The sequence below is a fragment of the Scyliorhinus torazame genome, chromosome 1, assembly GCF_047496885.1.
Source record: "Scyliorhinus torazame isolate Kashiwa2021f chromosome 1, sScyTor2.1, whole genome shotgun sequence".
Taxonomy (NCBI): Eukaryota; Metazoa; Chordata; class Chondrichthyes; order Carcharhiniformes; family Scyliorhinidae; genus Scyliorhinus; species Scyliorhinus torazame.
This window is the reverse complement of record NC_092707.1, coordinates 219,774,891-219,919,069: the sequence shown is the minus strand read 5'-3', so window position 1 is coordinate 219,919,069 and position 144,179 is coordinate 219,774,891.

The following is a 144,179-nucleotide window of genomic DNA, read 5'->3' as shown; positions in this document are numbered from 1 at the left end:
TTCTCTCTCCATCCGTCCCGCCTCCATTCCCTCTCTTTCCGTCCCCACTGCATTCCCGCTCTATCCGTCCTCACTCGATTCTCTCTCTATCCGACCCCACTCCATTCTCTCTCAATCCGTCCCCACTCCATTGTCGCTCTATCCGTCCCCACTCCATTCCCGCTCTATCCGTCCCCACACCAGTCTCTCTCTATCCGTCCCCACTGCATTCTCTCTTCTGCCGTCCCCACTCCATTCTCTCTCTATCCGTCCCCACTCCATTCTCTCTTCTGCCATCCCCACTCCATTCTCTCTCTATCTGTCCCCACTCCATTCCCTCTCTATCCGCCCCCACTCCATTCCCTCTCTATCCGTCCCCACTCCATTCACTCTCTATCCGTCCCCACTCCATTCCCGCTCTATCCGGCGCCACTCCAGTCTCTCTTTATCCGTCCCCACTCCATTCTATCTTCTGCCGTCCCCACTCCATTCTCTCTCTATCCGTCCCCACTCCATTCCATCTATAACCGTCCCGACTCCATTCCGCGCTCTCTCCGTCCCCACTCCATTCCCTCACTATCCGTCCCCTCTCCAGTCCCTCCCTATCCGGCCCCACTCCATTCCCTCTCAATCCGGCCCCACTCCATTCCCTCTCTATCCGGCCCCACTCCATTCCCCCTCTAACCGTCCCCACTCCATTCCCTCTCTATCCGTCCCCACTCCATTCCCTCGCGATCCGTCCCCACTCCATTCCCTCTCTATCCGTCCCCACTCCATTCTCTCTCTCTCCTTCCCCACTACATTATCTCTCTCTCCTTCCCCACTCCATTCTCTCTGTATCCGTCCCCACTCAATTCCCTCTCTATCCGTCCCCACTCCATTCTCTCTCTTTCCGACCCCACTCCATTCTCTCTCTATCCGACCCCGCTCCATTCTCTCTCTATCCGTCCCCACTCCATTCCCTCTCTTTCCGTCCCCACTGCATTCCCGCTCTATCCATCCTCACTCGATTCTCTCTCCATCCGACCCCACTCCATTCTATCTCTATCTGTCCCCACTGCATTCTCTCTCTATCCGTCCCCACTCGATTCTCTCTCGATCCGTCCCCACTCGATTCTCTCCTCTGCTGTCCCCACTCCATTCTCTCTCAATCCGTCCCCACTCCATTGTCGCTCTATCCGTCCCCACTCCATTCCCTCTCTATCCGTCCCCACTCCATTCCCGCTCTATTCGTCCCCACACCAGTCTCTCTCTATCCGTCCCCACTGCATTCTCTCTTCTGCCGTCCCCACTCCATTCTCTCTCTATCCTTCCCCACTCCATTCCCTCTCTAACCGTCCCCACTCCATTCCCCTCTCTATCCGTCCCCACTCCATTCCCTCTCTATCCGTCCCCACTCCATTCCCTCTCTATCCGGGCCCACTCCATTCCCTCTTCATCCGTCCCCACTCCATTCTCTCTTCTGCCATCCCCACTCCATTCTCTCTCTATCCGTCCCCACTCCATTCTCTCTCTATCCTTCCCCACTACATTCCCTCTCTAACCGTCCCCACTCCATTCACTCTCTATCAGTCCCCACTCCATTCCCACTCTATCCGTCCCCACTCCATTCCCTCTCTATCCGTCCCCAATCCATTCTCTCTCTATCCGTCCCCACTCCATTCGCTGTCTATCCGTCCCCACTCCATTCCCTCTCTATCCGTCCCCACTCCATTCTCTCTCTATCCGTCCCAACTCCATTCCCTCTCTATCTGTCCCCACACCATTCCCTCTGGATCTGTCCCCACTCCATTCTCTATCTATCCGTCCCCACTCCATTCCCTCTCTATCTGTCCCCACTCCATTTGATCTCTATCCGTCCCCACTCCATTCTCTCTCTATCCGTCCCCACTCCATTCTCTCTTCTGCTGTCCCCACTCCATTCTCTCTCCATCTATCCCCACTCCATTCCCTCTCTTTCCGTCCCCACTCCATTCCCTCTCTCTCCGGCCGCACTCCATTCCCTCTCTATCCTTCCGCACTCCATTCTCTCTCAATCCGTCCCCACTCCATTCCCTCTCTGTCCGTCCTCACTCCATTCCCTATCTATCCGTCCCCACGCCATTCCCTCTCTATCTGTCCCCACTCCATTCTCTCTCTATCCGTCCCCACTCCATTCCCTCTCTATCTGTCCCCACACCATTCCCTCTGGATCTGTCCCCACTCCATTCTCTTTCTATCCGTCCCCACTCCATTCCCTCTCTATCCGTCCCCACTCCATTCTCTCTCTATCCGTCCCCACTCCATTCTCTCTTCTGCTGTCCCCACTCCATTCTCTCTCTATCCGTCCCCACTCCATTCCCTCTCTAACCGTCCCCACTCCATTCATCTCTCTATCCGTCCCCACTCCATTCCCTCTCTCTCCGGCCGCACTCCATTCCCTCTCTATCCTTCCGCACTCCATTCTCTCTCAATCCGTCCCCACTCCATTCCCTCTCTATCCGTCCCCACTCCATTCTCTCTCTGTCCGTCCCCACTCCATTCTCTCTCTATCCGTCCCCACTCCATTCTCTCTCTATCCGTCCCCACTCCATTCCCGCTCTATCCGTCCCCACTCCATTCCCTCTATGTCCGTGCCCACTCCATTCCCTCACTATCCGTCCCCACTCCATTCTCTCTATCCGTCCCCACTCCATTCCCGCTCTATCCATCCCCATCCCGTTCTCTCTATCCGTCCCCACTCCATTCTCTCTCTATCCGTCCCCACTCCATTCTCTCTCTATCCGACCCCACTCCATTCTCTCTCTATCTGTCCCCACTCCATTCTCTCTCTATCCGTCCCCACTCGATTCTCTCTCTATCCGCCCCCACTTCATTCACTCTCTATCTGTGCCCACTCCATTCCCTCTCTATCCGTCCCCACTCCATTCTCTCTCTATCCTTCCCCACTCCATTCTCTCTCTCTCCGTCCCCACTCCATTCTCTCTCTATCCGACCCCACTCTATTCTTTCTTTATCCATCCCCACTCCATTCTCTCTCTATCCGTCCCCACTCTATTCTCTCTCTATCCGACCCCACTCCATTCTATCTCTATCCGTCCCCACTCCATTCTCTCTCTATCCGTCCCCACTCCATTCTCTCTCTATCCGCCCCCACTTCATTCAGTCTCTATCTGTCCCCACTCCATTCCCTCTCTATCCGCCCCCACTCCATTCTCTCTCTATCCATCACCACTCCATTCCCTCTCTATCCGTCCCCACTCCATTCCCTCTCCATCCTTCCCCACTCCATTCCCTTTCTATCTGTCCCCACTCCATTCTCTCTCTATCCGTCCTCACTCCATTCCCTCTCTATCCGTCCCCACTCCATTCCCTCTCTATCCGCCCCCACTTCATTCACTCTCTATCTGTCCCCACTCCATTCCCTCTCTATCCGCCCCCACTCCATTCTCTCTCGATCCATCCCCACTCCATTCCCTCTCTATCCGTCCCCACTCCATTCCCTCTCCATCCGTCCCCACTCCATTCCCTTTCTATCCGTCCCCACTCCATTCTCTCTCTATCCATCCCCACTCCATTCCCTCGCTATCCGTCCCCACTCCATTCCCTCTCTATCCGTCCCCACTCCATTCCCTCTCTATCCGTCCCCACTCCATTCTCTCTCTATCCGTCCAATCTCCATTCCCTGTCTATCCATCCCCACTCCATTCCCTCTCTATCCATCCCCACTCCATTCCCACTCTATCCATCCCCACTCCATTCCCTCTCTATCCGACCCCACTCCGTTCCCTCTCTATCCGTCCCCACTCCATTCTCTCTCTATCCGTCCCCACTCCATTCTCTCTCTATCAGTCCCCACTCCATTCCCACTCTATCCGTCCACACTCCATTCCCTCTCCATCCGTCCCCACTCCATTCCCTCTCTATCCGTCCCCACTCCATTCCCGCTCTATCCGGCCCCACTCCAGTCTCTCTTTATACGTTCCCACTCCATTCTCTCTTCTGCCGTCCCCACTCCATTCTCTCTCTATCTGTTCCCACTCCATTCGATCTCTAACTGTCCCGACTCCATTCCGCGCGCTATCCGTCCCCTCTCCATTCTCTCTATATCCGTCCCCACTCCATTCTCTCTCAATCCGTCCCCACTCCATTCTCTCTCTTTCCGACCCCACTCCATTCTCTCTCTATCCGACCCGACTCCATTCTCTCTCCATCCGTCCCCACTCCATTCCCTCTCTTTCAGTCCCCACTGCATTCCCGCTCTATCCGTCCTCACTCGATTCTCTCTCTATCCGACCCCACTCCATTCTATCTCTATCTGTCCCCACTGCATTCTCTCTCTATCCGTCCCCACTCGATTCTCTCTCTATCCGTCCCCACTCGATTCTCTCTTCTGCTGACCCCACTCCATTCTCTCTCAATCCGTCCCCACTCCATTCTCGCTCTCTCCGTCCCCACTCCATTCCCTCTCTATCCGTCCCCACTCCATTCCCGCTCTATCCGTCCCCACACCAGTCTCTCTCTATCCGTCCCCACTGCATTCTCTCTTCTGCCGTCCCCACTCCATTCTCTCTCTATCCGTCCCCAGTCCAGTCTCTCTCTATCCTTCCCCACTCCATTCCCCCTCTAACGGTCCCCACTCCATTCCCCTCTCTATCCGTCCCCACTCCATTCCATCTCTATCCGTCCCCACTCCATTCCCTCTCTATCCGGCCCCACTCCATTCTCTCTTCTGCCATCCCCACTCCATTCTCTCTCTATCCGTCCCCACTCCATTCTCTCTCTATCTGTCCCCACTCCATTCCCTCGCAAAACGTCCCCACTCCATTCCCCTCTCTATCCGTCCCCACTCCATTCCCTCTCTCTCCGGCCCCACTCCATTCCCTCTCTATCCGTCCCCACTCCATTCTCTCTCTCTCCATTCCCACTCCATTCTCTCTCTATCCGTCCCCACTCCATTCCCTCGCTAAACGTCCCCACTCCATTCCCCTTTCTATCCGTCCCCACTCCATTCCCTCTCTCTCCGGCCCCACTCCATTCCCTCTCTATCCGTCCCCACTCCATTCTCTCTCTCTCCATTCCCACTCCATTCTCTCTCTATCCGTCCCCACTCCATTCTCTCTCTATCCGTCCCCACTCCATTCTCTCTCTATCCGTCCCCACTCCATTCTCTCTCTATCCGTCCCCACTCCATTCTCTCTCTATCCATCCCCACTCCATTCTCTCTATATCCGTCGCCACTCCATTCCCCCTCTATCCGTCCCAACTTCATTCTCTCTCAATCCGTCCCCACTCCATTCTCTCTATCCATCCCCACTCCATTCTCTCTCTATTCCTCCCCACTCCATTCTCTCCCTATCCGACCCCACTCCATTCTCTTTCTATCCGTCCCCACTCCATTCTCTCTCTATCCGTCCCCACTCCATTCTCTCTCTCTCCGCCCCCACTTCATTCACTCTCTATCTGTCCCCACTCCATTCCCTCTCTATCCGCCCCCACTCCATTCTCTCTCTATCCATCCCCACTCCATTCCCTCTCTATCCGTCCCCACTCCATTCCCTCTCCATCCGTCCCCACTCCATTCCCTTTCTATCCGTCCCCACTCCATTCTCTCTCTATCCGTCCCCACTCCATTCCCTCTCTATCCGTCCCCACTCCATTCCCGCTCTATCCGGCGCCACTCCAGTCTCTCTTTATCCGTCCCCACTCCATTCTCTCTTCTGCCGTCCCCACTCCATTCTCTCTCTATCCGTCCCCACTCCATTCCATCTCTAACCGTCCCGACTCCATTCCGCGCTCTATCCGTCCCCACTCCATTCCCTCTCTATCCGTCCCCACTCCAGTCCTTCCCTATCCTGCCCCACTCCATTCCCTCTCAATCCGGCCCCACTCCATTCCCTCTCTATCCGGCCCCACTCCATTCCCCCTCTAACCGTCCCCACTCCATTCCCTCTCTATCCGTCCCCACTCCATTCCCTCGCGATCCGTCCCCACTCCATTCCCTCTCTATCCGTCCCCACTCCAGTCCCTCTCTATCGGTCCCCACTCCATTCTGGCTCTCTCCTTCCCCACTCTATTCTCTCTCGATCCGTCCCCTCTCCATTCTCTCTATATCCGTCCCCACTCCATTCCCTCTCAATCCGTCCCCACTCCATTCCCTCTCTATCCGTCCTCACTCCATTCCCTATCTATCAGTCCCCACTCCATTCCCTCTCTATCCGTCCCCACTCCATTCCCTCTCTATCCGTCCCCACTCCATTCTCTCTCTATTCATCCCCATTCCATTCGCTCTCTATCCGTCCCCACTCCATTCCCTCTCTATCCTTCCCCACTACATTCTCTCTCTATCCGTCCCCACTACATTTCCTCTCTATCCGTCCCCACTCCATTCTCTCTCTATCCATCCCCACTCCATTCCCTCTCTATCTGTCCCCACTCCATTCTCTATCGATCCATCCCCACTCCATTCTCTCTCTATCTGTCCCCACTCCATTTTATCTCTATCCGTCCCCACTCCATTCTCTCTCTATCCGTCCCCACACCATTCTCTCTTCTGCTGTCCCCACTCCATTCCCTCTCTATCCTTCCCCACTACATTCTCTCTCTATCCGTCCCCACTCCATTCCCTCTCTATCTGTCCCCACTCCATTCTCTATCGATCCATCCCCACTCCATTCTCTCTCTATCTGTCCCCACTCCATTTTATCTCTATCCGTCCCCACTCCATTCTCTCTCTATCCGTCCCCACGCCATTCTCTCTTCTGCTGTCCCCATTCCATTCCCGCTCTATCCGTCCACACTTCAGTCTCTCATTATCCGTCCCCACTCCATTCTCTCTTCTCCCGTCCCCACTCCATTCCCTCTCTACCGTCCCCACTCCATTCCCTCTCAATCCGTCCCCACTCCATTCTCTCTATCCGTTCCCACTCCATTCTCTCTTTATCCATCCCCACTCCATTCTCTCTCTATCCGTGCCCACTCTATTCCCTCTCTATCCGTCCCCGCTCCATTCCCTCTCCACCGTCCCCACTCCATTCTCTCTCTATCCGTCCCCACTCCATTCTCTCTCGATCCGTCCCCACTCTATTCCCTCTCTATCCGTCCCCACTCTATTCCCTCTCTATCCGTCCCCACTCCATTCCCTCTCTATCCGTCTCCACTCCATTCTCTCTCTATCCGACCCACTCCATTCCCGCTCTATCATTCCCCACTCCATTCTCTCTTCTCCCGTCCGCACTCCATTCTCTCTTCTGCCGTCCCCACTCCATTCTCTCTATCCGTCCCCCTCCATTCTCTCTCTATCCGTCCCCACTCCATTCTCTCAATCCGTCCCCACACCATTCCCGCTCTATCCGGCCCCACTCCATTCTCTCTCCATCCGTCCCCACATCATTCCCTATCTATCCATCCCCACTTCATTCCCCCTCTATCCGTCCCCATCCCATTCTCTCTTTCCGTCCCCACTCCATTCTCTCTCTATCCGTCCCCACTCCATTCTCTCTCTATCCGTCCCCACTCCATTCTCTCTCTATTCGTCCCCACTCCATTCCCTCTCTATCCGTCCCCACTCCATTCTCTCTCTATCCGTCCCCACTCCATTCCGTCTCTACTGTCCCCACCCCATTCTCTCTCTATCCTTCCCCACTCCATTCTCTCCCTATCCGTCCCAACTCCATTTTCTCTCTAACCATCCCCACTCCATTCCCTCTCTATCCGTCCCCACTCCATTCCCACTCGATCCATCCCCATTCCATTCCCTCTCTATCCGTCCCCACTCCATTCTCTCTCTATCCGTCCGCATTCCATTCTCTCTATATCCGTCCCCACTCCATTCCCTCCCTATCCGTCCCCACTCCATTCTCTCTCTAACCGTCCCCACTCCATTCTCTCTCCATCCGTCCCCACTCCATTCCCTCTCTATCTGTCCCCACTCCATTCCCGATCTATCAATTCCCACTCCATTCCCTCTCTGTCCGTCCCCACTCCATTCCCTCGCTATCCGTCCCCACTCCATTCCCGCTCCATCCATCCCCACTCCATTCCACCTCTATCCGTCCTCACTCCCTTATCTCTCTAACCATCCCCACTCCATTCTCTCTCTATCCGTCCCCACTCCATTCTCTCTCCATCCGTCCCCACTCCATTCTCTCTCTATCCGTCCTCACTCCATTCCCTCTCTCTCCGTCCTCACTCCATTCCCTCGCTATCCGTACACACTCCATTCCCTCTCTATCCGTCCCCACTCCATTCCCTCTCTATCCGTCCCCACTCCCTTCTCTCTCTATCCGTCCCCACTCCATTCTCTCTACATCCGTCCCCACTCCATTCCCTCTCTATCCGTCCCCACTCCCTTCTCTCTCTATCCGTCCCCACTCCATTCTCTCTCTAACCTTCCCCACTCCATTCCCTCTCTATCCGTCCCCACTCCATTCCCTCTCTATCCGTCTCCACTCCATTCCCTCTCTATCTGTCCCCACTCCATTGCCACTCGATCCATCCCCACTCCATTCCATCTCTATCCGTCCCCACTCCATTCCCTCGCTATCCGTCCCCACTCCTTTATCGCTCCATCCATCCCCACTCCATTCCATCTCTATCCGTCCCCACTCCCTTATCTCTCTAACCATCCCCACTCCATTCTCTCTCTATCCGTCCCCACTCCATTCTCTCTCCATCCGTCCCCACTCCATTCTCTCTCTATCCGTCCTCACTCCATTCCCTCTCTCTCCGTCCTCACTCCATTCCCTCGCTATCCGTACACACTCCATTCCCTCTCTATCTGTCCCCACTCCATTCCCTCTCTATCCGTCCCCACTCCCTTCTCTCTCTATCCGTCCCCACTCCATTTTCTCTACATCCGTCCCAACTCCATTCCCTCTCTATCCGTCCCCACTCCCTTCTCTCTCTATCCGTCCCCACTCCATTCTCTCTCTAACCTTCCCCACTCCATTCCCTTTCTATCCGTCCCCACTCCATTCCCACTCTATCCGTCCCAACTCCATTCCCTCTCTATCCGTCCCCACTCCCTTCTCTCTCTATCCGTCCCCACTCCATTCTCTCTCGAACCTTCGCCACTCCATTCCCTCTCTATCTGTCCCCACTCCATTCCCTGTCTATCCGTCTCCACTCCATTCTGTCTCAATCCGTCCCCACTCCATTCCCTCTCTATCCGTCTCCACTCCATTCCCTCTCTATCCGTCCCCACTCCATTCTCTCTTCTCCCGTCCCCACTCCATTCTCTCTTCTGCCGTCCCCACTCCATTCTCTCTATCCGTCCCCACTCCATTCCCTCTCGATCCGTCCCCACTCCATTCTCTCAATCTGTCCCCACTCCATTCCCGCTCTGTCTGTCCCCACTCCATTCTCTCTCCATCCGTCCCCACTCCATTCCCTTTCTATCCGTCCCCACTCCATTCTCTCTCTAACCGTCCCCACTCCATTCCCTCTCTATCCGTCCCCAGTCCAATCTCTCTCGATCCATCCCCACTCCATTCTCTCTCTATCCGTCCCCACTCCATTCTGTCTCTATCCATCACCACTCCATTCTCTCTCTATCCGTCCCCACTCCATTCTCTCTCTATCCATCCCCACTCCATTCTCTCTATATTCTTCACCACTCCATTCCCTCTCTATCCGTCCCCACTCCAATCCCTGTCTATCCGTCTCCACTCCATTCCCTCTCTATCTGTCCCCACTCCATTTCCTCTCTATCCGTCCCCACTCCATTCTCTCTTCTCCCGTCCCCACTCCATTCCCTCTTCTGCCGTCCCCACTCCATTCTCTCTATCCGTCCCCTCTCCATTCTCTCTATATCCGTCCCCACTCCATTCTCTCTCAATCCGTCCCCACTCCATTCTCTCTCTTTCCGACCCCACTCCATTCTCTCTCTATCCGACCCGACTCCATTCTCTCTCCATCCGTCCCCACTCCATTCCCTCTCTTTCAGTCCCCACTGCATTCCCGCTCTATCCGTCCTCACTCGATTCTCTCTCTATCCGACCCCACTCAATTCTATCTCTATCTGTCCCCACTGCATTCTCTCTCTATCCGTCCCCACTCGATTCTCTCTCTATCCGTCCCCACTCGATTCTCTCTTCTGCTGTCCCCACTCCATTCTCTCTCAATCCGTCCCCACTCCATTCTCGCTCTCTCCGTCCCCACTCCATTCCCTCTCTATCCGTCCCCACTCCATTCCCGCTCTATCCGTCCCCACACCAGTCTCTCTCTATCCGTCCCCACTGCATTCTCTCTTCTGCCGTCCCCACTCCATTCTCTCTCTATCCGTCCCCAGTCCAGTCTCTCTCTATCCTTCCCCACTCCATTCCCCCTCTAACGGTCCCCACTCCATTCCCCTCACTATCCGTCCCCACTCCCTTCTCTCTCTATCCGTCCCCACTCCATTCTCTCTCGAACCTTCGCCACTCCATTCCCTCTCTATCTGTCCCCACTCCATTCCCTGTCTATCCGTCTCCACTCCATTCTGTCTCAATCCGTCCCCACTCCATTCCCTCTCTATCCGTCTCCACTCCATTCCCTCTCTATCCGTCCCCACTCCATTCTCTCTTCTCCCGTCCCCACTCCATTCTCTCTTCTGCCGTCCCCACTCCATTCTCTCTATCCGTCCCCACTCCATTCCCTCTCGATCCGTCCCCACTCCATTCTCTCAATCTGTCCCCACTCCATTCCCGCTCTGTCTGTCCCCACTCCATTCTCTCTCCATCCGTCCCCACTCCATTCCCTTTCTATCCGTCCCCACTCCATTCTCTCTCTAACCGTCCCCACTCCATTCCCTCTCTATCCGTCCCCAGTCCAATCTCTCTCGATCCATCCCCACTCCATTCTCTCTCTATCCGTCCCCACTCCATTCTGTCTCTATCCATCACCACTCCATTCTCTCTCTATCCGTCCCCACTCCATTCTCTCTCTATCCATCCCCACTCCATTCTCTCTATATTCTTCACCACTCCATTCCCTCTCTATCCGTCCCCACTCCAATCCCTGTCTATCCGTCTCCACTCCATTCCCTCTCTATCTGTCCCCACTCCATTTCCTCTCTATCCGTCCCCACTCCATTCTCTCTTCTCCCGTCCCCACTCCATTCCCTCTTCTGCCGTCCCCACTCCATTCTCTCTATCCGTCCCCTCTCCATTCTCTCTATATCCGTCCCCACTCCATTCTCTCTCAATCCGTCCCCACTCCATTCTCTCTCTTTCCGACCCCACTCCATTCTCTCTCTATCCGACCCGACTCCATTCTCTCTCCATCCGTCCCCACTCCATTCCCTCTCTTTCAGTCCCCACTGCATTCCCGCTCTATCCGTCCTCACTCGATTCTCTCTCTATCCGACCCCACTCAATTCTATCTCTATCTGTCCCCACTGCATTCTCTCTCTATCCGTCCCCACTCGATTCTCTCTCTATCCGTCCCCACTCGATTCTCTCTTCTGCTGTCCCCACTCCATTCTCTCTCAATCCGTCCCCACTCCATTCTCGCTCTCTCCGTCCCCACTCCATTCCCTCTCTATCCGTCCCCACTCCATTCCCGCTCTATCCGTCCCCACACCAGTCTCTCTCTATCCGTCCCCACTGCATTCTCTCTTCTGCCGTCCCCACTCCATTCTCTCTCTATCCGTCCCCAGTCCAGTCTCTCTCTATCCTTCCCCACTCCATTCCCCCTCTAACGGTCCCCACTCCATTCCCCTCACTATCCGTCCCCACTCCATTCCATCTCTATCCGTCCCCACTCCATTCCCTCTCTATCCGGCCCCACTCCATTCTCTCTTCTGCCATCCCCACTCCATTCTCTCTCTATCCGTCCCCACTCCATTCTCTCTCTATCTGTCCCCACTCCATTCCCTCGCAAAACGTCCCCACTCCATTCCCCTCTCTATCCGTCCCCACTCCATTCCCTCTCTCTCCGGCCCCACTCCATTCCCTCTCTATCCGTCCCCACTCCATTCTCTCTCTCTCCATTCCCACTCCATTCTCTCTCTATCCGTCCCCACTCCATTCCCTCGCTAAACGTCCCCACTCCATTCCCCTTTCTATCCGTCCCCACTCCATTCCCTCTCTCTCCGGCCCCACTCCATTCCCTCTCTATCCGTCCCCACTCCATTCTCTCTCTCTCCATTCCCACTCCATTCTCTCTCTATCCGTCCCCACTCCATTCTCTCTCTATCCGTCCCCACTCCATTCTCTCTCTATCCGTCCCCACTCCATTCTCTCTCTATCCGTCCCCACTCCATTCTCTCTCTATCCATCCCCACTCCATTCTCTCTATATCCGTCGCCACTCCATTCCCCCTCTATCCGTCCCAACTTCATTCTCTCTCAATCAGTTCCCACTCCATTCTCTCTATCCGTCCCCACTCCATTCTCTCTCTATCCGTCCCCACTCCATTCTCTCTCTATCCGTCCCCACTCCATTCTCTCTCTATCCGCCCCCACTTCATTCACTCTCTATCTGTCCCCACTCCATTCCCTCTCTATCCGCCCCCACTCCATTCTCTCTCTATCCATCCCCACTCCATTCCCTCTCTATCCGTCCCCACTCCATTCCCTCTCCATCCGTCCCCACTCCATTCCCTTTCTATCCGTCCCCACTCCATTCTCTCTCTATCCGTCCCCACTCCATTCCCTCTCTATCCGTCCCCACTCCATTCCCGCTCTATCCGGCGCCACTCCAGTCTCTCTTTATCCGTCCCCACTCCATTCTCTCTTCTGCCGTCCCCACTCCATTCTCTCTCTATCCGTCCCCACTCCATTCCATCTCTAACCGTCCCGACTCCATTCCGCGCTCTATCCGTCCCCACTCCATTCCCTCTCTATCCGTCCCCACTCCAGTCCTTCCCTATCCGGCCCCACTCCATTCCCTCTCAATCCGGCCCCACTCCATTCCCTCTCTATCCGGCCCCACTCCATTCCCCCTCTAACCGTCCCCACTCCATTCCCTCTCTATCCGTCCCCACTCCATTCCCTCGCGATCCGTCCCCACTCCATTCCCTCTCTATCCGTCCCCACTCCAGTCCCTCTCTATCGGTCCCCACTCCATTCTGTCTCTCTCCTTCCCCACTCCATTATCTCTCTCTCCTTCCCCACTCCATTCTCTCTGTATCCGTCCCCACTCAATTCTCTCTCTATCCGTCCCCAATCCATGCTCTCTCTGTCTGTCCCCACTCTATTCTCTCTCGATCCGTCCCCTCTCCAGTCTCTCTATATCCGTCCCCACTCCATTCCCTCTCAATCCGTCCCCACTCCATTCCCTCTCTATCCGTCCTCACTCCATTCCCTATCTATCAGTCCCCACTCCATTCCCTCTCTATCCGTCCCCACTCCATTCCCTCTCTATCCGTCCCCACTCCATTCTCTCTCTATTCATCCCCATTCCATTCGCTCTCTATCCGTCCCCACTCCATTCCCTCTCTATCCTTCCCCACTACATTCTCTCTCTATCCGTCCCCACTACATTTCCTCTCTATCCGTCCCCACTCCATTCTCTCTCTATCCATCCCCACTCCATTCCCTCTCTATCTGTCCCCACTCCATTCTCTATCGATCCATCCCCACTCCATTCTCTCTCTATCTGTCCCCACTCCATTTTATCTCTATCCGTCCCCACTCCATTCTCTCTCTATCCGTCCCCACACCATTCTCTCTTCTGCTGTCCCCACTCCATTCCCGCTCTATCCGTCCACACTTCAGTCTCTCATTTTCCGTCCCCACTCCATTCTCTCTTCTCCCGTCCCCACTCCATTCCCTCTCTACCGTCCCCACTCCATTCCCTCTCAATCCGTCCCCACTCCATTCTCTCTATCCGTTCCCACTCCATTCTCTCTTTATCCATCCCCACTCCATTCTCTCTCTATCCGTGCCCACTCTATTCCCTCTCTATCCGTCCCCGCTCCATTCCCTCTCCACGGTCCCCACTTCATTCTCTCTCTATCCGTCCCCACTCCATTCTCTCTCGATCCGTCCCCACTCTATTCCCTCTCTATCCGTCCCCACTCTATTCCCTCTCTATCCGTCCCCACTCCATTCCCTCTCTATCCGTCTCCACTCCATTCTCTCTCTATCCGACCCACTCCATTCCCGCTCTATCATTCCCCACTCCATTCTCTCTTCTCCCGTCCGCACTCCATTCTCTCTTCTGCCGTCCCCACTCCATTCTCTCTATCCGTCCCCCTCCATTCTCTCTCTATCCGTCCCCACTCCATTCTCTCAATCTGTCCCCACACCATTCCCGCTCTATCCGGCCCCACTCCATTCTCTCTCCATCCGTCCCCACATCATTCCCTATCTATCCATCCCCACTTCATTCCCCCTCTATCCGTCCCCATCCCATTCTCGCTTTCCGTCCCCACTCCATTCTCTCTCTATCCGTCCCCACTCCATTCTCTCTCTATCCGTCCCCACTCCATTCTCTCTCTATTCGTCCCCACTCCATTCCCTCTCTATCCGTCCCCACTCCATTCTCTCTCTATCCGTCCCCACTCCATTCCGTCTCTACTGTCCCCACCCCATTCTCTCTCTATCCTTCCCCACTCCATTCTCTCCCTATCCGTCCCAACTCCATTTTCTCTCTAACCATCCCCACTCCATTCCCTCTCTATCCGTCCCCACTCCATTCCCACTCGATCCATCCCCATTCCATTCCCTCTCTATCCGTCCCCACTCCATTCTCTCTCTATCCGTCCGCATTCCATTCTCTCTATATCCGTCCCCACTCCATTCCCTCCCTATCCGTCCCCACTCCATTCTCTCTCTAACCGTCCCCACTCCATTCTCTCTCCATCCGTCCCCGCTCCATTCCCTCTCTATCTGTCCCCACTCCATTCCCGATCTATCAATTCCCACTCCATTCCCTCTCTGTCCGTCCCCACTCCATTCCCTCGCTATCCGTCCCCACTCCATTCCCGCTCCATCCATCCCCACTCCATTCCATCTCTATCCGTCCCCACTCCCTTATCTCTCTAACCATCCCCACTCCATTCTCTCTCTATCCGTCCCCACTCCATTCTCTCTCCATCCGTCCCCACTCCATTCTCTCTCTATCCGTCCTCACTCCATTCCCTCTCTCTCCGTCCTCACTCCATTCCCTCGCTATCCGTACACACTCCATTCCCTCTCTATCCGTCCCCACTCCATTCCCTCTCTATCCGTCCCCACTCCCTTCTCTCTCTATCCGTCCCCACTCCATTCTCTCTACATCCGTCCCCACTCCATTCCCTCTCTATCCGTCCCCACTCCCTTCTCTCTCTATCCGTCCCCACTCCATTCTCTCTCTAACCTTCCCCACTCCATTCCCTCTCTATCCGTCCCCACTCCATTCCCTCTCTATCCGTCTCCACTCCATTCCCTCTCTATCTGTCCCCACTCCATTGCCACTCGATCCATCCCCACTCCATTCCATCTCTATCCGTCCCCACTCCATTCCATCTCTATCCGTCCCCACTCCATTCTCTCTCTATCCGTCACCACTCCATTCTCTCTCTATCCGTCCCCACTCCATTCTCTCTCTATCCGTCCCCACTCCATTCTCTCTCTATCCTACCCCACTCCATTCTCTCTCTATCCGTCCGCACTCCATTCTCTCTATATCCGTCCCCACTCCATTCTCTCTCTATCCCTCCCCACTCTATTCTCTCTCGAACCTTCGCCACTCCATTCCCTCTCTATCTGTCCCCACTCCATTCCCTGTCTATCCGTCTCCACTCCATTCTGTCTCAATCCGTCCCCACTCCATTCCCTCTCTATCCGTCTCCACTCCATTCCCTCTCTATCCGTCCCCACTCCATTCTCTCTTCTCCCGTCCCCACTCCATTCTCTCTTCTGCCGTCCCCACTCCATTCTCTCTATCCGTCCCCACTCCATTCCCTCTCGATCCGTCCCCACTCCATTCTCTCAATCCGTCCCCACTCCATTCCCGCTCTGTCCGTCCCCACTCCATTCTCTCTCCATCCGTCCCCACTCCATTCCCTTTCTATCCGTCCCCACTCCATTCTCTCTCTATCCGTCCCCAGTCCATTCCCTCTCTATCCGTCCCCAGTCCAATCTCTCTCGATCTATTCCCACTCCATTCTCTCTCTATCCGTCCCCACTCCATTCTGTCTCTATCCATCACCACTCCATTCTCTCTCTATCCGTCCCCACTCCATTCTCTCTCTATCCATCCCCACTCCATTCTCTCTATATTCTTCACCACTCCATTCCCTCTCTATCCGTCCCCACTCCAATCCCTGTCTATCCGTCTCCACTCCATTCCCTCTCTATCTGTCCCCACTCCATTTCCTCTCTATCCGTCCCTACTCCATTCTCTCTTCTCCCGTCCCCACTCCATTCTCTCTTCTGCCGTCCCCACTCCATTCTCTCTATCCGTCCCCACTCCATTCTCTCTCTATTCATCCCCATTCCATTTGCTCTCTATCCGTCCCCACTCCATTCCCTCTCTATCCGTCCCCACTACATTCTCTCTCTATCCGTCCCCACTCCATTCCCTCTCTATCCGTCCCCACTCCATTCTCTCTCTATCCATCCCCACTCCATTCCGTCTCTATCTGTCGCCACTCCATTCTCTAACTATCCATCCCCACTCCATTCTCTCTCTATCTGTCCCCACTCCATTTTATCTCTATCCGTCCCACTCCATTCTCTCTCTATCCATCCCCACTCCATTCTCTCTTCTGCTGTCCCCACTCCATTCCCGCTCTATCCGTCCACACTTCAGTCTCTCATTATACGTCCCCACTCCATTCTCTCTTCTCCCATCCCCACTCCTTTCTCTCTCTATCCGTCCCCACTCCATTCTCTCTCTATCCATCCCCACTACATTCTCTCTCTATCTGTCCCCACTCCATTCTCTCTCTATCCGTCCCCACTCCATTCTCTCTCTATCCGTCCCCACTCCATTCCCTCTCTACCGTCCCCACTCCATTCCCTCTCTATCCGTCCCCACTCCATTCTCTCTATCTGTTCCCACTCCATTATCTCTTTATCCATCCCCACTCCATTCTCTCTCATTCCGTGCCCACTCTATTCCCTCTCTATCCGTCCCCACTCCATTCCCTCTCTACCGTCCCCACTCCATTCTCTCTCTCTCCGTCCCCACTCCATTCTCTCTCGATCCGTCCCCACTCCATTCTGTCTTTATCCGTCACCACACCTTTCTCTTTCTATCTGTGCCCACTCTATTCTCTCGCTATCCGTCCCCACTCTATTCCCTCTCTATCCGTCTCCACTCCATTCTCTCTCTATCCGTCCCCACTCCATTTCCGCTCTATCATTCCCCACTCCATTCTCTCTTCTGCCGTCCCCACTCCATTCTCTCTATCCGTCCCCACTCCATTCTCTCTCTATCCGTCCCCACTCCATTCTCTCAATCCGTCCCCACACCATTCCCGCTCTATCCGTCCCCACTCCATTCCCTCGCGATCCGTCCCCACTCCATTCCCTCTCTATCCGTCCCCACTCCAGTCCCTCTCTATCGGTCCCCACTCCATTCTGTCTCTCTCCTTCCCCACTCCATTATCTCTCTCTCCTTCCCCACTCCATTCTCTCTGTATCCGTCCCCACTCAATTCTCTCTCTATCCGTCCCCAATCCATGCTCTCTCTGTCTGTCCCCACTCTATTCTCTCTCGATCCGTCCCCTCTCCATTCTCTCTCTTTCCGTCCCCACTCCATTCCCTCTCAATCCGTCCCCACTCCATTCCCTCTCTATCCGTCCTCACTCCATTCCCTATCTATCAGTCCCCACTCCATTCCCTCTCTATCCGTCCCCACTCCATTCCCTCTCTATCCGTCCCCACTCCATTCTCTCTCTATTCATCCCCATTCCATTCGCTCTCTATCCGTCCCCACTCCATTCCCTCTCTATCCTTCCCCACTACATTCTCTCTCTATCCGTCCCCACTCCATTCCCTATCTATCAGTCCCCACTCCATTCCCTCTCTATCCGTCCCCACTCCATTCCCTCTCTATCCGTCCCCACTCCATTCTCTCTCTATTCATCCCCATTCCATTCGCTCCCTATCCGTCCCCACTCCATCCCTCTCTATCCTTCCCCACTACATTCTCTCTCTATCCGTCCCCACTCCATTCCCTCTCTATCTGTCCCCACTCCATTCTCTATCGATCCATCCCCACTCCATTCTCTCTCTATCTGTCCCCACTCCATTTTATCTCTATCCGTCCCCACTCCATTCTCTCTCTATCCGTCCCCACACCATTCTCTCTTCTGCTGTCCCCACTCCATTCCCGCTCTATCCGTCCACACTTCAGTCTCTCATTATCCGTCCCCACTCCATTCTCTCTTCTCCCGTCCCCACTCCATTCCCTCTCTACCGTCCCCACTCCATTCCCTCTCAATCCGTCCCCACTCCATTCTCTCTATCCGTTCCCACTCCATTCTCTCTTTATCCATCCCTACTCCATTCTCTCTCTATCCGTGCCCACTCTATTCCCTCTCTATCCGTCCCCGCTCCATTCCCTCTCCACCGTCCCCACTCCATTCTCTCTCTATCCGTCCCCACTCCATTCTCTCTCGATCCGTCCCCACTCCATTCTCTCTCTATCCGTCCCCACACCATTCTCTTTCTATCCGTGCCCACTCTATTCCCTCTCTATCCGTCCCCACTCTATTCCCTCTCTATCCGTCCCCACTCCATTCCCTCTCTATCCGTCTCCACTCCATTCTCTCTCTATCCGACCCACTCCATTCCCGCTCTATCATTCCCCACTCCATTCTCTCTTCTCCCGTCCCCACTCCATTCTCTCTTCTGCCGTCCCCACTCCATTCTCTCTATCCGTCCCGCTCCATTCTCTCTCTATCCGTCCCCACTCCATTCTCTCAATCCGTCCCCACACCATGCCCGCTGTATCCGGCCCCACTCCATTCTCTCTCCATCCGTCCCCACATCATTCCCTATCTATCCATCCCCACTTCATCCCCCCTCTATCCGTCCCCATCCCATTCTCTCTTTCCGTCCCCACTCCATTCTCTCTCTATCCGTCCCCACTCCATTCTCTCTCTATCCGTCCCCACTCCATTCTCTCTCTATTCGTCCCCACTCCATTCCCTCTCTATCCTTCCCCACTCCATTCTCTCTCTATCCGTCCCCACTCCATTCCGTCTCTATCCTTCCCCACCCCATTCTCTCTCTATCCTTCCCCACTCCATTCTCTCCCTATCCGTCCCAACTCCATTCTCTCTCTAACCATCCCCACTCCATTCCCTCTCTATCCGTCCCCACTCCATTCCCACTCGATCCATCCCCATTCCATTCCCTCTCTATCCGTCCCCACTCCATTCTCTCTCTATCCGTCCGCATTCCATTCTCTCTCTATCCGTCCCCACTCCATTCTCTCTCTAACCTTCCCCACTCCATTCCCTCTCTATCCGTCCCCACTCCATTCCCTCTCTATCCGTCTCCACTCCATTCCCTCTCTATCTGTCCCCACTCCATTGCCACTCGATCCATCCCCACTCCATTCCATCTCTATCCGTCCCCACTCCATTCCATCTCTATCCGTCCCCACTCCATTCTCTCTCTATCCGTCACCACTCCATTCTCTCTCTATCCGTCCCCACTCCATTCTCTCTCTATCCGTCCCCACTCCATTCTCTCTCTATCCTACCCCACTCCATTCTCTCTCTATCCGTCCGCACTCCATTCTCTCTATATCCGTCCCCACTCCATTCTCTCTCTATCCCTCCCCACTCTATTCTCTCTCGAACCTTCGCCACTCCATTCCCTCTCTATCTGTCCCCACTCCATTCCCTGTCTATCCGTCTCCACTCCATTCTGTCTCAATCCGTCCCCACTCCATTCCCTCTCTATCCGTCTCCACTCCATTCCCTCTCTATCCGTCCCCACTCCATTCTCTCTTCTCCCGTCCCCACTCCATTCTCTCTTCTGCCGTCCCCACTCCATTCTCTCTATCCGTCCCCACTCCATTCCCTCTCGATCCGTCCCCACTCCATTCTCTCAATCCGTCCCCACTCCATTCCCGCTCTGTCCGTCCCCACTCCATTCTCTCTCCATCCGTCCCCACTCCATTCCCTTTCTATCCGTCCCCACTCCATTCTCTCTCTATCCGTCCCCAGTCCATTCCCTCTCTATCCGTCCCCAGTCCAATCTCTCTCGATCCATTCCCACTCCATTCTCTCTCTATCCGTCCCCACTCCATTCTGTCTCTATCCATCACCACTCCATTCTCTCTCTATCCGTCCCCACTCCATTCTCTCTCTATCCATCCCCACTCCATTCTCTCTATATTCTTCACCACTCCATTCCCTCTCTATCCGTCCCCACTCCAATCCCTGTCTATCCGTCTCCACTCCATTCCCTCTCTATCTGTCCCCACTCCATTTCCTCTCTATCCGTCCCTACTCCATTCTCTCTTCTCCCGTCCCCACTCCATTCTCTCTTCTGCCGTCCCCACTCCATTCTCTCTATCCGTCCCCACTCCATTCTCTCTCTATTCATCCCCATTCCATTTGCTCTCTATCCGTCCCCACTCCATTCCCTCTCTATCCGTCCCCACTACATTCTCTCTCTATCCGTCCCCACTCCATTCCCTCTCTATCCGTCCCCACTCCATTCTCTCTCTATCCATCCCCACTCCATTCCGTCTCTATCTGTCGCCACTCCATTCTCTAACTATCCATCCCCACTCCATTCTCTCTCTATCTGTCCCCACTCCATTTTATCTCTATCCGTCCCACTCCATTCTCTCTCTATCCATCCCCACTCCATTCTCTCTTCTGCTGTCCCCACTCCATTCCCGCTCTATCCGTCCACACTTCAGTCTCTCATTATACGTCCCCACTCCATTCTCTCTTCTCCCATCCCCACTCCTTTCTCTCTCTATCCGTCCCCACTCCATTCTCTCTCTATCCATCCCCACTACATTCTCTCTCTATCTGTCCCCACTCCATTCTCTCTCTATCCGTCCCCACTCCATTCTCTCTCTATCCGTCCCCACTCCATTCCCTCTCTACCGTCCCCACTCCATTCCCTCTCTATCCGTCCCCACTCCATTCTCTCTATCTGTTCCCACTCCATTATCTCTTTATCCATCCCCACTCCATTCTCTCTCATTCCGTGCCCACTCTATTCCCTCTCTATCCGTCCCCACTCCATTCCCTCTCTACCGTCCCCACTCCATTCTCTCTCTCTCCGTCCCCACTCCATTCTCTCTCGATCCGTCCCCACTCCATTCTCTCTTTATCCGTCACCACACCTTTCTCTTTCTATCTGTGCCCACTCTATTCTCTCGCTATCCGTCCCCACTCTATTCCCTCTCTATCCGTCTCCACTCCATTCTCTGTCTATCCGTCCCCACTCCATTTCCGCTCTATCATTCCCCACTCCATTCTCTCTTCTGCCGTCCCCACTCCATTCTCTCTATCCGTCCCCACTCCATTCTCTCTCTATCCGTCCCCACTCCATTCTCTCAATCCGTCCCCACTCCATTCCCGCTCTATCCGTCCCCACTCCATTCCCTCGCGATCCGTCCCCACTCCATTCCCTCTCTATCCGTCCCCACTCCAGTCCCTCTCTATCGGTCCCCACTCCATTCTGTCTCTCTCCTTCCCCACTCCATTATCTCTCTCTCCTTCCCCACTCCATTCTCTCTGTATCCGTCCCCACTCAATTCTCTCTCTATCCGTCCCCAATCCATGCTCTCTCTGTCTGTCCCCACTCTATTCTCTCTCGATCCGTCCCCTCTCCATTCTCTCTCTTTCCGTCCCCACTCCATTCCCTCTCAATCCGTCCCCACTCCATTCCCTCTCTATCCGTCCTCACTCCATTCCCTATCTATCAGTCCCCACTCCATTCCCTCTCTATCCGTCCCCACTCCATTCTCTCTCTATTCATCCCCATTCCATTCGCTCTCTATCCGTCCCCACTCCATTCCCTCTCTATCCTTCCCCACTACATTCTCTCTCTATCCGTCCCCACTCCATTCCCTATCTATCAGTCCCCACTCCATTCCCTCTCTATCCGTCCCCACTCCATTCCCTCTCTATCCGTCCCCACTCCATTCTCTCTCTATTCATCCCCATTCCATTCGCTCTCTATCCGTCCCCACTCCATTCCCTCTCTATCCTTCCCCACTACATTCTCTCTCTATCCGTCCCCACTCCATTCCCTCTCTATCTGTCCCCACTCCATTCTCTATCGATCCATCCCCACTCCATTCTCTCTCTATCTGTCCCCACTCCATTTTATCTCTATCCGTCCCCACTCCATTCTCTCTCTATCCGTCCCCACACCATTCTCTCTTCTGCTGTCCCCACTCCATTCCCGCTCTATCCGTCCACACTTCAGTCTCTCATTATCCGTCCCCACTCCATTCTCTCTTCTCCCGTCCCCACTCCATTCCCTCTCTACCGTCCCCACTCCATTCCCTCTCAATCCGTCCCCACTCCATTCTCTCTATCCGTTCCCACTCCATTCTCTCTTTATCCATCCCCACTCCATTCTCTCTCTATCCGTGCCCACTCTATTCCCTCTCTATCCGTCCCCGCTCCATTCCCTCTCCACCGTCCCCACTCCATTCTCTCTCTATCCGTCCCCACTCCATTCTCTCTCGATCCGTCCCCACTCCATTCTCTCTCTATCCGTCCCCACACCATTCTCTTTCTATCCGTGCCCACTCTATTCCCTCTCTATCCGTCCCCACTCTATTCCCTCTCTATCCGTCCCCACTCCATTCCCTCTCTATCCGTCTCCACTCCATTCTCTCTCTATCCGACCCACTCCATTCCCGCTCTATCATTCCCCACTCCATTCTCTCTTCTCCCGTCCCCACTCCATTCTCTCTTCTGCCGTCCCCACTCCATTCTCTCTATCCGTCCCGCTCCATTCTCTCTCTATCCGTCCCCACTCCATTCTCTCAATCCGTCCCCACACCATTCCCGCTCTATCCGGCCCCACTCAATTCTCTCTCCATCCGTCCCCACATCATTCCCTATCTATCCATCCCCACTTCATCCCCCCTCTATCCGTCCCCATCCCATTCTCTCTTTCCGTCCCCACTCCATTCTCTCTCTATCCGTCCCCACTCCATTCTCTCTCTATCCGTCCCCACTCCATTCTCTCTCTATTCGTCCCCACTCCATTCCCTCTCTATCCTTCCCCACTCCATTCTCTCTCTATCCGTCCCCACTCCATTCCGTCTCTATCCTTCCCCACCCCATTCTCTCTCTATCCTTCCCCACTCCATTCTCTCCCTATCCGTCCCAACTCCATTCTCTCTCTAACCATCCCCACTCCATTCCCTCTCTATCCGTCCCCACTCCATTCCCACTCGATCCATCCCCATTCCATTCCCTCTCTATCCGTCCCCACTCCATTCTCTCTCTATCCGTCCGCATTCCATTCTCTCTATATCCGTCCCCACTCCATTCCCTCCCTATCCGTCCCCACTCCATTCTCTCTCTAACCGTCCCCACTCCATTCTCTCTCCATCAGTCCCCACTCCATTCCCTCTCTATCTGTCCCCACTCCATTCTCGATCTATCACTGCCCACTCCATTCCCTGTCTGTCCGTCCCCACTCCATTCCCTCGCTATCCGTCCCCACTCCATTCCCGCTCCATCCATCCCCACTCCATTCCATCTCTATCCGTCCCCACTCCCTTATCTCTCTAACCATCCCCACTCCATTCTCTCTCCATCCTTCCCCACTCCATTCTCTCCCTATCCGTCCCAACTCCATTTTCTCTCTAACCATCCCCACTCCATTCCCTCTCTATCCGTCCCCACTCCATTCCCACTCGATCCATCCCCATTCCATTCCCTCTCTATCCGTCCCCACTCCATTCTCTCTCTATCCGTCCGCATTCCATTCTCTCTATATCCGTCCCCACTCCATTCCCTCCCTATCCGTCCCCACTCCATTCTCTCTCTAACCGTCCCCACTCCATTCTCTCTCCATCCGTCCCCGCTCCATTCCCTCTCTATCTGTCCCCACTCCATTCCCGATCTATCAATTCCCACTCCATTCCCTCTCTGTCCGTCCCCACTCCATTCCCTCGCTATCCGTCCCCACTCCATTCCCGCTCCATCCATCCCCACTCCATTCCATCTCTATCCGTCCCCACTCCCTTATCTCTCTAACCATCCCCACTCCATTCTCTCTCTATCCGTCCCCACTCCATTCTCTCTCCATCCGTCCCCACTCCATTCTCTCTCTATCCGTCCTCACTCCATTCCCTCTCTCTCCGTCCTCACTCCATTCCCTCGCTATCCGTACACACTCCATTCCCTCTCTCTCCGTCCCCACTCCATTCCCTCTCTATCCGTCCCCACTCCCTTCTCTCTCTATCCGTCCCCACTCCATTCTCTCTACATCCGTCCCCACTCCATTCCCTCTCTATCCGTCCCCACTCCCTTCTCTCTCTATCCGTCCCCACTCCATTCTCTCTCTAACCTTCCCCACTCCATTCCCTCTCTATCCGTCCCCACTCCATTCCCTCTCTATCCGTCTCCACTCCATTCCCTCTCTATCTGTCCCCACTCCATTGCCACTCGATCCATCCCCACTCCATTCCATCTCTATCTGTCCCCACTCCATTCCCTGTCTATCCGTCTCCACTCCATTCTGTCTCAATCCGTCCCCACTCCATTCCCTCTCTATCCGTCTCCACTCCATTCCCTCTCTATCCGTCCCCACTCCATTCTCTCTTCTCCCGTCCCCACTCCATTCTCTCTTCTGCCGTCCCCACTCCATTCTCTCTATCCGTCCCCACTCCATTCCCTCTCGATCCGTCCCCACTCCATTCTCTCAATCCGTCCCCACTCCATTCCCTCTCTATCCGTCCCCACTCCCTTCTCTCTCTATCCGTCCCCACTCCATTCTCTCTACATCCGTCCCCACTCCATTCCCTCTCTATCCGTCCCCACTCCCTTCTCTCTCTATCCGTCCCCACTCCATTCTCTCTCTAACCTTCCCCACTCCATTCCCTCTCTATCCGTCCCCACTCCATTCCCTCTCTATCCGTCTCCACTCCATTCCCTCTCTATCTGTCCCCACTCCATTGCCACTCGATCCATCCCCACTCCATTCCATCTCTATCTGTCCCCACTCCATTCCCTGTCTATCCGTCTCCACTCCATTCTGTCTCAATCCGTCCCCACTCCATTCCCTCTCTATCCGTCTCCACTCCATTCCCTCTCTATCCGTCCCCACTCCATTCTCTCTTCTCCCGTCCCCACTCCATTCTCTCTTCTGCCGTCCCCACTCCATTCTCTCTATCCGTCCCCACTCCATTCCCTCTCGATCCATCCCCACTCCATTCCGTCTCTATCTGTCCCCACTCCATTCTCTAACTATCCATCCCCACTCCATTCTCTCTCTATCTGTCCCCACTCCATTTTATCTCTATCCGTCCCACTCCATTCTCTCTCTATCCGTCCCCACTCCATTCTCTCTTCTGCTGTCCCCACCCCATTCCCGCTCTATCCGTCCACACTTCAGTCTCTCATTATACGTCCCCACTCCATTCTCTCTTCTCCCATCCCCACTCCTTTCTCTCTCTATCCGTCCCCACTCCATTCTCTCTCTATCCATCCCCACTACATTCTCTCTCTATCTGTCCCCACTCCATTCTCTCTCTATCCGTCCCCACTCCATTCTCTCTCTATCCGTCCCCACTCCATTCCCTCTCTACCGTCCCCACTCCATTCCCTCTCTATCCGTCCCCACTCCATTCTCTCTATCTGTTCCCACTCCATTATCTCTTTATCCATCCCCACTCCATTCTCTCTTATTCCGTGCCCACTCTATTCCCTCTCTATCCGTCCCCACTCCATTCCCTCTCTACCGTCCCCACTCCATTCTCTCTCTCTCCGTCCCCACTCCATTCTCTCTCGATCCGTCCCCACTCCATTCTCTCTTTATCCGTCACCACACCTTTCTCTTTCTATCTGTGCCCACTCTATTCTCTCGCTATCCGTCCCCACTCTATTCCCTCTCTATCCGTCTCCACTCCATTCTCTCTCTATCCGTCCCCACTCCATTCCCGCTCTATCATTCCCCACTCCATTCTCTCTTCTGCCGTCCCCACTCCATTCTCTCTATCCGTCCCCACTCCATTCTCTCTCTATCCGTCCCCACTCCATTCTCTCAATCCGTCCCCACACCATTCCCGCTCTATCCGTCCCTACTCCATTCTCTCTCCATCCGTCCCCACATCATTCCCTCTCTATCCATCCCCACTTCATTCCCCCTCTATCCGTCCCCATCCCATTCTCTCTATCCATCCCCACTCCATTCTCTTCTCTATCCGTCCCCACACCATTCTCTCTCTATCCGTCCCCCCTCCATTCTCTCTCTATCCGTCCCCACTCTATTCCCTCTCTATCCGTCCCCACTCAATACCCTCTCTACCATCCCCACTCCATTCCCTCTCTATCCGTCCCCACTCCATTCTCTCTCTATCCGTCCCCACTCCAATCCGTCTCTACCGTCCCCACTCCATTCCCTCTCTATCCGTCCCCACTCCATTCCCTCGCGATCCGTCCCCACTCCATTCCCTCTCTATCCGTCCCCACTCCAGTCCCTCTCTATCGGTCCCCACTCCATTCTGTCTCTCTCCTTCCCCACTCCATTATCTCTCTCTCCTTCCCCACTCCATTCTCTCTGTATCCGTCCCCACTCAATTCTCTCTCTATCCGTCCCCAAACCATGCTCTCTCTGTCTGTCCCCACTCTATTCTCTCTCGATCCGTCCCCTCTCCATTCTCTCTATATCCGTCCCCACTCCATTCCCTCTCAATCCGTCCCCACTCCATTCCCTCTCTATCCGTCCTCACTCCATTCCCTATCTATCAGTCCCCACTCCATTCCCTCTCTATCCGTCCCCACTCCATTCCCTCTCTATCCGTCCCCACTCCATTCTCTCTCTATTCATCCCCATTCCATTCGCTCTCTATCCGTCCCCACTCCATTCCCTCTCTATCCTTCCCCACTACATTCTCTCTCTATCCGTCCCCACTCCATTCCCTATCTATCAGTCCCCACTCCATTCCCTCTCTATCCGTCCCCACTCCATTCCCTCTCTATCCGTCCCCACTCCATTCTCTCTCTATTCATCCCCATTCCATTCGCTCTCTATCCGTCCCCACTCCATTCCCTCTCGATCCTTCCCCACTACATTCTCTCTCGATCCGTCCCCACTCCATTCCCTCTCTATCTGTCCCCACTCCATTCTCTATCGATCCATCCCCACTCCATTCTCTCTCTATCTGTCCCCACTCCATTTTATCTCTATCCGTCCCCACTCCATTCTCTCTCTATCCGTCCCCACACCATTCTCTCTTCTGCTGTCCCCACTCCATTCCCGCTCTATCCGTCCACACTTCAGTCTCTCATTATCCGTCCGCACTCCATTCTCTCTTCTCCCGTCCCCACTCCATTCCCTCTCTACCGTCCCCACTCCATTCCCTCTCAATCCGTCCCCACTCCATTCTCTCTATCCATTCCCACTCCATTCTCTCTTTATCCATCCCCGCTCCATTCTCTCTCTATCCGTGCCCACTCTATTCCCTCTCTATCCGTCCCCGCTCCATTCCCTCTCCACCGTCCCCACTCCATTCTCTCTCTATCCGTCCCCACTCCATTCTCTCTCGATCCGTCCCCACTCCATTCTCTCTCTATCCGTCCCCACACCATTCTCTTTCTATCCGTGCCCACTCTATTCCCTCTCTATCCGTCCCCACTCTATTCCCTCTCTATCCGTCCCCACTCCATTCCCTCTCTATCCGTCTCCACTCCATTCTCTCTCTATCCGACCCACTCCATTCCCGCTCTATCATTCCCCACTCCATTCTCTCTTCTCCCGTCCCCACTCCATTCTCTCTTCTGCCGTCCCCACTCCATTCTCTCTATCCGTCCCCCTCCATTCTCTCTCTATCCGTCCCCACTCCATTCTCTCAATCCGTCCTCACACCATTCCCGCTCTATCCGGCCCCACTCCATTCTCTCTCCATCCGTCCCCACATCATTCCCTATCTATCCATCCCCACTTCATCCCCCCTCTATCCGTCCCCATCCCATTCTCTCTTTCCGTCCCCACTCCATTCTCTCTCTATCCGTCCCCACTCCATTCTCTCTCTATCCGTCCCCACTCCATTCTCTCTCTATTCGTCCCCACTCCATTCCCTCTCTATCCGTCCCCACTCCATTCTCTCTCTATCCGTCCCCACTCCATTCCGTCTCTACCGTCCCCACCCCATTCTCTCTCTATCCTTCCCCACTCCATTCTCTCCCTATCCGTCCCAACTCCATTCTCTCTCTAACCATCCCCACTCCATTCCCTCTCTATCCGTCCCCACTCCATTCCCACTCGATCCATCCCCATTCCATTCCCTCTCTATCCGTCCCCACTCCATTCTCTCTCTATCCGTCCGCATTCCATTCTCTCTATATCCGTCCCCACTCCATTCCCTCCCTATCCGTCCCCACTCCATTCTCTCTCTAACCGTCCCCACTCCATTCTCTCTCCATCCGTCCCCACTCCATTCCCTCTCTATCTGTCCCCACTCCATTCTCGATCTATCACTGCCCACTCCATTCCCTGTCTGTCCGTCCCCACTCCATTCCCTCGCTATCCGTCCCCACTCCATTCCCGCTCCATCCATCCCCACTCCATTCCATCTCTATCCGTCCCCACTCCCTTATCTCTCTAACCATCCCCACTCCATTCTCTCTCTATCCATCCCCACTCCATTCTCTCTCCATCCGTCCCCACTCCATTCTCACTCTATCCGTCCTCACTCCATTCCCTCTCTCTCCGTCCTCACTCCATTCCCTCGCTATCCGTACACACTCCATTCCCTCTCTATCCGTCCCCACTCCATTCCCTCTCTATCTGTCCCCACTCCCTTCTCTCTCTCTCCGTCCCCACTCCATTCCCTTTCTATCCGTCCCCACTCCATTCTCTCTCTAACCTTCCCCACTCCATTCCCTCTCTATCCGTCCCCACTCCATTCCCTCTCTATCCGTCTCCACTCCATTCCCTCTCTATCCGTCCCCACTCCATTCTCTCTCTATCCGTCCCCACTCCATTCCGTCTCTACCGTCCCCACTCCATTCTCTCTCTATCCTTCCCCACTCCATTCTCTCCCTATCCGTCCCCACTCCATTCTCTCTCTAACCGTCCCCACTCCATTCCCTCTCTGTCCTTCCCCACTCCATTCCCACTCGATCCATCCCCATTCCATTCCCTCTCTATCCGTCCCCACTCCATTCTCTCTCTATCCGTCACCACTCCATTCTCTCTCTCTCCGTCCCCACTCCATTCTTTCTCTATCCGTCCCCACTCCATTCTCTCTCTTTCCGTCCGCAGTCCATTCTCTCTCTGTCCGTCCGCATTCCATTCTCTCTAAATCCGTCCCCACTCCATTCCCTCCCTATCCGTCCCCACTCCATTCTCTCTCTAACCGTCCCCACTCCATTCTCTCTCCATCCGTCCCTACTCCATTCCCTCTCTATTAATCCGCACTCCATTCCCGATCTATCACTCCCCACTCCATTCCCTCTCTGTCCGTCACCACTCCATTCCCTCGCTGTCCGTACACTCTCCATTCCCTCTCTATCCGTCCCCACTCTATTCCCGCTCCATCCATTCCCACTCCATTCACTCTCTATCCGTCCCCACTCCCTTCTCTCTCTATCCGTCCCCACTCCATTCTCTCTCTATCCGTCCCCACTCCATTCTCTCTCCATCCGTTCCCACTCCATTCCCTTTCTATCCGTCCCTACTCCATTCTCTCTTTATCCATCCCCACTCAATTCTCTCTCTATCCGTCCCCACTCCATTCCCTCTCTATCCGTCCCCACTCCATTCTCTCTCTATCCGTCCTCACTCCATTCCCTCTCTCTCCGTCCCCACTCCATTCCCTCGCTATCCGTACACACTCCATTCCCTCTCTATCCGTCCCCACTCCATTCCCTCTCTATCCGTCCCCACTCCATTCCCTCTCTATCCGTCCCCAATCCCTTCTCTCTCTATCCGTCCCCACTCCATTCTCTCTCCATCCGTCCCCACTCCATTCCCTTTCTATCCGTCCCCACTCCATTCTCTCTCTAACCTTCCCCACTCCATTCCCTCTCTATCCGTCCCCACTCCATTCCCTCTCTATCCGTCTCCACTCCATTCCCTCACTGTCTGTCCCCACTCCATTCCCACTCGATCCATCCCCACTCCATTCCATCTCTATCCGTCCCCACTCCATTCCATCTCTTTCCGTCCCCACTCCATTCTCTCTCTATCCGTCACCACTCCATTCTCTCTCTATCCGACACCACTCCATTCTCTCTCTATCCGTCCCCACTCCATTCTCTCTCTATCCGTCCCCACTCCATTCTCTCTATATCCGTCCCCACTCCATTCTCTCTCTATCCCTCCCCACTCCATTCTCTCTCTAACCTTCGCCACTCCATTCCCTCTCTATCCGTCCCCACTCCAATCCCTCTCTCTCCGTCTCCACTCCATTCCCTCTCTATCTGTCCCCACTCCATTCCCTCTCTATCCGTCCCCACTCCATTCTCTCTTCTCCCGTCCCCACTCCATTCTCTCTTCTGCCGTCCCCACTCCATTCTCTCTATCCGTCCCCACTCCATTCTCTCTATCCGTCCCCACTCCATTCTCTCTCGATCCGTCCCCACTCCATTCTCTCAATCCGTCCCCACTCCATTCCCGCTCTATCCGTCCCCACTCCATTCTCTCTCCATCCGTCCCCACTCCATTCCCTTTCTATCCGTCCCCACTCCATTCTCTCTCTATCCGTCCCCACTCCATTCCCTCTCGATCCGTCCCCAGTCCATTCTGTCTCTATCCATCCCCACTCCATTCTCTCTCTATCCGTCCCCACTCCATTCTGTCTCTATCCGTCCCCACTCCATTCTCTCTCTATCCGTCCCCACTCCATTCTCTCTCTATCCATCCCCACTCCATTCTCTCTATATCCTTCACCACTCCATTCCCTCTCTATCCGTCCCAACTCATTCCCTCTCTTTCCGTTCTCACTCCATTCCCTATCGATCAGTCCCCACTCCATTCCCTCTCTATCCGTCCCCACTCCATTCCCTCTTTATCCGTCCCCACTCCATTCTCTCTCTATTCATCCCCATTCCATTCGCTCTCTATCCGTCCCCACTCCATTCCCTCTCTATCCGTCCCCACTACATTCTCTCTCTATCCGTCCCCACTCCATTCCCTCTCTATCCGTCCCCACTCCATTCTCTCTTCTGCTGTCCCCACTCCATTCCCGCTCTCTCCGTCCACACTTCAGTCTCTCATTATACGTCCCCACTCCATTCTCTCTTCTCCCGTCCCCACTCCTTTCTCTCTCTATCCGTCCCCACTCCATTCTCTCTCTATCCATCCCCACTCCATTCCCTCTCTATCTGTCCCCACTCCATTCTCTATCTATCCATCCCCACTCCATTCCCTCTCTATCTGTCCCCACTCCATTCCCTCTCTATTCATCCACATTCCATTCTCTCTCTATCCGACCCCACTCCATTCTCTCTCTATCCGTCCCCACTCCATTCTCTCTCTATCCGCCCCCACTCCATTCTCTCTCAATCCGTCCACACTCCATTCCCTCTCTATCCGTCCCCACTCCTTTCTCTCTCTATCCGTCCCCACTCCATTCCCTCTCTACCGTCCCCACTCCATTCCCTCTCTATCCGTCCCCACTCCATTCCTTCTCTACCGTCCCCACTCCATTCCCTCTCTATCCGTCCCCACTCCATTCTCTCTCTATCCGTCATCACTCCATTCTCTATCTATCCGTCCCCAGTGCATTCCCTCTCTACCGTCCCCACTCCATTCCCTCTCTATCCGTCTCCACTCCATTCCCTCTCTATCCGTCCCCACTCCATTCTCTCTTCTCCCGTCCCCACTCCATTCTCTCTTCTGCCGTCCCCACTCCATTCTCTCTATCCGTCCCCACTCCATTCTCTCTATCCGTCCCCACTGCATTCTCTCTCGATCCGTCCCCACTCCATTCTCTCAATCCGTCCCCACTCCATTCCCGCTCTATCCGTCCCCACTCCATTCTCTCTCTATCCGTCCCCACTCCATTCCCTTTCTATCCGTCCCCACTCCATTCTCTCTCTATCCGTCCCCACTCCATTCCATCTCGATCCGTCCCCAGTCCATTCTGTCTCTATCCATCCCCACTCCATTCTCTCTCTATCCGTCCCCACTCCATTCTGTCTCTATCCGTCCCCACTCCATTCTCTCTCTATCCGTCCCCACTCCATTCTCTCTCTATCCATCCCCACTCCATTCTCTCTATATCCTTCACCACTCCAATCCCTCTCTATCCGTCCCAACTCCATTCCCTCTCTTTCCGTTCTCACTCCATTCCCTATCGATCAGTCCCCACTCCATTCCCTCTCTATCCGTCCCCACTCCATTCCCTCTTTATCCGTCCCCACTCCATTCTCTCTCTATTCATCCCCATTCCATTCGCTCTCTATCCGTCCCCACTCCATTCCCTCTCTATCCGTCCCCACTACATTCTCTCTCTATCCGTCCCCACTCCATTCCCTCTCTATCCGTCCCCACTCCATTCTCTCTTCTGCTGTCCCCACTCCATTCCCGCTCTCTCCGTCCACACTTCAGTCTCTCATTATACGTCCCCACTCCATTCTCTCTTCTCCCGTCCCCACGCCTTTCTCTCTCTATCCGTCCCCACTCCATTCTCTCTCTATCCATCCCCACTCCATTCCCTCTCTATCTGTCCCCACTCCATTCTCTATCTATCCATCCCCACTCCATTCCCTCTCTATCTGTCCCCACTCCATTCCCTCTCTATTCATCCACATTCCATTCTCTCTCTATCCGACCCCACTCCATTCTCTCTCTATCCGACCCCACTCCATTCTCTCTCTATCCGTCCCCACTCCATTCTCTCTCTATCCGCCCCCACTCCATTCTCTCTCAATCCGTCCACACTCCATTCTCTCTCCATCCGTCCCCACTCCATTCCCTTTCTATCCGTCCCCACTCCATTCTCTCTCTAACCTTCCCCACTCCATTCCCTCTCTATCCGTCCCCACTCCATTCCCTCTCTATCCGTCTCCACTCCATTCCCTCACTATCTGTCCCCACTCCATTCCCACTCGATCCATCCCCACTCCATTCCATCTCTATCCGTCCCCACTCCATTCCATCTCTTTCCGTCCCCACTCCATTCTCTCTCTATCCGTCACCACTCCATTCTCTCTCTATCCGACCCCACTCCATTCTCTCTCTATCCGTCCCCACTCCATTCTCTCTCTATCCGTCCCCACTCCATTCTCTCTCTATCCGTCCGCACTCCATTCTCTCTATATCCGTCCCCACTCCATTCTCTCTCTATCCCTCCCCACTCCATTCTCTCTCTAACCTTCGCCACTCCATTCCCTCTCTATCCGTCCCCACTCCATTCCCTCTCTCTCCGTCTCCACTCCATTCCCTCTCTATCTGTCCCCACTCCATTCCCTCTCTATCCGTCCCCACTCCATTCTCTCTTCTCCCGTCCCCACTCCATTCTCTCTTCTGCCGTCCCCACTCCATTCTCTCTATCCGTCCCCACTCCATTCTCTCTATCCGTCCCCACTCCATTCTCTCTCGATCCGTCCCCACTCCATTCTCTCAATCCGTCCCCACTCCATTCCCGCTCTATCCGTCCCCACTCCATTCTCTCTCCATCCGTCCCCACTCCATTTCCTTTCTATCCGTCCCCACTCCATTCTCTCTCTATCCGTCCCCACTCCATTCCCTCTCGATCCGTCCCCAGTCCATTCTGTCTCTATCCATCCCCACTCCATTCTCTCTCTATCCGTCCCCACTCCATTCTGTCTCTATCCGTCCCCACTCCATTCTCTCTCTATCCGTCCCCACTCCATTCTCTCTCTATCCATCCCCACTCCATTCTCTCTATATCCTTCACCACTCCATTCCCTCTCGATCCGTCCCAACTCCATTCCCTCTCTTTCCGTTCTCACTCCATTCCCTATCGATTAGTCCCCACTCCATTCCCTCTCTATCCGTCCCCACTCCATTCCCTCTTTATCCGTCCCCACTCCATTCTCTCTCTATTCATCCCCATTCCATTCGCTCTCTATCCGTCCCCACTCCATTCCCTCTCTATCCGTCCCCACTACATTCTCTCTCTATCCGTCCCCACTCCATTCCCTCTCTATCCGTCCCCACTCCATTCTCTCTTCTGCTGTCCCCACTCCATTCCCGCTCTCTCCGTCCACACTTCAGTCTCTCATTATACGTCCCCACTCCATTCTCTCTTCTCCCGTCCCCACTCCTTTCTCTCTCTATCCGTCTCCACTCCATTCTCTCTCTATCCATCCCCACTCCATTCCCTCTCTATCTGTCCCCACTCCATTCTCTATCTATCCATCCCCACTCCATTCCCTCTCTATCTGTCCCCACTCCATTCCCTCTCTATTCATCCACATTCCATTCTCTCTCTATCCGACCCCACTCCATTCTCTCTCTATCCGTCCCCACTCCATTCTCTCTCTATCCGCCCCCACTCCATTCTCTCTCAATCCGTCCACACTCCATTCCCTCTCTATCCGTCCCCACTCCTTTCTCTCTCTATCCGTCCCCACTCCATTCCCTCTCTACCGTCCCCACTCCATTCCCTCTCTATCCGTCCCCACTCCATTCCTTCTCTACCGTCCCCACTCCATTCCTTCTCTATCCGTCCCCACTCCATTCTCTCTCTATCCGTCATCACTCCATTCTCTATCTATCCGTCCCCAGTGCATTCCCTCTCGACCGTCCCCACTCCATTCCCTCTCTATCCGTCTCCACTCCATTCCCTCTCTATCCGTCCCCACTCCATTCTCTCTTCTCCCGTCCCCACTCCATTCTCTCTTCTGCCGTCCCCACTCCATTCTCTCTATCCGTCCCCACTCCATTCTCTCTATCCGTCCCCACTCCATTCTCTCTCGATCCGTCCCCACTCCATTCTCTCAATCCGTCCCCACTCCATTCCCGCTCTACCCGTCCCCACTCCATTCTCTCTCCATCCGTCCCCACTCCATTCCCTTTCTATCCGTCCCCACTCCATTCTCTCTCTATCCGTCCCCACTCCATTCCCTCTCGATCCGTCCCCAGTCCATTCTGTCTCTATCCATCCCCACTCCATTCTCTCTCTATCCGTCCCCACTCCATTCTGTCTCTATCCGTCCCCACTCCATTCTCTCTCTATCCGTCCCCACTCCATTCTCTCTCTATCCATCCCCACTCCATTCTCTCTATATCCTTCACCACTCCATTCCCTCTCTATCCGTCCCAACTCCATTCCCTCTCTTTCCGTTCTCACTCCATTCCCTATCGATCAGTCCCCACTCCATTCCCTCTCTATCCGTCCCCACTCTATTCCCTCTTTATCCGTCCCCACTCCATTCTCTCTCTATTCATCCCCATTCCATTCGCTCTCTATCCGTCCCCACTCCATTCCCTCTCTATCCGTCCCCACTACATTCTCTCTCTATCCGTCCCCACTCCATTCCCTCTCTATCGTTCCCACTCCATTCTCTCTTCTGCTGTCCCCACTCCATTCCCGCTCTCTCCGTCCACACTTCAGTCTCTCATTATACGTCCCCACTCCATTCTCTCTTCTCCCGTCCCCACTCCTTTCTCTCTCTATCCGTCCCCACTCCATTCTCTCTCTATCCATCCCCACTCCATTCCCTCTCTATCTGTCCCCACTCCATTCCCTCTCTATCCGTCCCCACTCCATTCTCTCTTCTCCCGTCCCCACTCCATTCTCTCTATATCCGTCCCCACTCCATTCCCTCTCTATCTGTCCCCACTCCATTCTCTCTCTATCCGTCCCCACTCCATTCTCTCTCTATCCGTCCGCACTCCATTCTCTCTATATCCGTCCCCACTCCATTCTCTCTCTATCCCTCCCCACTCCATTCTCTCTCTAACCTTCGCCACTCCATTCCCTCTCTTTCCGTCCCCACTCCATTCCCTCTCTCTCCGTCTCCACTCCATTCCCTCTCTATCTGTCCCCACTCCATTCCCTCTCTATCCGTCCCCACTCCATTCTCTCTTCTCCCGTCCCCACTCCATTCTCTCTTCTGCCGTCCCCACTCCATTCTCTCTATCCGTCCCCACTCCATTCTCTCTATCCGTCCCCACTCCATTCTCTCTCGATCCGTCCCCACTCCATTCTCTCAATCCGTCCCCACTCCATTCCCGCTCTATCCGTCCCCACTCCATTCTCTCTCCATCCGTCCCCACTCCATTTCCTTTCTATCCGTCCCCACTCCATTCTCTCTCTATCCGTCCCCACTCCATTCCCTCTCGATCCGTCCCCAGTCCATTCTGTCTCTATCCATCCCCACTCCATTCTCTCTCTATCCGTCCCCACTCCATTCTGTCTCTATCCGTCCCCACTCCATTCTCTCTCTATCCGTCCCCACTCCATTCTCTCTATATCCATCCCCACTCCATTCTCTCTATATCCTTCACCACTCCATTCCCTCTCGATCCGTCCCAACTCCATTCCCTCTCTTTCCGTTCTCACTCCATTCCCTATCGATTAGTCCCCACTCCATTCCCTCTCTATCCGTCCCCACTCCATTCCCTCTTTATCCGTCCCCACTCCATTCTCTCTCTATTCATCCCCATTCCATTCGCTCTCTATCCGTCCCCACTCCATTCCCTCTCTATCCGTCCCCACTACATTCTCTCTCTATCCGTCCCCACTCCATTCCCTCTCTATCCGTCCCCACTCCATTCTCTCTTCTGCTGTCCCCACTCCATTCCCGCTCTCTCCGTCCACACTTCAGTCTCTCATTATACGTCCCCACTCCATTCTCTCTTCTCCCGTCCCCACTCCTTTCTCTCTCTATCCGTCTCCACTCCATTCTCTCTCTATCCATCCCCACTCCATTCCCTCTCTATCTGTCCCCACTCCATTCTCTATCTATCCATCCCCACTCCATTCCCTCTCTATCTGTCCCCACTCCATTCCCTCTCTATTCATCCACATTCCATTCTCTCTCTATCCGACCCCACTCCATTCTCTCTCTATCCGTCCCCACTCCATTCTCTCTCTATCCGCCCCCACTCCATTCTCTCTCAATCCGTCCACACTCCATTCCCTCTCTATCCGTCCCCACTCCTTTCTCTCTCTATCCGTCCCCACTCCATTCCCTCTCTACCGTCCCCACTCCATTCCCTCTCTATCCGTCCCCACTCCATTCCTTCTCTACCGTCCCCACTCCATTCCTTCTCTATCCGTCCCCACTCCATTCTCTCTCTATCCGTCATCACTCCATTCTCTATCTATCCGTCCCCAGTGCATTCCCTCTCGACCGTCCCCACTCCATTCCCTCTCTATCCGTCTCCACTCCATTCCCTCTCTATCCGTCCCCACTCCATTCTCTCTTCTCCCGTCCCCACTCCATTCTCTCTTCTGCCGTCCCCACTCCATTCTCTCTATCCGTCCCCACTCCATTCTCTCTATCCGTCCCCACTCCATTCTCTCTCGATCCGTCCCCACTCCATTCTCTCAATCCGTCCCCACTCCATTCCCGCTCTACCCGTCCCCACTCCATTCTCTCTCCATCCGTCCCCACTCCATTCCCTTTCTATCCGTCCCCACTCCATTCTCTCTCTATCCGTCCCCACTCCATTCCCTCTCGATCCGTCCCCAGTCCATTCTGTCTCTATCCATCCCCACTCCATTCTCTCTCTATCCGTCCCCACTCCATTCTGTCTCTATCCGTCCCCACTCCATTCTCTCTCTATCCGTCCCCACTCCATTCTCTCTCTATCCATCCCCACTCCATTCTCTCTATATCCTTCACCACTCCATTCCCTCTCTATCCGTCCCAACTCCATTCCCTCTCTTTCCGTTCTCACTCCATTCCCTATCGATCAGTCCCCGCTCCATTCCCTCTCTATCCGTCCCCACTCTATTCCCTCTTTATCCGTCCCCACTCCATTCTCTCTCTATTCATCCCCATTCCATTCGCTCTCTATCCGTCCCCACTCCATTCCCTCTCTATCCGTCCCCACTACATTCTCTCTCTATCCGTCCCCACTCCATTCCCTCTCTATCGTTCCCACTCCATTCTCTCTTCTGCTGTCCCCACTCCATTCCCGCTCTCTCCGTCCACACTTCAGTCTCTCATTATACGTCCCCACTCCATTCTCTCTTCTCCCGTCCCCACTCCTTTCTCTCTCTATCCGTCCCCACTCCATTCTCTCTCTATCCATCCCCACTCCATTCCCTCTCTATCTGTCCCCACTCCATTCCCTCTCTATCCGTCCCCACTCCATTCTCTCTTCTCCCGTCCCCACTCCATTCTCTCTATATCCGTCCCCACTCCATTCCCTCTCTATCTGTCCCCACTCCATTCTCTCTCTATCCGTCCCCACTCCATTCTCTCTCTATCCGTCCGCACTCCATTCTCTCTATATCCGTCCCCACTCCATTCTCTCTCTATCCCTCCCCACTCCATTCTCTCTCTAACCTTCGCCACTCCATTCCCTCTCTATCCGTCCCCACTCCATTCCCTCTCTCTCCGTCTCCACTCCATTCCCTCTCTATCTGTCCCCACTCCATTCCCTCTCTATCCGTCCCCACTCCATTCTCTCTTCTCCCGTCCCCACTCCATTCTCTCTTCTGCCGTCCCCACTCCATTCTCTCTATCCGTCCCCACTCCATTCTCTCTATCCGTCCCCACTCCATTCTCTCTCGATCCGTCCCCACTCCATTCTCTCAATCCGTCCCCACTCCATTCCCGCTCTATCCGTCCCCACTCCATTCTCTCTCCATCCGTCCCCACTCCATTTCCTTTCTATCCGTCCCCACTCCATTCTCTCTCTATCCGTCCCCACTCCATTCCCTCTCGATCCGTCCCCAGTCCATTCTGTCTCTATCCATCCCCACTCCATTCTCTCTCTATCCGTCCCCACTCCATTCTGTCTCTATCCGTCCCCACTCCATTCTCTCTCTATCCGTCCCCACTCCATTCTCTCTCTATCCATCCCCACTCCATTCTCTCTATATCCTTCACCACTCCATTCCCTCTCGATCCGTCCCAACTCCATTCCCTTTCTTTCCGTTCTCACTCCATTCCCTATCGATTAGTCCCCACTCCATTCCCTCTCTATCCGTCCCCACTCCATTCCCTCTTTATCCGTCCCCACTCCATTCTCTCTCTATTCATCCCCATTCCATTCGCTCTCTATCCGTCCCCACTCCATTCCCTCTCTATCCGTCCCCACTACATTCTCTCTCTATCCGTCCCCACTCCATTCCCTCTCTATCCGTCCCCACTCCATTCTCTCTTCTGCTGTCCCCACTCCATTCCCGCTCTCTCCGTCCACACTTCAGTCTCTCATTATACGTCCCCACTCCATTCTCTCTTCTCCCGTCCCCACTCCTTTCTCTCTCTATCCGTCTCCACTCCATTCTCTCTCTATCCATCCCCACTCCATTCCCTCTCTATCTGTCCCCACTCCATTCTCTATCTATCCATCCCCACTCCATTCCCTCTCTATCTGTCCCCACTCCATTCCCTCTCTATTCATCCACATTCCATTCTCTCTCTATCCGACCCCACTCCATTCTCTCTCTATCCGTCCCCACTCCATTCTCTCTCTATCCGCCCCCACTCCATTCTCTCTCAATCCGTCCACACTCCATTCCCTCTCTATCCGTCCCCACTCCTTTCTCTCTCTATCCGTCCCCACTCCATTCCCTCTCTACCGTCCCCACTCCATTCCCTCTCTATCCGTCCCCACTCCATTCCTTCTCTACCGTCCCCACTCCATTCCTTCTCTATCCGTCCCCACTCCATTCTCTCTCTATCCGTCATCACTCCATTCTCTATCTATCCGTCCCCAGTGCATTCCCTCTCGACCGTCCCCACTCCATTCCCTCTCTATCCGTCTCCACTCCATTCCCTCTCTATCCGTCCCCACTCCATTCTCTCTTCTCCCGTCCCCACTCCATTCTCTCTTCTGCCGTCCCCACTCCATTCTCTCTATCCGTCCCCACTCCATTCTCTCTATCCGTCCCCACTCCATTCTCTCTCGATCCGTCCCCACTCCATTCTCTCAATCCGTCCCCACTCCATTCCCGCTCTACCCGTCCCCACTCCATTCTCTCTCCATCCGTCCCCACTCCATTCCCTTTCTATCCGTCCCCACTCCATTCTCTCTCTATCCGTCCCCACTCCATTCCCTCTCGATCCGTCCCCAGTCCATTCTGTCTCTATCCATCCCCACTCCATTCTCTCTCTATCCGTCCCCACTCCATTCTGTCTCTATCCGTCCCCACTCCATTCTCTCTCTATCCGTCCCCACTCCATTCTCTCTCTATCCATCCCCACTCCATTCTCTCTATATCCTTCACCACTCCATTCCCTCTCTATCCGTCCCAACTCCATTCCCTCTCTTTCCGTTCTCACTCCATTCCCTATCGATCAGTCCCCACTCCATTCCCTCTCTATCCGTCCCCACTCTATTCCCTCTTTATCCGTCCCCACTCCATTCTCTCTCTATTCATCCCCATTCCATTCGCTCTCTATCCGTCCCCACTCCATTCCCTCTCTATCCGTCCCCACTACATTCTCTCTCTATCCGTCCCCACTCCATTCCCTCTCTATCGTTCCCACTCCATTCTCTCTTCTGCTGTCCCCACTCCATTCCCGCTCTCTCCGTCCACACTTCAGTCTCTCATTATACGTCCCCACTCCATTCTCTCTTCTCCCGTCCCCACTCCTTTCTCTCTCTATCCGTCCCCACTCCATTCTCTCTCTATCCATCCCCACTCCATTCCCTCTCTATCTGTCCCCACTCCATTCTCTATCTATCCATCCCCACTCCATTCCCTCTCTATCTGTCCCCACTCCATTCCCTCTCTATTCATCCACATTCCATTCTCTCTCTATCCGACCCCACTCCATTCTCTCTCTATCCGACCCCACTCCATTCTCTCTCTATCCGTCCCCACTCCATTCTCTCTCTATCCGCCCCCACTCCATTCTCTCTCAATCCGTCCACACTCCATTCTCTCTCCATCCGTCCCCACTCCATTCCCTTTCTATCCGTCCCCACTCCATTCTCTCTCTAACCTTCCCCACTCCATTCCCTCTCTATCCGTCCCCACTCCATTCCCTCTCTATCCGTCTCCACTCCATTCCCTCACTATCTGTCCCCACTCCATTCCCACTCGATCCATCCCCACTCCATTCCATCTCTATCCGTCCCCACTCCATTCCATCTCTTTCCGTCCCCACTCCATTCTCTCTCTATCCGTCACCACTCCATTCTCTCTCTATCCGACCCCACTCCATTCTCTCTCTATCCGTCCCCACTCCATTCTCTCTCTATCCGTCCCCACTCCATTCTCTCTCTATCCGTCCGCACTCCATTCTCTCTATATCCGTCCCCACTCCATTCTCTCTCTATCCCTCCCCACTCCATTCTCTCTCTAACCTTCGCCACTCCATTCCCTCTCTATCCGTCCCCACTCCATTCCCTCTCTCTCCGTCTCCACTCCATTCCCTCTCTATCTGTCCCCACTCCATTCCCTCTCTATCCGTCCCCACTCCATTCTCTCTTCTCCCGTCCCCACTCCATTCTCTCTTCTGCCGTCCCCACTCCATTCTCTCTATCCGTCCCCACTCCATTCTCTCTATCCGTCCCCACTCCATTCTCTCTCGATCCGTCCCCACTCCATTCTCTCAATCCGTCCCCACTCCATTCCCGCTCTATCCGTCCCCACTCCATTCTCTCTCCATCCGTCCCCACTCCATTTCCTTTCTATCCGTCCCCACTCCATTCTCTCTCTATCCGTCCCCACTCCATTCCCTCTCGATCCGTCCCCAGTCCATTCTGTCTCTATCCATCCCCACTCCATTCTCTCTCTATCCGTCCCCACTCCATTCTGTCTCTATCCGTCCCCACTCCATTCTCTCTCTATCCGTCCCCACTCCATTCTCTCTCTATCCATCCCCACTCCATTCTCTCTATATCCTTCACCACTCCATTCCCTCTCGATCCGTCCCAACTCCATTCCCTCTCTTTCCGTTCTCACTCCATTCCCTATCGATTAGTCCCCACTCCATTCCCTCTCTATCCGTCCCCACTCCATTCCCTCTTTATCCGTCCCCACTCCATTCTCTCTCTATTCATCCCCATTCCATTCGCTCTCTATCCGTCCCCACTCCATTCCCTCTCTATCCGTCCCCACTACATTCTCTCTCTATCCGTCCCCACTCCATTCCCTCTCTATCCGTCCCCACTCCATTCTCTCTTCTGCTGTCCCCACTCCATTCCCGCTCTCTCCGTCCACACTTCAGTCTCTCATTATACGTCCCCACTCCATTCTCTCTTCTCCCGTCCCCACTCCTTTCTCTCTCTATCCGTCTCCACTCCATTCTCTCTCTATCCATCCCCACTCCATTCCCTCTCTATCTGTCCCCACTCCATTCTCTATCTATCCATCCCCACTCCATTCCCTCTCTATCTGTCCCCACTCCATTCCCTCTCTATTCATCCACATTCCATTCTCTCTCTATCCGACCCCACTCCATTCTCTCTCTATCCGTCCCCACTCCATTCTCTCTCTATCCGCCCCCACTCCATTCTCTCTCAATCCGTCCACACTCCATTCCCTCTCTATCCGTCCCCACTCCTTTCTCTCTCTATCCGTCCCCACTCCATTCCCTCTCTACCGTCCCCACTCCATTCCCTCTCTATCCGTCCCCACTCCATTCCTTCTCTACCGTCCCCACTCCATTCCTTCTCTATCCGTCCCCACTCCATTCTCTCTCTATCCGTCATCACTCCATTCTCTATCTATCCGTCCCCAGTGCATTCCCTCTCGACCGTCCCCACTCCATTCCCTCTCTATCCGTCTCCACTCCATTCCCTCTCTATCCGTCCCCACTCCATTCTCTCTTCTCCCGTCCCCACTCCATTCTCTCTTCTGCCGTCCCCACTCCATTCTCTCTATCCGTCCCCACTCCATTCTCTCTATCCGTCCCCACTCCATTCTCTCTCGATCCGTCCCCACTCCATTCTCTCAATCCGTCCCCACTCCATTCCCGCTCTACCCGTCCCCACTCCATTCTCTCTCCATCCGTCCCCACTCCATTCCCTTTCTATCCGTCCCCACTCCATTCTCTCTCTATCCGTCCCCACTCCATTCCCTCTCGATCCGTCCCCAGTCCATTCTGTCTCTATCCATCCCCACTCCATTCTCTCTCTATCCGTCCCCACTCCATTCTGTCTCTATCCGTCCCCACTCCATTCTCTCTCTATCCGTCCCCACTCCATTCTCTCTCTATCCATCCCCACTCCATTCTCTCTATATCCTTCACCACTCCATTCCCTCTCTATCCGTCCCAACTCCATTCCCTCTCTTTCCGTTCTCACTCCATTCCCTATCGATCAGTCCCCACTCCATTCCCTCTCTATCCGTCCCCACTCTATTCCCTCTTTATCCGTCCCCACTCCATTCTCTCTCTATTCATCCCCATTCCATTCGCTCTCTATCCGTCCCCACTCCATTCCCTCTCTATCCGTCCCCACTACATTCTCTCTCTATCCGTCCCCACTCCATTCCCTCTCTATCGTTCCCACTCCATTCTCTCTTCTGCTGTCCCCACTCCATTCCCGCTCTCTCCGTCCACACTTCAGTCTCTCATTATACGTCCCCACTCCATTCTCTCTTCTCCCGTCCCCACTCCTTTCTCTCTCTATCCGTCCCCACTCCATTCTCTCTCTATCCATCCCCACTCCATTCCCTCTCTATCTGTCCCCACTCCATTCCCTCTCTATCCGTCCCCACTCCATTCTCTCTTCTCCCGTCCCCACTCCATTCTCTCTATATCCGTCCCCACTCCATTCCCTCTCTATCTGTCCCCACTCCATTCTCTCTCTATCCGTCCCCACTCCATTCTCTCTCTATCCGTCCGCACTCCATTCTCTCTATATCCGTCCCCACTCCATTCTCTCTCTATCCCTCCCCACTCCATTCTCTCTCTAACCTTCGCCACTCCATTCCCTCTCTTTCCGTCCCCACTCCATTCCCTCTCTCTCCGTCTCCACTCCATTCCCTCTCTATCTGTCCCCACTCCATTCCCTCTCTATCCGTCCCCACTCCATTCTCTCTTCTCCCGTCCCCACTCCATTCTCTCTTCTGCCGTCCCCACTCCATTCTCTCTATCCGTCCCCACTCCATTCTCTCTATCCGTCCCCACTCCATTCTCTCTCGATCCGTCCCCACTCCATTCTCTCAATCCGTCCCCACTCCATTCCCGCTCTATCCGTCCCCACTCCATTCTCTCTCCATCCGTCCCCACTCCATTTCCTTTCTATCCGTCCCCACTCCATTCTCTCTCTATCCGTCCCCACTCCATTCCCTCTCGATCCGTCCCCAGTCCATTCTGTCTCTATCCATCCCCACTCCATTCTCTCTCTATCCGTCCCCACTCCATTCTGTCTCTATCCGTCCCCACTCCATTCTCTCTCTATCCGTCCCCACTCCATTCTCTCTATATCCATCCCCACTCCATTCTCTCTATATCCTTCACCACTCCATTCCCTCTCGATCCGTCCCAACTCCATTCCCTCTCTTTCCGTTCTCACTCCATTCCCTATCGATTAGTCCCCACTCCATTCCCTCTCTATCCGTCCCCACTCCATTCCCTCTTTATCCGTCCCCACTCCATTCTCTCTCTATTCATCCCCATTCCATTCGCTCTCTATCCGTCCCCACTCCATTCCCTCTCTATCCGTCCCCACTACATTCTCTCTCTATCCGTCCCCACTCCATTCCCTCTCTATCCGTCCCCACTCCATTCTCTCTTCTGCTGTCCCCACTCCATTCCCGCTCTCTCCGTCCACACTTCAGTCTCTCATTATACGTCCCCACTCCATTCTCTCTTCTCCCGTCCCCACTCCTTTCTCTCTCTATCCGTCTCCACTCCATTCTCTCTCTATCCATCCCCACTCCATTCCCTCTCTATCTGTCCCCACTCCATTCTCTATCTATCCATCCCCACTCCATTCCCTCTCTATCTGTCCCCACTCCATTCCCTCTCTATTCATCCACATTCCATTCTCTCTCTATCCGACCCCACTCCATTCTCTCTCTATCCGTCCCCACTCCATTCTCTCTCTATCCGCCCCCACTCCATTCTCTCTCAATCCGTCCACACTCCATTCCCTCTCTATCCGTCCCCACTCCTTTCTCTCTCTATCCGTCCCCACTCCATTCCCTCTCTACCGTCCCCACTCCATTCCCTCTCTATCCGTCCCCACTCCATTCCTTCTCTACCGTCCCCACTCCATTCCTTCTCTATCCGTCCCCACTCCATTCTCTCTCTATCCGTCATCACTCCATTCTCTATCTATCCGTCCCCAGTGCATTCCCTCTCGACCGTCCCCACTCCATTCCCTCTCTATCCGTCTCCACTCCATTCCCTCTCTATCCGTCCCCACTCCATTCTCTCTTCTCCCGTCCCCACTCCATTCTCTCTTCTGCCGTCCCCACTCCATTCTCTCTATCCGTCCCCACTCCATTCTCTCTATCCGTCCCCACTCCATTCTCTCTCGATCCGTCCCCACTCCATTCTCTCAATCCGTCCCCACTCCATTCCCGCTCTACCCGTCCCCACTCCATTCTCTCTCCATCCGTCCCCACTCCATTCCCTTTCTATCCGTCCCCACTCCATTCTCTCTCTATCCGTCCCCACTCCATTCCCTCTCGATCCGTCCCCAGTCCATTCTGTCTCTATCCATCCCCACTCCATTCTCTCTCTATCCGTCCCCACTCCATTCTGTCTCTATCCGTCCCCACTCCATTCTCTCTCTATCCGTCCCCACTCCATTCTCTCTCTATCCATCCCCACTCCATTCTCTCTATATCCTTCACCACTCCATTCCCTCTCTATCCGTCCCAACTCCATTCCCTCTCTTTCCGTTCTCACTCCATTCCCTATCGATCAGTCCCCGCTCCATTCCCTCTCTATCCGTCCCCACTCTATTCCCTCTTTATCCGTCCCCACTCCATTCTCTCTCTATTCATCCCCATTCCATTCGCTCTCTATCCGTCCCCACTCCATTCCCTCTCTATCCGTCCCCACTACATTCTCTCTCTATCCGTCCCCACTCCATTCCCTCTCTATCGTTCCCACTCCATTCTCTCTTCTGCTGTCCCCACTCCATTCCCGCTCTCTCCGTCCACACTTCAGTCTCTCATTATACGTCCCCACTCCATTCTCTCTTCTCCCGTCCCCACTCCTTTCTCTCTCTATCCGTCCCCACTCCATTCTCTCTCTATCCATCCCCACTCCATTCCCTCTCTATCTGTCCCCACTCCATTCCCTCTCTATCCGTCCCCACTCCATTCTCTCTTCTCCCGTCCCCACTCCATTCTCTCTATATCCGTCCCCACTCCATTCCCTCTCTATCTGTCCCCACTCCATTCTCTCTCTATCCGTCCCCACTCCATTCTCTCTCTATCCGTCCGCACTCCATTCTCTCTATATCCGTCCCCACTCCATTCTCTCTCTATCCCTCCCCACTCCATTCTCTCTCTAACCTTCGCCACTCCATTCCCTCTCTATCCGTCCCCACTCCATTCCCTCTCTCTCCGTCTCCACTCCATTCCCTCTCTATCTGTCCCCACTCCATTCCCTCTCTATCCGTCCCCACTCCATTCTCTCTTCTCCCGTCCCCACTCCATTCTCTCTTCTGCCGTCCCCACTCCATTCTCTCTATCCGTCCCCACTCCATTCTCTCTATCCGTCCCCACTCCATTCTCTCTCGATCCGTCCCCACTCCATTCTCTCAATCCGTCCCCACTCCATTCCCGCTCTATCCGTCCCCACTCCATTCTCTCTCCATCCGTCCCCACTCCATTTCCTTTCTATCCGTCCCCACTCCATTCTCTCTCTATCCGTCCCCACTCCATTCCCTCTCGATCCGTCCCCAGTCCATTCTGTCTCTATCCATCCCCACTCCATTCTCTCTCTATCCGTCCCCACTCCATTCTGTCTCTATCCGTCCCCACTCCATTCTCTCTCTATCCGTCCCCACTCCATTCTCTCTCTATCCATCCCCACTCCATTCTCTCTATATCCTTCACCACTCCATTCCCTCTCGATCCGTCCCAACTCCATTCCCTTTCTTTCCGTTCTCACTCCATTCCCTATCGATTAGTCCCCACTCCATTCCCTCTCTATCCGTCCCCACTCCATTCCCTCTTTATCCGTCCCCACTCCATTCTCTCTCTATTCATCCCCATTCCATTCGCTCTCTATCCGTCCCCACTCCATTCCCTCTCTATCCGTCCCCACTACATTCTCTCTCTATCCGTCCCCACTCCATTCCCTCTCTATCCGTCCCCACTCCATTCTCTCTTCTGCTGTCCCCACTCCATTCCCGCTCTCTCCGTCCACACTTCAGTCTCTCATTATACGTCCCCACTCCATTCTCTCTTCTCCCGTCCCCACTCCTTTCTCTCTCTATCCGTCTCCACTCCATTCTCTCTCTATCCATCCCCACTCCATTCCCTCTCTATCTGTCCCCACTCCATTCTCTATCTATCCATCCCCACTCCATTCCCTCTCTATCTGTCCCCACTCCATTCCCTCTCTATTCATCCACATTCCATTCTCTCTCTATCCGACCCCACTCCATTCTCTCTCTATCCGTCCCCACTCCATTCTCTCTCTATCCGCCCCCACTCCATTCTCTCTCAATCCGTCCACACTCCATTCCCTCTCTATCCGTCCCCACTCCTTTCTCTCTCTATCCGTCCCCACTCCATTCCCTCTCTACCGTCCCCACTCCATTCCCTCTCTATCCGTCCCCACTCCATTCCTTCTCTACCGTCCCCACTCCATTCCTTCTCTATCCGTCCCCACTCCATTCTCTCTCTATCCGTCATCACTCCATTCTCTATCTATCCGTCCCCAGTGCATTCCCTCTCGACCGTCCCCACTCCATTCCCTCTCTATCCGTCTCCACTCCATTCCCTCTCTATCCGTCCCCACTCCATTCTCTCTTCTCCCGTCCCCACTCCATTCTCTCTTCTGCCGTCCCCACTCCATTCTCTCTATCCGTCCCCACTCCATTCTCTCTATCCGTCCCCACTCCATTCTCTCTCGATCCGTCCCCACTCCATTCTCTCAATCCGTCCCCACTCCATTCCCGCTCTACCCGTCCCCACTCCATTCTCTCTCCATCCGTCCCCACTCCATTCCCTTTCTATCCGTCCCCACTCCATTCTCTCTCTATCCGTCCCCACTCCATTCCCTCTCGATCCGTCCCCAGTCCATTCTGTCTCTATCCATCCCCACTCCATTCTCTCTCTATCCGTCCCCACTCCATTCTGTCTCTATCCGTCCCCACTCCATTCTCTCTCTATCCGTCCCCACTCCATTCTCTCTCTATCCATCCCCACTCCATTCTCTCTATATCCTTCACCACTCCATTCCCTCTCTATCCGTCCCAACTCCATTCCCTCTCTTTCCGTTCTCACTCCATTCCCTATCGATCAGTCCCCACTCCATTCCCTCTCTATCCGTCCCCACTCTATTCCCTCTTTATCCGTCCCCACTCCATTCTCTCTCTATTCATCCCCATTCCATTCGCTCTCTATCCGTCCCCACTCCATTCCCTCTCTATCCGTCCCCACTACATTCTCTCTCTATCCGTCCCCACTCCATTCCCTCTCTATCGTTCCCACTCCATTCTCTCTTCTGCTGTCCCCACTCCATTCCCGCTCTCTCCGTCCACACTTCAGTCTCTCATTATACGTCCCCACTCCATTCTCTCTTCTCCCGTCCCCACTCCTTTCTCTCTCTATCCGTCCCCACTCCATTCTCTCTCTATCCATCCTCACTCCATTCCCTCTCTATCTGTCCCCACTCCATTCTCTATCTATCCATCCCCACTCCATTCCCTCTCTATTCATCCACATTCCATTCTCTCTCTATCCGACCCCACTCCATTCTCTCTCTATCCGACCCCACTCCATTCTCTCTCTATCCGTCCCCACTCCATTCTCTCTCTATCCGCCCCCACTCCATTCTCTCTCAATCCATCCACACTCCATTCCCTCTCTATCCGTCCCCACTCCTTTCTCTCTCTATCCGTCCCCACTCCATTCCCTCTCTACCGTCCCCACTCCATTCCTTCTCTACCGTCCCCACTCCATTCCCTCTCTATCCGTCCCCACTCCATTCTCTCTCTATCCGTCATCACTCCATTCTCTATCTATCCGTCCCCAGTGCATTCCCTCTCTACCGTCCCCACTCCATTCCCTCTCTATCCGTCTCCACTCCATTCCCTCTCTATCCGTCCCCACTCCATTCTCTCTTCTCCCGTCCCCACTCCATTCTCTCTTCTGCCGTCCCCACTCCATTCTCTCTATCCGTCCCCACTCCATTCTCTCTATCCGTCCCCACTCCATTCTCACTCGATCCGTCCCCACTCCATTCTCTCAATCCGTCCCCACTCCATTCCCGCTCTATCCGTCCCCACTCCATTCTCTCTCCATCCGTCCCCACTCCATTCCCTTTCTATCCGTCCCCACTCCATTCTCTCTCTATCCGTCCCCACTCCATTCCCTCTCGATCCGTCCCCGGTCCATTCTGTCTCTATCCATCCCCACTCCATTCTCTCTCTATCCGTCCCCACTCCATACTCTGTCTATCCGTCCCCACTCCATTCTGTCTCTATCCGTCCCCACTCCATTCTCTCTCTATCCGTCCCCACTCCATTCTCTCTCTATCCATCCTCACTCCATTCTCTCTATATCCTTCACCACTCCATTCCCTCTCTATCCGTCCCAACTCCATTCCCTCTCTATCCGTTCTCACTCCATTCCCTATCGATCAGTCCCCACTCCATTCCCTCTCTATCCGTCCCCACTCCATTCCCTCTTTATCTGTCCCCACTCCATTCTCTCTCTATTCATCCCCATTCCATTCGCTCTCTATCCGTCCCCACTCCATTCCCTCTCTATACGTCCCCACTACATTCTCTCTCTATCCGTCCCCACTCCATTCCCTCTCTATCCGTCCCCACTCCATTCTCTCTTCTGCTGTCCCCACTCCATTCCCGCTCTCTCCGTCCACACTTCAGTCTCTCATTATACGTCCCCACTCCATTCTCTCTTCTCCCGTCCCCACTCCTTTCTCTCTCTATCCGTCCCCACTCCATTCTCTCTCTATCCATCCCCACTCCATTCCCTCTCTATCTGTCCCCACTCCATTCTCTATCTATCCATCCCCACTCCATTCCCTCTCTATCTGTCCCCACTCTATTCCCTCTCTATTCATCCACATTCCATTCTCTCTCTATCCGACCCCACTCCATTCTCTCTCTATCCGTCCCCACTCCATTCTCTCTCTATCCGCCCCCACTCCATTCTCTCTCTATCCGTCCACACTCCATTCCCTCTCGATCCGTCCCCACTCCTTTCTCTCTCTATCCGTCCCCACTCCATTCCCTCTCTACCGTCCCCACTCCATTCCCTCTCTATCCGTCCCCACTCCATTCCTTCTCTACCGTCCCCACTCCATTCCCTCTCTATCCGTCCCCACTCCATTCTCTCTCTATCCGTCATCACTCCATTCTCTATCTATCCGTCCCCAGTGCATTCCCTCTCTACCGTCCCCACTCCATTCCCTCTCTATCCGTCTCCACTCCATTCTCTCTCTATCCGTCCCCACTCCATTCCCGCTCTATCCATCCCCACTCCATTCTCTCTTCTCCCGTCCCCACTCCATTCTCTCTTCTGCCATCCCCACTCCATTCCCTCTCTATCCGTCCCCAGTCCATTCTCTCTCTATCCGTCCCCACTCCATTCTCTCTCTATCCGTCCCCACACCATTCTCTCTCTATCCGTCCCCACACCATTCCCGCTCTATCCATCCCCACCCCATTCTCTCTTCTCCCGTCCCCACTCCAATCTCTCTCTATCCATCCCCGCTCCATTCCCTCTCTACCGTCCCCACCCAATTCTCTCTCTATCCGTCCCCACTCCATTCCCGCTCTATCCGTCCCCACTCCATTCTCTCTTCACCCGTCCCCACTCCATTCTCTCTCTATTCGTCCCCACTCTATTCCCTCTCTATCCGTCCCCACTCCATTCCCTCCCTACCGTCCCCACTCCATTCCCTCTCTATCCGTCCCCACTCCATTCCCGCTCTATCCGTCCCCACTCCATTCTCTCTTCACCCGTCTCCACTCCATTCTCTCTTCTGCCTTCCCCACACCATTCTCTCTCTATCCGTCCCCACACCATTCCCGCTCTATCCATCCCCACCCCATTCTCTCTTCTCCCGTCCCCACTCCATTCTCTCTCTATCCATCCCCGCTCCATTCCCTCTCTACCGTCCCCACCCAATTCTCTCTCTATCCGTCCCCACTCCATTCCCGCTCTATCCGTCCCCACTCCATTCTCTCTTCACCCGTCCCCACTCCATTCTCTCTCTATTCGTCCCCACTCTATTCACTCTCTATCCGTCCCCACTCCATTCCCTCCCTACCGTCCACACTCCATTCCCTCTCTATCCGTCCCCACTCCATTCCCGCTCTATCCGTCCCCACTCCATTCTCTCTTCACCCGTCTCCACTCCATTCTCTCTTCTGCCTTCCCCACTCCATTCTCTCTATCCGTCCCCACTCCATTCTCTCTCTATCTGTCCCCACTCAATTCTCTCTCTCCGTCCCCACGCCATTCTCTCTCTATCCGTCCCCACGCCATTCTCTCTGTATCCGTCCCCACTACATTCTCTCTCTATCCGTCCCCACTCTATTCCCTCTCTATCCGACCCCGCTCCATTCCCTCTCTCCCGTCCCCACTCCATTCTGTCTCTATCCGTCCCCAATCCATTCTCACTCTATCCGTCCCCACTCCATTCTCTCTCTATCCGTCCCCACTCCACACCCTCTCTACCGTCCCCACTCCATTCCCTCTCTATCCGTCCCCACTACATTCTCTCTCTATCCGTCCCCACTCCATTCCCTCTCTATCCGTCCCCACTCCATTCTCTCTTCTGCTGTCCCCACTCCATTCCCGCTCTCTCCGTCCACACTTCAGTCTCTCATTATACGTCCCCACTCCATTCTCTCTTCTCCCGTCCCCACTCCTTTCTCTCTCTATCCGTCTCCACTCCATTCTCTCTCTATCCATCCCCACTCCATTCCCTCTCTATCTGTCCCCACTCCATTCTCTATCTATCCATCCCCACTCCATTCCCTCTCTATCTGTCCCCACTCCATTCCCTCTCTATTCATCCACATTCCATTCTCTCTCTATCCGACCCCACTCCATTCTCTCTCTATCCGTCCCCACTCCATTCTCTCTCTATCCGCCCCCACTCCATTCTCTCTCAATCCGTCCACACTCCATTCCCTCTCTATCCGTCCCCACTCCTTTCTCTCTCTATCCGTCCCCACTCCATTCCCTCTCTACCGTCCCCACTCCATTCCCTCTCTATCCGTCCCCACTCCATTCCTTCTCTACCGTCCCCACTCCATTCCTTCTCTATCCGTCCCCACTCCATTCTCTCTCTATCCGTCATCACTCCATTCTCTATCTATCCGTCCCCAGTGCATTCCCTCTCGACCGTCCCCACTCCATTCCCTCTCTATCCGTCTCCACTCCATTCCCTCTCTATCCGTCCCCACTCCATTCTCTCTTCTCCCGTCCCCACTCCATTCTCTCTTCTGCCGTCCCCACTCCATTCTCTCTATCCGTCCCCACTCCATTCTCTCTATCCGTCCCCACTCCATTCTCTCTCGATCCGTCCCCACTCCATTCTCTCAATCCGTCCCCACTCCATTCCCGCTCTACCCGTCCCCACTCCATTCTCTCTCCATCCGTCCCCACTCCATTCCCTTTCTATCCGTCCCCACTCCATTCACTCTCTATCCGTCCCCACTCCATTCCCTCTCGATCCGTCCCCAGTCCATTCTGTCTCTATCCATCCCCACTCCATTCTCTCTCTATCCGTCCCCACTCCATTCTGTCTCTATCCGTCCCCACTCCATTCTCTCTCTATCCGTCCCCACTCCATTCTCTCTCTATCCATCCCCACTCCATTCTCTCTATATCCTTCACCACTCCATTCCCTCTCTATCCGTCCCAACTCCATTCCCTCTCTTTCCGTTCTCACTCCATTCCCTATCGATCAGTCCCCACTCCATTCCCTCTCTATCCGTCCCCACTCTATTCCCTCTTTATCCGTCCCCACTCCATTCTCTCTCTATTCATCCCCATTCCATTCGCTCTGTATCCGTCCCCACTCCATTCCCTCTCTATCCGTCCCCACTACATTCTCTCTCTATCCGTCCCCACTCCATTCCCTCTCTATCGTTCCCACTCCATTCTCTCTTCTGCTGTCCCCACTCCATTCCCGCTCTCTCCGTCCACACTTCAGTCTCTCATTATACGTCCCCACTCCATTCTCTCTTCTCCCGTCCCCACTCCTTTCTCTCTCTATCCGTCCCCACTCCATTCTCTCTCTATCCATCCCCACTCCATTCCCTCTCTATCTGTCCCCACTCCATTCCCTCTCTATCCGTCCCCACTCCATTCTCTCTTCTCCCGTCCCCACTCCATTCTCTCTATATCCGTCCCCACTCCATTCCCTCTCTATCTGTCCCCACTCCATTCTCTCTCTATCCGTCCCCACTCCATTCTCTCTCTATCCGTCCGCACTCCATTCTCTCTATATCCGTCCCCACTCCATTCTCTCTCTATCCCTCCCCACTCCATTCTCTCTCTAACCTTCGCCACTCCATTCCCTCTCTTTCCGTCCCCACTCCATTCCCTCTCTCTCCGTCTCCACTCCATTCCCTCTCTATCTGTCCCCACTCCATTCCCTCTCTATCCGTCCCCACTCCATTCTCTCTTCTCCCGTCCCCACTCCATTCTCTCTTCTGCCGTCCCCACTCCATTCTCTCTATCCGTCCCCACTCCATTCTCTCTATCCGTCCCCACTCCATTCTCTCTCGATCCGTCCCCACTCCATTCTCTCAATCCGTCCCCACTCCATTCCCGCTCTATCCGTCCCCACTCCATTCTCTCTCCATCCGTCCCCACTCCATTTCCTTTCTATCCGTCCCCACTCCATTCTCTCTCTATCCGTCCCCACTCCATTCCCTCTCGATCCGTCCCCAGTCCATTCTGTCTCTATCCATCCCCACTCCATTCTCTCTCTATCCGTCCCCACTCCATTCTGTCTCTATCCGTCCCCACTCCATTCTCTCTCTATCCGTCCCCACTCCATTCTCTCTATATCCATCCCCACTCCATTCTCTCTATATCCTTCACCACTCCATTCCCTCTCGATCCGTCCCAACTCCATTCCCTCTCTTTCCGTTCTCACTCCATTCCCTATCGATTAGTCCCCACTCCATTCCCTCTCTATCCGTCCCCACTCCATTCCCTCTTTATCCGTCCCCACTCCATTCTCTCTCTATTCATCCCCATTCCATTCGCTCTCTATCCGTCCCCACTCCATTCCCTCTCTATCCGTCCCCACTACATTCTCTCTCTATCCGTCCCCACTCCATTCCCTCTCTATCCGTCCCCACTCCATTCTCTCTTCTGCTGTCCCCACTCCATTCCCGCTCTCTCCGTCCACACTTCAGTCTCTCATTATACGTCCCCACTCCATTCTCTCTTCTCCCGTCCCCACTCCTTTCTCTCTCTATCCGTCTCCACTCCATTCTCTCTCTATCCATCCCCACTCCATTCCCTCTCTATCTGTCCCCACTCCATTCTCTATCTATCCATCCCCACTCCATTCCCTCTCTATCTGTCCCCACTCCATTCCCTCTCTATTCATCCACATTCCATTCTCTCTCTATCCGACCCCACTCCATTCTCTCTCTATCCGTCCCCACTCCATTCTCTCTCTATCCGCCCCCACTCCATTCTCTCTCAATCCGTCCACACTCCATTCCCTCTCTATCCGTCCCCACTCCTTTCTCTCTCTATCCGTCCCCACTCCATTCCCTCTCTACCGTCCCCACTCCATTCCCTCTCTATCCGTCCCCACTCCATTCCTTCTCTACCGTCCCCACTCCATTCCTTCTCTATCCGTCCCCACTCCATTCTCTCTCTATCCGTCATCACTCCATTCTCTATCTATCCGTCCCCAGTGCATTCCCTCTCGACCGTCCCCACTCCATTCCCTCTCTATCCGTCTCCACTCCATTCCCTCTCTATCCGTCCCCACTCCATTCTCTCTTCTCCCGTCCCCACTCCATTCTCTCTTCTGCCGTCCCCACTCCATTCTCTCTATCCGTCCCCACTCCATTCTCTCTATCCGTCCCCACTCCATTCTCTCTCGATCCGTCCCCACTCCATTCTCTCAATCCGTCCCCACTCCATTCCCGCTCTACCCGTCCCCACTCCATTCTCTCTCCATCCGTCCCCACTCCATTCCCTTTCTATCCGTCCCCACTCCATTCTCTCTCTATCCGTCCCCACTCCATTCCCTCTCGATCCGTCCCCAGTCCATTCTGTCTCTATCCATCCCCACTCCATTCTCTCTCTATCCGTCCCCACTCCATTCTGTCTCTATCCGTCCCCACTCCATTCTCTCTCTATCCGTCCCCACTCCATTCTCTCTCTATCCATCCCCACTCCATTCTCTCTATATCCTTCACCACTCCATTCCCTCTCTATCCGTCCCAACTCCATTCCCTCTCTTTCCGTTCTCACTCCATTCCCTATCGATCAGTCCCCGCTCCATTCCCTCTCTATCCGTCCCCACTCTATTCCCTCTTTATCCGTCCCCACTCCATTCTCTCTCTATTCATCCCCATTCCATTCGCTCTCTATCCGTCCCCACTCCATTCCCTCTCTATCCGTCCCCACTACATTCTCTCTCTATCCGTCCCCACTCCATTCCCTCTCTATCGTTCCCACTCCATTCTCTCTTCTGCTGTCCCCACTCCATTCCCGCTCTCTCCGTCCACACTTCAGTCTCTCATTATACGTCCCCACTCCATTCTCTCTTCTCCCGTCCCCACTCCTTTCTCTCTCTATCCGTCCCCACTCCATTCTCTCTCTATCCATCCCCACTCCATTCCCTCTCTATCTGTCCCCACTCCATTCCCTCTCTATCCGTCCCCACTCCATTCTCTCTTCTCCCGTCCCCACTCCATTCTCTCTATATCCGTCCCCACTCCATTCCCTCTCTATCTGTCCCCACTCCATTCTCTCTCTATCCGTCCCCACTCCATTCTCTCTCTATCCGTCCGCACTCCATTCTCTCTATATCCGTCCCCACTCCATTCTCTCTCTATCCCTCCCCACTCCATTCTCTCTCTAACCTTCGCCACTCCATTCCCTCTCTATCCGTCCCCACTCCATTCCCTCTCTCTCCGTCTCCACTCCATTCCCTCTCTATCTGTCCCCACTCCATTCCCTCTCTATCCGTCCCCACTCCATTCTCTCTTCTCCCGTCCCCACTCCATTCTCTCTTCTGCCGTCCCCACTCCATTCTCTCTATCCGTCCCCACTCCATTCTCTCTATCCGTCCCCACTCCATTCTCTCTCGATCCGTCCCCACTCCATTCTCTCAATCCGTCCCCACTCCATTCCCGCTCTATCCGTCCCCACTCCATTCTCTCTCCATCCGTCCCCACTCCATTTCCTTTCTATCCGTCCCCACTCCATTCTCTCTCTATCCGTCCCCACTCCATTCCCTCTCGATCCGTCCCCAGTCCATTCTGTCTCTATCCATCCCCACTCCATTCTCTCTCTATCCGTCCCCACTCCATTCTGTCTCTATCCGTCCCCACTCCATTCTCTCTCTATCCGTCCCCACTCCATTCTCTCTCTATCCATCCCCACTCCATTCTCTCTATATCCTTCACCACTCCATTCCCTCTCGATCCGTCCCAACTCCATTCCCTTTCTTTCCGTTCTCACTCCATTCCCTATCGATTAGTCCCCACTCCATTCCCTCTCTATCCGTCCCCACTCCATTCCCTCTTTATCCGTCCCCACTCCATTCTCTCTCTATTCATCCCCATTCCATTCGCTCTCTATCCGTCCCCACTCCATTCCCTCTCTATCCGTCCCCACTACATTCTCTCTCTATCCGTCCCCACTCCATTCCCTCTCTATCCGTCCCCACTCCATTCTCTCTTCTGCTGTCCCCACTCCATTCCCGCTCTCTCCGTCCACACTTCAGTCTCTCATTATACGTCCCCACTCCATTCTCTCTTCTCCCGTCCCCACTCCTTTCTCTCTCTATCCGTCTCCACTCCATTCTCTCTCTATCCATCCCCACTCCATTCCCTCTCTATCTGTCCCCACTCCATTCTCTATCTATCCATCCCCACTCCATTCCCTCTCTATCTGTCCCCACTCCATTCCCTCTCTATTCATCCACATTCCATTCTCTCTCTATCCGACCCCACTCCATTCTCTCTCTATCCGTCCCCACTCCATTCTCTCTCTATCCGCCCCCACTCCATTCTCTCTCAATCCGTCCACACTCCATTCCCTCTCTATCCGTCCCCACTCCTTTCTCTCTCTATCCGTCCCCACTCCATTCCCTCTCTACCGTCCCCACTCCATTCCCTCTCTATCCGTCCCCACTCCATTCCTTCTCTACCGTCCCCACTCCATTCCTTCTCTATCCGTCCCCACTCCATTCTCTCTCTATCCGTCATCACTCCATTCTCTATCTATCCGTCCCCAGTGCATTCCCTCTCGACCGTCCCCACTCCATTCCCTCTCTATCCGTCTCCACTCCATTCCCTCTCTATCCGTCCCCACTCCATTCTCTCTTCTCCCGTCCCCACTCCATTCTCTCTTCTGCCGTCCCCACTCCATTCTCTCTATCCGTCCCCACTCCATTCTCTCTATCCGTCCCCACTCCATTCTCTCTCGATCCGTCCCCACTCCATTCTCTCAATCCGTCCCCACTCCATTCCCGCTCTACCCGTCCCCACTCCATTCTCTCTCCATCCGTCCCCACTCCATTCCCTTTCTATCCGTCCCCACTCCATTCTCTCTCTATCCGTCCCCACTCCATTCCCTCTCGATCCGTCCCCAGTCCATTCTGTCTCTATCCATCCCCACTCCATTCTCTCTCTATCCGTCCCCACTCCATTCTGTCTCTATCCGTCCCCACTCCATTCTCTCTCTATCCGTCCCCACTCCATTCTCTCTCTATCCATCCCCACTCCATTCTCTCTATATCCTTCACCACTCCATTCCCTCTCTATCCGTCCCAACTCCATTCCCTCTCTTTCCGTTCTCACTCCATTCCCTATCGATCAGTCCCCACTCCATTCCCTCTCTATCCGTCCCCACTCTATTCCCTCTTTATCCGTCCCCACTCCATTCTCTCTCTATTCATCCCCATTCCATTCGCTCTCTATCCGTCCCCACTCCATTCCCTCTCTATCCGTCCCCACTACATTCTCTCTCTATCCGTCCCCACTCCATTCCCTCTCTATCGTTCCCACTCCATTCTCTCTTCTGCTGTCCCCACTCCATTCCCGCTCTCTCCGTCCACACTTCAGTCTCTCATTATACGTCCCCACTCCATTCTCTCTTCTCCCGTCCCCACTCCTTTCTCTCTCTATCCGTCCCCACTCCATTCTCTCTCTATCCATCCTCACTCCATTCCCTCTCTATCTGTCCCCACTCCATTCTCTATCTATCCATCCCCACTCCATTCCCTCTCTATTCATCCACATTCCATTCTCTCTCTATCCGACCCCACTCCATTCTCTCTCTATCCGACCCCACTCCATTCTCTCTCTATCCGTCCCCACTCCATTCTCTCTCTATCCGCCCCCACTCCATTCTCTCTCAATCCATCCACACTCCATTCCCTCTCTATCCGTCCCCACTCCTTTCTCTCTCTATCCGTCCCCACTCCATTCCCTCTCTACCGTCCCCACTCCATTCCTTCTCTACCGTCCCCACTCCATTCCCTCTCTATCCGTCCCCACTCCATTCTCTCTCTATCCGTCATCACTCCATTCTCTATCTATCCGTCCCCAGTGCATTCCCTCTCTACCGTCCCCACTCCATTCCCTCTCTATCCGTCTCCACTCCATTCCCTCTCTATCCGTCCCCACTCCATTCTCTCTTCTCCCGTCCCCACTCCATTCTCTCTTCTGCCGTCCCCACTCCATTCTCTCTATCCGTCCCCACTCCATTCTCTCTATCCGTCCCCACTCCATTCTCACTCGATCCGTCCCCACTCCATTCTCTCAATCCGTCCCCACTCCATTCCCGCTCTATCCGTCCCCACTCCATTCTCTCTCCATCCGTCCCCACTCCATTCCCTTTCTATCCGTCCCCACTCCATTCTCTCTCTATCCGTCCCCACTCCATTCCCTCTCGATCCGTCCCCGGTCCATTCTGTCTCTATCCATCCCCACTCCATTCTCTCTCTATCCGTCCCCACTCCATACTCTGTCTATCCGTCCCCACTCCATTCTGTCTCTATCCGTCCCCACTCCATTCTCTCTCTATCCGTCCCCACTCCATTCTCTCTCTATCCATCCTCACTCCATTCTCTCTATATCCTTCACCACTCCATTCCCTCTCTATCCGTCCCAACTCCATTCCCTCTCTATCCGTTCTCACTCCATTCCCTATCGATCAGTCCCCACTCCATTCCCTCTCTATCCGTCCCCACTCCATTCCCTCTTTATCTGTCCCCACTCCATTCTCTCTCTATTCATCCCCATTCCATTCGCTCTCTATCCGTCCCCACTCCATTCCCTCTCTATACGTCCCCACTACATTCTCTCTCTATCCGTCCCCACTCCATTCCCTCTCTATCCGTCCCCACTCCATTCTCTCTTCTGCTGTCCCCACTCCATTCCCGCTCTCTCCGTCCACACTTCAGTCTCTCATTATACGTCCCCACTCCATTCTCTCTTCTCCCGTCCCCACTCCTTTCTCTCTCTATCCGTCCCCACTCCATTCTCTCTCTATCCATCCCCACTCCATTCCCTCTCTATCTGTCCCCACTCCATTCTCTATCTATCCATCCCCACTCCATTCCCTCTCTATCTGTCCCCACTCTATTCCCTCTCTATTCATCCACATTCCATTCTCTCTCTATCCGACCCCACTCCATTCTCTCTCTATCCGTCCCCACTCCATTCTCTCTCTATCCGCCCCCACTCCATTCTCTCTCTATCCGTCCACACTCCATTCCCTCTCGATCCGTCCCCACTCCTTTCTCTCTCTATCCGTCCCCACTCCATTCCCTCTCTACCGTCCCCACTCCATTCCCTCTCTATCCGTCCCCACTCCATTCCTTCTCTACCGTCCCCACTCCATTCCCTCTCTATCCGTCCCCACTCCATTCTCTCTCTATCCGTCATCACTCCATTCTCTATCTATCCGTCCCCAGTGCATTCCCTCTCTACCGTCCCCACTCCATTCCCTCTCTATCCGTCTCCACTCCATTCTCTCTCTATCCGTCCCCACTCCATTCCCGCTCTATCCATCCCCACTCCATTCTCTCTTCTCCCGTCCCCACTCCATTCTCTCTTCTGCCATCCCCACTCCATTCCCTCTCTATCCGTCCCCAGTCCATTCTCTCTCTATCCGTCCCCACTCCATTCTCTCTCTATCCGTCCCCACACCATTCTCTCTCTATCCGTCCCCACACCATTCCCGCTCTATCCATCCCCACCCCATTCTCTCTTCTCCCGTCCCCACTCCAATCTCTCTCTATCCATCCCCGCTCCATTCCCTCTCTACCGTCCCCACCCAATTCTCTCTCTATCCGTCCCCACTCCATTCCCGCTCTATCCGTCCCCACTCCATTCTCTCTTCACCCGTCCCCACTCCATTCTCTCTCTATTCGTCCCCACTCTATTCCCTCTCTATCCGTCCCCACTCCATTCCCTCCCTACCGTCCCCACTCCATTCCCTCTCTATCCGTCCCCACTCCATTCCCGCTCTATCCGTCCCCACTCCATTCTCTCTTCACCCGTCTCCACTCCATTCTCTCTTCTGCCTTCCCCACACCATTCTCTCTCTATCCGTCCCCACACCATTCCCGCTCTATCCATCCCCACCCCATTCTCTCTTCTCCCGTCCCCACTCCATTCTCTCTCTATCCATCCCCGCTCCATTCCCTCTCTACCGTCCCCACCCAATTCTCTCTCTATCCGTCCCCACTCCATTCCCGCTCTATCCGTCCCCACTCCATTCTCTCTTCACCCGTCCCCACTCCATTCTCTCTCTATTCGTCCCCACTCTATTCACTCTCTATCCGTCCCCACTCCATTCCCTCCCTACCGTCCACACTCCATTCCCTCTCTATCCGTCCCCACTCCATTCCCGCTCTATCCGTCCCCACTCCATTCTCTCTTCACCCGTCTCCACTCCATTCTCTCTTCTGCCTTCCCCACTCCATTCTCTCTATCCGTCCCCACTCCATTCTCTCTCTATCTGTCCCCACTCAATTCTCTCTCTCCGTCCCCACGCCATTCTCTCTCTATCCGTCCCCACGCCATTCTCTCTGTATCCGTCCCCACTACATTCTCTCTCTATCCGTCCCCACTCTATTCCCTCTCTATCCGACCCCGCTCCATTCCCTCTCTCCCGTCCCCACTCCATTCTGTCTCTATCCGTCCCCAATCCATTCTCACTCTATCCGTCCCCACTCCATTCTCTCTCTATCCGTCCCCACTCCACACCCTCTCTACCGTCCCCACTCCATTCCCTCTCTATCCGTCCCCACTCCATTCTCTATCTATCCGTCCCCAGTGCATTCCCTCGCTACCGCCCCCACTCCATTCCCTCTCTATCCGTCTCCACTCCATTCTCTCTCTATCCGTCCCCACTCCATTCCCGCTCTATCCATCCCCACTCCATTCTCTCTTCTCCCGTCCCCACTCCATTCTCTCTTCTGCCATCCCCACTCCATTCCCTCTCTATCCGTCCCCAGTCCATTCTATCTCTATCCGTGCCCACTCCATTCTCTCTCTATCCGTCCCCACACCATTCTCTCTCTATCCGTCCCCAGACCATTCTCTCTCTATCCGTTCCCACTCCATTCTCGCTGTCTCCGTCATCACTCCATTCTCTCTCGATCCGTCCCCACTCCATTACCGCTCTATCCATCCCCACTCCATTCTCTCTTCTCCCGTCCCCACTCCATTCTCTCTCTATCCATCCCCGCTCCATTCCCTCTCTACCGTCCCCACCCAATTCTCTCTCTATCCGTCCCCACTCCATTCCCGCTCTATCCGTCCCCACTCCATTCTCTCTTCACCCGTCCCCACTCCATTCTCTCTCTATTCGTCCCCACTCTATTCCCTCTCTATCCGTCCCCACTCCATTCCCTCCCTACCGTCCCCACTCCATTCCCTCTCTATCCGTCCCCACTCCATTCCCGCTCTATCCGTCCCCACTCCATTCTCTCTTCACCCGTCTCCACTCCATTCTCTCTCCTGCCTTCCCCACTCCATTCTCTCTATCCGTCCCCACTCCATTCTCTCTCTATCTGTCCCCACTCCATTCTCTCTCTCCGTCCCCACGCCATTCTCTCTCTATCCGTCCCCACGCCATTCTCTCTGTATCCGTCCCCACTACATTCTCTCTCTATCCGTCCCCACTCTATTCCCTCTCTGTCCGACCCCGCTCCATTCTCTCTCTCCCGTCCCCACTCCATTCTGTCTCTATCCGTCCCCAATCCATTCTCACTCTATCCGTCCCCACTCCAATCTCTCTTTATCCGTCCCCACTCCATACCCTCTCTACCGTCCCCATTCCATTCCCTCTCTATCCGTCCCCACTCCATTCTCTCTCTATCCGTCCCCACTCTATTCCCTCTCTATCCGTCCCCACTCCATTCCCGCTCTATCCGTCCCCACTCCATTCTCTCTTCACCCGTCCCCACTCCATTCTCTCTCTATTCGTCCCCACTCTATTCCCTCTCTATCCGTCCCCACTCCATTCCCTCCCTACCGTCCCCACTCCATTCCCTCTCTATCCGTCCCCACTCCATTCCCGCTCTATCCGTCCCCACTCCATTCTCTCTTCACCCGTCTCCACTCCATTCTCTCTTCTGCCTTCCCCACACCATTCTCTCTCTATCCGTCCCCACACCATTCCCGCTCTATCCATCCCCACCCCATTCTCTCTTCTCCCGTCCCCACTCCATTCTCTCTCTATCCATCCCCGCTCCATTCCCTCTCTACCGTCCCCACCCAATTCTCTCTCTATCCGTCCCCACTCCATTCCCGCTCTATCCGTCCCCACTCCATTCTCTCTTCACCCGTCCCCACTCCATTCTCTCTCTATTCGTCCCCACTCTATTCACTCTCTATCCGTCCCCACTCCATTCCCTCCCTACCGTCCACACTCCATTCCCTCTCTATCCGTCCCCACTCCATTCCCGCTCTATCCGTCCCCACTCCATTCTCTCTTCACCCGTCTCCACTCCATTCTCTCTTCTGCCTTCCCCACTCCATTCTCTCTATCCGTCCCCACTCCATTCTCTCTCTATCTGTCCCCACTCAATTCTCTCTCTCCGTCCCCACGCCATTCTCTCTCTATCCGTCCCCACGCCATTCTCTCTGTATCCGTCCCCACTACATTCTCTCTCTATCCGTCCCCACTCTATTCCCTCTCTATCCGACCCCGCTCCATTCCCTCTCTCCCGTCCCCACTCCATTCTGTCTCTATCCGTCCCCAATCCATTCTCACTCTATCCGTCCCCACTCCATTCTCTCTCTATCCGTCCCCACTCCACACCCTCTCTACCGTCCCCACTCCATTCCCTCTCTATCCGTCCCCACTCCATTCTCTATCTATCCGTCCCCAGTGCATTCCCTCGCTACCGCCCCCACTCCATTCCCTCTCTATCCGTCTCCACTCCATTCTCTCTCTATCCGTCCCCACTCCATTCCCGCTCTATCCATCCCCACTCCATTCTCTCTTCTCCCGTCCCCACTCCATTCTCTCTTCTGCCATCCCCACTCCATTCCCTCTCTATCCGTCCCCAGTCCATTCTATCTCTATCCGTGCCCACTCCATTCTCTCTCTATCCGTCCCCACACCATTCTCTCTCTATCCGTCCCCAGACCATTCTCTCTCTATCCGTTCCCACTCCATTCTCGCTGTCTCCGTCATCACTCCATTCTCTCTCGATCCGTCCCCACTCCATTACCGCTCTATCCATCCCCACTCCATTCTCTCTTCTCCCGTCCCCACTCCATTCTCTCTCTATCCATCCCCGCTCCATTCCCTCTCTACCGTCCCCACCCAATTCTCTCTCTATCCGTCCCCACTCCATTCCCGCTCTATCCGTCCCCACTCCATTCTCTCTTCACCCGTCCCCACTCCATTCTCTCTCTATTCGTCCCCACTCTATTCCCTCTCTATCCGTCCCCACTCCATTCCCTCCCTACCGTCCCCACTCCATTCCCTCTCTATCCGTCCCCACTCCATTCCCGCTCTATCCGTCCCCACTCCATTCTCTCTTCACCCGTCTCCACTCCATTCTCTCTCCTGCCTTCCCCACTCCATTCTCTCTATCCGTCCCCACTCCATTCTCTCTCTATCTGTCCCCACTCCATTCTCTCTCTCCGTCCCCACGCCATTCTCTCTCTATCCGTCCCCACGCCATTCTCTCTGTATCCGTCCCCACTACATTCTCTCTCTATCCGTCCCCACTCTATTCCCTCTCTGTCCGACCCCGCTCCATTCTCTCTCTCCCGTCCCCACTCCATTCTGTCTCTATCCGTCCCCAATCCATTCTCACTCTATCCGTCCCCACTCCATTCTCTCTCTATCCGTCCCCACTCCATACCCTCTCTACCGTCCCCACTCCATTCCCTCTCTATCCGTCCCCACTCCATTCTCTCTCTATCCGTCCCCACTCTATTCCCTCTCTATCCGTTCTCACTCCATTCCCTATCTATCAGTCCCCACTCCATTCCCTCTCTATCCGTCCCCACTCCATTCCCTCTTTATCCGTCCCCACTCCATTCTCTCTCTCTTCATCCCCATTCCATTCGCTCTCTATCCGTCCCCACTCCATTCTCTCGCTATCCGTCCCCACTCCATTCTCTCTTCTGCTGTCCCCACTCCATTCCCGCTCTATCCGTCCACACTTCAGTCTCTCATTATACGTCCCCACTCCATTCTCTCTTCTCCCGTCCCCACTCCTTTCTCTCTCTATCCGTCCCCACTCCATTCTCTCTCGATCCATCCCCACTACATTCTCTCTCTATCTGTCCCCACTCCATTCTCTCTCTATCCGTCCCCACTCCATTCTCTCTCTATCCGTCCCCACTCCATTCCCTCTCTACCGTCCCCACTCCATTCCCTCTCTATCCGTCCCCACTCATTTCTCTCTATCTGTTCCCACTCCATTCTCTCTTTATCCATCCCCACTCCATTGTCTCTCTATCCGTGCCCACTCTATTCCCTCTGTATCCGTCCACACTCCATTCCCTCTCTATCCGTCCCCACTCATTTCTCTCTATCTGTCCCCACACCATTCTCTTTCGATCTGTGCCCACTCTATTCCCTCGCTATCCGTCCCCACTCTATTCCCTCTCTATCCGTCCACACTCCATTCCCTCTCTATCCGTCTCCACTCCATTCTCTCTCTATCCGTCCCCACTCCATTCCCGCTCTATCATTCCCCACTCCATTCTCTCTTCTGCCGTCCCCACTCCATTCTCTCTATCCGTCCCCACTCCATTCTCTCTCTATCCGTCCCCACTCCATTCTCTCAATCCGTCCCCACATCATTCCCTCTCTATCCATCCCCACTTCATTCCCCCTCTATCCGTCCCCATCCCATTCTCTCTATCCGTCCCCACTCCATTCTCTCTCTATCCGTCCCCACACCATTCTCTCTCTATCCGTCCCCACTCCATTCACTCTCTATCCGTCCCCACTCTATTCCCTCTCTATCCGTCCCCACTCAATACCCTCTCGACCGCCCCCACTCCATTCCCTCTCTATCCGTCCCCACTCCATTCTCTCTCTATCCGTCCCCACTCCATTCCGTCTCTACCGTCCCCACTCCATTCTCTCTCTATCCTTCCCCACTCCATTCTCTCCCTATCCGTCCCCACTCCATTCTCTCTCTAACCGTCCCCACTCCATTCCCTCTCTATCCGTCCCCACTCCATTCCCACTCGATCCATCGCCATTCCATTCCCTCTCTATCCGTCCCCACTCCATTCTCTCTCTATCCGTCACCACTCCATTCTCTCTCTCTCCGTCCCCACTCCATTCTTTCTCTATCCGTCCCCACTCCATTCTCTCTCTTTCCGTCCGCAGTCCATTCTCTCTCTGTCCGTCCGCATTCCATTCTCTTTATATCCGTCCCCACTCCATTCCCTCCCTATCCGTCCCCACTCCATTCTCTCTCTAACCGTCCGCACTCCATTCTCTCTCCATCCGTCCCCACTCCATTCCCTCTCTATTAGTCCGCACTCCATTCCCGATCTATCACTCCCCACTCCATTCCCTCTCTGTCCGTCCCCACTCCATTCCCTCGCTATCCGTACACTCTCCATTCCCTCTCTATCCGTCCCCACTCCATTCCCGCTCCATCCATTCCCACTCCATTCCCTCTCTATCCGTCCCCACTCCCTTCTCTCTCTATCCGTCCCCACTCCATTCTCTCTCTATCCGTCCCCACTCCATTCTCTCTCCATCCGTTCCCACACCATTCCCTTTCTATCCGTCCCTACTCCATTCTCTCTCTATCCGTCCCCACTCCATTTCCTCTCTATCCGTCCCCACTCCATTCTCTCTCTATCCGTCCTCACTCCATTCCCTCTCTCTCCGTCCCCACTCCATTCCCTCGCTATCCGTACACACTCCATTCCCTCTCTATCCGTCCCCACTCCATTCCCTCTCTATCCGTCCCCACTCCATTCCCTCTCTATCCGTCCCCACTCCCTTCTCTCTCTATCCTTCCCCACTCCATTCTCTCTCCATCCGTCCCCACTCCATTCCCTTTCTATCCGTCCCCACTCCATTCTCTCTCTAACCTTCCCCACTCCATTCCCTCTCTATCCGTCCCCACTCCATTCCCTCTCTATCCGTCTCCACTCCATTCCCTCACTATCTGTCCCCACTCCATTCCCACTCGATCCATCCCCACTCCATTCCATCTCTATCCGTCCCCACTCCATTCCATCTCTATCCGTCCCCACTCCATTCTCTCTATATCCGTCACCACTCCATTCTCTCTCTATCCGTCCCCACTCCATTCTCTCTCTATCCGTCCACACTCCATTCCCTCTCTATCCGTCCCCACTCCTTTCTCTCTCTATCCGTCCCCACTCCATTCCCTCTCTACCGTCCCCACTCCATTCCCTCTCTATCCGTCCCCACTCCATTCCTTCTCTACCGTCCCCACTCCATTCCCTCTCTATCCGTCCCCATTCCATTCTCTCTCTATCCGTCATCACTCCATTCTCTATCTATCCGTCCCCAGTGCATTCCCTCTCTACCGTCCCCACTCCATTCCCTCTCTATCCGTCTCCACTCCATTCTCTCTCTATCCGTCCCCACTCCATTCCCGCTCTATCCATCCCCACTCCATTCTATCTTCTCCCGTCCCCACTCCATTCTCTCTTCTGCCATCCCCACTCCATTCCCTCTCTATCCGTCCGCAGTCCATTCTCTCTCTATCCGTCCCCACTCCATTCTCTCTCTATCCGTCCCCACTCCATTCTCTCTCTATCCGTCCCCACTCAATTCTCTCTCTCTCCGTCATCACTCCATTCTCTCTCTATCCGTCCCCACTCCATTCCCGCTCTATCCATCCCCACTCCATTCTCTCTTCTCCCGTCCCCACTCAATTCTCTCTCCATCCATCCCCGCTCCATTCCCTCTCTACCGTCCCCACCCAATTCTCTCTCTATCCGTCCCCACTCAATTCTCTCTCTATCCATCCCCACTCCATTCTCTCTCTATTCGTCCCCACTCTATTCCCTCTCTATCCGTCCCCACTCCATTCCCTCCCTACCGTCCCCACTCCATTCCCTCTCTATCCGTCCCCACTCCATTCTCTCTCTATCCGTCCCCGCTCTATTCCCTCTCTATCCGTCCCCACTCCATTCCCTCTCTACCGTCCCCACTCCATTCTCTCTCTATCCGTCCCCACTCCATTCCCGCTCTATCCGTCCCCACTCCATTCTCTCTTCACCCGTCTCCACTCCATTCCCTCTTCTGCCTTCCCCACTCCATTCTCTCTATCCGTCCCCACTCCATTCTCTCTCTATCTGTCCCCACTCCATTCTCTCTCTCCGTCCCCACGCCATTCTCTCTCTATCCGTCCCCACGCCATTCTCTCTGTATCCGTCCCCACTACATTCTCTCTCTATCCGTCCCCACTCTATTCCCTCTCTATCCGACGCCGCTCCATTCCCTCTCTCCCGTCCCCACTCCATTCTGTCTCTATCCGTCCCCAATCCATTCTCTCTCTATCCGTCCCCACTCCATTCTCTCTCTATCCGTCCCCACTCCATAACCTCTCTACCGTCCCCACTCCATTCCCTCTCTATCCGTCCCCACTCCATTCTCTCTCTATCCGTCCCCATTCTATTCCCTCTCTATCCATTCTCACTCCATTCCCTATCTATCAGTCCCCACTCCATTCCCTCTCTATCCGTCCCCACTCCATTCTCTCTCTATTCATCCCCATTCCATTCGCTCTCTATCCGTCCCCACTCCATTCTCTCTCTATCCGTCCCCACTACATTCTCTCTCTATCCGTCCCCACTCCATTCCCTCTCTATCCGTCCCCATTCCATTCTCTCTTCTGCTGTCCCCACTCCATTCCCGCTCTATCCGTCCCCACTCCATTCTCTCTCTATCCATCCCCACTCCATTCCCTCTCTATCTGTCCCCACTCCATTCTCTATCTATCCATCCCCACTCCATTCCCTCTCTATCTGTCCCCACTCCATTCCCTTTCTATTCATCCACATTCCATTCTCTCTCTATCCGACCCCACTCCATTCTCTCTCTATCCGTCCCCACTCCATTCTCTCTCTATCCGCCCCCACTCCATTCTCTCTCTATCCGTCCACACTCCATTCCCTCTCTATCCGTCCCCACTCCATTCTCTCTCTATCCGTCCCCACTCCATTCCCTCTCTATCCGTCCCCACTCCATTCTCTCTCTATCCGTCCCCACTCCATTCCCTCTCTACCCTCCCCACTCCATTCCCTCTCTATCCGTCCCCACTCCATTCCTTCTCTACAGTCCCCACTCCATTCCCTCTCTATCCGTCATCACTCCATTCTCTATCTATCCGTCCGCAGTGCATTCCCTATCTACCGTCCCCACTCCATTCCCTCTCTATCCGTCTCCACTCCATTCTCTCTCTATCCGTCCCCACTCCATTCCCGCTCTATCCATCCCCACTCCATTCTCTCTTCTCCCGTCCCCACTCATTCTCTCTTCTGCCATCCCCACTCCATTCTCCCTCTATCCGTCCCCACTCCATTCTCTCTCTATCCGTCCCCACTCCATTCTCTCTCTATCCGTCATCACTCCATTCTCTCTCTATCCGTCCCCACTCCATTCCCGCTCTCTCCATCCCCACTCCATTCTCTCTTCTCCCGTCCCCACTCCATTCTCTCTCTATCCATCCGTGCTCCATTCCCTCTCTACCGTCCCCACCCAATTCTCTCTCTATCCGTCCCCACTCAATTCTCTCTCTATCCGTCCCCACTCCATTCTCTCTCTATTCGTCCCCACTCTATTCACTCTCTATCCGTCCGCACTCCATTCCCTCCCTACCGTCCCCACTCCATTCCCTCCCTACCGTCCCCACTCCATTCCCTCTCTATCCATCCCCACTCCATTCTCTCTCTATCCGTCCCCGCTCTATTCCCTCTCTATCCGTCCCCACTCCATTCCCTCTCTACCGTCCCCGCTCCATTCTCTCTCTATCCGTCCCCACTCCATTCCCGCTCTATCCGTCCCCACTCCATTCTCTCTTCACCCGTCTCCACTCCATTCTCTCTTCTGCCTTCCCCACTCCATTCTCTCTATCCGTACCCACTCCATTCTCTCTCTATCCGTCCCCGCTCTATTCCCTCTCTATCCGTCCCCACTCCATTCCCTCTCTCCCGTCCCCACTCCATTCTCTCTCTATCCGTCCCCACTCCATTCCCGCTCTATCCGTCCCCACTCCATTCTCTCTTCACCCGTCTCCACTCCATTCTCTCTTCTGCCTTCCCCACTCCATTCTCTCTATCCGTCCCCACTCCATTCTCTCTCTATCTGTCCCCACTCCATTCTCTCTCTCCGTCCCCACGCCATTCTCTCTCTATCCGTCCCCACGCCATTCTCTCTCTATCCGTCCCCACTCTATTCCCTCTCTATCCGACCCCGCTCCATTCCCTCTCTCCCGTCCCCACTCCATTCTGTCTCTGTCCGTCCCCAATCCATTCTCTCTCTATCCGTCCCCACTCCATTCTCTCTCTATCCGTCCCCACTCCATAACCTCTCTACCGTCCCCACTCCATTCCCTCTCTATCCGTCCCCACTCCATTCTCTCTCTATCCGTCCCCACTCTATTCCCTCTCTATCCGTTCTCACTCCATTCCCTATCTATCAGTCCCCACTCCATTCCCTCTCTATCCGTCCCCACTCCATTCTCTCTCTATTCATCCCCATTCCATTCGCTCTCTATCCGTCCCCACTCCATTCTCTCTCTATCCGTCCCCACTACATTCTCTCTCTATCCGTCCCCACTCCATTCCCTCTCTATCCGTCCCCACTCCATTCTCTCTTCTGCTGTCCCCACTCCATTCCCGCTCTATCCGTCCACACTTTAGTCTCTCATTATACGTCCCCAACCATTCTCTCTTCTCCCGTCCCCACTCCTTTCTCTCTCTATCCGTCCCCACTCCATTCTCTCTCTATCCATCCCCACTCCATTCCCTCTCTATCTGTCCCCACTCCATTCTCTATCTATCCATCCCCACTCCATTCCCTCTCTATCTGTCCCCACTCCATTCCCTTTCTATTCATCCACATTCCATTCTCTCTCTATCCGACCCCACTCCATTCTCTCTCTATCCGTCCCCATTCCATTCTCTCTCTATCCGCCCCCACTCCATTCTCTCTCTATCCGTCCACACTCCATTCCCTCTCTATCCGTCCCCACTCCATTCTCTCTCTATCCGTCCCCACTCCATTCCCTCTCTATCCGTCCCCAATCCATTCTCTCTCTATCCGTCCCCACTCCATTCCCTCTCTACCCTCCCCACTCCATTCCCTCTCTATTCGTCCCCACACAATTCCTTCTCTACCGTCCCCACTCCATTCCCTCTCTATCCGTCATCACTCCATTCTCTATCTATCCGTCCGCAGTGCATTCCCTCTCTACCGTCCCCACTCCATTCCCTCTCTATCCGTCTCCACTCCATTCTCTCTCTATCCGTCCCCACTCCATTCCCGCTCTATCCATCCCCACTCAATTCTCTCTTCTCCCGTCCCCACTCATTCTCTCTTCTGCCATCCCCACTCCATTCCCTCTCTATCCGTCCCCATTCCATTCTCTCTCTATCCGTCCCCACTCCATTCTCTCTCTATCCGTCCCCACTCCATTCGCTCTCTATCCGTCCCCACTCCATTCTCTCTCTATCCGTCATCACTCCATTCTCTCTCTATCCGTCCCCACTCCATTCCCGCTCTCTCCATCCCCACTCCATTCTCTCTTCTCCCGTCCCCACTCCATTCTCTCTCTATCCATCCCCGCTCCATTCCCTCTCTACCGTCCCCACCCAATGCTCTCTCTATCCGTCCCCACTCAATTCTCTCTCTATCCGTCCGCACTCCATTCTCTCTCTATTCGTCCCCACTCTATTCACTCTCTATCCGTCCGCACTCCATTCCCTCCCTACCGTCCCCACTCCATTCCCTCCCTACCGTCCCCACTCCATTCCCTCTCTATCCGTCCCCACTCCATTCTCTCTCTATCCGTCCCCGCTCTATTCCCTCTCTATCCGTCCCCACTCCATTCCCTCTCTACCGTCCCCACTCCATTCTCTCTCTATCCGTCCCCACTCCATTCCCGCTCTATCCGTCCCCACTCCATTCTCTCTTCACCCGTCTCCACTCCATTCTCTCTTCTGCCTTCCCCACTCCATTCTCTCTATCCGTCCCCACTCCATTCTCTCTCTATCCGTCGCCACTCCATTCTCTCTATCCGTCCCCACGCCATTCTCTCTCTATCCGTCCCCACGCCATTCTCTCTGTATCCGTCCCCACTACATTCTCTCTCTATCCGTCCCCACTCCATACTCTGTCTATCCGTCCCCACTGCATTCTGTCTCTATCCGTCCCCACTCCTTTCTCTCTCTATCCGTCCCCACTCCATTCTCTCTCTATCCATCCCCACTCCATTCTCTCTATATCCTTCACCACTCCATTCCCTCTCTATCCATCCCAACTCCATTCCCTCTCTATCCGTTCTCACTCCATTCCCTATCTATCCGTCCCCACTCCATTCCCTCTCTATCCGTCCCCACTCCATTCCCTCTTTATCCGTCCCCACTCCATTCTCTCTTCTGCTGTCCCCACTCCATTTCCGCTCTCTCCGTCCACACTTCAGTCTCTCATTATACGTCCCCACTCCATTCTCTCTTCTCCCGTCCCCACTCCTTTCTCTCTCTATCCGTCCCCACTCCATTCTCTCTCTATCCATCCCCACTCCATTCCCTCTCTATCTGTCCCCACTCCATTCTCGATCTATCCATCCCCACTCCATTCCCTCTCTATCTGTCCCCACTCCATTCCCTCTCTATTCATCCACATTCCATTCTCTCTCTATCCGACCCCACTCCATTCTCTCTCTATCCGTCCCCACTCCATTCTCTATCTATCCGCCCCCACTCCATTCTCTCTCTATCCGTCCACACTCCATTCCCTCTCTATCCGTCCCCACTCCTTTCTCTCTCTATCCGTCCCCACTCCATTCCCTCTCTTCCGTCCCCACTCCATTCCCTCTCTATCCGTCCCCACTCCATTCCTTCTCTACCGTCCCCACTCCATTCCCTCTCTATCCGTCCCCACTCCATTCTCTCTCTATCCGTCATCACTCCATTCTCTATCTATCCGTCCCCAGTGCATTCCCTCTCTACCGTCCCCACTCCATTCCCTCTCTATCCGTCTCCACTCCATTCTCTCTCTATCTGTCCCCACTCCATTCCCGCTCTATCCATCCCCACTCCATTCTCTCTTCTCCCGTCCCCACTCCATTCTCTCTTCTGCCATCCCCGCTCCATTCCCTCTCTAACCGTCCCCAGTCCATTCTCTCTCTATCTGTCCCCACTCCATTCTCTCTCTATCCGTCCCCACTCCATTCTCTCTCTATCCGTCCCCACTCAATTCTCTCTCTCTCCGTCATTACTCCATTCTCTCTCTATCCGTCCCCACTCCATTCCCGCTCTATCCATCCCCACTCCATTCTCTCTTCTCCCGTCCCCACTCAATTCTCTCTCCATCCATCCCCGCTCCATTCCCTCTCTACCGTCCCCACCCAATTCTCTCTCTATCCGTCCCCACTCAATTCTCTCTCTATCCGTCCCCACTCCATTCTCTCTCTATTCGTCCCCACTCTATTCCCTCTCTATCCGTCCCCACTCCATTCCCTCCCTACCGTCCCCACTCCATTCCCTCTCTATCCGTCCCCACTCCATTCTCTCTCTATCCGTCCCCGCTCTATTCCCTCTCTATCCGTCCCCACTCCATTCCCTCTCTACCGTCCCCACTCCATTCTCTCTCTATCCGTCCCCACTCCATTCCCGCTCTATCCGTCCCCACTCCATTCTCTCTTCACCCGTCTCCACTCCATTCTCTCTTCTGCCTTCCCCACTCCATTCTCTCTATCCGTCCCCACTCCATTCTCTCTCTATCTGTCCCCACTCCATTCTCTCTCTCCGTCCCCACGCCATTCTCTCGCTATCCGTCCCCACGCCATTCTCTCTGTATCCGTCCCCACTACATTCTCTCTCTATCCGTCCCCACTCCATTCTCTCTCTATCCGTCCCCACTCTATTCCCTCTCTATCCGTTCTCACTCCATTCCCTATCTATCAGTCCCCACTCCATTCCCTCTCTATCCGTCCCCACTCCATTCTCTCTCTATTCATCCCCATTCCATTCGCTCTCTATCCGTCCCCACTCCATTCTCTCTCTATCCGTCCCCACTACATTCTCTCTCTATCCGTCCCCACTCCATTCCCTCTCTATCCGTCCCCACTCCATTCTCTCTTCTGCTGTCCCCACTCCATTCCCGCTCTATCCGTCCACACTTTAGTCTCTCATTATACGTCCCCAACCATTCTCTCTTCTCCCGTCCCCACTCCTTTCTCTCTCTATCCGTCCCCACTCCATTCTCTCTCTATCCATCCCCACTCCATTCCCTCTCTATCTGTCCCCACTCCATTCTCTATCTATCCATCCCCACTCCATTCCCTCTCTATCTGTCCCCACTCCATTCCCTTTCTATTCATCCACATTCCATTCTCTCTCTATCCGACCCCACTCCATTCTCTCTCTATCCGTCCCCACTCCATTCTCTCTCTATCCGCCCCCACTCCATTCTCTCTCTATCCGTCCACACTCCATTCCCTCTCTATCCGTCCCCACTCCATTCTCTCTCTATCCGTCCCCACTCCATTCCCTCTCTATCCGTCCCCACTCCATTCTCTCTCTATCCGTCCCCACTCCATTCCCTCTCTACCCTCCCCACTCCATTCCCTCTCTATTCGTCCCCACACAATTCCTTCTCTACCGTCCCCACTCCATTCCCTCTCTATCCGTCATCTCTCCATTCTCTATCTATCCGTCCGCAGTGCATTCCCTCTCTACGGTCCCCACTCCATTCCCTCTCTATCCGTCTCCACTCCATTCTCTCTCTATCCGTCCCCACTCCATTCCCGCTCTATCCATCCCCACTCAATTCTCTCTTCTCCCGTCCCCACTCATTCTCTCTTCTGCCATCCCCACTCCATTCCCTCTCTATCCGTCCCCATTCCATTCTCTCTCTATCCGTCCCCACTCCATTCTCTCTCTATCCGTCCCCACTCCATTCTCTCTCTATCCGTCCCCACTCCATTCTCTATCTATCCGTCATCACTCCATTCTCTCTCTATCCGTCCCCACCCCATTCCCGCTCTCTCCATCCCCACTCCATTCTCTCTTCTCCCGTCCCCACTCCATTCTCTCTCTATCCATCCCCGCTCCATTCCCTCTCTACCGTCCCCACCCAATTCTCTCTCTATCCGTCCCCACTCAATTCTCTCTCTATCCGTCCGCACTCCATTCTCTCTCTATTCGTCCCCACTCTATTCACACTCTATCCGTCCGCACTCCATTCCCTCCCTACCGTCCCCACTCCATTCCCTCCCTACCGTCCCCACTCCATTCCCTCTCTATCCGTCCCCACTCCATTCTCTCTCTATCCGTCCCCGCTCTATTCCCTCTCTATCCGTCCTCACTCCATTCCCTCTCTACCGTCCCCACTCCATTCTCTCTCTATCCGTCCCCACTCCATTCCCGCTCTATCCGTCCCCACTCCATTCTCTCTTCACCCGTCTCCACTCCATTCTCTCTTCTGCCTTCCCCACTCCATTCTCTCTATCCGTCCCCACTCCATTCTCTCTCTATCCGTCGCCACTCCATTCTCTCTATCCGTCCCCACGCCATTCTCTCTCTATCCGTCCCCACGCCATTCTCTCTGTATCCGTCCCCACTACATTCTCTCTCTATCCGTCCCCACTCCATACTCTGTCTATCCGTCCCCACTGCATTCTGTCTCTATCCGTCCCCACTCCTTTCTCTCTCTATCCGTCCCCACTCCATTCTCTCTCTATCCATCCCCACTCCATTCTCTCTATATCCTTCACCACTCCATTCCCTCTCTATCCGTCCCAACTCCATTCCCTCTCTATCCGTTCTCACTCCATTCCCTATCTATCCGTCCCCACTCCATTCTCTCTCTATTCATCCCCATTCCATTCGCTCTCTATCCGTCCCCACTCCTTTCCCTCTCTATCCGTCCGCACTACATTCTCTCTCTATCCGTCCCCACTCCATTCCCTCTCTATCCGTCCCCACTCCATTCTCTCTTCTGCTGTCCCCACTCCATTTCCGCTCTCTCCGTCCACACTTCAGTCTCTCATTATACGTCCCCACTCCATTCTCTCTTCTCCCGTCCCCACTCCTTTCTCTCTCTATCCGTCCCCACTCCATTCTCTCTCTATCCATCCCCACTCCATTCCCTCTCTATCTGTCCCCACTCCATTCTCGATCTATCCATCCCCACTCCATTCCCTCTCTATCTGTCCCCACTCCATTCCCTCTCTATTCATCCACATTCCATTCTCTCTCTATCCGACCCCACTCCATTCTCTCTCTATCCGTCCCCACTCCATTCTCTATCTATCCGCCCCCACTCCATTCTCTCTCTATCCGTCCACACTCCATTCCCTCTCTATCCGTCCCCACTCCTTTCTCTCTCTATCCGTCCCCACTCCATTCCCTCTCTTCCGTCCCCACTCCATTCCCTCTCTATCCGTCCCCACTCCATTCCTTCTCTACCGTCCCCACTCCATTCCCTCTCTATCCGTCCCCACTCCATTCTCTCTCTATCCGTCATCACTCCATTCTCTATCTATCCGTCCCCAGTGCATTCCCTCTCTACCGTCCCCACTCCATTCCCTCTCTATCCATCCCCACTCCATTCTCTCTTCTCCCGTCCCCACTCCATTCTCTCTCTATCCGTCATCACTCCATTCTCTCTCTATCCGTCCCCACCCCATTCCCGCTCTCTCCATCCCCACTCCATTCTCTCTTCTCCCGTCCCCACTCCATTCTCTCTCTATCCATCCCCGCTCCATTCCCTCTCTACCGTCCCCACCCAATTCTCTCTCTATCCGTCCCCACTCAATTCTCTCTCTATCCGTCCGCACTCCATTCTCTCTCTATTCGTCCCCACTCTATTCACACTCTATCCGTCCGCACTCCATTCCCTCCCTACCGTCCCCACTCCATTCCCTCCCTACCGTCCCCACTCCATTCCCTCTCTATCCGTCCCCACTCCATTCTCTCTCTATCCGTCCCCGCTCTATTCCCTCTCTATCCGTCCCCACTCCATTCCCTCTCTACCGTCCCCACTCCATTCTCTCTCTATCCGTCCCCACTCCATTCCCGCTCTATCCGTCCCCACTCCATTCTCTCTTCACCCGTCTCCACTCCATTCTCTCTTCTGCCTTCCCCACTCCATTCTCTCTATCCGTCCCCACTCCATTCTCTCTCTATCCGTCGCCACTCCATTCTCTCTATCCGTCCCCACGCCATTCTCTCTCTATCCGTCCCCACGCCATTCTCTCTGTATCCGTCCCCACTACATTCTCTCTCTATCCGTCCCCACTCCATACTCTGTCTATCCGTCCCCACTGCATTCTGTCTCTATCCGTCCCCACTCCTTTCTCTCTCTATCCGTCCCCACTCCATTCTCTCTCTATCCATCCCCACTCCATTCTCTCTATATCCTTCACCACTCCATTCCCTCTCTATCCGTCCCAACTCCATTCCCTCTCTATCCGTTCTCACTCCATTCCCTATCTATCCGTCCCCACTCCATTCCCTCTCTATCCGTCCCCACTCCATTCCCTCTTTATCCGTCCCCACTCCATTCTCTCTCTATTCATCCCCATTCCATTCGCTCTCTATCCGTCCCCACTCCTTTCCCTCTCTATCCGTCCGCACTACATTCTCTCTCTATCCGTCCCCACTCCATTCCCTCTCTATCCGTCCCCACTCCATTCTCTCTTCTGCTGTCCCCACTCCATTTCCGCTCTCTCCGTCCACACTTCAGTCTCTCATTATACGTCCCCACTCCATTCTCTCTTCTCCCGTCCCCACTCCTTTCTCTCTCTATCCGTCCCCACTCCATTCTCTCTCTATCCATCCCCACTCCATTCCCTCTCTATCTGTCCCCACTCCATTCTCGATCTATCCATCCCCACTCCATTCCCTCTCTATCTGTCCCCACTCCATTCCCTCTCTATTCATCCACATTCCATTCTCTCTCTATCCGACCCCACTCCATTCTCTCTCTATCCGTCCCCACTCCATTCTCTATCTATCCGCCCCCACTCCATTCTCTCTCTATCCGTCCACACTCCATTCCCTCTCTATCCGTCCCCACTCCTTTCTCTCTCTATCCGTCCCCACTCCATTCCCTCTCTTCCGTCCCCACTCCATTCCCTCTCTATCCGTCCCCACTCCATTCCTTCTCTACCGTCCCCACTCCATTCCCTCTCTATCCGTCCCCACTCCATTCTCTCTCTATCCGTCATCACTCCATTCTCTATCTATCCGTCCCCAGTGCATTCCCTCTCTACCGTCCCCACTCCATTCCCTCTCTATCCGTCTCCACTCCATTCTCTCTCTATCTGTCCCCACTCCATTCCCGCTCTATCCATCCCCACTCCATTCTCTCTTCTCCCGTCCCCACTCCATTCTCTCTTCTGCCATCCCCGTTCCATTCCCTCTCTAACCGTCCCCAGTCCATTCTCTCTCTATCCGTCCCCACTCCATTCTCTCTCTATCCGTCCCCACTCCATTCTCTCTCTATCCGTCCCCACTCAATTCTCTCTCTCTCCGTCATCACTCCATTCTCTCTCTATCCGTCCCCACTCCATTCCCGCTCTATCCATCCCCACTCCATTCTCTCTTCTCCCGTCCCCACTCAATTCTCTCTCCATCCATCCCCGCTCCATTCCCTCTCTACCGTCCCCACCCAATTCTCTCTCTATCCGTCCCCACTCAATTCTCTCTCTATCCGTCCCCACTCCATTCTCTCTCTATTCGTCCCCACTCTATTCCCTCTCTATCCGTCCCCACTCCATTCCCTCCCTACCGTCCCCACTCCATTCCCTCTCTATCCGTCCCCACTCCATTCTCTCTCTATCCGTCCCCGCTCTATTCCCTCTCTATCCGTCCCCACTCCATTCCCTCTCTACCGTCCCCACTCCATTCTCTCTCTATCCGTCCCCACTCCATTCCCGCTCTATCCGTCCCCACTCCATTCTCTCTTCACCCGTCTCCACTCCATTCTCTCTTCTGCCTTCCCCACTCCATTCTCTCTATCCGTCCCCACTCCATTCTCTCTCTATCTGTCCCCACTCCATTCTCTCTCTCCGTCCCCACGCCATTCTCTCGCTATCCGTCCCCACGCCATTCTCTCTGTATCCGTCCCCACTACATTCTCTCTCTATCCGTCCCCACTCTATTCCCTCTCTATCCGACCCCGCTCCATTCCCTCTCTCCCGTCCCCACTCCATTCTGTCTCTATCCGTCCCCAATCCATTCTCTCTCTATCCGTCCCCACTCCATTCTCTCTCTATCCGTCCCCACTCCATAACCTCTCTACCGTCCCCACTCCATTCCCTCTCTATCCGTCCCCACTCCATTCTCTCTCTATCCGTCCCCACTCTATTCCCTCTCTATCCGTTCTCACTCCATTCCCTATCTATTAGTCCCCACTCCATTCCCTCTCTATCCGTCCCCACTCCATTCCCTCTTTATCCGTCCCCACTCCATTCTCTCTCTATTCATCCCCATTCCATTCGCTCTCTATCTGTCCCCACTCCATTCTCTATCTATCCATCCCCACTCCATTCCCTCTCTATCTGTCCCCACTCCATTCCCTCTCTATTCATCCACATTCCATTCTCGCTCTATCCGACCCCACTCCATTCTCTCTCTATCCGTCCCCACTCCATTCTCTATATATCCGCCCCCACTCCATTCTCTCTCTATCCGTCCACACTCCATTCCCTCTCTATCCGTCCCCACTCCATTCCTTCTCTACCATCCCCACTCCATTCCCTCTCTATCCGTCCCCACTCCATTCTCTCTCTATCCGTCATCACTCCATTCTCTATCTATCCGTCCCCAGTGCATTCCCTCTCTACCGTCCCCACTCCATTCCCTCTCTATCCGTCTCCACTCCATTCTCTCTCTATCCGTCCCCACTCCATTCTCTATCTGTCCATCCCCACTCCATTCCCTCTCTATCTGTCCCCACTCCATTCCCTCTCTATTCATCCACATTCCATTCTCGCTCTATCCGACCCCACTCCATTCTCTCTCTATCCGTCCCCACTCCATTCTCTATCTATCCGCGCCCACTCCATTCTCTCTCTATCCGTCCACACTCGATTCCCTCTCTATCCGTCCCCACTCCTTTCTCTCTCTATCCGTCCCCACTCCATTCCCTCTCTACCGTCCCCACTCCATTCCCTCTCTATCCGTCCCCACTCCATTCCTTCTCTACCATCCCCACTCCATTCCCTCTCTATCCGTCCCCACTCCATTCTCTCTCTATCCGTCATCACTCCATTCTCTATCTATCCGTCCCCAGTGCATTCCCTCTCTACCGTCCCCACTCCATTCCCTCTCTATCCGTCTCCACTCCATTCTCTCTCTATCCGTCCCCACTCCATTCCCGCTCTATCCATCCCCACTCCATTCTCTCTTCTCCCGTCCCCACTCCATTCTCTCTTCTGCCATCCCCACTCCATTCCCTCTCTATCCGTCCCCACTCCATTCTCTCTCTATCCGTCATCACTCCATTCTCTATCTATCCGTCCCCAGTGCATTCCCTCTCTACCGTCCCCACTCCATTCCCTCTCTATCCATCCCCACTCCATTCTCTCTTCTCCCGTCCCCACTCCATTCTCTCTCTATCCGTCATCACTCCATTCTCTCTCTATCCGTCCCCACCCCATTCCCGCTCTCTCCATCCCCACTCCATTCTCTCTTCTCCCGTCCCCACTCCATTCTCTCTCTATCCATCCCCGCTCCATTCCCTCTCTACCGTCCCCACCCAATTCTCTCTCTATCCGTCCCCACTCAATTCTCTCTCTATCCGTCCGCACTCCATTCTCTCTCTATTCGTCCCCACTCTATTCACACTCTATCCGTCCGCACTCCATTCCCTCCCTACCGTCCCCACTCCATTCCCTCCCTACCGTCCCCACTCCATTCCCTCTCTATCCGTCCCCACTCCATTCTCTCTCTATCCGTCCCCGCTCTATTCCCTCTCTATCCGTCCCCACTCCATTCCCTCTCTACCGTCCCCACTCCATTCTCTCTCTATCCGTCCCCACTCCATTCCCGCTCTATCCGTCCCCACTCCATTCTCTCTTCACCCGTCTCCACTCCATTCTCTCTTCTGCCTTCCCCACTCCATTCTCTCTATCCGTCCCCACTCCATTCTCTCTCTATCCGTCGCCACTCCATTCTCTCTATCCGTCCCCACGCCATTCTCTCTCTATCCGTCCCCACGCCATTCTCTCTGTATCCGTCCCCACTACATTCTCTCTCTATCCGTCCCCACTCCATACTCTGTCTATCCGTCCCCACTGCATTCTGTCTCTATCCGTCCCCACTCCTTTCTCTCTCTATCCGTCCCCACTCCATTCTCTCTCTATCCATCCCCACTCCATTCTCTCTATATCCTTCACCACTCCATTCCCTCTCTATCCGTCCCAACTCCATTCCCTCTCTATCCGTTCTCACTCCATTCCCTATCTATCCGTCCCCACTCCATTCCCTCTCTATCCGTCCCCACTCCATTCCCTCTTTATCCGTCCCCACTCCATTCTCTCTCTATTCATCCCCATTCCATTCGCTCTCTATCCGTCCCCACTCCTTTCCCTCTCTATCCGTCCGCACTACATTCTCTCTCTATCCGTCCCCACTCCATTCCCTCTCTATCCGTCCCCACTCCATTCTCTCTTCTGCTGTCCCCACTCCATTTCCGCTCTCTCCGTCCACACTTCAGTCTCTCATTATACGTCCCCACTCCATTCTCTCTTCTCCCGTCCCCACTCCTTTCTCTCTCTATCCGTCCCCACTCCATTCTCTCTCTATCCATCCCCACTCCATTCCCTCTCTATCTGTCCCCACTCCATTCTCGATCTATCCATCCCCACTCCATTCCCTCTCTATCTGTCCCCACTCCATTCCCTCTCTATTCATCCACATTCCATTCTCTCTCTATCCGACCCCACTCCATTCTCTCTCTATCCGTCCCCACTCCATTCTCTATCTATCCGCCCCCACTCCATTCTCTCTCTATCCGTCCACACTCCATTCCCTCTCTATCCGTCCCCACTCCTTTCTCTCTCTATCCGTCCCCACTCCATTCCCTCTCTTCCGTCCCCACTCCATTCCCTCTCTATCCGTCCCCACTCCATTCCTTCTCTACCGTCCCCACTCCATTCCCTCTCTATCCGTCCCCACTCCATTCTCTCTCTATCCGTCATCACTCCATTCTCTATCTATCCGTCCCCAGTGCATTCCCTCTCTACCGTCCCCACTCCATTCCCTCTCTATCCGTCTCCACTCCATTCTCTCTCTATCTGTCCCCACTCCATTCCCGCTCTATCCATCCCCACTCCATTCTCTCTTCTCCCGTCCCCACTCCATTCTCTCTTCTGCCATCCCCGTTCCATTCCCTCTCTAACCGTCCCCAGTCCATTCTCTCTCTATCCGTCCCCACTCCATTCTCTCTCTATCCGTCCCCACTCCATTCTCTCTCTATCCGTCCCCACTCAATTCTCTCTCTCTCCGTCATCACTCCATTCTCTCTCTATCCGTCCCCACTCCATTCCCGCTCTATCCATCCCCACTCCATTCTCTCTTCTCCCGTCCCCACTCAATTCTCTCTCCATCCATCCCCGCTCCATTCCCTCTCTACCGTCCCCACCCAATTCTCTCTCTATCCGTCCCCACTCAATTCTCTCTCTATCCGTCCCCACTCCATTCTCTCTCTATTCGTCCCCACTCTATTCCCTCTCTATCCGTCCCCACTCCATTCCCTCCCTACCGTCCCCACTCCATTCCCTCTCTATCCGTCCCCACTCCATTCTCTCTCTATCCGTCCCCGCTCTATTCCCTCTCTATCCGTCCCCACTCCATTCCCTCTCTACCGTCCCCACTCCATTCTCTCTCTATCCGTCCCCACTCCATTCCCGCTCTATCCGTCCCCACTCCATTCTCTCTTCACCCGTCTCCACTCCATTCTCTCTTCTGCCTTCCCCACTCCATTCTCTCTATCCGTCCCCACTCCATTCTCTCTCTATCTGTCCCCACTCCATTCTCTCTCTCCGTCCCCACGCCATTCTCTCGCTATCCGTCCCCACGCCATTCTCTCTGTATCCGTCCCCACTACATTCTCTCTCTATCCGTCCCCACTCTATTCCCTCTCTATCCGACCCCGCTCCATTCCCTCTCTCCCGTCCCCACTCCATTCTGTCTCTATCCGTCCCCAATCCATTCTCTCTCTATCCGTCCCCACTCCATTCTCTCTCTATCCGTCCCCACTCCATAACCTCTCTACCGTCCCCACTCCATTCCCTCTCTATCCGTCCCCACTCCATTCTCTCTCTATCCGTCCCCACTCTATTCCCTCTCTATCCGTTCTCACTCCATTCCCTATCTATTAGTCCCCACTCCATTCCCTCTCTATCCGTCCCCACTCCATTCCCTCTTTATCCGTCCCCACTCCATTCTCTCTCTATTCATCCCCATTCCATTCGCTCTCTATCTGTCCCCACTCCATTCTCTATCTATCCATCCCCACTCCATTCCCTCTCTATCTGTCCCCACTCCATTCCCTCTCTATTCATCCACATTCCATTCTCGCTCTATCCGACCCCACTCCATTCTCTCTCTATCCGTCCCCACTCCATTCTCTATATATCCGCCCCCACTCCATTCTCTCTCTATCCGTCCACACTCCATTCCCTCTCTATCCGTCCCCACTCCATTCCTTCTCTACCATCCCCACTCCATTCCCTCTCTATCCGTCCCCACTCCATTCTCTCTCTATCCGTCATCACTCCATTCTCTATCTATCCGTCCCCAGTGCATTCCCTCTCTACCGTCCCCACTCCATTCCCTCTCTATCCGTCTCCACTCCATTCTCTCTCTATCCGTCCCCACTCCATTCTCTATCTGTCCATCCCCACTCCATTCCCTCTCTATCTGTCCCCACTCCATTCCCTCTCTATTCATCCACATTCCATTCTCGCTCTATCCGACCCCACTCCATTCTCTCTCTATCCGTCCCCACTCCATTCTCTATCTATCCGCGCCCACTCCATTCTCTCTCTATCCGTCCACACTCGATTCCCTCTCTATCCGTCCCCACTCCTTTCTCTCTCTATCCGTCCCCACTCCATTCCCTCTCTACCGTCCCCACTCCATTCCCTCTCTATCCGTCCCCACTCCATTCCTTCTCTACCATCCCCACTCCATTCCCTCTCTATCCGTCCCCACTCCATTCTCTCTCTATCCGTCATCACTCCATTCTCTATCTATCCGTCCCCAGTGCATTCCCTCTCTACCGTCCCCACTCCATTCCCTCTCTATCCGTCTCCACTCCATTCTCTCTCTATCCGTCCCCACTCCATTCCCGCTCTATCCATCCCCACTCCATTCTCTCTTCTCCCGTCCCCACTCCATTCTCTCTTCTGCCATCCCCACTCCATTCCCTCTCTATCCGTCCCCAATCCATTGTCTCTCTATCCGTCCCCACTCCATTCTCTCTCTATCCGTCCCCACTCCATTCTCTATCTATCCGTCCCCACTCAATTCTCTCTCTCTCCGTCATCACTCCATTCTCTCTCTATCCGTCCCCACTCCATTCCCGCTCTATCCATCCCCACTCCATTCTCTCTTCTCCCGTCCCCACTCAATTCTCTCTCCATCCATCCCCGCTCCATTCCCTCTCTACCGTCCCCACCCAATTCTCTCTCTATCCGTCCCCACTCAATTCTCTCTCTATCCGTCCCCACTCCATTCTCTCTCTATTCGTCCCCACTCTATTCCCTCTCCATCCGTCCCCACTCCATTCCCTCCCTAACGTCCCCACTCCATTCCCTCTCTATCCGTCCCCACTCCATTCTCTCTCTATCCGTCCCCGCTCTATTCCCTCTCTATCCGTCCCCACTCCATTCCCTCTCTACCGTCCCCACTCCATTCTCTCTCTATCCGTCCCCACTCCATTCCCGCTCTATCCTTCCCCACTCATTCTCTCTTCACCCGTCTCCACTCCATTCTCTCTTCTGCCTTCCCCACTCCATTCTCTCTATCCGTCCCCACTCCATTCTCTCTCTATCTGTATCCACTCCATTCTCTCTCTCCGTCCCCACGCCATTCTCTCTCTATCCGTCCCCACGCCATTCTCTCTGTATCCGTCCCCACTACATTCTCTCTCTATCCGTCCCCACTCTATTCCCTCTCTATCCGACCCCGCTCCATTCCCTCTCTCCCGTCCCCACTTCATTCTGTCTCTATCCGTCCCCAATCCATTCTCTCTCTATCCGTCCCCACTAAATTCTCTCTCTATCCGTCCCCACTCCATAACCTCTCTACCGTCCCCACTCCATTCCCTCTCTATCCGTCCCCACTCCATTCTCTCTCTATCCGTCCCCACTCTATTCCCTCTCTATCCGTTCTCACTCCATTCCCTATCTATCAGTCCCCACTCCATTCCCTCTCTAACCGTCCCCACTCCATTCCCTCTTTATCCGTCCCCACTCCATTCTCTCTCTATTCATCCCCATTCCATTCGCTCTCTATCCGTCCCCACTCCATTCTCTCTCTATTCGTCCCCACTCTATTCCCTCTCTATCCGTCCCCACTACATTCCCTCCCTACCGTCCCCACTCCATTCCCTCTCTATCCGTCCCCACTCCATTCTCTCTCTATCCGTCCCCGCTCTATTCCCTCTCTATCCGTCCCCACTCCATTCCCTCTCTCCCGTCCCCACTCCATTCTGTCTCTATCCGTCCCCAATCCATTCTCTCTCTATCCGTCCCCACTCCATTCTCTCTCTATCCGTCCCCACTCCATAACCTCTCTACCGTCCCCACTCCATTCCCTCTCTATCCGTCCCCACTCCATTCTCTCTCTATCCGTCCCCACTCTATTCCCTCTCTATCCGTTCTCACTCCATTCCCTATCTATTAGTCCCCACTCCATTCCCTCTCTATCCGTCCCCACTCCATTCCCTCTTTATCCGTCCCCACTCCATTCTCTCTCTATTCATCCCCATTCCATTCGCTCTCTATCTGTCCCCACTCCATTCTCTATCTATCCATCCCCACTCCATTCCCTCTCTATCTGTCCCCACTCCATTCCCTCTCTATTCATCCACATTCCATTCTCGCTCTATCCGACCCCACTCCATTCTCTCTCTATCCGTCCCCACTCCATTCTCTATATATCCGCCCCCACTCCATTCTCTCTCTATCCGTCCACACTCCATTCCCTCTCTATCCGTCCCCACTCCATTCCTTCTCTACCATCCCCACTCCATTCCCTCTCTATCCGTCCCCACTCCATTCTCTCTCTATCCGTCATCACTCCATTCTCTATCTATCCGTCCCCAGTGCATTCCCTCTCTACCGTCCCCACTCCATTCCCTCTCTATCCGTCTCCACTCCATTCTCTCTCTATCCGTCCCCACTCCATTCTCTATCTGTCCATCCCCACTCCATTCCCTCTCTATCTGTCCCCACTCCATTCCCTCTCTATTCATCCACATTCCATTCTCGCTCTATCCGACCCCACTCCATTCTCTCTCTATCCGTCCCCACTCCATTCTCTATCTATCCGCGCCCACTCCATTCTCTCTCTATCCGTCCACACTCGATTCCCTCTCTATCCGTCCCCACTCCTTTCTCTCTCTATCCGTCCCCACTCCATTCCCTCTCTACCGTCCCCACTCCATTCCCTCTCTATCCGTCCCCACTCCATTCCTTCTCTACCATCCCCACTCCATTCCCTCTCTATCCGTCCCCACTCCATTCTCTCTCTATCCGTCATCACTCCATTCTCTATCTATCCGTCCCCAGTGCATTCCCTCTCTACCGTCCCCACTCCATTCCCTCTCTATCCGTCTCCACTCCATTCTCTCTCTATCCGTCCCCACTCCATTCCCGCTCTATCCATCCCCACTCCATTCTCTCTTCTCCCGTCCCCACTCCATTCTCTCTTCTGCCATCCCCACTCCATTCCCTCTCTATCCGTCCCCAATCCATTGTCTCTCTATCCGTCCCCACTCCATTCTCTCTCTATCCGTCCCCACTCCATTCTCTATCTATCCGTCCCCACTCAATTCTCTCTCTCTCCGTCATCACTCCATTCTCTCTCTATCCGTCCCCACTCCATTCCCGCTCTATCCATCCCCACTCCATTCTCTCTTCTCCCGTCCCCACTCAATTCTCTCTCCATCCATCCCCGCTCCATTCCCTCTCTACCGTCCCCACCCAATTCTCTCTCTATCCGTCCCCACTCAATTCTCTCTCTATCCGTCCCCACTCCATTCTCTCTCTATTCGTCCCCACTCTATTCCCTCTCCATCCGTCCCCACTCCATTCCCTCCCTAACGTCCCCACTCCATTCCCTCTCTATCCGTCCCCACTCCATTCTCTCTCTATCCGTCCCCGCTCTATTCCCTCTCTATCCGTCCCCACTCCATTCCCTCTCTACCGTCCCCACTCCATTCTCTCTCTATCCGTCCCCACTCCATTCCCGCTCTATCCTTCCCCACTCATTCTCTCTTCACCCGTCTCCACTCCATTCTCTCTTCTGCCTTCCCCACTCCATTTTCTCTATCCGTCCCCACTCCATTCTCTCTCTATCTGTATCCACTCCATTCTCTCTCTCCGTCCCCACGCCATTCTCTCTCTATCCGTCCCCACGCCATTCTCTCTGTATCCGTCCCCACTACATTCTCTCTCTATCCGTCCCCACTCTATTCCCTCTCTATCCGACCCCGCTCCATTCCCTCTCTCCCGTCCCCACTTCATTCTGTCTCTATCCGTCCCCAATCCATTCTCTCTCTATCCGTCCCCACTAAATTCTCTCTCTATCCGTCCCCACTCCATAACCTCTCTACCGTCCCCACTCCATTCCCTCTCTATCCGTCCCCACTCCATTCTCTCTCTATCCGTCCCCACTCTATTCCCTCTCTATCCGTTCTCACTCCATTCCCTATCTATCAGTCCCCACTCCATTCCCTCTCTAACCGTCCCCACTCCATTCCCTCTTTATCCGTCCCCACTCCATTCTCTCTCTATTCATCCCCATTCCATTCTCTCTCTATCCGTCCCCACTCCATTCTCTCTCTATTCGTCCCCACTCTATTCCCTCTCTATCCGTCCCCACTACATTCCCTCCCTACCGTCCCCACTCCATTCCCTCTCTATCCGTCCCCACTCCATTCTCTCTCTATCCGTCCCCGCTCTATTCCCTCTCTATCCGTCCCCACTCCATTCCCTCTCTACCGTCCCCACTCCATTCTCTCTCTATCCGTCCCCACTCCATTCCCGCTCTATCCGTCCCCACTCCATTCTCTCTTCACCCGTCTCCACTCCATTCTCTCTTCTGCCTTCCCCACTCCATTCTCTCTATCCGTCCCCACTCCATTCTCTCTCTATCTGTCCCCACTCCATTCTCTCTCTCCGTCCCCACGCCATTCTCTCTCTATCCGTCCCCACGCCATTCTCTCTGTATCCGTCCCCACTACATTCTCTCTCTATCCGTCCCCACTCTATTCCCTCTCTATCCGACCCCGCTCCATTCCCTCTCTCCCGTCCCCAATCCATTCTGTCTCTATCCGTCCCCAATCCATTCTCTCTCTATCCGTCCCCACTCCATTCTCTCTCTATCCGTCCCCACTCCATAACCTCTCTACCGTCCCCACTCCATTCCCTCTCTATCCGTTCTCACTCCATTCCCTATCTATCAATCCCCACTCCATTCCCTCTCTATCCGTCCCCACTCCATTCCCTCTTTATCCGTCCCCACTCCATTCTCTCTCTATTCATCCCCATTCCATTCGCTCTCTATCTGTCCCCACTCCATTCTCTATCTATCCATCCCCACTCCATTCCCTCTCTATCTGTCCCCACTCCATTCCCTCTCTATTCATCCACATTCCATTCTCGCTCTATCCGACCCCACTCCATTCTCTCTCTATCCGTCCCCACTCCATTCTCTATATATCCGCCCCCACTCCATTCTCTCTCTATCCGTCCACACTCCATTCCCTCTCTATCCGTCCCCACTCCATTCCTTCTCTACCATCCCCACTCCATTCCCTCTCTATCCGTCCCCACTCCATTCTCTCTCTATCCGTCATCACTCCATTCTCTATCTATCCGTCCCCAGTGCATTCCCTCTCTACCGTCCCCACTCCATTCCCTCTCTATCCGTCTCCACTCCATTCTCTCTCTATCCGTCCCCACTCCATTCTCTATCTGTCCATCCCCACTCCATTCCCTCTCTATCTGTCCCCACTCCATTCCCTCTCTATTCATCCACATTCCATTCTCGCTCTATCCGACCCCACTCCATTCTCTCTCTATCCGTCCCCACTCCATTCTCTATCTATCCGCGCCCACTCCATTCTCTCTCTATCCGTCCACACTCGATTCCCTCTCTATCCGTCCCCACTCCTTTCTCTCTCTATCCGTCCCCACTCCATTCCCTCTCTACCGTCCCCACTCCATTCCCTCTCTATCCGTCCCCACTCCATTCCTTCTCTACCATCCCCACTCCATTCCCTCTCTATCCGTCCCCACTCCATTCTCTCTCTATCCGTCATCACTCCATTCTCTATCTATCCGTCCCCAGTGCATTCCCTCTCTACCGTCCCCACTCCATTCCCTCTCTATCCGTCTCCACTCCATTCTCTCTCTATCCGTCCCCACTCCATTCCCGCTCTATCCATCCCCACTCCATTCTCTCTTCTCCCGTCCCCACTCCATTCTCTCTTCTGCCATCCCCACTCCATTCCCTCTCTATCCGTCCCCAATCCATTGTCTCTCTATCCGTCCCCACTCCATTCTCTCTCTATCCGTCCCCACTCCATTCTCTATCTATCCGTCCCCACTCAATTCTCTCTCTCTCCGTCATCACTCCATTCTCTCTCTATCCGTCCCCACTCCATTCCCGCTCTATCCATCCCCACTCCATTCTCTCTTCTCCCGTCCCCACTCAATTCTCTCTCCATCCATCCCCGCTCCATTCCCTCTCTACCGTCCCCACCCAATTCTCTCTCTATCCGTCCCCACTCAATTCTCTCTCTATCCGTCCCCACTCCATTCTCTCTCTATTCGTCCCCACTCTATTCCCTCTCCATCCGTCCCCACTCCATTCCCTCCCTAACGTCCCCACTCCATTCCCTCTCTATCCGTCCCCACTCCATTCTCTCTCTATCCGTCCCCGCTCTATTCCCTCTCTATCCGTCCCCACTCCATTCCCTCTCTACCGTCCCCACTCCATTCTCTCTCTATCCGTCCCCACTCCATTCCCGCTCTATCCTTCCCCACTCATTCTCTCTTCACCCGTCTCCACTCCATTCTCTCTTCTGCCTTCCCCACTCCATTTTCTCTATCCGTCCCCACTCCATTCTCTCTCTATCTGTATCCACTCCATTCTCTCTCTCCGTCCCCACGCCATTCTCTCTCTATCCGTCCCCACGCCATTCTCTCTGTATCCGTCCCCACTACATTCTCTCTCTATCCGTCCCCACTCTATTCCCTCTCTATCCGACCCCGCTCCATTCCCTCTCTCCCGTCCCCACTTCATTCTGTCTCTATCCGTCCCCAATCCATTCTCTCTCTATCCGTCCCCACTAAATTCTCTCTCTATCCGTCCCCACTCCATAACCTCTCTACCGTCCCCACTCCATTCCCTCTCTATCCGTCCCCACTCCATTCTCTCTCTATCCGTCCCCACTCTATTCCCTCTCTATCCGTTCTCACTCCATTCCCTATCTATCAGTCCCCACTCCATTCCCTCTCTAACCGTCCCCACTCCATTCCCTCTTTATCCGTCCCCACTCCATTCTCTCTCTATTCATCCCCATTCCATTCGCTCTCTATCCGTCCCCACTCCATTCTCTCTCTATTCGTCCCCACTCTATTCCCTCTCTATCCGTCCCCACTACATTCCCTCCCTACCGTCCCCACTCCATTCCCTCTCTATCCGTCCCCACTCCATTCTCTCTCTATCCGTCCCCGCTCTATTCCCTCTCTATCCGTCCCCACTCCATTCCCTCTCTACCGTCCCCACTCCATTCTCTCTCTATCCGTCCCCACTCCATTCCCGCTCTATCCGTCCCCACTCCATTCTCTCTTCACCCGTCTCCACTCCATTCTCTCTTCTGCCTTCCCCACTCCATTCTCTCTATCCGTCCCCACTCCATTCTCTCTCTATCTGTCCCCACTCCATTCTCTCTCTCCGTCCCCACGCCATTCTCTCTCTATCCGTCCCCACGCCATTCTCTCTGTATCCGTCCCCACTACATTCTCTCTCTATCCGTCCCCACTCTATTCCCTCTCTATCCGACCCCGCTCCATTCCCTCTCTCCCGTCCCCAATCCATTCTGTCTCTATCCGTCCCCAATCCATTCTCTCTCTATCCGTCCCCACTCCATTCTCTCTCTATCCGTCCCCACTCCATAACCTCTCTACCGTCCCCACTCCATTCCCTCTCTATCCGTTCTCACTCCATTCCCTATCTATCAATCCCCACTCCATTCCCTCTCTATCCGTCCCCACTCCATTCCCTCTTTATCCGTCCCCACTCCATTCTCTCTCTATTCATCCCCATTCCATTCGCTCTCTATCTGTCCCCACTCCATTCTCTATCTATCCATCCCCACTCCATTCCCTCTCTATCTGTCCCCACTCCATTCCCTCTCTATTCATCCACATTCCATTCTCGCTCTATCCGACCCCACTCCATTCTCTCTCTATCCGTCCCCACTCCATTCTCTATCTATCCGCCCCCACTCCATTCTCTCTCTATCCGTCCACACTCCATTCCCTCTCTATCCGTCCCCACTCCTTTCTCTCTCTATCCGTCCCCACTCCATTCCCTCTCTACCGTCCCCACTCCATTCCCTCTCTATCCGTCCCCACTCCATTCCTTCTCTACCAGCCCCACTCCATTCCCTCTCTATCCGTCCCCACTCCATTCTCTCTCTATCCGTCATCACTCCATTCTCTATCTATCCGTCCCCAGTGCATTCCCTCTCTACCGTCCCCACTCCATTCCCTCTCTATCCGTCTCCACTCCATTCTCTCTCTATCCGTCCCCACTCCATTCCCGCTCTATCCATCCCCACTCCATTCTCTCTTCTCCCGTCCCCACTCCATTCTCTCTTCTGCCATTCCCACTCCATTCCCGCTCTATCCATCCCCACTCCATTCTCTCTTCTCCCGTCCCCACTCAATTCTCTCTCCATCCATCCCCGCTCCATTCCCTCTCTACCGTCCCCACCCAATTCTCTCTCTATCCGTCCCCACTCAATTCTCTCTCTATCCGTCCCCACTCCATTCTCTCTCTATTCGTCCCCACTCTATTCCCTCTCTATCCGTCCCCACTCCATTCCCTCCATACCGTCCCCACTCCATTCCCTCTCTATCCGTCCCCACTCCATTCTCTCTCTATCTGTCCCCACTCCATTCTCTCTCTCCGTCCCCACGCCATTCTCTCGCTATCCGTCCCCACGCCATTCTCTCTGTATCCGTCCCCACTACATTCTCTCTCTATCCGTCCCCACTCTATTCCCTCTCTATCCGACCCCGCTCCATTCCCTCTCTCCCGTCCCCACTCCATTCTGTCTCTATCCGTCCCCAATCCATTCTCTCTCTATCCGTCCCCACTCCATTCTCTCTCTATCCGTCCCCACTCCATAACCTCTCTACCGTCCCCACTCCATTCCCTCTCTATCCGTCCCCACTCCATTCTCTCTCTATCCGTCCCCACTCTATTCCCTCTCTATCCGTTCTCACTCCATTCCCTATCTATTAGTCCCCACTCCATTCCCTCTCTATCCGTCCCCACTCCATTCCCTCTTTATCCGTCCCCACTCCATTCTCTCTCTATTCATCCCCATTCCATTCGCTCTCTATCTGTCCCCACTCCATTCTCTATCTATCCATCCCCACTCCATTCCCTCTCTATCTGTCCCCACTCCATTCCCTCTCTATTCATCCACATTCCATTCTCGCTCTATCCGACCCCACTCCATTCTCTCTCTATCCGTCCCCACTCCATTCTCTATATATCCGCCCCCACTCCATTCTCTCTCTATCCGTCCACACTCCATTCCCTCTCTATCCGTCCCCACTCCATTCCTTCTCTCCCATCCCCACTCCATTCCCTCTCTATCCGTCCCCACTCCATTCTCTCTCTATCCGTCATCACTCCATTCTCTATCTATCCGTCCCCAGTGCATTCCCTCTCTACCGTCCCCACTCCATTCCCTCTCTATCCGTCTCCACTCCATTCTCTCTCTATCCGTCCCCACTCCATTCTCTATCTGTCCATCCCCACTCCATTCCCTCTCTATCTGTCCCCACTCCATTCCCTCTCTATTCATCCACATTCCATTCTCGCTCTATCCGACCCCACTCCATTCTCTCTCTATCCGTCCCCACTCCATTCTCTATCTATCCGCGCCCACTCCATTCTCTCTCTATCCGTCCACACTCGATTCCCTCTCTATCCGTCCCCACTCCTTTCTCTCTCTATCCGTCCCCACTCCATTCCCTCTCTACCGTCCCCACTCCATTCCCTCTCTATCCGTCCCCACTCCATTCCTTCTCTACCATCCCCACTCCATTCCCTCTCTATCCGTCCCCACTCCATTCTCTCTCTATCCGTCATCACTCCATTCTCTATCTATCCGTCCCCAGTGCATTCCCTCTCTACCGTCCCCACTCCATTCCCTCTCTATCCGTCTCCACTCCATTCTCTCTCTATCCGTCCCCACTCCATTCCCGCTCTATCCATCCCCACTCCATTCTCTCTTCTCCCGTCCCCACTCCATTCTCTCTTCTGCCATCCCCACTCCATTCCCTCTCTATCCGTCCCCAATCCATTGTCTCTCTATCCGTCCCCACTCCATTCTCTCTCTATCCGTCCCCACTCCATTCTCTATCTATCCGTCCCCACTCAATTCTCTCTCTCTCCGTCATCACTCCATTCTCTCTCTATCCGTCCCCACTCCATTCCCGCTCTATCCATCCCCACTCCATTCTCTCTTCTCCCGTCCCCACTCAATTCTCTCTCCATCCATCCCCGCTCCATTCCCTCTCTACCGTCCCCACCCAATTCTCTCTCTATCCGTCCCCACTCAATTCTCTCTCTATCCGTCCCCACTCCATTCTCTCTCTATTCGTCCCCACTCTATTCCCTCTCCATCCGTCCCCACTCCATTCCCTCCCTAACGTCCCCACTCCATTCCCTCTCTATCCGTCCCCACTCCATTCTCTCTCTATCCGTCCCCGCTCTATTCCCTCTCTATCCGTCCCCACTCCATTCCCTCTCTACCGTCCCCACTCCATTCTCTCTCTATCCGTCCCCACTCCATTCCCGCTCTATCCTTCCCCACTCATTCTCTCTTCACCCGTCTCCACTCCATTCTCTCTTCTGCCTTCCCCACTCCATTCTCTCTATCCGTCCCCACTCCATTCTCTCTCTATCTGTATCCACTCCATTCTCTCTCTCCGTCCCCACGCCATTCTCTCTCTATCCGTCCCCACGCCATTCTCTCTGTATCCGTCCCCACTACATTCTCTCTCTATCCGTCCCCACTCTATTCCCTCTCTATCCGACCCCGCTCCATTCCCTCTCTCCCGTCCCCACTTCATTCTGTCTCTATCCGTCCCCAATCCATTCTCTCTCTATCCGTCCCCACTAAATTCTCTCTCTATCCGTCCCCACTCCATAACCTCTCTACCGTCCCCACTCCATTCCCTCTCTATCCGTCCCCACTCCATTCTCTCTCTATCCGTCCCCACTCTATTCCCTCTCTATCCGTTCTCACTCCATTCCCTATCTATCAGTCCCCACTCCATTCCCTCTCTAACCGTCCCCACTCCATTCCCTCTTTATCCGTCCCCACTCCATTCTCTCTCTATTCATCCCCATTCCATTCGCTCTCTATCCGTCCCCACTCCATTCTCTCTCTATTCGTCCCCACTCTATTCCCTCTCTATCCGTCCCCACTACATTCCCTCCCTACCGTCCCCACTCCATTCCCTCTCTATCCGTCCCCACTCCATTCTCTCTCTATCCGTCCCCGCTCTATTCCCTCTCTATCCGTCCCCACTCCATTCCCTCTCTACCGTCCCCACTCCATTCTCTCTCTATCCGTCCCCACTCCATTCCCGCTCTATCCGTCCCCACTCCATTCTCTCTTCACCCGTCTCCACTCCATTCTCTCTTCTGCCTTCCCCACTCCATTCTCTCTATCCGTCCCCACTCCATTCTCTCTCTATCTGTCCCCACTCCATTCTCTCTCTCCGTCCCCACGCCATTCTCTCTCTATCCGTCCCCACGCCATTCTCTCTGTATCCGTCCCCACTACATTCTCTCTCTATCCGTCCCCACTCTATTCCCTCTCTATCCGACCCCGCTCCATTCCCTCTCTCCCGTCCCCAATCCATTCTGTCTCTATCCGTCCCCAATCCATTCTCTCTCTATCCGTCCCCACTCCATTCTCTCTCTATCCGTCCCCACTCCATAACCTCTCTACCGTCCCCACTCCATTCCCTCTCTATCCGTTCTCACTCCATTCCCTATCTATCAATCCCCACTCCATTCCCTCTCTATCCGTCCCCACTCCATTCCCTCTTTATCCGTCCCCACTCCATTCTCTCTCTATTCATCCCCATTCCATTCGCTCTCTATCTGTCCCCACTCCATTCTCTATCTATCCATCCCCACTCCATTCCCTCTCTATCTGTCCCCACTCCATTCCCTCTCTATTCATCCACATTCCATTCTCGCTCTATCCGACCCCACTCCATTCTCTCTCTATCCGTCCCCACTCCATTCTCTATCTATCCGCCCCCACTCCATTCTCTCTCTATCCGTCCACACTCCATTCCCTCTCTATCCGTCCCCACTCCTTTCTCTCTCTATCCGTCCCCACTCCATTCCCTCTCTACCGTCCCCACTCCATTCCCTCTCTATCCGTCCCCACTCCATTCCTTCTCTACCATCCCCACTCCATTCCCTCTCTATCCGTCCCCACTCCATTCTCTCTCTATCCGTCATCACTCCATTCTCTATCTATCCGTCCCCAGTGCATTCCCTCTCTACCGTCCCCACTCCATTCCCTCTCTATCCGTCTCCACTCCATTCTCTCTCTATCCGTCCCCACTCCATTCCCGCTCTATCCATCCCCACTCCATTCTCTCTTCTCCCGTCCCCACTCCATTCTCTCTTCTGCCATTCCCACTCCATTCCCGCTCTATCCATCCCCACTCCATTCTCTCTTCTCCCGTCCCCACTCAATTCTCTCTCCATCCATCCCCGCTCCATTCCCTCTCTACCGTCCCCACCCAATTCTCTCTCTATCCGTCCCCACTCAATTCTCTCTCTATCCGTCCCCACTCCATTCTCTCTCTATTCGTCCCCACTCTATTCCCTCTCTATCCGTCCCCACTCCATTCCCTCCATACCGTCCCCACTCCATTCCCTCTCTATCCGTCCCCACTCCATTCTCTCTCTATCCGTCCCCGCTCTATTCCCTCTCTATCCGTCCCCACTCCATTCCCTCTCTACCGTCCCCACTCCATTCTCTCTCTATCCGTCCCCACTCCATTCCCGCTCTATCCTTCCCCACTCATTCTCTCTTCACCCGTCTCCACTCCATTCTCTCTTCTGCCTTCCCCACTCCATTCTCTCTATCCGTCCCCACTCCATTCTCTCTCTATCTGTATCCACTCCATTCTCTCTCTCCGTCCCCACGCCATTCTCTCTCTATCCGTCCCCACGCCATTCTCTCTATATCCGTCCCCACTACATTCTCTCTCTATCCGTCCCCACTCTATTCCCTCTCTATTCGACCCCGCTCCATTCCCTCTCTCCCGTCCCCACTCCATTCTGTCTCTATCCGTCCCCAATCCATTCTCTCTCTATCCGTCCCCACTCCATTCTCTCTCTATCCATCCCCACTCCATAACCTCTCTACCGTCCCCACTCCATTCCCTCTCTATCCGTCCCCACTCCATTCTCTCTCTATCCGTCCCCACTCTATTCCCTCTCTATCCGTTCTCACTCCATTCCCTATCTATCAGTCCCCAATCCATTCCCTCTCTAACCGTCCCCACTCCATTCCCTCTTTATCCGTCCCCACTCCATTCTCTCTCTATTCATCCCCATTCCATTCGCTCTCTATCCGTCCCCACTCCATTCTCTCCCTATCCGTCCCCACTACATTCTCTCTCTATCCGTCCCCACTCCATTCCCTCTCTATCCGTCCCCACTCCATTCTCTCTTCTGCTGTCCCCACTCCATTCCCGCTCTATCCGTCCACACTTCAGTCTCTCATTATACGTCCCCAACCATTCTCTCTTCTCCCGTCCCCACTCCTTTCTCTCTCTATCCGGCCCCACTCCATTCTCTCTCTATCCATCCCCACTCCATATCCTCTCTATCTGTCCCCACTCCATTCTCTATCTATCCATCCTCACTCCATTCCCTCTCTATCTGTCCCCACTCCATTCCCTTTCTATTCATCCACATTCCATTCTCTCTCTATCCGACCCCACTCCATTCTCTCTCTATCCGTCCCCACTCCATTCTCTCTCTATCCGCCCCCACTCCATTCTCTCTCTATCCGTCAACACTCCATTCCCTCTCTATCCGTCCCCACTCCATTCTCTCTCTATCCGTCCCCACTCCATTCCCTCTCTATCCGTCCCCACTCCATTCTCTCTCTATCCGTCCCCACTCCATTCCCTCTCTACCCTCCCCACTCCATTCCCTCTCTATCCGTCCCCACTCCATTCCTTCTCTACCGTCCCCACTCCATTCCCTCTCTATTCGTCATCACTCCATTCTCTATCTAACCGTGCGCAGTGCATTCCCTCTCTACCGTCCCCACTCCATTCCCTCTCTATCCGTCTCCACTCCATTCTCTCTCTATCCGTCCCCACACCATTCCCGCTCTATCCATCATCACTCCATTCTCTCTTCTCCCGTCCCGACTCATTCTCTCTTCTGCCATCCCCACTCCATTCCCTCTCTATCCGTCCCCAATCCATTCTCTCTCTATCCGTCCCCACTCCATTCTCTCTCTATCCGTCATCACTCCATTCTCTCTCTATCCGTCCCCACTCCATTCCCGCTCTCTCCATCCCCACTCCATTCTCTCTTCTCCCGTCCCCACTCCATTCTCTCTCTATCCATCCCCGCTCCATTCCCTCTCTACCGTCCCCACCCAATTCTCTCTCTATCCGTCCCCACTCAATTCTCTCTCTATCCGTCCCCACTCCATTCTCTCTCTATTCGTCCCCACTCTATTCCCTCTCTATCCGTCCCCAGTCCATTCGCTCTCTATCCGTCCCCAATCCATTCTCTCTCTATCCGTCCCCACTCCATTCTCTCTCTCTCGGTCTCCACTCCATACCCTCTCTACCGTCCCCACTCCATTCCCTCTCTATCCGTCCCCACTCCATTCTCTCTCTATCCGTCCCCACTCTATTCCCTCTCTATCCGTCCCCACTCCATACCCTCTCTACCGTCCCCACTCCATTCCCTCTCTATCCGATACCACTCCATTCTCTCTCTATCCGTCCCCACTCCATTCCCTCTCTATCGTCCCCACTCCATTCCCTCTCTATCCGTCCCCACTCCATTCTCTCTGTATCCGTCCCCACTCCATTCTCTCTGTCTCCGTCCCCGCTCCATTCTCTCTCTATCCGTCCCCACTCTATTCCCTCTCTATCCATCCCCGCTCCATTCCCTCTCTCCCGTCCCCACTCCATTCTGTCTCTATCCGTCCCCAATCCATTCTCTCTCTATCCGTCCCCACTCCATTCTCTCTGTATCCGTCGCCACTCCATTCTCTCTCTATTCATCCCCAGTCCATTCGCTCTCTATCCGTCCCCACTCCATTCTCTATCTATCCATCCCCACTCCATTCCCTCTCTGTCTGTCCCCACTACATTCCCTTTCTATTCATCCACTTTCCATTCTCTCTCTATCCGACCCCACTCCATTCCCGCTCTATCCGTCCACACTTCAGTCTCTCATTATACGTCCCCACTCCATTCTCTCTTCTCCCGTCCCCACTCCTTTCTCTCTCTATCCGTCCCCACTCCATTCTCTCTCTATTCATCCCCACTCCATTCCCTCTCTATCTGTCCCCACTCCATTCTCTATCTATCCATCCCCACTCCATTCCCTCTCTGTCTGTCCCCACTACATTCCCTTTCTATTCATCCACTTTCCATTCTCTCTCTATCCGACCCCACTCCATTCTCTCTCTATCCGTCCCCACTCCATTCTCTCTCTATCCGCCCCCACTCCATTCTCTCTCTATCCGTCCACACTCCATTCCCTCTCCATCCGTCTCCACTCCATTCTCTCTCTATCCGTCCCCATTCAATTCCCTCTCTACCGTCCCCACTCCATTCCCTCTCTATCCGTCCCCACTCCATTCCTTCTCTACCGTCCCCACTCCATTCCCTCTCGAGCCGTCATCACTCCATTCTCTATCTATCCGTCCCCAGTGCATTCCCTCTCTACCGTCCCCACTCCATTCCCTCTCTATCCGTCTCCACTCCATTCTCTCTCTATCCGTCCCCACTCCATTCCCGCTCTATCCATCCCCACTCCATTCTCTCTTCTCCCGTCCCCACTCATTCTCTCTTCTGCCATCCCCACTCCATTCCCTCTCTATCCGCCCCACTCCATTCTCTCTCTATCCGTCCCCACTCCATTCCCGCTCTATCCATCCCCACTCCATTCTCTCTTCTCCCGTCCCCACTCCATTCTCTCTCTATCCATCCCCGCTACATTCCCTCTCTACCGTCCCCACCCAATTCTCTCTCTATCCGTCCCCACTCAATTCTCTCTCTATCCGTCCCCACTCCATTCTCTCTCTATTCGTCCCCACTCTATTCCCTCTCTATCCGTCCCCACTCCATTCCCTCCCAACCGTCCCCACTCCATTCCCTCTCTATCCGTCCCCACTCCATTCTCTCTCTATCCGTCCCCGCTCTATTCCCTCTCTATCCGTCCCCACTCCATTCCCTCTCTACCGTCCCCACTCCATTCTCTCTCTATCCGTCCCCACTCCATTCCCGCTCTATCCGCCCCACTCCATTCTCTCTTCTCCCGTCCCCACTCCATTCTCTCTTCTGCCGTCCCCACTTTATTCTCTCAATCTGTCCCCACTCCATTCCCGCTCTATCCGTCCCCACTCCATTCCCTCTCTACCGTCCCCACTCCATTCCCTCTTTATCCGTCCCCACTCCATTCTCTCTCTATTCATCCCCATTCCATTCGCTCTCTATCCGTCCCCACTCCTTTCCCTCTCTATCCGTCCGCACTACATTCTCTCTCTATCCGTCCCCACTCCATTCCCTCTCTATCCGTCCCCACTCCATTCTCTCTTCTGCTGTCCCCACTCCATTTCCGCTCTCTCCGTCCACACTTCAGTCTCTCATTATACGTCCCCACTCCATTCTCTCTTCTCCCGTCCCCACTCCTTTCTCTCTCTATCCGTCCCCACTCCATTCTCTCTCTATCCATCCCCACTCCATTCCCTCTCTATCTGTCCCCACTCCATTCTCGATCTATCCATCCCCACTCCATTCCCTCTCTATCTGTCCCCACTCCATTCCCTCTCTATTCATCCACATTCCATTCTCTCTCTATCCGACCCCACTCCATTCTCTCTCTATCCGTCCCCACTCCATTCTCTATCTATCCGCCCCCACTCCATTCTCTCTCTATCCGTCCACACTCCATTCCCTCTCTATCCGTCCCCACTCCTTTCTCTCTCTATCCGTCCCCACTCCATTCCCTCTCTTCCGTCCCCACTCCATTCCCTCTCTATCCGTCCCCACTCCATTCCTTCTCTACCGTCCCCACTCCATTCCCTCTCTATCCGTCCCCACTCCATTCTCTCTCTATCCGTCATCACTCCATTCTCTATCTATCCGTCCCCAGTGCATTCCCTCTCTACCGTCCCCACTCCATTCCCTCTCTATCCGTCTCCACTCCATTCTCTCTCTATCTGTCCCCACTCCATTCCCGCTCTATCCATCCCCACTCCATTCTCTCTTCTCCCATCCCCACTCCATTCTCTCTTCTGCCATCCCCGCTCCATTCCCTCTCTAACCGTCCCCAGTCCATTCTCTCTCTATCCGTCCCCACTCCATTCTCTCTCTATCCGTCCCCACTCCATTCTCTCTCTATCCGTCCCCACTCAATTCTCTCTCTCTCCGTCATTACTCCATTCTCTCTCTATCCGTCCCCACTCCATTCCCGCTCTATCCATCCCCACTCCATTCTCTCTTCTCCCGTCCCCACTCAATTCTCTCTCCATCCATCCCCGCTCCATTCCCTCTCTACCGTCCCCACCCAATTCTCTCTCTATCCGTCCCCACTCAATTCTCTCTCTATCCGTCCCCACTCCATTCTCTCTCTATTCGTCCCCACTCTATTCCCTCTCTATCCGTCCCCACTCCATTCCCTCCCTACCGTCCCCACTCCATTCCCTCTCTATCCGTCCCCACTCCATTCTCTCTCTATCCATCCCCGCTCTATTCCCTCTCTATCCGTCCCCACTCCATTCCCTCTCTACCGTCCCCACTCCATTCTCTCTCTATCCGTCCCCACTCCATTCCCGCTCTATCCGTCCCCACTCCATTCTCTCTTCACCCGTCTCCACTCCATTCTCTCTTCTGCCTTCCCCACTCCATTCTCTCTATCCGTCCCCACTCCATTCTCTCTCTATCTGTCCCCACTCCATTCTCTCTCTCCGTCCCCACGCCATTCTCTCGCTATCCGTCCCCACGCCATTCTCTCTGTATCCGTCCCCACTACATTCTCTCTCTATCCGTCCCCACTCTATTCCCTCTCTATCCGACCCCGCTCCATTCCCTCTCTCCCGTCCCCACTCCATTCTGTCTCTATCCGTCCCCAATCCATTCTCTCTCTATCCGTCCCCACTCCATTCTCTCTCTATCCGTCCCCACTCCATAACCTCTCTACCGTCCCCACTCCATTCCCTCTCTATCCGTCCCCACTCCATTCTCTCTCTATCCGTCCCCACTCTATTCCCTCTCTATCCGTTCTCACTCCATTCCCTATCTATTAGTCCCCACTCCATTCCCTCTCTATCCGTCCCCACTCCATTCCCTCTTTATCCGTCCCCACTCCATTCTCTCTCTATTCATCCCCATTCCATTCGCTCTCTATCTGTCCCCACTCCATTCTCTATCTATCCATCCCCACTCCATTCCCTCTCTATCTGTCCCCACTCCATTCCCTCTCTATTCATCCACATTCCATTCTCGCTCTATCCGACCCCACTCCATTCTCTCTCTATCCGTCCCCACTCCATTCTCTATCTATCCGCCCCCACTCCATTCTCTCTCTATCCGTCCACACTCCATTCCCTCTCTATCCGTCCCCACTCCATTCCTTCTCTACCATCCCCACTCCATTCCCTCTCTATCCGTCCCCACTCCATTCTCTCTCTATCCGTCATCACTCCATTCTCTATCTATCCGTCCCCAGTGCATTCCCTCTCTACCGTCCCCACTCCATTCCCTCTCTATCCGTCTCCACTCCATTCTCTCTCTATCCGTCCCCACTCCATTCTCTATCTGTCCATCCCCACTCCATTCCCTCTCTATCTGTCCCCACTCCATTCCCTCTCTATTCATCCACATTCCATTCTCGCTCTATCCGACCCCACTCCATTCTCTCTCTATCCGTCCCCACTCCATTCTCTATCTATCCGCCCCCACTCCATTCTCTCTCTATCCGTCCACACTCGATTCCCTCTCTATCCGTCCCCACTCCTTTCTCTCTCTATCCGTCCCCACTCCATTCCCTCTCTACCGTCCCCACTCCATTCCCTCTCTATCCGTCCCCACTCCATTCCTTCTCTACCATCCCCACTCCATTCCCTCTCTATCCGTCCCCACTCCATTCTCTCTCTATCCGTCATCACTCCATTCTCTATCTATCCGTCCCCAGTGCATTCCCTCTCTACCGTCCCCACTCCATTCCCTCTCTATCCGTCTCCACTCCATTCTCTCTCTATCCGTCCCCACTCCATTCCCGCTCTATCCATCCCCACTCGATGCTCTCTTCTCCCGTCCCCACTCCATTCTCTCTTCTGCCATCCCCACTCCATTCCCTCTCTATCCGTCCCCAATCCATTGTCTCTCTATCCGTCCCCACTCCATTCTCTCTCTATCCGTCCCCACTCCATTCTCTATCTATCCGTCCCCACTCAATTCTCTCTCTCTCCGTCATCACTCCATTCTCTCTCTATCCGTCCCCACTCCATTCCCGCTCTATCCATCCCCACTCCATTCTCTCTTCTCCCGTCCCCACTCAATTCTCTCTCCATCCATCCCCGCTCCATTCCCTCTCTACCGTCCCCACCCAATTCTCTCTCTATCCGTCCCCACTCAATTCTCTCTCTATCCGTCCCCACTCCATTCTCTCTCTATTCGTCCCCACTCTATTCCCTCTCCATCCGTCCCCACTCCATTCCCTCCCTAACGTCCCCACTCCATTCCCTCTCTATCCGTCCCCACTCCATTCTCTCTCTATCCGTCCCCGCTCTATTCCCTCTCTATCCGTCCCCACTCCATTCACTCTCTACCGTCCCCACTCCATTCTCTCTCTATCCGTCCCCACTCCATTCCCGCTCTATCCTTCCCCACTCATTCTCTCTTCACCCGTCTCCACTCCATTCTCTCTTCTGCCTTCCCCACTCCATTCTCTCTATCCGTCCCCACTCCATTCTCTCTCTATCTGTATCCACTCCATTCTCTCTCTCCGTCCCCACGCCATTCTCTCTCTATCCGTCCCCACGCCATTCTCTCTGTATCCGTCCCCACTACATTCTCTCTCTATCCGTCCCCACTCTATTCCCTCTCTATCCGACCCCGCTCCATTCCCTCTCTCCCGTCCCCACTTCATTCTGTCTCTATCCGTCCCCAATCCATTCTCTCTCTATCCGTCCCCACTAAATTCTCTCTCTATCCGTCCCCACTCCATAACCTCTCTACCGTCCCCACTCCATTCCCTCTCTATCCGTCCCCACTCCATTCTCTCTCTATCCGTCCCCACTCTATTCCCTCTCTATCCGTTCTCACTCCATTCCCTATCTATCAGTCCCCACTCCATTCCCTCTCTAACCGTCCCCACTCCATTCCCTCTTTATCCGTCCCCACTCCATTCTCTCTCTATTCATCCCCATTCCATTCGCTCTCTATCCGTCCCCACTCCATTCTCTCCCTATCCGTCCCCACTACATTCTCTCTCTATCCGTCCCCACTCCATTCCCTCTCTATCCGTCCCCACTCCATTCTCTCTTCTGCTGTCCCCACTCCATTCCCGCTCTATCCGTCCACACTTCAGTCTCTCATTATACGTCCCCAACCATTCTCTCTTCTCCCGTCCCCACTCCTTTCTCTCTCTATCCGTCCCCACTCCATTCTCTGTCTATCCATCCCCACTCCATTCCCTCTCTATCTGTCCCCACTCCATTCTCTATCTATCCATCCCCACTCCATTCCCTCTCTATCTGTCCCCACTCCATTCCCTTTCTATTCATCCACATTCCATTCTCTCTCGATCCGACCCCACTCCATTCTCTCTCTATCCGTCCCCACTCCATTCTCTCTCTATCCGCCCCCACTCCATTCTCTCTCTATCCGTCCACACTCCATTCCCTCTCTATCCGTCCCCACTCCATTCTCTCTCTATCCGTCCCCACTCCATTCCCTCTCTATCCGTCCCCACTCCATTCTCTCTCTATCCGTCCCCACTCCATTCCCTCTCTACCCTCCCCACTCCATTCCCTCTCTATCCGTCCCCACTCCATTCCTTCTCTACCGTCCCCACTCCATTCCCTCTCTATCCGTCATCACTCCATTCTCTATCTATCCGTCCGCAGTGCATTCCCTCTCTACCGTCCCCACTCCATTCCCTCTCTATCCGTCTCCACTCCATTCTCTCTCTATCCGTCCCCACTCCATTCCCGCTCTATCCATCATCACTCCATTCTCTCTTCTCCCGTCCCCACTCATTCTCTCTTCTGCCATCCCCACTCCATTCCCTCTCTATCCGTCCCCATTCCATTCTCTCTCTATCCGTCCCCACTCCATTCTCTCTCTATCCGTCCCCACTCCATTCTCTCTCTATCCGTCATCACTCCATTCTCTCTCTATCCGTCCCCACTCCATTCCCGCTCTCTCCATCCCCACTCCATTCTCTCTTCTCCCGTCCCCACTCCATTCTCTCTCTATCCATCCCCGCTCCATTCCCTCTCTACCGTCCCCACCCAATTCTCTCTCTATCCGTCCCCACTCAATTCTCTCTCTATCCGTCCCCACTCCATTCTCTCTCTATTCGTCCCCACTCTATTCCCTCTCTATCCGTCCCCACTCCATTCCCTTCCTACCGTCCCCACTCCATTCCCTCCCTACCGTCCCCACTCCATTCCCTCTCTATCCGTCCCCACTCCATCCTCTCTCTATCCGTCCCCGCTCTATTCCCTCTCTATCCGTCCCCACTCCATTCCCTCTCTACCGTCCCCACTCCATTCTCTCTCTATCCGTCCCCACTCCATTCCCGCCCTATCCGTTCCCACTCCATTCTCTCTTCACCCGTCTCCACACCATTCTCTCTTCTGCCTTCCCCACTCCATTCTCTCTATCCGTCCCCACTCCATTCTCTCTCTATCCGTCGCCACTCCATTCTCTCTATCCGTCCCCACGCCATTCTCTCTCTATCCGTCTCCACGCCATTCTCTCTGTATCCGTCCCCACTACATTCTCTCTGTATCCGTCCCCACTCCATTCTCTCTCTATCCGTCCCCACTCTATTCCCTCTCTATCCGACCCCGCTCCATTTCCTCTCTCCCGTCCCCACTCCATTCTGTCTCTATCCGTCCCCAATCCATTCTCTCTCTATCCGTCCCCACTCCATTCTCTCTCTATCCGTCTCCACTCCATACCCTCTCTACCGTCCCCTCTCCATTCCCTCTCTATCCGTCCCCACTCCATTCTCTCTCTATCCGTCCCCACTCTATTCCCTCTCTATCCGTCCCCACTCCATACCCTCTCTACCGTCCCCACTCCATTCCCTCTCTATCCGTCCCCACTCCATTCTCTCTCTATCCGTCCCCACTCCATTCCCTCTCTATCGTCCCCACTCCATTCCCTCTCTATCCGTCCCCACTCCATTCTCTCTATCCGTTCCCATTCCATTCTCTCTGTATCCGTCCCCACTCCATTCTCTCTGTCTCCGTCCCCACTCCATTCTCTCTCTATCCGTCCCCACTCTATTCCCTCTCTATCCGTCCCCGCTCCATTCCCTCTCTCCCGTCCCCACTCCATTCTGTCTCTATACGTCCCCAATCCATTCTCTCTCTATCCGTCGCCACTCCATTCTCTCTGTATCCGTCGCCACTCCATTCTCTCTCTATTCATCCCCATTCCATTCGCTCTCTATCCGTCCCCACTCCATTCTCTCTCTATCCGTCCCCACTCCATTCCCGCTCTATCCGTCCACACTTCAGTCTCTCATTATACGTCCCCACTCCATTCTCTCTTCTCCCGTCCCCACTCCTTTCTCTCTCTATCCGTCCCCACTCCATTCTCTCTCTATTCATCCCCACTCCATTCCCTCTCTATCTGTCCCCACTCCATTCTCTATCTATCCATCCCCACTCCATTCCCTCTCTGTCTGTCCCCACTACATTCCCTTTCTATTCATCCACTTTCCATTCTCTCTCTATCCGCCCCCACTCCATTCTCTCTCTATCCGTCCACACTCCATTCCCTCTCTATCCGTCCCCACTCCTTTCTCTCTCTATCCGTCCCCACTCCATTCCCTCTCTACCGTCCCCACTCCATTCCCTCTCTATCCGTCCCCACTCCATTCCTTCTCTACCGTCCCCACTCCATTCCCTCTCTATCCGTCCCCACTCCATTCTCTCTCAATCCGTCATCACTCCATTCTCTATCTATCCGTCCCCAGTGCATTCCCTCTCTACCGTCCCCACTCCATTCCCTCTCTATCCGTCTCCACTCCATTCTCTCTCTATCCTTCCCCACTCCATTCCCGCTCTATCCATCCCCACTCCATTCTCTCTTCTCCCGTCCCCACTCCATTCTCTCTTCTGCCATCCCCGCTCCATTCCCTCTCTAACCGTCCCCAGTCCATTCTCTCTCTATCCGTCCCCACTCCATTCTCTCTCTATCCGTCCCCACTCCATTCTCTCTCTATCCGCCCCCACTCAATTCTCTCTCTCTCCGTCATCACTCCATTCTCTCTCTATCCGTCCCCACTCCATTCCCGCTCTATACATCCCCACTCCATTCTCTCTTCTCCCGTCCCCACTCAATTCTCTCTCCATCCATCCCCGCTCCATTCCCTCTCTACCGTCCCCACCCAATTCTCTCTCTATCCGTCCCCACTCAATTCTCTCTCTATCCGTCCCCACTCCATTCTCTCTCTATTCGTCCCCACTCTATTCCCTCTCTATCCGTCCCCACTACATTCCCTCCCTACCGTCCCCACTCCATTCCCTCTCTATCCGTCCCCACTCCATTCTCTCTCTATCCGTCCCCGCTCTATTCCCTCTCTATCCGTCCCCACTCCATTCCCTCTCTACCGTCCCCACTCCATTCTCTCTCTATCCGTCCATACTCCATTCCCGCTCTATCCGTCCCCACTCCATTCTCTCTTCACCCGTCTCCACTCCATTCTCTCTTCTGCCTTCCCCACTCCATTCTCTCTATCCGTCCCCACTCCATTCTCTCTCTATCTGTCCCCACTCCATTCTCTCTCTCCGTCCCCACGCCATTCTCTCTCTATCCGTCCCCACGCCATTCTCTCTGTATCCGTCCCCACTACATTCTCTCTCTATCCGTCCCCACTCTATTCCCTCTCTATCCGACCCCGCTCCATTCCCTCTCTCCCGTCCCCAATCCATTCTGTCTCTATCCGTCCCCAATCCATTCTCTCTCTATCCGTCCCCACTCCATTCTCTCTCTATCCGTCCCCACTCCATAACCTCTCTACCGTCCCCACTCCATTCCCTCTCTATCCGTTCTCACTCCATTCCCTATCTATCAATCCCCACTCCATTCCCTCTCTATCCGTCCCCACTCCATTCCCTCTTTATCCGTCCCCACTCCATTCTCTCTCTATTCATCCCCATTCCATTCGCTCTCTATCTGTCCCCACTCCATTCTCTATCTATCCATCCCCACTCCATTCCCTCTCTATCTGTCCCCACTCCATTCCCTCTCTATTCATCCACATTCCATTCTCGCTCTATCCGACCCCACTCCATTCTCTCTCTATCCGTCCCCACTCCATTCTCTATCTATCCGCCCCCACTCCATTCTCTCTCTATCCGTCCACACTCCATTCCCTCTCTATCCGTCCCCACTCCTTTCTCTCTCTATCCGTCCCCACTCCATTCCCTCTCTACCGTCCCCACTCCATTCCCTCTCTATCCGTCCCCACTCCATTCCTTCTCTACCATCCCCACTCCATTCCCTCTCTATCCGTCCCCACTCCATTCTCTCTCTATCCGTCATCACTCCATTCTCTATCTATCCGTCCCCAGTGCATTCCCTCTCTACCGTCCCCACTCCATTCCCTCTCTATCCGTCTCCACTCCATTCTCTCTCTATCCGTCCCCACTCCATTCCCGCTCTATCCATCCCCACTCCATTCTCTCTTCTCCCGTCCCCACTCCATTCTCTCTTCTGCCATTCCCACTCCATTCCCGCTCTATCCATCCCCACTCCATTCTCTCTTCACCCGTCCCCACTCAATTCTCTCTCCATCCATCCCCGCTCCATTCCCTCTCTACCGTCCCCACCCAATTCTCTCTCTATCCGTCCCCACTCAATTCTCTCTCTATCCGTCCCCACTCCATTCTCTCTCTATTCGTCCCCACTCTATTCCCTCTCTATCCGTCCCCACTCCATTCCCTCCATACCGTCCCCACTCCATTCCCTCTCTATCCGTCCCCACTCCATTCTCTCTCTATCCGTCCCCGCTCTATTCCCTCTCTATCCGTCCCCACTCCATTCCCTCTCTACCGTCCCCACTCCATTCTCTCTCTATCCGTCCCCACTCCATTCCCGCTCTATCCTTCCCCACTCATTCTCTCTTCACCCGTCTCCACTCCATTCTCTCTTCTGCCTTCCCCACTCCATTCTCTCTATCCGTCCCCACTCCATTCTCTCTCTATCTGTATCCACTCCATTCTCTCTCTCCGTCCCCACGCCATTCTCTCTCTATCCGTCCCCACGCCATTCTCTCTGTATCCGTCCCCACTACATTCTCTCTCTATCCGTCCCCACTCTATTCCCTCTCTATTCGACCCCGCTCCATTCCCTCTCTCCCGTCCCCACTCCATTCTGTCTCTATCCGTCCCCAATCCATTCTCTCTCTATCCGTCCCCACTCCATTCTCTCTCTATCCATCCCCACTCCATAACCTCTCTACCGTCCCCACTCCATTCCCTCTCTATCCGTCCCCACTCCATTCTCTCTCCATCCGTCCCCACTCTATTCCCTCTCTATCCGTTCTCACTCCATTCCCTATCTATCAGTCCCCAATCCATTCCCTCTCTAACCGTCCCCACTCCATTCCCTCTTTATCCGTCCCCACTCCATTCTCTCTCTATTCATCCCCATTCCATTCGCTCTCTATCCGTCCCCACTCCATTCTCTCCCTATCCGTCCCCACTACATTCTCTCTCTATCCGTCCCCACTCCATTCCCTCTCTATCCGTCCCCACTCCATTCTCTCTTCTGCTGTCCCCACTCCATTCCCGCTCTATCCGGCCACACTTCAGTCTCTCATTATACGTCCCCAACCATTCTCTCTTCTCCCGTCCCCACTCCTTTCTCTCTCTATCCGTCCCCACTCCATTCTCTCTCTATCCATCCCCACTCCATATCCTCTCTATCTGTCCCCACTCCATTCTCTATCTATCCATCCCCACTCCATTCCCTCTCTATCTGTCCCCACTCCATTCCCTTTCTATTCATCCACATTCCATTCTCTCTCTATCCGACCCCACTCCATTCTCTCTCTATCCGTCCCCACTCCATTCTCTCTCTATCCGCCCCCACTCCATTCTCTCTCTATCCGTCCACACTCCATTCCCTCTCTATCCGTCCCCACTCCATTCTCTCTCTATCCGTCCCCACTCCATTCCCTCTCTATCCGTCCCCACTCCATTCTCTCTCTATCCGTCCCCACTCCATTCCCTCTCTACCCTCCCCACTCCATTCCCTCTCTATCCGTCCCCACTCCATTCCTTCTCTACCGTCCCCACTCCATTCCCTCTCTATTCGTCATCACTCCATTCTCTATCTAACCGTGCGCAGTGCATTCCCTCTCTACCGTCCCCACTCCATTCCCTCTCTATCCGTCTCCACTCCATTCTCTCTCTATCCGTCCCCACACCATTCCCGCTCTATCCATCATCACTCCATTCTCTCTTCTCCCGTCCCCACTCATTCTCTCTTCTGCCATCCCCACTCCATTCCCTCTCTATCCGTCCCCAATCCATTCTCTCTCTATCCGTCCCCACTCCATTCTCTCTCTATCCGTCATCACTCCATTCTCTCTCTATCCGTCCCCACTCCATTCCCGCTCTCTCCATCCCCACTCCATTCTCTCTTCTCCCGTCCCCACTCCATTCTCTCTCTATCCATCCCCGCTCCATTCCCTCTCTACCGTCCCCACCCAATTCTCTCTCTATCCGTCCCCACTCAATTCTCTCTCTATCCGTCCCCACTCCATTCTCTCTCTATTCGTCCCCACTCTATTCCCTCTCTATCCGTCCCCACTCCATTCCCTTCCTACCGTCCCCACTCCATTCCCTCTCTATCCGTCCCCACTCCATCCTCTCTCTATCCGTCCCCGCTCCATTCTCTCTCTATCCGTCGCCACTCCATTCTCTCTATCCGTCCCCACGCCATTCTCTCTCTATCCGTCCCCACGCCATTCTCTCTGTATCCGTCCCCACTACATTCTCTCTTCACCCGTCTCCACACCATTCTCTCTTCTGCCTTCCCCACTCCATTCTCTCTATCCGTCCCCACTCCATTCTCTCTCTATCCGTCGCCACTCCATTCTCTCTATCCGTCCCCACGCCATTCTCTCTCTATCCGTCCCCACGCCATTCTCTCTGTATCCGTCCCCACTACATTCTCTCTGTATCCGTCCCCACTCCATTCTCTCTCTATCCGTCCCCACTCTATTCCCTCTCTATCCGACCCCGCTCCATTTCCTCTCTCCCGTCCCCACTCCATTCTGTCTCTATCCGTCCCCAATCCATTCTCTCTCTATCCGTCCCCACTCCATTCTCTCTCTCTCGGTCTCCACTCCATACCCTCTCTACCGTCCCCACTCCATTCCCTCTCTATCCGTCCCCACTCCATTCTCTCTCTATCCGTCCCCACTCTATTCCCTCTCTATCCGTCCCCACTCCATACCCTCTCTACCGTCCCCACTCCATTCCCTCTCTATCCGATACCACTCCATTCTCTCTCTATCCGTCCCCACTCCATTCCCTCTCTATCGTCCCCACTCCATTCCCTCTCTATCCGTCCCCACTCCATTCTCTCTGTATCCGTCCCCACTCCATTCTCTCTGTCTCCGTCCCCGCTCCATTCTCTCTCTATCCGTCCCCACTCTATTCCCTCTCTATCCGTCCCCGCTCCATTCCCTCTCTCCCGTCCCCACTCCATTCTGTCTCTATCCGTCCCCAATCCATTCTCTCTCTATCCGTCCCCACTCCATTCTCTCTGTATCCGTCGCCACTCCATTCTCTCTCTATTCATCCCCAGTCCATTCGCTCTCTATCCGTCCCCACTCCATTCTCTATCTATCCATCCCCACTCCATTCCCTCTCTGTCTGTCCCCACTACATTCCCTTTCTATTCATCCACTTTCCATTCTCTCTCTATCCGACCCCACTCCATTCCCGCTCTATCCGTCCACACTTCAGTCTCTCATTATACGTCCCCACTCCATTCTCTCTTCTCCCGTCCCCACTCCTTTCTCTCTCTATCCGTCCCCACTCCATTCTCTCTCTATTCATCCCCACTCCATTCCCTCTCTATCTGTCCCCACTCCATTCTCTATCTATCCATCCCCACTCCATTCCCTCTCTGTCTGTCCCCACTACATTCCCTTTCTATTCATCCACTTTCCATTCTCTCTCTATCCGACCCCACTCCATTCTCTCTCTATCCGTCCCCACTCCATTCTCTCTCTATCCGCCCCCACTCCATTCTCTCTCTATCCGTCCACACTCCATTCCCTCTCCATCCGTCCCCACTCCATTCTCTCTCTATCCGTCCCCATTCAATTCCCTCTCTACCGTCCCCACTCCATTCCCTCTCTATCCGTCCCCACTCCATTCCTTCTCTACCGTCCCCACTCCATTCCCTCTCGAGCCGTCATCACTCCATTCTCTATCTATCCGTCCCCAGTGCATTCCCTCTCTACCGTCCCCACTCCATTCCCTCTCTATCCGTCTCCACTCCATTCTCTCTCTATCCGTCCCCACTCCATTCCCGCTCTATCCATCCCCACTCCATTCTCTCTTCTCCCGTCCCCACTCATTCTCTCTTCTGCCATCCCCACTCCATTCCCTCTCTATCCGCCCCACTCCATTCTCTCTCTATCCGTCCCCACTCCATTCCCGCTCTATCCATCCCCACTCCATTCTCTCTTCTCCCGTCCCCACTCCATTCTCTCTCTATCCATCCCCGCTACATTCCCTCTCTACCGTCCCCACCCAATTCTCTCTCTATCCGTCCCCACTCAATTCTCTCTCTATCCGTCCCCACTCCATTCTCTCTCTATTCGTCCCCACTCTATTCCCTCTCTATCCGTCCCCACTCCATTCCCTCCCAACCGTCCCCACTCCATTCCCTCTCTATCCGTCCCCACTCCATTCTCTCTCTATCCGTCCCCGCTCTATTCCCTCTCTATCCGTCCCCACTCCATTCCCTCTCTACCGTCCCCACTCCATTCTCTCTCTATCCGTCCCCACTCCATTCCCGCTCTATCCGCCCCACTCCATTCTCTCTTCTCCCGTCCCCACTCCATTCTCTCTTCTGCCGTCCCCACTTTATTCTCTCAATCTGTCCCCACTCCATTCCCGCTCTATCCGTCCCCACTCCATTCTCTCTCTATCCGTCCCCACTCCATTCCCTCTCTACCGTCCCCACTCCATTCCCTCTCTATCCGTCCCCACTCTATTCCCTCTCTATCCGTCCCCGCTCTATTCCCTCTCTATCCGTCCCCACTCCATTCTCTCTCTACCGTCCCCACTGTATTCTCTCTCTATCCGTCCCCACTCCATTCCCGCGCTATCCGTCCCCACTCCATTCTCTCTTCACCAGTCCCCACTCCATTCTCTCTTCTGCCTTCCCCACTCCATTCTCTCTATCCGTCCCCACTCCATTCTCTCTCTATCCGTCCCCACTCCATTCTCTCTCTATCCGTGCCCACTCTATTCCGTCTCTATCCGTCCCCGCTCCATTCCCTCTCTACCGTCCCCACTCCATTCTCTCTCTATCCGTCCCCACTCCATTCTCTCTCTATCCGTCCCCACTCCATTCTCTCTCTATCCGTCCCCACACCATTCTCTTTCTATCCGTCCCCACTCTATTCCCTCTCTATCCGTCCCCACTCCATTCCCTCTCTACCGTCCCCACTCCAATCCCTCTCTACCGTCCCCACTCCATTCCCTCTCTATCCGTCCCCACTCCATTCTCTCTCTATCCGTCCCCACTCCATTCCCTCTCTACCGTCTCCACTCCATTCTCTCTCTATCCGTCCCCACTCCATTCCCGCTCTATCCGTCCCCACTCCATTCTCTCTTCTCCTGTCCCCACTCCATTCTCTCTTCTGCCGTCCCCACTCCATTCTCTCTATCCGTCCCCACTCCATTCTCTCTATCCGTCCCCACTCCATTCTCTCTCTATCCGTCCCCACTCCATTCTCTCAATCCGTCCCCACACCATTCCCGCTCTATCCGTCCCCACTCCATTCTCTGTCCATCTGTCCCCACTTCATTCCCCCTCTATCCGTCCCCATCCCATTCTCTCTCTAACCGTCCCCACTCTATTCCCTCTCCATCCGTCCCTGCTCCATTCCCTCTCTAACGTCCCCACACCATTCTCTCTCTATCCGTCCCCACTCCATTCCCGCTCTATCCGTCCCCACTCCATTCTCTCTTCTTCCGTCCCCACTTCATTCCCACTCTATCCGTCCCCATCCCATTCTCTCTCTATCCGTCCCCACTCTATTCCCTCTCTATCCGTCCCTGCTCCATTCCCTCTCTAACGTCCCCACTCCATTCTCTCTCTATCCGTCCCCACTCCATTCCCGCTCTATCCGTCCCCAAACCATTCTCTCCCTATCCGTCCCCACACCATTCTCTTTCTATCCGTCCCCACTCTATTCCCTCTCTATCTGTCCCCACACCATTCCCTTTCTACCGACCCCACTCCATTCTCTCGCTATCCGTCCCCACTTTATTCCCTCTCTATCCGTCCCCGCTCCATTGCCTCTCTACCGTCCCCACTCCATTCTCTCTCTATCCATCCCCACTCCATTCTCTCTCTATCCGTCCCCACTCCATTCTCTCTCCATCCGTCCCCACTCTATTCCCTCTCTATCCGTCCCCACTCCATTCCCTGTCTACCGTCCCCACTCCATTCCCTCTCTATCCGTCCCCACTCCATTCTCTCTCTATCCGTCCCCACTCCATTCCCTCTCTACCGTCCCCACTCCATTTCCTCTCTAACCGTCTCCACTCCATTCTCTCTCTATCCGTCCCCACTCCATTCCCGCTCTATCCGTCCCCACTACATTCTCTCTTCTCCCGTCCCCACTCCATTCTCTCTTCTGCCGTCCCCACTCAATTCTCTCTATCCGTCCCCACTCCATTCTCTCTCTATCCGTCCCCACTCCATTCTCTCAATCCGTCCCTACACCATTCCCGCTCTATCCGTCCCCACTCCATTCTCTCTCCATCCGTCCCCACTTCATTCCCCCTCTATCCGTCCCCACCCCATTCTCTCTCTATCCGTCCCCACTCTATTCCCTCTCTCTCCGTCCCTGCTCCATTCCCTCTCTACCGTCCCCACTCCATTCTCTCTCTATCCGTCCCCACTCTATTCCCTCTCTATCCGTCCCCGCTCCATTCCCTCTCTCCCGTCCCCACTCCATTCTGTCTCTATCCGTCCCCAATCCATTCTCTCTCTATCCGTCCCCACTCCATTCTCTCTGTATCCGTCGCCACTCCATTCTCTCTCTATTCATCCCCATTCCATTCGCTCTCTATCCGTCCCCACTCCATTCTCTCTCTATCCATCCCCACTCCATTCCCGCTCTATCCGTCCACACTTCAGTCTCTCATTATACGTCCCCACTCCATTCTCTCTTCTCCCGTCCCCACTCCTTTCTCCCTCTATCCGTCCCCACTCCATTCTCTCTCTATTCATCCCCAATCCATTCCCTCTCTATCTGTCCCCACTCCATTCTCTATCTATCCATCCCCACTCCATTCCCTCTCTGTCTGTCCCCACTACATTCCCTTTCTATTCATCCACTTTCCATTCTCTCTCTATCCGACCCCACACCAGTCTCTCTCTATCCGTCCCCACTCCATTCTCTCTCTATCCGCCCCCACTCCATTCTCTCTCTATCCGTCCACACTCCATTCCCTCTCTATCCGTCCCCACTCCATTCTCTCTCTATCCGTCCCCATTCCATTCCCTCTCTACCGTCCCCACTCCATTCCCTCTCTATCCGTCCCCACTCCATTCCTTCTCTACCGTCCCCACTCCATTCCCTCTCTAGCCGTCATCACTCCATTCTCTATCTATCCGTCCCCAGTGCATTCCCTCTCTACCGTCCCCACTCCATTCCCTCTCTATCCGTCTCCACTCCATTCTCTCTCTATCCGTCCCCACTCCATTCCCGCTCTATCCATCCCCACTCCATTCTCTCTTCTCCCGTCCCCACTCATTCTCTCTTCTGCCATCCCCACTCCATTCCCTCTCTATCCGTCCCCAGTCCATTCTCTCTCTATCCGTCCCCACTCCATTCTCTCTCTATCCGTCCCCACTCCATTCTCTCTCGATCCGTCCCCACTCCATTCTCTCTCTATCCGTCATCACTCCATTCTCTCTCTATCCGTCCCCACTCCATTCCCGCTATATCCATCCCCACTCCATTCTCTCTTCTCCCGTCACCACTCCATTCTCTCTCTATCCATCCCCGCTACATTCCCTCTCTACCGTCCCCACCCAATTCTCTCTCTATCCGTCCCCACTCAATTCTCTCTCTATCCGTCCCCACTCCATTCTCTCTCTATTCGTCCCCACTCTATTCCCTCTCTATCCGTCCCCACTCCATTCCCTCCCAACCGTCCCCACTCCATTCCCTCTCTATCCGTCCCCACTCCATTCTCTCTCTATCCGTCCCCGCTCTATTCCCTCTCTATCCGTCCCCACTCCATTCCCTCTCTACCGTCCCCACTCCATTCTCTCTCTATCCGTCCCCACTCCATTCCCGCTCTATCCGCCCCACTCCATTCTCTCTTCTCCCGTCCCCACTCCATTCTCTCTTCTGCCGTCCCCACTTTATTCTCTCAATCTGTCCCCACTCCATTCCCGCTCTATCCGTCCCCACTCCATTCTCTCTCCATCCGTCTCCAGTCCATTCCCTTTCTATCCGTCCCCACTCCATTCTCTCTCTATCCGTCCCCACTCCATTCCCTCTCTACCGTCCCCACTCCATTCCCTCTCTATCCGTCCCCACTCTATTCCCTCTCTATCCGTCCCCGCTCTATTCCCTCTCTATCCGTCCCCACTCCATTCCCTCTCTACCGTCCCCACTGTATTCTCTCTCTATCCGTCCCCACTCCATTCCCGCGCTATCCGTCCCCACTCCATTCTCTCTTCACCAGTCCCCACTCCATTCTCTCTTCAGCCTTCCCCACTCCATTCTCTCTATCCGTCCCCACTCCATTCTCTCTCTATCCGTCCCCACTCCATTCTCTCTCTATCCGTGCCCACTCTATTCCGTCTCTATCCGTCCCTGCTCCATTCCCTCTCTACCGTCCCCACTCCATTCTCTCTCTATCCGTCCCCACTCCATTCTCTCTCTATCCGTCCCCACTCCATTCTCTCTCTATCCGTCCCCACACCATTCTCTTTCTATCCGTCCCCACTCTATTCCCTCTCTATCCGTCCCCACTCCATTCCCTCTCTACCGTCCCCACTCCAATCCCTCTCTACCGTCCCCACTCCATTCCCTCTCTATCCGTCCCCACTCCATTCTCTCTCTATCCGTCCCCACTCCATTCCCTCTCTACCGTCTCCACTCCATTCTCTCTGTATCCGTCCCCACTCCATTCCCGCTCTATCCGTCCCCACTCCATTCTCTCTTCTCCTGTCCCCACTCCATTCTCTCTTCTGCCGTCCCCACTCCATTCTCTCTATCCGTCCCCACTCCATTCTCTCTATCCGTCCCCACTCCATTCTCTCTCTATCCGTCCCCACTCCATTCTCTCAATCCGTCCCCACACCATTCCCGCTCTATCCGTCCCCACTCCATTCTCTGTCCATCTGTCCCCACTTCATTCCCCCTCTATCCGTCCCCATCCCATTCTCTCTCTAACCGTCCCCACTCTATTCCCTCTCCATCCGTCCCTGCACCATTCCCTCTCTAATGTCCCCACTCCATTCTCTCTCTATCCGTCCCCACTCCATTCTCTCTCTATCCGTCCCCACTCCATTCCCTCTATACCGTCCCCACTCCGTTCCCTCTCTATCCGTCCCTACTCCATTCTATCTCTATCGGTCCCCACTCCATTCCCTCTCTACTGTCCCCACTCTATTCCCTCTCCATCCGTCCCTGCTCCATTCACTCTCTAACGTCCCCACACCATTCTCTCTCTATCCGTCCCCACTCCATTCCCGCTCTATCCGTCCCCACTCCATTCTCTCTTCTTCCGTCCCCACTTCATTCCCCCTCTATCCGTCCCCATCCCATTCTCTCTCTATCCGTCCCCTCTCTATTCCCTCTCTATCCGTCCCTGCTGCATTCCCTCTCTAACGTCCCCACTCCATTCTCTCTCTATCCGTCCCCACTCCATTCCCGCTCTATCCGTCCCCAAACCATTCTCTCCCTATCCGTCCCCACACCATTCTCTTTCTATCCGTCCCCAATCTATTCCCTCTCTATCTGTCCCCACTCCATTCCCTTTCTACCGACCCCACTCCATTCTCTCGCTATCCGTCCCCACTTTATTCCCTCTCTATCTGTCCCCGCTCCATTGCCTCTCTACCGTCCCCACTCCATTCTCTCTCTATCCATCCCCACTCCATTCTCTCTCTATCCGTCCCCACTCCATTCTCTCTCCATCCGTCCCCACTCTATTCCCTCTCTATCCGTCCCCACTCCATTCCCTGTCTACCGTCCCCACTCCATTCCCTCTCTATCCATCCCCACTCCATTCTCTCTCTATCCGTCCCCACTCCATTCCCTCTCTACCGTCCCCACTCCATTTCCTCTCTAACCGTCTCCACTCCATTCTCTCTCTATCCGTCCCCACTCCATTCCCACTCTATCCGTCCCCACTCCATTCTCTCTTCTCCCGTCCCCACTCCATTCTCTCTTCTGCCGTCCCCACTCAATTCTCTCTATCCGTCCCCACTCCATTCTCTCTCTATCCGTCCCCACTCCATTCTCTCAATCCGTCCCTACACCATTCCCGCTCTATCCGTCCCCACTCCATTCTCTCTCCATCCGTCCCCACTTCATTCCCCCTCTATCCGTCCCCACCCCATTCTCTCTCTATCCGTCCCCACTCTATTCCCTCTCTCTCCGTCCCTGCTCCATTCCCTCTCTACCGTCCCCACTCAATTCTTTCTCTATCCGTCCCCACTCCATTCTCTCTCTATCCGTCCCCACTCCATTCTCTCTCTTTCCGTCCCCAGTGCATTCCCTCTCTACCGTCCCCACTCCATTCCCTCTCTATCCAACTCCACTCCATTCTCTCTCTACCGTCGCCACTCCATTCCCGCTCTATCCATCCCCACTCCATTCTCTCTTCTCCCGTCCACACTCCATTCTCTCTTCTGCAATCCATACTCCATTCCCTCTCTATCCGTCCCCACTCCATTCTCTCTCTATCCGTCCCCACTCCATTCTCTCTCTATCCGTCCCCAATCCATTCTCTCTCTATCCGTCCCAACTCTATTCCCTCTCTATCCATCCCCGCTCCATTCCCTCTACCGTCCCCACTCAATTCTCTCTCTATCCGTCCCCACTCAATTCTCTCTCTCTCCGTCCCCACTCCATTCTCTCTCTATCCGTCCCCACTCTATTCCCTCTCTATCCGTCCCCACTCCATTCCCTCTCGACCGTCCCCACTCCATTCCCTCTCTATCCATCCCCACTTCATTCCCCCTCTATCCGTCCCCACTCCATTCCCGCTCTATCCGTCCCCACTCCCTTCTCTCTCTTCTCCCGTCCCCACTCCATTCTCTCTTCTGCCGTCCCCACTCCATTCTCTCTATCCGTCCCCACTCCATTCTCTCTCTATACGTCCCCACTCCATTCTCTCAATCTGTCCCCACTCCATTCCCGCTCTATCCGTCCCCACTCCATTCTCTCTCCATCCGTCTCCACTCCATTCCCTTTCTATCCGTCCCCACTCCATTCTCTCTCTATCCGTCCCTACTCCATTCCCTCTCTACCGTCCCCACTCCATTCCCTCTTTATCCGTCCCCACTCCATTCCTTCTCTACCGTCCCCACTCCATTCCCTCTCTATCCGTCCCCACTCCATTCTCTCTCTATCCGTCCCCACTCCATTCTCTCAATCCGTCCCTACACCATTCCCGCTCTATCCGTCCCCACTCTATTCTCTCTCCATCCGTCCCCACTTCATTCCCCCTCTATCCGTCCCCACCCCATTCTCTCTCTATCCGTCCCCACTCTATTCCCTCTCTCTCCGTCCCTGCTCCATTCCCTCTCTACCGTCCCCACTCAATTCTTTCTCTATCCGTCCCCACTCCATTCTCTCTCTATCCGTCCCCACTCCATTCTCTCTCTTTCCGTCCCCAGTGCATTCCCTCTCTACCGTCCCCACTCCATTCCCTCTCTATCCAACTCCACTCCATTCTCTCTCTATCCGTCGCCACTCCATTCCCGCTCTATCCATCCCCACTCCATTCTCTCTTCTCCCGTCCACACTCCATTCTCTCTTCTGCAATCCATACTCCATTCCCTCTCTATCCGTCCCCACTCCATTCTCTCTCTATCCGTCCCCACTCCATTCTCTCTCTATCCGTCCCCAATCCATTCTCTCTCTATCCGTCCCAACTCTATTCCCTCTCTATCCATCCCCGCTCCATTCCCTCTACCGTCCCCACTCAATTCTCTCTCTATCCGTCCCCACTCAATTCTCTCTCTCTCCGTCCCCACTCCATTCTCTCTCTATCCGTCCCCACTCTATTCCCTCTCTATCCGTCCCCACTCCATTCCCTCTCGACCGTCCCCACTCCATTCCCTCTCTATCCATCCCCACTTCATTCCCCCTCTATCCGTCCCCACTCCATTCCCGCTCTATCCGTCCCCACTCCCTTCTCTCTCTTCTCCCGTCCCCACTCCATTCTCTCTTCTGCCGTCCCCACTCCATTCTCTCTATCCGTCCCCACTCCATTCTCTCTCTATACGTCCCCACTCCATTCTCTCAATCTGTCCCCACTCCATTCCCGCTCTATCCGTCCCCACTCCATTCTCTCTCCATCCGTCTCCACTCCATTCCCTTTCTATCCGTCCCCACTCCATTCTCTCTCTATCCGTCCCTACTCCATTCCCTCTCTACCGTCCCCACTCCATTCCCTCTTTATCCGTCCCCACTCCATTCCTTCTCTACCGTCCCCACTCCATTCCCTCTCTATCCGTCCCCACTCCATTCTCTCTCTATCCGTCCCCACTCCATTCTCTCTCTATCCGTCATCACTCCATTCTCTCTCTTTCAGTCCCCAGTGCATTCCCTCTCTACCGTCCCCACTCCATTCTCTCTCTATCCGTCCCCACTCCATTCCCGCTCTATCCATCCCCACTCCATTCTCTCTCTATCCGTCCCAACTCTATTCCCTCTCTATCCATCCCCGCTCCATTCCTTCTACCGTCCCCACTCAATTCTCTCTCTATCCGTCCCCACTCAATTCTCTCTCTATCCGTCCCCACGCCATACTCTCTCTATCCGTCCCCACTCTATTCCCTCTCTATCCGTCCCCACTCCATTCCCTCTCTACCGTCCCCACTCCATTCCCTCTCTATCCATCCCCACTTCATTCCCCCTCTATCCGTCCCCATCCCATTCTCTCTATCCGTCCCCACTCCATTCTCTCTCTATCCGTCCCCACTCCATTCCCTCTCTATCCGTCCCCACTCCATTCTCTCTCTATCCGTCCCCACTCTATTCCCTCTCTATCCGTCCCCACTCCATACCCTCTCTACCGTCCCCACTCAATTCCCTCTCTATCCGTCCCCACTCCATTCTCTCTCTATCCGTCCCCACTCCATTTCGTCTCTACCGTCCCCACCCCATTCTCTCTCTATCCTTCCCCACTCCATTCTCTCCCTATCCGTCCCAACTCCATTCTCTCTCTAACCATCCCCACTCCATTCCCTCTCTATCCATCCCCACTCCATTCCCACTCGATCCATCCCCACTCCATTCTCTCACTAACCGCCCCCACTCCATTCTCTCTCCATCCGTCCCCACTCCGTTCCCTCTCTATCTGTCCCCACTCCATTCCCGATCTATCACTGCCCACTCCATTCCCTCTCTGTCCGTCCCCACTCCATTCCCTCGCTATCCGTACACACTCCATTCCCTCTCTATCCGTCCCCACTCCATTCCCGCTCCATCCATCCCCACTCCATTCCCTCTCTATCCGTCCCCACTCCCTTATCTCTCTATCCATCCCCACTCCATTCTCTCTCTATCCGTCCCCACTCCATTCTCTCTCCATCCGTCCCCACTCCATTCTCTCTCTATCCGTCCTCACTCCATTCCCTCTCTCTCCGTCCTCACTCCATTCCCTCGCTATCCGTACACACTCCATTCCCTCTCTATCCGTCCCCACTCCATTCCCTCTCTATCCGTCCCCACTCCCTTCTCTCTCTATCCGTCCCCACTCCATTCTCTCTACATCCGTCCCCACTCCATTCCCTTTCTATCCGTCCCCACTCCATTCTCTCTCTAACCTTCCCCACTCCATTCCCTCTCTATCCGTCCCCACTCCATTCCCTCTCTATCCGTCTCCACTCCATTCCCTCTCTATCTGTCCCCACTCCATTGCCACTCGATCCATCCCCACTCCATTCCATCTCTATCCGTCCCCACTCCATTCCATCTCTATCCGTCCCCACTCCATTCTCTCTCTCTCCGTCACCACTCCATTCTCTCTCCATCCGTCTCCACTCCATTCCCTTTCTATCTGTCCCCACTCCATTCTCTCTCTATCCGTCCCCACTCCATTCCCTCTCTACCGTCCCCACTCCATTCCCTCTTTATCCGTCCCCACTCCATTCCTTCTCTACCGTCCCCACTCCATTCCCTCTCTATCCGTCCCCACTCCATTCTCTCTCTATCCATCCCCACTCCATTCTCTCTCTATCCGTCATCACTCCATTCTCTCTCTTTCCGTCCCCAGTGCATTCCCTCTCTACCGTCCCCACTCCATTCCCTCTCTATCCAACTCCACTCCATTCTCTCTCTATCCGTCCCCACTCCATTCCCACTCAATCCATCCCCACTCCATTCTCTCTTCTCCCGTCCACACTCCATTCTCTCTTCTGCCATCCATACTCCATTCCCTCTCTATCCGTCCCCACTCCATTCTCTCTCTATCCGTCCCCACTCCATTCTCTCTCTATCCGTCCCAACTCTATTCCCTCTCTATCCATCCCCCCTCCATTCCCTCTACCGTCCCCACTCAATTCTCTCTCTATCCGTCCCCACTCAATTCTCTCTCTATCCGTCCCCACTCCATTCTCTCTCTATCCGTCCCCACACTATTCCCTCTCTATCCGTCCCCACTCCATTCCCTCTCTACCATCCCCACTCCATTCCCTCTCTATCCGTCCCCACTCTATTCCCTCTCTATCCGTCCCCGCTCTATTCCCTCTCTATCCGTCCCCACTCCATTCCCTCTCTACCGTCCCCACTCCATTCTCTCTCTATCCGTCCCCACTCCATTCCCGCTTATTCCGTCCCCACTCCATTCTCTCTTCACCCGTCCCCACTCCATTCTCTCTTCTGCCTTCCCCACTCCACTCTCTCTATCCGTCCCCACTCCATTCTCTCTCTATCCGTCCCCACTCCATTCTCTCAATCCGTCCCCACTCCATTCCCGCTCTATCCGTCCCCACTCCATTCTCTCTCCATCCGTCCCCACTTCATTCCCTCTCTATCCGTCCACACTTATTTCCCCTCTATCCGTCCCCACGCCATTTTCTCTCTATCCGTCCCCACGCCATTCTCTCTTTATCCGTCCCCACTCCATTCTCTCTCTATCCGTCCCCTCTCTATTCCCTCTCTATCCGTCCCCGCTCCATTCCCTCTCTCCCGTCCCCACTCCATTCTCTCGCTATCCATCCCCACTCCATTCCGTCTCTACCGTCCCCGCTCCATTCCCTCTCTATCCGTCCCCACTCTGTATCCTCTCTACCGTCCCCACACCATTCCCTCTCTATCCGTCCCCACTCCATTCTCTCTCTATCCGTCCCCACTCCATTCCGTCTCTACCGTCCCCACTCCATTCCCTCTCTATCCGTCCCCACTCCATTCTCTCTATCCGTTCCCACTCCATTCTCTCTTTATCCATCCCCACTCCATTCTCTGTCTATCCGTGCCCACTCTATTCCCTCTCTACCCGTCCTCGCTCCATTCCCTCTCTACCGTCCCCACTCCATTCTCTCTCTATCCGTCCCCACTCAATTCTCTCTCTATCCGTCCCCACTCCATTCTCTCTCTATCCGTCCCCACACCATTCTCTTTCTATCCGTCCCCACTCTATTCCCTCTCTTTCCGTCCCCACTCCATTCCCTCACTACCGTCCCCACTCCATTCTCTCTCTATCCGTCCCCACTCTATTCCCTCTCTATCCGTCCCCGCTCCATTGCCTCTCTACCGTCCCCACTCCATTCTCTCTCTATCCATCCCCACTCCATTCTCTTTCTATCCGTCCCCACTCCATTCCCTCTTTATCCGTCCCCACTCCATTCCTTCTCTACCGTCCCCACTCCATTCCCTCTCTATCCGTCCCCACTCCATTCTCTCTCTATCCGTCCTCACTCCATTCTCTCTCTATCCGTCCCCACTCCATTCCCGCTCTATCCATCCCCACTCCATTCTCTCTTCTCCCGTCCACACTCCATTCTCTCTTCTGCAATCCATACTCCATTCCCTCTCTATCCGTCCCCACTCCATTCTCTCTCTATCCGTCCCCACTCCATTCTCTCTCTATCCGTCCCCACTCCATTCTCTCTCTATCCGTCCCAACTCTATTCCCTCTCTATCCATCCCCGCTCCATTCCCTCTACCGTCCCCACTCAATTCTCTCTCTATCCGTCCCCACTCAATTCTCTCTCTATCCGTCCCCACTCCATTCTCTCTCTATCCGTCCCCACTCCATTCTCTCTCTATCCGTCCCCACTCCATTCTCTCTCTATCCGTCCCCACTCCATTCTCTCTCTATCCGTCCCAACTCTATTCCCTCTCTATCCATCCCCGCTCCATTCCCTCTACCGTCCCCACTCAATTCTCTCTCTATCCGTCCCCACTCAATTCTCTCTCTATCTGTCCCCACTCCATTCTCTCTCTATCCGTCCCCACTCTATTCCCTCTCTATCCGTCCCCACTCCATTCCCTCTCTACCGTCCCCACTCCATTCCCTCTCTATCCGTCCCCACTCTATTCCCTCTCTATCCGTCCCCACTCCATTCCCTCTCTACCGTCCCCACTCCATTCCCTCTCTATCCATCCCCACTTCATTCCCCCTCTATCCGTCCCCACTCCCTTCTCTCTTCTCCCGTCCACACTCCATTCTCTCTTCTGCCGTCCCCACTCCATTCTCTCTATCCGTCCCCACTCCATTCTCTCTCTATACGTCCCCACTCCATTCTCGCAATCTGTCCCCACTCCATTCCCGCTCTATCCGTCCCCACTCCATTCTCTCTCCATCCGTCTCCACTCCATTCCCTTTCTATCCGTCCCCACTCCATTCTCTCTCTATCCGTCCCCACTCCATTCCCTCTCTACCGTCCCCACTCCATTCCCTCTTTATCCGTCCCCACTCCATTCCTTCTCTACCGTCCCCACTCCATTCCCTCTCTATCCGTCCCCACTCCATTCTCTCTCTATCCGTCCCCACTCCATTCTCTCTCTATCCGTCATCACTCCATTCTCTCTCTTTCCGTCCCCAGTGCATTCCCTCTCTACCGTCCCCTCTCCATTCTCTCTCTATCCGTCCCCACTCCATTCCCGCTCTATCCATCGCCACTCCATTCTCTCTTCTCCCGTCCACACTCCATTCTCTCTTCTGCCATCCATACTCCATTCCCTCTCTATCCGTCCCCACTCCATTCTCTCTCTATCCGTCCCCACTCCATTCTCTCTCTATCCGTCCCAACTCTATTCCCTCTCTATCCATCCCCGCTCCATTCCCTCTACCGACCCCACTCAATTCTCTCTCTATCCGTCCCCACTCAATTCTCTCTCTATCCGTCCCCACTCCATTCTCTCTCTATCCGTCCCCACTCTATTCCCTCTCTATCCGTCCCCACTCCATTCCCTCTCTTCCGTCCCCACTCCATTCCCTCTCTATCCATCCCCACTTCATTCCCCCTCTATCCGTCCCCATCCCATTCTCTCTATCCGTCCCCACTCCATTCTCTCTCTATCCATCCCCACTCCATTCTCTCTCTATCCGTCCCCACTCCATTCTCTCTCTATCCTTCCCCACTCTATTCCCTCTCTATCCGTCCCCACTCCATACCCTCTCTACCGTCCCCACTCCATTCCCTCTCTATCCGTCCCCACTCCATTCTCTCTCTATCCGTCCCCACTCCATTCCATCTCTACCGTCCCCACCCCATTCTCTCTCTGTCCTTCCCCACTCCATTCTCTCCCTATCCGTCCCAACTCCATTCTCTCTCTAACCATCCCCACTCCATTCCCTCTGTATCCGTCCCCACTCCATTCCCACTCGATCCATCCCCATTCCATTCCCTCTCTATCCGTCCCCACTCCATTCTCTCTCTATCCGTCCGCATTCCATTCTCTCTCTAACCGTCCCCACTCCATTCGCTCTCCATCCGTCCCCACTCCATTCCCTCTCTATCTGTCCCCACTCCATTCCCGATCTATCACTGCCCACTCCATTCCCTCTCTGTCCGTCCCCACTCCATTCCCTCGCTATCCGTACACACTCCATTCCCTCTCTATCCGTCCCCACTCCATTCCCGCTCCATCCATCCCCACTCCATTCCCTCTCTATCCGTCCCCACTCCCTTATCTCTCTATCCATCCCCACTCCATTCTCTCTCTATCCGTCCCCACTCCATTCTCTCTCCATCCGTCCCCACTCCATTCTCTCTCTATCCGTCCTCACTCCATTCCCTCTCGCTCCGTCCTCACTCCATTCCCTCGCTATCCATACACACTCCATTCCCTCTCTATCCGTCCCCACTCCATTCCCTCTCTATCCGTCCCCACTCCCTTCTCTCTCTATCCGTCCCCACTCCATTCCCTCTCTATCCGTCCCCACTCCATTCCCTCTTTATCCGTCTCCACTCCATTCCCTCTCTATCTGTCCCCACTCCATTGCCACTCGATCCATCCCCACTCCATTCCATCTCTATCCGTCCCCACTCCATTCCATCTCTATCCGTCCCCACTCCATTCTCTCTCTATCCGTCACCACTCCATTCTCTCTCCATCCGTCTCCACTCCATTCCCTTTCTATCCGTCCCCACTCCATTCTCTCTCTATCCGTCCCCAATCCATTCCGTCTTTATCCGTCCCCACTCCATTCCCTCTTTATCCGTCCCCACTCCATTCTTTCTCTACCGTCCCCACTCCATTCCCTCTCTATCCGTCCCCACTCCATTCTCTCTCTATCCGTCCCCACTCCATTCTCTCTCTATCCGTCATCACTCCATTCTCTCTCTTTCCGTCCCCAGTGCATTCCCTCTCTACCGTCCCCACTCCATTCCCTCTCTATTCAACTCCACTCCATTCTCTCTCTATCCGTCCCCACTCCATTCCCGCTCTATCCATCCCCACTCCATTCTCTCTTCTACCGTCCACACTCCATTCTCTCTTCTGCCATCCATACTCCATTCCCTCTCTATCCGTCCCCACTCCATTCTCTCTATATCCGTCCCCACTCCATTCTCTCTCTATCCGTCCCAACTCTATTCCCTCTCTATCCATCCCCGCTCCATTCCCTCTACCGTCCCCACTCAATTTTCTCTCTATCCGTCCCCAATCAATTCTCTCTCTATCCGTCCCCACTCCATTCTCTCTCTATCCGTCCCCACTCCATTCTCTCTCTATCCGTCCCCACTTCATTCTGTCTCTATCCGTCCCCACTCCATTCTCTCTCTATCTGTCCCGACTCCATTCTCTCTCTATCCATCCCCACTCCATTCTCTCTATATCCTTCCCCACTCCATTCTCTCTCTATCCGTCCCCACTCCATTCCCTCTCTATCCGTCCTCACTCCATTCCCTCTCTATCCGTCCCCACTCCATTCCCTCTCTATCCGTCCCCACTCCATTCTCTCTCTATCCATCCCCACTCCATTCGCTCTCTATCCGTCCCCACTCCATTCCCTCTCTATCCATCCCCACTCCATTCTCTCTCTATCTGTCCCCACTCCATTCCCTCTCTATCTGTCCCAATCCATTCTCTCTCTATCCATCCCCACTCCATTCCCTCTCTATCTGTCCCCACTCCATTCTCTATCTATCCGTCCCCACTCCATTCCCTCTCTATCTGTCCCCACTCCATTTTATCTTTATCCGTCCCCACTCCATTCTCTCTCGATCCGTCCCCACTCCATTCTCTCTTCTGCTGTCCCCACTGCATTCTCTCTCTATCCGTCCCCACTCAATTCTCTCTCTATCCGTCCCCACTCCATTCCCTCTCTATCCGTCCCCACTCCATTCCCGCTCTATCCGTCCACACTTCAGTTTCTCATTATCCGTCCCCACTCCATTCTCTCTCTACCGTCCCCACTCCATTCCCTCTCTATCCGTCCCCACTCCATTCTCTCTATCCGTTCCCACTCCATTCTCTCTTTATCCATCCCCACTCCATTCTCTCTCTATCCGTGCCCACTCTATTCCCTCTCTATCCGTCCCCGATCCATTCCCTCTCTACCGTCCACACTCCATTCTCTCTCTATCTGTCCCTACTCCATTCTCTCTCTATCCGTCCCCACTCCATTCTCTCTCTATCCGTCCCCACACCATACTCTTTCTATCCGTCCCCACTCTATTCCCTCTCTATCCGTCCCCACTCCATTCCCTCTCTACCGTCCCCACTCCATTCTCTCTCTATCCGTCCCCACTCTATTCCCTCTCTATCCGTCCCCGCTCCATTGCCTCTCTACCGTCCCCACTCCATTCTCTCTCTATCCATCCCCACTCCATTCTCTCTCTATCCGTACCCAATCCATTCTCTCTCCATCCGTCCCCACTCTATTCCCTCTCTATCCGTCCCCACTCCATTCCCTCTCTACCGTCCCCACTCCATTCCCTCTCTATCCGTCCCCACTCCATTCTCTCTCTATCCGTCCCCACTCCATTCCCTCGCCACCGTCCCCACTCCATTCCCTCTCTATCCGTCTCCACTCCATTCTCTCTCTATCCGTCCCCACTCCATTCCCGCTCTATCCGTCCCCACTCCATTCTCTCTTCTCCCGTTCCCACTCCATTCTCTCTTCTGCCGCCCCCACTCCATTCTCTCTATCCGTCCCCACTCCATTCTCTCTCTATCCATCCCCACTCCATTCTCTCAATCCGTCCCCACACCATTCCCGCTCTATCCGCCCCCATTCCATTCTCTCTCCATCCGTCACCACTCCATTCCTGCTCTATCCGTCCACACTTAAGTTTCTCATTATCCGTCCCCACTCCATTCCCTTTCTATCCGTCCCTACTCCATTCTCTCTTTATCCGTCCCCACTCAATTCTCTCTCTATCCGTCCCCACTCCATTCCCTCTCTATCCGTCCCCACTCCATTCTCTCTCTATCCGTCCTCACTCCATTCCCTCTCTCTCCGTCCCCACTCCATTCCCTCGCTATCCGTACACACTCCATTCCCCCTCTATCCGTCCCCACTCCATTCCCGCTCCATCCATCCCCACTCCATTCCCTCTCTATCCGTCCCCACTCCCTTCTCTCTCTATCCGTCCCCACTCCATTCTCTCTCCTTCCGTCCCCACTCCATTCCCTTTCTATCCGTCCCCACTCCATTCTCTCTCTATCCGTCCCCACTCCATTCTCTCTATATCCGTCCCCACTCCATTCTCTCTCTTTCCCTCCCCACTCCATTCTCTCTCTAATCTTCGCCACTCCATTCCCTCTCTATTCGTCCCCACTCCATTCCCTCTCCGTCTCCACTCCATTCCCTCTCTATCCGTCCCCACTCCATTCCCGCTCTATCCGTCCCCACTCCATTCTCTCTTCTCCCGTCCCCACTCCATTCTCTCTTCTGCCGTCCCCACTCCATTCTCTCTATCCGTCCCCACTCCATTCAATCTCGATCCGTCCCCACTCCATTCTCTCAATCCGTCCCCACTCCATTCCCTTTCTATCCGTCCCCACTCCATTCCCTCTCTATCCATCCCCACTCCATTCTCTCTATATCTGTCCCCACTCCATTCCCTCTCTATCTGTCCCAATCCATTCTCTCTCTATCCATCCCCACTCCATTCCTCTATTCTCTCTCTCTCTGTTCCCACTCCATTCCCTCTCTATCCGTCCCCACTCCATTCTCTATCCGTCCCCACTCCATTCCCTTTCTATCCGTCCCCACTCCATTCTCTCTATCTGCCCCGACTCCATTCCCTCTCTTCCGTCCCCACTCCATTCTCCCTCTATCCGTCCCCGCTCCATTCTCTCTCTCTCCGTCCCCACTCCATTCTCTCTCTATCCGTCCCCGCTCCATCGTCTCTCGATCCGTCCCCACTCCATTCTCTCTCTATCCGTCCCCACTCCATTCAATCTATCTCCGTCCCCACTCCATTCCCTCTCTACCCGTCCCCACTCCATTCTCACTCCATCCGTCCCCACTCGATTCCCTCTCGATCCGTCCCCAATCCATTCTCTCTCTATCCGTCCCCACTCGATTCCCTCTCTATCCGTCTCCACTGCATTCCCTCTCTATCCATCCCCACTTCATTCCCTCTCTATCCGTCCCCACTCCCTTCTCTCTCCATCCGTCCCCACTCCATTCTCTCTCCATACGTCCCCAGTCCATTCTCTCTCCATCCGTCCCCACTCCATTCCCTTTCTATCCGTTCCTATTCCATTCTCTCTCTATCCATCCCCACTCCATTCCCTCTCTATCCGTCCCCAGTCCATTCCCTCTCTATCCGTCCCCACTCTATTCTCTCACTCTCCGTCCCCACTCCATTCCCTCTCTATCCGTCCCCACTCCATTCCCGCTCTATCCATTCCCACTCCATTCCCGCTCTATCCATCCCCACTCCATTCCCTCTCTATCCGTCCCCACTCCCTTCTCTCTCTTTCCGTCCCCAGTCCATTCTCTCTCCATCCGTCCCCACTCCATTCCCTTTCTATCCGTTCCAATTCCATTCTCTCTCTGTCCATCCCCACTCCATTCCCTCTCTATCCGTCCCCACTCCATTCCCTCTCTGTCCGTCCCCACTCTATTCTCTCTCTCTCCGTCCCCACTCCATTCCCCCTCTATCCGTCCCCACTCCATTCCCTCGCTATCCGTCCACACTCCATTCCTTCTCTATCCATCGCCACTCCATTCACGCTCCATCCAACCCCACACCATTCCCTCTCTATCCGTCCCCACTCCCTTCTCTCTCTATCCGTCCCCACTCCATTCTCTCTTCATCCGTCCCCACTCCATTCACTTTCTATCCGTCCCCACTCCATTCCCTCTCTATCAGTCCCCACTCCATTCCCACTCTATCCATCCCCACTCCATTCCCTCTCTATCCGTCCTCACTCCATTCTCTCTCTATCCGTCCCCACTCCATTCTCTCTCTATCCGTCCCCACTCCATTCTCTCTCTATCGTTCCCCACTCCATTCTCTCTCTATCCGTCCCCACTCCATTCTCTCTCTATCCGTCCCCACTCCATTCTCTCTCTATCCGTCCCCACTCCATTCTCTCTCTATCCGTCCCCACTCCATTCTCTCTCCATCCGTCCCCGCTCCATTCTCACTCTATCCGTCCCCACTCCATTTTCTCTCTATCCGTCCCCACTCCATTCTCCTCATCTCCGTCCCCACTCCATACCCTCTCTACCCGTCCCCACTCCATTTTTTCTCTATCCGCCCCCACTCCATTCTCTCTCCATCCGTCCCCACTCCATTCCCGCTCTTTCCGTCCCCACTCCATTCTCTCTCTATCCGTCCCCAGTCGATTCCCTCTCTATCCGTCCCCACTCCATTCTCTATCCGTCCCCACTCCATTCCCTCTCTATCCGTCCCCACTCCATTCTCCCTCTATCCGTCCCCACTCCATTCTCTCTCTATCCGTCCCCACTCCATGCTCTCTCTATCCGTCCCCGCTCCATCCTCTCTCGATCCGTCCCCACTCCTTTCTCTCTCTATCCGTCCCCACTCCATTCAATCTATCTCCGTCCCCACTTCATTCCCTCTCGACCCGTCCGCACACCATTTTTTCTCTATCCGCCCCCACTCCATTCTCTCTCCATCCGTCCCAACTCCATTCCATCTCTATCCGTCCCCACTTCATTCCCGCTCTATCCGTCCCCACTCCATTCTCTCTCGATCCGTCCCCACTCGATTCCCTCTCTATCCGTCCCCAATCCATTCTCTCTCTATCTGTCCCCACTCGATTCTCTCTCTATCCGTCTTCACTCCATTCCCTCTCTATCCATCCCCACTTCATTCCCTCTCTATCCGTCCCGACTCCATTCTCTCGCTATCCGTCCCCACTCCATTCTCTCGCTATCCGTCCCCACTCCATTCCCGCTCTATCCATCCCCACTCCATTCCCTCTCTATCCGTCCCCACTCCCTTCTCTCTCCATCCGTCCCTTCTCCATTCTCTCTCCATCCGTCCCCAGTCCATTCTCTCTCCATCCGTCCCCACTCCATTCCCTTTCTATCCGTTCCTAATCCATTATCTCTCTATCCATCCCCACTCCATTCCCGCTCCATCCAACCCCACACCATTCCCTCTATTTCCGTCCCCACTCCCTTCTCTCTCTATCCGTCTCCACTCCATTCTCTCTCCATCCGTCCCCACTCCATTCACTTTCTATCCGTCCACACTCCATTCTCTCTCTAACCGTCCCCACTCCATTCTCCCTCTATCCGTCCCCGCTCCATTCTCTCTCTCTCCGTCCCCACTCCATTCTCTCTCTATCCGTCCCCGCTCCATCCTCTCTCGATCCGTCCCCACTCCATTCTCTCTCTATCCGTCCCCACTCCATTCAATCTATCTCCGTCCCCACTCCATTCCCTCTCTACCCGTCCCCACTCCATTCTCTCTCCATCCGTCCCCACTCGATTCCCTCTCGATCCATCCCCAACCCATTCTCTCTCTATCCGTCCCCACTCGATTCCCTCTCTATCCGTCTCCACTCCATTCCCTCTCTATCCATCCCCACTTCATTCCCTCTCTATCCGTCCCCACTCCCTTCTCTCTCCATCCGTCCCCACTCCATTCTCTCTCCATACGTCCTCAGTCCATTCTCTCTCCATCCGTCCCCACTCCATTCCCTTTCTATCCGTTCCTATTCCATTCTCTCTCTATCCATCCCCACTCCATTTCCTCTCTATCCGTCCCCACTCCATTCCCTCTCTATCCGTCCCCACTCTATTCTCTCACTCTCCGTCCCCACTCCATTCCCTCTCTATCCGTCCCCACTCCATTCCCGCTCTATCCATTCCCACTCCATTCCCGCTCTATCCATCCCCACTCCATTCCCTCTCTATCCGTCCCCACTCCCTTCTCTCTCTTTCCGTCCCCAGTCCATTCTCTCTCCATCCGTCCCCACTCCATTCCCTTTCTATCCGTTCCAATTCCATTCTCTCTCTATCCATCCCCACTCCATTCCCTCTCTATCCGTCCCCACTCCATTCCCTCTCTGTCCGTCCCCACTCTATTCTCTCTCTCTCCGTCCCCACTCCATTCCCCCTCTATCCGTCCCCACTCCATTCCCTCGCTATCCGTCCACACTCCATTCCTTCTCTATCCATCGCCACTCCATTCCCGCTCCATCCAACCCCACACCATTCCCTCTCTATCCGTCCCCACTCCCTTCTCTCTCTGTCCGTCCCCACTCCATTCTCTCTTCATCCGTCCCCACTCCATTCACTTTCTATCCGTCCCCACTCCATTCCCTCTCTATCAGTCCCCACTCCATTCCCACTCTATCCATCCCCACTCCATTCCCTCTCTATCCGTCCTCACTCCATTCTCTCTCTATCCGTCCCCACTCCATTCTCTCTCTATCCGTCCCCACTCCATTCTCTCTCTATCGTTCCCCAATCCATTCTCTCTCTATCCGTCCCCACTCCATTCTCTCTCTATCCGTCCCCACTCCATTCTCTCTCCATCCGTCCCCGCTCCATTCTCACTCTATCCGTCCCCACTCCATTTTCTCTCTATCCGTCCCCACTCCATTCTCCTCATCTCCGTCCCCACTCCATACGCTCTCTACCCGTCCCCACTCCATTTTTTCTCTATCCGCCCCCACTCCATTCTCTCTCCATCCGTCCCCACTCCATTCCCGCTCTTTCCGTCCCCACTCCATTCTCTCTCTATCCGTCCCCAGTCGATTCCCTCTCTATCCGTCCACACTCCATTCTCTATCCGTCCCCACTCCATTCCCTCTCTATCCGTCCCCACTCCATTCTCTCTATCTGCCACGACTCCATTCCCTCTCTTCCGTCCCCACTCCATTCTCCCTCTATCCGTCCCCACTCCATTCTCTCTCTATCCGTCCCCACTCCATGCTCTCTCTATCCGTCCCCGCTCCATCCTCTCTCGATCCGTCCCCACTCCTTTCTCTCTCTATCCGTCCCCACTCCATTCAATCTATCTCCGTCCCCACTTCATTCCCTCTCGACCCGTCCGCACACCATTTTTTCTCTATCCGCCCCCACTCCATTCTCTCTCCATCCGTCCCAACTCCATTCCATCTCTATCCGTCCCCACTTCATTCCCGCTCTATCCGTCCCCACTCCATTCTCTCTCTATCCGTCCCCACTCGATTCCCTCTCTATCCGTCCCCAATCCATTCTCTCTCTATCTGTCCCCAATCGATTCTCTCTCTATCCGTCTTCACTCCATTCCCTCTCTATCCATCCCCACTTCATTCCCTCTCTATCCGTCCCGACTCCATTCTCTCGCTATCCGTCCCCACTCCATTCTCTCGCTATCCGTCCCCACTCCATTCCCGCTCTATCCATCCCCACTCCATTCCCTCTCTATCCGTCCCCACTCCCTTCTCTCTCCATCCGTCCCTTCTCCATTCTCTGTCCATCCGTCCCCAGTCCATTCTCTCTCCATCCGTCCCCACTCCATTCCCTTTCTATCCGTTCCTAATCCATTATCTCTCTATCCATCCCCACTCCATTCCCGCTCCATCCAACACCACACCATTCCCTCTCTATCCGTCCCCACTCCCTTCTCTCTCTATCCGTCTCCACTCCATTCTCTCTCCATCCGTCCCCACTCCATTTCCTCTCTATCCGTCCCTACTCCATTCCCGCTCTATCCATCCCCACTCCATTCCCTCTCTATCCGTCCCCACTCCCTTCTCTCTCCATCCGTCCCCACTCCCTTCTCTCTCCATCCGTCCCCACTCCATTCCCTTTCTATCCGTTCCTACTCCATTCTCTCTCTATCCGTCCCCACTCCATTCTCTCTCTATCCGTCCCCATTCCATTCTCTCTCTATCGTTCCCCACTCCTTTCCCTCTCTACCCGTCCCCACTACATTTTTTCTCGATCCGCCCCCACTCCATTCTCTCTCCATCCGTCCCCACTCCATACCCTCTCTATCCATCCCCACTCCATTCCCGCTCTTTCCGTCCCCACTCCATTCTCTCTCTATCCGTCCCAAGTCGATTCCCTCTCTATCCGTACCCACTCCATTCTCTCTATCTGCCCCGACTCCATTCCCTCTGTTCCGTCCCCACTCCATTCCCGCTCTTTCCGTCCCCACTCCATTCTCTCTCTATCCGTCCCCAGTCGATTCCCTCTCTATCCGTCCCCACTCCATTCTCTAACCGTCCCCACTCCATTCCCTCTCTATCCGTCCCCACTCCATTCTCTCTATCTGCCCCGACTCCATTCCCTCTCTTCGGTCCCCACTCCATTCTCTCTCTATCCGTCCCCACTCCATTCTCTCTCTATCCGTCCCCACTCCATTCTCTCTCCATCCGTCCCCGCTCCATTCTCACTCTATCCGTCCCCACTCCATTTTCTCTCTATCCGTCCCCACTCCATTCTCCTCATCTCCGTCCCCACTCCATACCCTCTCTACCCGTCCCCACTCCATTTTTTCTCTATCCGCCCCCACTCCATTCTCTCTCCATCCGTCCCCACTCCATTCCCGCTCTTTCCGTCCCCACTCCATTCTCTCTCTATCCGTCCCCAGTCGATTCCCTCTCTATCCGTCCCCACTCCATTCTCTATCCGTCCCCACTCCATTCCCTCTCTATCCGTCCCCACTCCATTCTCTCTATCTGCCCCGACTCCATTCCCTCTCTTCCGTCCCCACTCCATTCTCCCTCTATCCGTCCCCACTCCATTCTCTCTCTATCCGTCCCCACTCCATGCTCTCTCTATCCGTCCCCGCTCCATCCTCTCTCGATCCGTCCCCACTCCTTTCTCTCTCTATCCGTCCCCACTCCATTCAATCTATCTCCGTCCCCACTTCATTCCCTCTCGACCCGTCCGCACACCATTTTTTCTCTATCCGCCCCCACTCCATTCTCTCTCCATCCGTCCCAACTCCATTCCATCTCTATCCGTCCCCACTTCATTCCCGCTCTATCCGTCCCCACTCCATTCTCTCTCTATCCGTCCCCACTCGATTCCCTCTCTATCCGTCCCCAATCCATTCTCTCTCTATCTGTCCCCACTCGATTCTCTCTCTATCCGTCTTCACTCCATTCCCTCTCTATCCATCCCCACTCCATTCCCTCTCTATCCGTCCCCACTCCCTTCTCTCTCCATCCGTCCCTTCTCCATTCTCTCTCCATCCGTCCCCAGTCCATTCTCTCTCCATCCGTCCCCACTCCATTCCCTTTCTATCCGTTCCTAATCCATTATCTCTCTATCCATCCCCACTCCATTCCCGCTCCATCCAACCCCACACCATTCCCTCTCTATCCGTCCCCACTCCCTTCTCTCTCTATCCGTCTCCACTCCATTCTCTCTCCATCCGTCCCCACTCCATTCACTTTCTATCCGTCCCCACTCCATTCTCTCTCTAACCGTCCCCACTCCATTCCCTCTCTATCAGTCCCCACTCCATTCCCACTCTATCCATCCCCACTCCATTCCCTCTCTATCCGTCCCCACTCCATTCCCTGTCTATCCGTCCCCACTCCATTCTCTCTCTATCCGTCCCAACTCCATTCTCTCTCTATCGTTCCCCACTCCATTCTCTCTCTATCGTTCCCCACTCCATTCTCTCTCTATCCGTCCCCACTCCATTGTCTCTCTATCCGTCCCCACTCCATTCTCTCTCTATCCGTCCCCGCTCCATTCTCACTCTATCCGTCCCCAATCCATTTTCTCTCTATCCGTCCCCACTCCATTCTCCCCATCTCCGTCCCCACTCCTTTCCCTCTCTACCCGTCCCCACTACATTTTTTCTCTATCCGCCCCCTCTCCATTCTCTCTCCATCCGTCCCCACTCCATTCCCTCTCTATCCATCCCTACTCCATTCCCGCTCTTTCCGTCCCCACTCCATTCTCTCTCTATCCGTCCCCAGTCGATTCCCTCTCTATCCGCCCCACTCCATTCTCTCGCTATCCGTCCCCACTCCATTCTCTCGCTATCCGTCCCCACTCCATTCCCTCTCTATCCGTCCCCACTCCATTCCCGCTCTATCCATCCCCACTCCATTCCCTCTCTATCCGTCCCCACTCCCTTCTCTCTCCATCCGTCCCCACTCCATTCTCTCTCCATCCGTCCCCAGTCCATTCTCTCTCCATCCGTCCCCACTCCATTCCCTTTCTATCCATTCCTATTCCATTCTCTCTCTATCCGACCCCACTCCATTCCCTCTCTATCCGGCCCCACTCCATTCCCTCTCTATCCGTCCCCACTCCATTCCCTCTCTATCCGTCCCCACTCTATTCTCCCTCTCTCCGTCCCCACTCCATTCCCTCTCTATCCGTCCCCACTCCATTCCCTCGCTATCCGTCCACACTCCATTCCCTCTCTATCCATCACCACTCCATTCCCGCTCCATCCAACTCCACACCATTCCCTCTCTATCCGTCCCCACTCCCTTCTCTCTCTATCCGTCCCCACTCCATTCTCTCTCCATCCGTCTCCACTCCATTCACTTTCAATCCGTCCCCACTCCATTCCCTCTCTATCAGTCCCCACTCCATTCCCACTCTATCCATCCCCACTCCGTTCCCTCTCTATCCGTCCCCACTCCATTCCCTCTCTATCCGTCCCCACTCCATTCTCTCTGTATCCGTCCCCATTCCATTCTCTCTCTATCGTTCCCCACTCCTTTCCCTCTCTACCCGTCCCCACTACATTTTTTCTCGATCCGCCCCCACTCCATTCTCTCTCCATCCGTCCCCACTCCATACCCTCTCTGTCCATCCCCACTCCATTCCCGCTCTTTCCGTCCCCACTCCATTCTCTCTCTATCCGTCCCCAGTCGATTCCCTCTCTATCCGTCCCCACTCCATTCTCTATCCGTCCCCACTCCATTCCCTCTCTATCTGTCCCCACTCCATTCTCTCTATCTGCCCCGACTCCATTCCCTCTCATCCGTCCCCACTCCATTCTCCCTCTATCCGTCCCCACTCCATTCTCTCTCTATCCGTCCCCACTCCATTCTCTCTCGATCCGTCCCCGCTCCATTCTCTCTCTATCCGTCCCCACTCCATTCAATCTATCTCCGTCCCCACTCCATTCCCTCTCTATCCGTCCCCACTCCATTCTCTCTCTATCCGTCCCCATTCCATTCTCTCTCTATCGTTCCCCACTCCATTCTCTCTCCATCCGTCCCAACTCCATTCTCTCTCCATCCGTCCCAACTCCATTCCCTCTCTATCCGTCCCCACTTCATTCCCGCTCTATCCGTCCCCACTCCATTCTCTCTCTATCCGTCCCCACTCGATTCCCTCTCTATCCGTCCCCAATCCATTCTCTCTCTATCCGTCCCCACTCGATTCCCTCTCTATCCGTCTCGACTCCATTCCCTCTCTATCCATCCCCACTTCATTCCCTCTCTATCCGTCCCCACTCCATTCTCTCGCTATCTGTCCCCACTCCATTCTCTCGCTATCCGTCCTCACTCCATTTCCTCTCTATCCGTCCCTACTCCATTCCCGCTCTATCCATCCCCACTCCATTCCCTCTCTATCCGTCCCCACTCCCTTCTCTCTCCATCCGTCCCCACTCCCTTCTCTCTCCATCCGTCCCCACTCCAATCCCTTTCTATCCGTCCCTACTCCATTCTCTCTCTATCCGTCCCCACTCCATTCTCTCTCTATCCGTCCCCATTCCATTCTCTCTCTATCGTTCCCCACTCCTTTCCCTCTCTACCCGTCCCCACTACATTTTTTCTCGATCCGCCCCCACTCCATTCTCTCTCCATCCGTCCCCACTCCATACCCTCTCTATCCATCCCCACTCCATTCTCTCTCTATCCGTCCCCAGTCGATTCCCTCTCTATCCGTACCCACTCCATTCTCTCTATCTGCCCCGACTCCATTCCCTCTCTTCCGTCCCCACTCCATTCCCGCTCTTTCCGTCCCCACTCCATTCTCTCTCTATCCGTCCCCAGTCGATTCCCTCTCTATCCGTCCCCACTCCATTCTCTAACCGTCCCCACTCCATTCCCTCTCTATCCGTCCCCACTCCATTCTCTCTATCTGCCCCGACTCCATTCCCTCTCTTCGGTCCCCACTCCATTCTCCCTCTATCCATCCCCACTCCATTCTCTCTCTATCCGTCCCCACTCCATTCTCTCTCTATACGCCCCCGCTCCACCCTCTCTCGATCCGTCCCCACTCCATTCTCTCTCTATCCGTCCCCACGCCATTCAATCTATCTCCGTCCCCACTCCATTCCCTCTCTACCCGTCCCCACACCATTTTTTCTCTATCAGCCCCCACTCCATTCTCTCTCCATCCGTCCCAACTCCATTCCCTCTCTATCCATCCCCACTTCATTCCCGCTCTATCCATCCCCACTCCATTCTCTCTCTATCCGTCCCCACTCGATTCCCCCTCTATCCGTCCCCAATCCATTCTCTCTCTATCCGTCCCCACTCCATTCCCTCTCTATCCGTCCCCACTCCATTCGGGCTCTATCCATCCCCACTCCATTCCCTCTCTATACGTCCCCACTCCCTTCTCTCTCCATCCGTCCCCACTCCCTTCTCTCTCCATCCGTCCCCACTCCATTCCCTTTCTATCCGTCCCTACTCCATTCTCTCTCTATCCGTCCCCACACGATTCCCTCTCTATCCGTCTCCACTCCATTCCCTCTCTATCCATCCCGACTTCATTCCCTCTCTATCCGCCCCACTCCATTCTCTCGCTATCCGTCCCCACTCCATTCTCTCGCTATCCGTCCCCACTCCATTCCCTCTCTATCCGTCCCCACTCCATTCCCGCTCTATCCATCCCCACTCCATTCCCTCTCTATCCGTCCCCACTCCCTTCTCTCTCTATCCGTCTCCACTCCATTCTCACTCCATCCGTCCCCACTCCATTTCCTCTCTATCCGTCCCTACTCCATTCCCGCTCTATCCATCCCCACTCCATTCCCTCTCTATCCGTCCCCACTCCCTTCTCTCTCCATCCGTCCCCACTCCCTTCTCTCTCCATCCGTCCCCACTCCATTCCCTTTCTATCCGTCCCTACTCCATTCTCTCTCTATCCGTCCCCACTCCATTCTCTCTCTATCCGTCCCCATTCCATTCTCTCTCTATCGTTCCCCACTCCTTTCCCTCTCTACCCGTCCCCACTACATTTTTTCTCGATCCGCCCCCACTCCATTCTCTCTCCATCCGTCCCCACTCCATACCCTCTCTATCCATCCCCACTCCATTCCCGCTCTTTCCGTCCCCACTCCATTCTCTCTCTATCCGTCCCCAGTCGATTCCCTCTCTATCCGTACCCACTCCATTCTCTCTATCTGCCCCGACTCCATTCCCTCTCTTCCGTCCCCACTCCATTCCCGCTCTTTCCGTCCCCACTCCATTCTCTCTCTATCCGTCCCCAGTCGATTCCCTCTCTATCCGTCCCCACTCCATTCTCTAACCGTCCCCACTCCATTCCCTCTCTATCCGTCCCCACTCCATTCTCTCTATCTGCCCCGACTCCATTCCCTCTCTTCGGTCCCCACTCCATTCTCTCTCTATCCGTCCCCACTCCATTCTCTCTCTATCCGTCCCCACTCCATTCTCTCTCCATCCGTCCCCGCTCCATTCTCACTCTATCCGTCCCCACTCCATTTTCTCTCTATCCGTCCCCACTCCATTCTCCTCATCTCCGTCCCCACTCCATACCCTCTCTACGCGTCCCCACTCCATTTTTTCTCTATCCGCCCCCACTCCATTCTCTCTCCATCCGTCCCCACTCCATTCCCGCTCTTTCCGTCCCCACTCCATTCTCTCTCTATCCGTCCCCAGTCGATTCCCTCTCTATCCGTCCCCACTCCATTCTCTATCCGTCCCCACTCCATTCCCTCTCTATCCGTCCCCACTCCATTCTCTCTATCTGCCCCGACTCCATTCCCTCTCTTCCGTCCCCACTCCATTCTCCCTCTATCCGTCCCCACTCCATTCTCTCTCTATCCGTCCCCACTCCATGCTCTCTCTATCCGTCCCCGCTCCATCCTCTCTCGATCCGTCCCCACTCCTTTCTCTCTCTATCCGTCCCCACTCCATTCAATCTATCTCCGTCCCCACTTCATTCCCTCTCGACCCGTCCGCACACCATTTTTTCTCTATCCGCCCCCACTCCATTCTCTCTCCATCCGTCCCAACTCCATTCCATCTCTATCCGTCCCCACTTCATTCCCGCTCTATCCGTCCCCACTCCATTCTCTCTCTATCCGTCCCCACTCGATTCCCTCTCTATCCGTCCCCAATCCATTCTCTCTCTATCTGTCCCCACTCGATTCTCTCTCTATCCGTCTTCACTCCATTCCCTCTCTATCCATCCCCACTCCATTCCCTCTCTATCCGTCCCCACTCCCTTCTCTCTCCATCCGTCCCTTCTCCATTCTCTCTCCATCCGTCCCCAGTCCATTCTCTCTCCATCCGTCCCCACTCCATTCCCTTTCTATCCGTTCCTAATCCATTATCTCTCTATCCATCCCCACTCCATTCCCGCTCCATCCAACCCCACACCATTCCCTCTCTATCCGTCCCCACTCCCTTCTCTCTCTATCCGTCTCCACTCCATTCTCTCTCCATCCGTCCCCACTCCATTCACTTTCTATCCGTCCCCACTCCATTCCCTCTCTATCCGTCCCCACTCCATTCCCACTCTATCCATCCCCACTCCATTCCCTCTCTATCCGTCCCCACTCCATTCCCTGTCTATCCGTCCCCACTCCATTCTCTCTCTATCCGTCCCCACTCCATTCTCTCTCTATCGTTCCCCACTCCATTCTCTCTCTATCGTTCCCCACTCCATTCTCTCTCTATCCGTCCCCACTCCATTGTCTCTCTATCCGTCCCCACTCCATTCTCTCTCTATCCGTCCCCGCTCCATTCTCACTCTATCCGTCCCCAATCCATTTTCTCTCTATCCGTCCCCACTCCATTCCCCCATCTCCGTCCCCACTCCTTTCCCTCTCTACCCGTCCCCACTACATTTTTTCTCTATCCGCCCCCACTCCATTCTCTCTCCATCCGTCCCCACTCCATTCCCTCTCTATCCATCCCTACTCCATTCCCGCTCTTTCCGTCCCCACTCCATTCTCTCTCTATCCGTCCCCAGTCGATTCCCTCTCTATCCGCCCCACTCCATTCTCTCGCTATCCGTCCCCACTCCATTCTCTCGCTATCCGTCCCCACTCCATTCCCTCTCTATCCGTCCCCACTCCATTCCCGCTCTATCCATCCCCACTCCATTCCCTCTCTATCCGTCCCCACTCCCTTCTCTCTCCATCCGTCCCCACTCCATTCTCTCTCCATCCGTCCCCAGTCCATTCTCTCTCCATCCGTCCCCACTCCATTCCCTTTCTATCCATTCCTATTCCATTCTCTCTCTATCCGACCCCACTCCATTCCCTCTCTATCCGGCCCCACTCCATTCCCTCTCTATCCGTCCCCACTCCATTCCCTCTCTATCCGTCCCCACTCTATTCTCCCTCTCTCCGTCCCCACTCCATTCCCTCTCTATCCGTCCCCACTCCATTCCCTCGCTATCCGTCCACACTCCATTCCCTCTCTATCCATCACCACTCCATTCCCGCTCCATCCAACTCCACACCATTCCCTCTCTATCCGTCCCCACTCCCTTCTCTCTCTATCCGTCCCCACTCCATTCTCTCTCCATCCGTCTCCACTCCATTCACTTTCAATCCGTCCCCACTCCATTCCCTCTCTATCAGTCCCCACTCCATTCCCACTCTATCCATCCCCACTCCGTTCCCTCTCTATCCGTCCCCACTCCATTCCCTCTCTATCCGTCCCCACTCCATTCTCTCTGTATCCGTCCCCATTCCATTCTCTCTCTATCGTTCCCCACTCCTTTCCCTCTCTACCCGTCCCCACTACATTTTTTCTCGATCCGCCCCCACTCCATTCTCTCTCCATCCGTCCCCACTCCATACCCTCTCTGTCCATCCCCACTCCATTCCCGCTCTTTCCGTCCCCACTCCATTCTCTCTCTATCCGTCCCCAGTCGATTCCCTCTCTATCCGTCCCCACTCCATTCTCTATCCGTCCCCACTCCATTCCCTCTCTATCCGTCCCCACTCCATTCTCTCTATCTGCCCCGACTCCATTCCCTCTCATCCGTCCCCACTCCATTCTCCCTCTATCCGTCCCCACTCCATTCTCTCTCTATCCGTCCCCACTCCATTCTCTCTCGATCCGTCCCCGCTCCATTCTCTCTCTATCCGTCCCCACTCCATTCAATCTATCTCCGTCCCCACTCCATTCCCTCTCTATCCGTCCCCACTCCATTCTCTCTCTATCCGTCCCCATTCCATTCTCTCTCTATCGTTCCCCACTCCATTTTCTCTCCATCCGTCCCAACTCCATTCTCTCTCCATCCGTCCCAACTCCATTCCCTCTCTATCCGTCCCCACTTCATTCCCGCTCTATCCGTCCCCACTCCATTCTCTCTCTATCCGTCCCCACTCGATTCCCTCTCTATCCGTCCCCAATCCATTCTCTCTCTATCCGTCCCCACTCGATTCCCTCTCTATCCGTCTCGACTCCATTCCCTCTCTATCCATCCCCACTTCATTCCCTCTCTATCCGTCCCCACTCCATTCTCTCGCTATCTGTC